Source organism: Populus nigra, chromosome 5 (genome assembly GCF_951802175.1).
Source record: "Populus nigra chromosome 5, ddPopNigr1.1, whole genome shotgun sequence".
Taxonomy (NCBI): domain Eukaryota; kingdom Viridiplantae; phylum Streptophyta; class Magnoliopsida; order Malpighiales; family Salicaceae; genus Populus; species Populus nigra.
Window position 1 is genome coordinate 4,243,290 of NC_084856.1, and position 144,179 is coordinate 4,387,468.

A 144,179-nucleotide genomic window follows, 5' to 3' on the forward strand; every position below is an offset into this window, starting at 1 on the left:
GGTATTTGTCTTTGGTTGTGAACCTTGTATGCTTCAAAATAGTTAGTATCCGTGTTGTGTCTTGAGATTACTCCACGTGTTTTTGTCCCTCCTCTTTTACGCTAGGCTTTATTCTTGTTTGCTGAGGTATGGTTTCGTCTCAGGAAAACATATGATAAAGTGTTTTGAGAAGGTGATATTACTCTTATTCTACTCTTTGTTATCCCTCTTTCTGTATTTTCCAGAATTACCATCGAGCTTCACTATTTATAAATATAAATAGTGAATCTTCCCCCCCCCCCCCATCAATTTAGCCTCCTATCTTTTTCTCATTTCCCTTTCTTTTCTTTTTCTTTTTCTTTTTAATTTCAATTTCAATTTAATCTTTTTTTTTTAAATTTCATTATCAATTTTTTTTAACAATCATCTAGATTAGTTTTATTCTAATAAAGTTGATTTAATGATATCAAAACAACTACCATACAATTTAGTTTTATACTCAGATTAAATAAGAAAAGAGGTCAATAAATTGTTTTTTCTATAAATCTCATCATTTTTTTTTAAATCTCAACTTCATCTTTAAATTTTTTTTTACCAGTCAACCAGGTTGTCTTTGAACCAACCAAGTCGACTAAGTTATGTTAGGATAATTTTGATATAGTTTAATTTTAAACCTATACTAGGCAAGAAGTTGAGTTACTAGATTTTATATGTCAATTTCATCCTTAAACGTTTTTTGTTGGTTGGTAGGGATGCTTTTGGACTGACCAAGTCGACTGACTCACATTCTAATTATAATTTTAAACCTCGGCCTAACGGGTCAACTTTGAAACTTCTTAATTATACTTCTTTTCTAGTCGAGATTTAAAATTATAATTAGGATGTAACATAAAACTGTAAACTAGTAGTATACTAAATAGATTTGATAAATAATCACCACTCGTATATAATATATTGAGATGAAAATATTTATGTTTATGTTACTTATAAAGATAATTTATAAGACATAAATTATTTAGTTATGATTTCAATTCTCTTATTTATAGTGCAATGAATATCTAATGAAGATGTAATTAACACAAGAAAGATAACAAGTACAAGTAACATAAAATTCTACCAAACAGGATCACCTTATAAAAATTATAACTCAAAATTTTATTGCTCAATAATTCACCACACCAAGTAGTCTTCTCTTTAAGAAATTTACAAGTCCTTAAATAAAACAAAAAACAATGTAAACAAACTAGAAAACTTGAAAATAATGGAAAACAATAAAAATCCTAAACAAAATAGGAAAAATAAAATGATTAGGCATAACATTTAATTTCCTAAACTAAATAGGAAAAAGCAATAACTAAGGAAAAAAATTCCTTAAAAATCTCTTGTATCGGTTGTTGAAAAAACTCTATTGAGTTTAAATTACTCTTGTCTTTAGTTTATAGATGTTCAATTAAGGCTCTTTAAATTTTTTTTCATCAATCGATCGACAAATTACTTGTCTTCCACTAACTTCTAAAGTAAAAAAAAAAAAAAAAAAAATTATAAACCTCACATTACTTCATTAACATGCATTGTATTAATATAAACCCTTAACAAATCTACATTTGAAATAATAACAAACTTGTAATCAAATGGATCAACATAACTTAAATTAATAAGTTTTTTTTTTGTTGAGCACCTTATATATTATCTTTGTACTCAACCTTTAATTTATTTAAAAATGACAACATTAATAATATCATCACTTTCATTATTATCATTATTTATAATATCATTATCAATATAATCACCATCAAAATAAATATCATAAATTGAAGGAGAATACCAATCCATATTTATCTCATTATCATAAACAAAATCATCAAAATCTCCATGATATTCATTCCAATTAAGAAGTTGCTTCCTTCGCTTATGCTTACGAAACATGTTCTAAAAAATAACCATAGATATGCTACCACTTTCTCCATGATCCTTTAGTTTTCTTCTCTTCAACTCCTTTAATCAACGAGATCATTCTTCAACTTGTCTTTGCATATTTATTATCGCCAATCAATGAGTTAGTTTTGTAATTATTTATCTTTGCATGTCTTCTGTCATCAATTCCTTGACGTTTCTTTCTTAAAGGAGTACCTCCTCTTCCTCTTCTACATGAGCACGTTCTACTATGTAACCCAACAATCAACACAAAGTTATGGTTATTTAACAACAACCAACAACCAAAAATCTTTTAGTTTTGATACCAACAAACACAGAGCTTTAATACCATGATGACACGAACAAAAATAACACAAGAAAAACAAGTATAAACAACACAAAATTTTACAAAAGTAAAGTCATCACATAAAAATCCTAATTCAAAATTTTATTTCTCAATAATTCACTATACCAAGTAGGCTTCTAGGTTTATAACTCCTTAAATAAACTAAAAAAATAACTTAAAAAAACTAGGAAAATAAAATTATTAAGCATAATATTTAATTTTCTAAATTACTTTAGAAAAAATAAAAGTAATCAAGGTAAAATAACTTTCCTTAGAAACCTTATCCATCAATATCACATAACTATTTGTTTTAAATTATAATATTTATTAAAGGCAGATAATTTATAAGCTAATTATACTTTGGTTTATAACATATAAAATACCACCACATAAATTTTGTTTTTATGGACGAAAGATATTTTTGTTGGTTCATAAAATGTGAGAATATCACTATCTAAAAACGAAGGTCAATTTTTCAAATGACCATTGATGGGCCGTGTACACGGTATTGGGGATCCATTTGACAGCATAGGCGGCAGAAACAACATTGGCGGGCAGAAAGAACATCAGTAAGAGAATCTGTCCTTCAATGACATGATTTTAGGTCTCCGCGGGAAAAAACTTGACCTATTAGGTCAACAGCTGGTTCGTGTTGAATATGAGAATGGGAATTGCTTGTTACCGAAGATCTTTCTTGATGACAAAACCTTCCAGGAGCTTTGCTATCCATGATGTGATTCCTTGATTCTAAAGCTATTGGGGAAAAGCATTGGCCACACGCAAATGAATATCCGATTGAAGCATGCATGGAGGTTATCAGGAGGTTTTGAAATTATGGATGTGGGACATTGGTTTTTACATGGCGAAACTTGATCAGGAAATTGATAGGCTGAAAGATGTCAATGGAGGACCCTGGATGATTTATGATCATGACTTGACGGTTAGAACATGGTCACCTGGGTTCGTATCCTCCACAACTAGAATTGATCGGACGTTAGTTTAGGTCAGAATCCCTGATTTAAATGTCGTTTTCTAAGACGAGAGCTTATTTTACTCTGGCTGTAGCTTCTGTGTTAGGTACCCCCATCAAGGTTGATATGAATATTGTAAAGGTGGAAAGGGGCAGATTTGCGAGGATTTGTATTGAGATTGTGCTGGATCAGTCTGTGGTAGGACGTGTATGGATCCGCGACCATTGGTATAAAGTAGAGTAATTGTGGCTGCTATGGCCATTATGGAAGAGACTGCTGATCGGACAGGAGCTCGAATAATGCTGTGACGACGTCGCAAGACAGGAGCTACATGGCGGCTGAGGAGACAAACCCTAGGGGAGAGGTGACCAACGTAACAAACCCTCCAAGGAGGGTTGCTGGTGTTAACCCCGTGATTTCAGCTATTCAATCAAGTGTAACCAAAAGTCATGGGAACTGGTTGGTGGTGGCATGTCATAAAAAACCAAAAACCGAAATCTTTGAAACCAACATTTGTAAAGGACTCAGTGGTGGAGCCAGCTAAGAATTGATTGACGTCTCTTCAAAAGGTGGGTGATGTGACACGTGGAATGATGGATTCAAATGGGCTTAGTAATGAGTTGGGGGCAGGGAACATCAGGGGAGAATTTTTATAACAGGTGAGCCCGATGGTACTACAGATGTTGGGGGCCCATATCCTAGTTTAGCAAGGCAGAGGTCTCAATATAACGGAAGGATATGTAGGAATGAATCAGATGTAACACCTACTAGAGGTCTGGTGCATGTGAATCACAAGAAGCAATTAAAGAAGGCTTATGCGAGCAAAAAGAAGAATATAGCTGGGAATTCAAAGGGATCAGATCTTGGGAGCATTAATGGAGCTGCCATGGAGGTTCTTACTGCTGGCACATCTCTGGTTGATAATAATATGACAAATATCGCAGCTTCCACAACAGGAACCACAGATGACATGAATACGCAGGGAATGGAAGATAATCCTCTTGATCCGGGTATTTGTCATGAAAGTGCTTTTCCAGGGACTATATCTTCTATTCAGCAACCAGCAGAGGGTTTTAAGGATGATCTATCTAAACAGGTCAGAATTCATCAGGAGGATAGCTCGTGGGTGGACAAAAGGATGGTATATAATGGATGTAACACATCAGTGATGTTGAAATCTGCTTCAACTATCTATACTTTTTATCATGAATTGTTTTAGTGTCTACTCTATTCTTGCATGAAATGTACGGGGTGCTGCTAATATGAATAGCAAGAGACATGGCAAAGAGTTAATACGCAAGTACCATCCTTCTTTGGTTGTTTTACTTGAAACTCATATCCAGTTTATTAGAGACTCTAATTTTTGGATGTAGCTAGGTTATTTGCCTGCAGCAGTTAGGGAGGCTAATGGCCATTCAGGAGGCATCTGGGTCTTTATGGCGGGTAGGAAATATTATTTTTCTATAAAGATGGCTATTTCGCAGTGTGTTACAATGGAAATTTCAGCTGGAACTCAATGCTAGACTTTAACGTCAATTTATGCGTCTCCTGTTCCTAGCCTTAGATTCCATCTCTAGGACCATTTAAAGTCTATTAGAACACAGATTTCAGGTGCTTGGATGCTGATTGTTCAATGAAGTGTTAATCCCTTCCGAGACTCTTGGTGGGAGTTTCTTGATGGCCAGGGCAACTCAGTTCAAGGAAGTTTTAGAGAGTTGTGGTTTGTTGGACTTGGGTTCGAAGGGTCAGAAGTTCACGTGGCATAGACACATCCATGGAGTGTGCCATATAGCGAAATGGTTGGATAGAGCTTTATCTAACTATGAACGGTGATTGAAGTTTCCTCAAGATTTTGTCCATTGCAAAGTAGCTTTATTCCGGGTAGAGGTACGACGGATAATATAATCATTGCTCAGGAAGTAATGCACCACACGTATCGTTCTAGACGTAAACAAGGAGTACTGTGCTAGCTGCAAATATTGATCTTGAGAAAGCATATGATAGGGTGGATTGGGGTTTCCTTCACAAAACTCTTAAAGACTTCGGCTTACCTGCAATAACGGTTAACCTAATTATGTTTTGCATTAAATCTTCTTCTTTGACTTTGCTTTGGAATGGGTCGAAGCTGCCAGGTTTTACCCCAATTATGGGGCTGCGGCAAAGAGACCCCATGTCTCCATATTTGTTTGTGTTAGTGATGGAAAAACTGGCCTGCATAATAGCTAAGATGGTAAAGGAAAAGAAGTGGAAGCCGATTCATGTTTCTAGAGGGGGTCCTGGAATTTCAAATCTCTTTTTTGCGGATGAGATATATCCTTCTCTTCGTAAAAGCTAAGATTTTGCAGGTACGACTCATGAATAATGTACTATCCGATTTTTATAAAGCCTCCGGGCTCAAAGTGAATTATGACAAGTCATGAGCTATGAAATCGATCCAAGGTTGTGAGTAGAAGAAAGAAGGCAAGAATTAATATCCCAGTTGTCCTCAATCAGTGTGGCTAACAGTACTCTTGGGAAATACCTGGGATTTCCTTTAATTTAGGGTCAGGTTTTCAATTTCATATGGATCAATAAGGAGTCCAGAGGGGGTTTTCACTTAGTTGATTTGATACGGTTACATGCCCGAGAAAGTGTGGGGGTCTGGGTGCGCGGGATGCTCGTCTTACCAATGTGCCTTTACTGGGAAAGCTGATTTGCACCTTTTCAACAGTCCACATAAGCTCTGGGTTGGTATTCTCAAGATAAATATGTGAAAGATAGATTTGTTCCATTATCATGCTATCCCAGTTTTGGCTTTGTTTATTTAGAGATCTATCCTGAAGGCTTTTAGCTACTTGAGATGGTTTTGTCTACAGACTAGGCGCTGATGATCTTTCATTTTGGTATGATGAATGTTTTGAGGAGGGAATCTTAGCAATGTTAGTCCCGACAGTTCATATCACAGATCGATACAGTCTTTAGAGTAAAGGACCTTTGGCTTCATGATACTCGGAATTTTCAACAGTTAGCTACTGACATGCCAGAGCACTTGAAGAGCCGCAAGGACTGTATTGCTTGGTGTCCATTCGTGGCAGGAGTGTATGCGTCAAGGTTAGCTTACAACTGGACTTGGCTGTTTAGGTTACATGCTCCAGAGAAGAAAAAACATGTTGATATGGCTTGTCTTTCATAATAGTTTGCCAATGATTTCTCTTCGGTTTGCTCGGCAAGTAGCTACGAGTCCTTCATGCAGCAGATGTCACCTTACAAATAAGGATGCTCTTCAATATTGCCTTCAAGACTGTAGAGAAACAAAGAGTATATGGGACATTATTGGCTTTAGTACTGTAGCTGGGTTTTGGTGTGCTGCCGTTACTGACTGGATTGTTCAATTGGCTTCATTGGATAGTGCTCACTTGTTTTTTTAGTGTGCTTTGGTGGTTATGGAGGCTTCAGAATAATGTCATTTTTGGCACTGCTTGTGGAGTAGAGATTTGGCACCTAAGGAAGATTCATAGCTCGGCTGAAGACACATAATCTGGAATCTAGATATACAGACAACGCATTGTTTGTCTCATTAAACGATATATTGTCTGCTGTATTATTTTGTTTATGTAAAAAATAGAAGCAAATGACATGTCATTATATATATATATAGATTTTAAGGACAAGTCTATATATATATATATATGTGCTTCTTCTTATTGAACTGCAGAAAGTCATCCATAATTAGTTTCATTGCTAAAATGGCTAAACATAAATTATACAACAGAGGGGGAGGATTAGAAAGTAGAAACCCAAACAGAGGATACAGCAAACAACCTAGCTGCTGCTCTGGCCAGCCAATCAGCCACTTTGTTAGCATGAGCACGTACATTATGAATCTCACAAAGCCGTTTATACTGTTTGTCAGAACACAAAATCCTCAATGGCAGTTCAGTTTTCAAAAGCCGTTTATACTCTTTGTCCGTAAAGGCCTTTTTATACAAGAATGCTATTGCTCTTAGTAATTCTGAGATGCCGATAGCCTATTTAAAAATGTGGGTAAAAATTATATTTTAAAATGTTTTTTATTTTAAAATATTTTATTTTTAATATCAACAGAGATAAAAAAAAATATTAATTTAAAACTTAAAAAAAATCAAAATTTTTGAAAAACATTGATAAACCCAAATACCAGATGAAAAGAATCTCACAATTCAGTGCTCATAACTTGGTGCTGATTTGTTTTTTTAATGATGTAATTGAGGTTGTTTCATTCAAATTACTAAATCTGGTTGGACTTGAATTATCAGTTAAACATGTTAATTCGGGTAAATTTAAAATTATGTTTTTATTTTATTTTTTTTTAAAATAAAACAATATCATTTAATATATATATATATATATATATAAATCTAATCAGATCTCACTTTATTTTTGAAATTAACTTATTGAACCAACAGAATTACTTAATTAATTTTCAATCCAATTTGACAGGAAATATTAAACTCAACCTGTTTTCTTTTTAAAAAAAAGAAGAAGGAAAGAAAGCAAAGTTGCTAACATTCTCCCATGTGCCTTGGGGTTCGGCTACCTCCGTACGTTGCCATTGGGGATTGAGAGAAATTCTCGTTAAATTGTACATAAAAAAAAGAAATCGCTCGACTCAGGACAAGGATCGATACCTGAGTCCCACGCTATTCCTCTAATTGTGATTATATTTATTGATTGGCATGATTCAATGCTATGCAGGCGTGTAGTGCTTGTGCGTGCCCCCATCATAATTATTCAATACATCAAATTAACCCTACTTCCCTTTCTCCTTATAGAAGGGGCCCATATGCATGCATGCATGCATGCATGCATTGTCCCATTAAAACCCCATCAAAGGAGGACCCGCTTCGCCCCTAGCTACATCTTATTGCCTCATTCGATTAACCATATTAATTCACCCAGGATTTATATATATGCCTCCATAGAGTTCAAAATCATTTGACTCGCCTTGTTTTTTATTGCTTAATTTTGGGAAAATAAAAACACCTGTAAAATCCTTAATTTGTTAAAACTGCTCTCATCTAATTAACGGTACCGATAAATGAAAAATATTTATAATCAAAGGGTGATAATTCCCTAAAATATGTCTACGTGAAGCCAGAAGGTCATCTTTTTTTCCAGATAGCTTCAGAAATGAACTGATATATAGGATTGTATATATGTGTATTAGAGAGGAGGGAATAGCTATATATATATATATTAACCGAGGACAGAAGCTAATAATTGTCGATCAACGGAGCTTCTTAGTTTACCCTTTTGTACGTCAATGAGTACGGAATCAATACAATACATGAAGAAGAATAATGAAAATTATAGATATAGACGATACGTGGGATTTGATTCCAGAAAATGTGTATTTTGTGCGCGTGTGTGTGTATTAAGCAGCTTAATTTAGCGTGCAATAGAAACAAGAGATTAGGTGGTTCTGATCACATGGAACCCCATATCCCCGACACACGAAATCTCTCCCAAACAATCCCGATGACCAAACCACCTCCTAGTTTCCTTCTTGGACACACCACCACGCAGTTCCCTGCTCCCCTCTACACCTTCACCACCAGTTCACGACCACCACCTCCTTACCTCCCACTTTCACCCTTTTAACAAATTAAAACCAAAAAAAAACAAAAAACAAAAAATAGGCGTTTTCTTTTTGGGGCCCAATTAAGGCGGGTCCCTTTGAAAAGTGCCACGTGGTTACCATGCGAATGAGGTAGTGGTATAGATCATAGGAGAGAGGGTGAGAGGGCTGCACATGGGCGGTGTTAGATTCAAGAAAATCATGTGATCACATGTGCTCTCTCTTCCCTTTGTTTTGTATGGAGCCTATCCCACAAGTGATCATCATCCAAGGTTTACTTACTATCATTTATATAATTTTAAGGTTTTCAATTTCATTACACTCAGGATGACAGATATGTCTTGTATCATTTAAACAAAACAGAAATCTTAGTTCATTATGAATCTCGATTCATTCAAGATTTTTTTGCTTAAATTCCAGTGAAATGTTTCAATTTCATTCCATCCGTTAATTTGTTTCATTATATGAATAATTTTTTTTCCTTTCATTTTTCTTAGATCTATATTTTTTTTCTCTCAAATTTCATATTTCAACACTTGATTTATTAAAAATTAGATTTTATAATTTGTTATAGTTTGTTTTCTTCGTGGTTAGTTTCATAATCCATGTCACGAGTTTAATAGATTAACCCCGATAACTTAAATTTTTTTTGTCTATTTCTTTAATTGATATATATATTTTTTTAACTTTTATTATTCAACATCTTCAATATTTAGTTGATCATGAATTAAGTTTTGTCACTTATTTTGGTTTGTTAATTTTCTATGAAGTTATCCTGATCTCATAACTCGAGTCACGACTTTTGTGTTTTAACCCGGGTAGACTTAGATCGTTTTATTGTGTTTTTTTTTCGATTGAATTTTTTCAATTTCATCGTTTAAAAATGAGTTTATTGAAAATTGAGCGTTACATTTAGTTTCGATTCGCTTTATATAAAGTTATCATGGTATCATGACCTGAATTGTGAATTAATTTGAAAGGTTAACTTGAGTGAATCTAATATTTTAGAAAAATGATGTTATCTTGAATTTTTTTAGTCAAATTATGTTTTTATTAGTTGTCTAGGTTGTTTTAGAACTCATCGAGTTGATCAAGTCACATCAAATTAACTCCCACGTATTTTAAATTTTTATTACTAGAAAAATGTTACGTATACCTTGATGTTTTTTTTACATTAAAAAAATTAATTCGACCCATAACGCAGTGCAGTGCAAGCCAACAATATAATAATTACTAAATAAAAATATTTAAGTTTTGAAATTATGTTTGCAAACTTGACATTGTATTTGAAATTTGAATTGTATAATTTCAAATTAATTTATTTTTGAATTTAAATTGAAATTATATGTATTGAATTAATATTTTAAATTATATATAATATAATCCCAAAACAATATATCAAAATGATCTAATATCAAAATGCATATTTCAAATTAAAAAAAAAACAAAACCAAATTAACAACCTTAGTATAATATTTTATTGTTTTATCCTATTTGCTCGTGGACTTCTATTTCATATTCCTCGCCCGAGAGCCCAACCATCACAATGGCCATGCATCGAAAAAAAAATATTTGTGGAAATTTAAATTCTCATTTCACTCCTAAACATTAATTAAAATATATATTTTAAGGTTATTAGTTCATGTAGTAGTGGGTGGATTTGTTTTTTATATTATATTTTAAAAAAATATATATGAAAGAAAAATTTGTTACAAAATTTAGATAGGTTGCTCAAAATTAGCTAGAGAATGAAATCTTTTCTTACACAAAAAGTCAATTAAAAATATCTTTAAATATAGGTAAATAAAAACATGTAAAAAAGTCAACACACGGAACCTATTTAATGATGCATAAATTTATTTGGATTTAAAAATTGACTCAAGTTGATTATGTTTTTTTATTTTTTTTAATTGAATATTTTTTTAATTGGGTTTTGTATTTTTTTTCAATTTATTTTTGCATAGTTATCACACATTTATTGATTTAGTTTTTTTTTTTTCGATTTCAACTTTTAACATTAGATCTATTGAAAATGAAGCTTTGTATTTTTTTATGAAGTTATCGTGGTTTCATAACCTTAATTACTAGTTTAACAAGTTAGCCTGAGTTAACTTAGATAATTTTTTTGTTATATTTTTAATTGATTTTTTTCTCGGTTTTATCTTTAAATATTAGGTTTATTAGAAATTAGACTTCTTATTTTATTTTTGCATACTATGAGGTTATCTTGATTTTATAACAAGTTAACTCAGGTAGTTTTTGTCTTTTTTTTTTAATTTCTTGATTTCATCCTTCAATATCAGATTGATTAAAAATTAAATTTTATAATTTATTTTTATTTTTTTATATATTTATCATTTTATCATAATTTGAATTACAAATTTCACAGGTTAACACAGGTCAATTCATTTATCGTCGTCTCAATATTTTTTTTAAAATATCATCCAGTATATTATCATATTTTTTTTAAATATCATTTGCATTATATTTTAAATTTATAATTATTTTTTAATTATAAAATACATTATTAACTCTTAAATATTTATTTTATATTAAAAAAATTGATTCCACCCAACCAAAAATATAGTTCGCTTCTAATCTCTGCATGCATCGGGTCCAAACGAAACACACCTTTTTGTGTTTGTGACAAGCCCTTCACAGGTAGGTCACAGGTTGGCACCCTTGGTTCACCATGAATACGCACCATTGGTGCGTATACATCACCTTCCACTACAGTCCAAAACCTAATTAATATGGGCCCATCTTTGTTGGCATCGACATTGCTTGAACTCAACAACAATTCGACACCCTTTCCCTCAATACATAGCATAGCACCGCTAGCTCATGGTGCTCATAATTCTTAAACATAAACAAAACATAACCCTTCTTGCCCCATCTCTTTTCTCTCTTTGAGCCGTCTTTTTCTTGGGGGGTTCTCTTCACAGGATTGTATCCATGGAGAATAGTTTAAATCAAGTAATAACACCCACATTTCATAAAAGAAAAGAAAGTAAAACAACCGACAAAAAACCTCATGAGATGGGTAATGCTAAGCATGAATCTTTAGTTAGTTTGACAAGGAGTAAGAGAGCAGATAATGTTCATAAGAGAAGCAGAAGAAAGGGAAACGAAATATTGAAGGCTCAAGAAAAGGATCAAGCGTCGACGGTGGGTGTTGAAGACGATGGGAAGGCAGAAGTGGAGAGAAAGATTGTGGCATTGCAAAGGATTGTCCCTGGGGGTGAGTCGTTCGGGGTAGACAAGCTGTTTGAAGAGACTGCCGATTATATAATGGCTTTGCAGTGCCAGATTAAAGCCATGAGAGTTCTTGCTGGTTTTCTTGAAGGGCTAGAAAAGGAAAAGAGGAAGTTTGGAGGTTAAAGCTACGGGCTACCAACTTGTATGACTTTGAGAGACCGTTGATGTCATTTTTTTCGTTTTATAATTTCTTTTCCTTTTTGTTCATTAATTTATTTATTTTTATCTTAAAGATGGGAGGAGGATTTTCCTTGCATTTTGCCTCATATTTTTTAGTATTCATGTTCTAATTAATGGCCATAGGTTAGAGATCGAGGTTGAAAATGGGAATGGTTTTCGACATATGGTTGTAGGAATTTTAATTTCTTATCACACGTTTTGTGTAGAATTTTAATTGCCATGGTAAAGAAATTGCATCAAGTTATGATCTGCCTGTGATCAGTGTCTTCCCTATTCGTTTTGTTACCGGTAGATAGATCTAATTAACGGTTATGATGAGGGGTTTTAGATGTTGCTATTCGGTTTTGCATGCTAATCCTTTTTTGTTCTTTTATTCAACAAAAAAGAGGTTGTTGTATTACACGACTTGATGCAAACCAAAGCTAAAAGATTTTAATGAGAGAAAATAACTGGATATGTTAACTTTAAATTTGTAATTTTACTATATGATGTTTAAATATACGGTGGTCGTCTCTTCAAGAAGTTTACAAATCTTTTAAATAGACAAAGAAAACCTACATTTATTATAAAACAATCTAAAATAAAAAAAAACATTAATAAAATTAAAACAAAATACAAAATAAAAAAAATATTAGAAATATAACAAAACTGGTCTGAAAAACAACTTTCAGGTCTAATTTCAAAAGATCTACCGGTCCAATAAGCAACTCAAATGATTCCTATAAGAAAACTACATGGAGAATCATCCAAAAAAAATTGAGTTCGATCCAATAATCGAATCTTCTATTATCTTAGTTTTAAAGAGTTAGCCTGACACGACTAAGCCTTCTCTTGATTTTAAACTTATCTCATTGACTTATAAAAACATACGTTAGACCATCTACGTAGTTTACTTGAGTCATATTTCCATCTAATAGTGTCAAATCTTCACTTAAATATTTAGAACTTTCAGTTTCCACAAGCTTGATTGCATCAAGACTCCATCCATATATTTTCTTTGTCGTTAACTTTAGAAAACCTAGTTGGTTTCAAAGTGCATAATCTGCACTCTCCTGTAGCATTCTAAGATATATTTAGGAGAATATTTGATGAAAAACCCACATCTTTGCAATAATAATGAAACTATATTTGCACTAAAATATTCAGTTTACAATATATATAGTCCGATTAAACTAATATGGGTTAAAAGGGGACTCTATCTCATGTTAAAAGTATCATGAAAATCGATCAATTAATATGCAAGTCTGATTAAGATAGAGGCTGTCTTGTTACAATATACAAGGATTCAGACACTTCTGATGAGGAGCAAACATCCTCCATAAGCTAATTCAACTTGAAGCTAGCCTTCAATATATAACTAGAAATACTTTAGAATCACAAGAAAAAAGAAGAAGTATGATTTATAAATCATTGTGTCGGTAATTACTCTTTTAATCGCTCTTGTATCTCTTTCAAAATCATAAAGAAATTAAAGTGTAAAAAATAACCAGAACAATGGGATATGGAGATTTGTTTTTTTTTTCTTTAAGATATGGATACATATTCTAATATGTTGTATGTAATCAACTTAGAATATTTAATTCAAGTGTTAATTATTCACAACCTAAAAATGACTGTTTTAAGTATTTAATTTCAACCATTTAACTTTGCTCGTGCAAAATTTTTTTCTCAAGTAAAAAGTAATACTGTAGCAGAAGCAGGGATCACGCAGACATTGCCTCTTGTTGCCATGAGAATTTTGAAGAGCTTATAAATGTTGTAAATGAGGGTTATTGTTGGGTACTTGAGCTAGAATAATTGGTACGTATTGTGGCTACGTCTAGACTATAGAGAAGCTTTGGAGGTTGAGTTTTTTACTATATTATCACAAAAAAAAGAGTAGAATAAAATAAAGAAAATTTTAAAATCATTTTATACTAAAAATTATAGTTATTAAATTTAGTTTGGGGTTTCCTGGCTAAGTAATCAGGTCGTAGATCAACAAAGTTTTTATAAATCAACCTAAGTTAAGACTAAGTTTTTATAGATCAACCTAAGTTAAGACTTCTGACCTTCTAATCTCGATATATATCTTATGTTTCATCCTTATAAATAAATCAAACAACATCACCACCTTTATCTTTTTCCTCTTATTCTCCATCAACAAAATGCTCATAATATGCTAAGACACAACTCACATAATCAATCTTCAAGTATGGCTACATCAAGCATCACGTTTAGCGAATTTTACAACTGTTTACAACACTTCCTGCTAATAAACTTTTAAATCATCTTTTGGTTTTCTTCTATAACCAAATTAAAATATTGCTAAAATTTCTCATAATCCAAGAAAGCATTGTCGAAAGGGATAAATTCTCTAAATACTCTAAATATTCAAGTTATGAAAATAGAACTGTGCCATATCTCAAAAGCTATCTAATTAAATCATTCATCTAGAGGCAAGTGAGTTACCCATCGCCTACCTTTTCAAGTGATAGGGAAGCCTCAAAATACCTTAATGACACCCTTTTACTATCTTTTGATGAGTTTTTCTGTCTCTTCCCTCAAACTCTAGAACAAAAATATAAATAAAATGAAACTTTTTACTAAACATATAATTTTTAAACTTAAGGAACCAAAATAGAAATTTGATAAAATTCTAAGCCTCAAAGGCGTTGACATCATTTTTTCTTTTAAAATAAGGGCTTTTATCTTACCAAGGTTTTAGTTTTGATCTCTTTATTGTTAACTTCCGGTAAAACACAAGATTAAATAAATTCTTGCAAAGTCAAGAACCAATCTATGTCGGTATATTTTTAAAAGACTACAATAACCCCAAAGATAGCAATATAAAACTAAGCACAAACCAAATCACCAATTAATTCCATGTTGAAGGATAATTAAAAAAAAAAGTTTAGGAATCAAACTAAAATAAATAAATAAAGAGCTAAAGAATCTTTTTTTAAAATAAAGGATTGTCATTTCACTTTAATTTTATTTTTGGTCCTCTGATATTTAGGTTTTCTGTAAACAATCAAACTGAAACCTATTTAGCAAAATCAACCAACTCAACATTAAAACTTTTTTTTAGACCACAAAAACCTAAAAGAAATCAGTACGAAACAAATCATGAAGAAAAATTGCCAATTACCACACATAGAAGGATGAAATTGAAAAATAAAATTTGATAACTAAAATGAGAAAAAAAAACTCAAATACCAAAAAAATAAAAACATTGTAGTTTTTTCCACTGAAAGATCACAATTAATTAAACACCTTGGCCTTTTAGTGTTTTTTTTTTATAATAAAGTTACACTGTTATACAACTTAAAACTCATCAAACTCTGAATGAATAAAAAATTAAAATAGTTTAATCTATTCTTATAATGTTTTAATAGACCAAGTTATCCAAATATGTTATAAAAAATCTTCAATATTGTTATTTATTTTCAATATTAAAGAAAAGTTTAGTATAAAAAATAGATTTACAAATGAGTTTATTATAAACCTAAAAGAAATAAGCATTTTAGACACCTATGCTAAAGTATTTATTTCAAAATCAAAACTTAAGATACCTTTACTAATTATACATAGATATATTACATATTTAAAAATGAATAATGAAGCTTAAACATAATATCTTATGTTAAGTAGCTATTTGGTTTTGAGGTTGCTCTTTGTTTCCTATATTTAAATCTTTTTTTAGTAATTCAAATCAAACTATTGACAGGAATATTAAAAGCAATTTACATAAGTACATATCAAGAAGATGAACATAGTTTGAGGCTAAAATAAAGCTCTTAGTAATCAAATGCAAAGTTGTGAACATTATGAATAACTCTTTCTTAAGAAAAAGAATACAATACCATTAACTTATGGATATAATAATGTAAATGTATCTAAAAGAATATACGAGAGATCACCATCCTTGAAAATAAAGTCAAACCAGGGCATTTTTCCAAATAAAAGTAAAAATAAAATGATAGAACAATGTGAGTGTAACATGGAATGACAAAACAAATGTATGATTCTAAGACTTGAAATTTGAGGTTTTATAAATTGGTTTGTTTGATTTATAAGTAATTTAGCATTTTCATTCAGTGGTTTGGTTTTACTGGAAAATGATTCACTTTTTATAAAATGAAAATTTATAACATTCTCAAACATGACCAATTTCTTTGAAATTTGGATTTTCTAAATATCTAATCTTCCATGTATGAAATAACACCTTAACCTTCACTAAAAATACTATTTGAAAAACAAAAATTACCATCATGCTATAGGATTCATTTTAAAATAAAATATTATTGAAATGAAATTGTATTAAATTTGAAATAAATTTGTGGGATTTACTTTGAAATAAATTCCATTTTAAAATAAAATTGTCATCAAAGTGATGGACTTCACTTTGAAATACTTTTTTAAAAGAAAATTATCATTTAACTAATGAACTTTACTTTAAATAAAATTCTATTTAAAAGAAAATTATCGTCATACTTCTGAACTTCATTTGAGATGAAATGTTGTTTTAAAAGAAAACTATTTTAGACCGATAGGGTTCAATTTGAAATAAAATGCTATGAAAATAAAATTGCCATCAGAGTTATGGAATTTTATAAATCTATAAGAGGAAACTTGTGTTCTTTTTTTTTTTTGTAGTAGTAACTAACTTTGATGATATCTCCCATGGCCAATGAGAAATCAAAATTTGTGTATTTTGAAAACCCAATCTTCCTTTTTGATGTCATTTTCATCTTTGAAGATCTTCAACTTTATAAGTGTCAAGAACGATGCACCGGGTTACTTGAATTATTTAAGTGATTAAGTACCTTCATTGTTTGTCCTTCTATGATCTTCCCTTTTGATTACTAAATAAACATGGTACATCCATTATGTTAACTTAATCGACACTAATTCTACTTGTCCTTTCCTTTAAGTATAGTCTAAGAGTATTTGTTTATCACTTTTTATTTTGCATCATCCACATGGAAAAGTTGTCACCTCAATCTATAACAGAGTTCATCGAATCATTATTTAATTATCAGTAAGCCTAACTATTTCAAGCAAACACTTCACCAGATGATCTAGTTTGAAGGTTTCGTTCAGAAAACTAGTAAGCCTAACTATTTTATTTCTCACCAATTCCAAATTATTCTGGTAGTTTTGCCTAAGAAGAACCCTTTCTTTATTTTTCATGACTTTGGAAAGATGGAGAAATGTTACTTGTGTTTGTTTGTTGGATTCGAAAGGATGATAATGAACCAATGTGACGTGGCTCATTTTTCTTTGTTCTATTCAAAACAGTATTACAAGTTTCCATTCATACCCAATGGGCTTTTTATAGGATTGTTTTAATTTAGTTCAAATTCGCTCATCATATGAGAAAGAGAATCATAACACCTATAACATAATTGTACATATCAAATAATTACATGGAAAATAAATCATGATTTTTTTAGCAATAATATAAAATAGCATTTCAACAATTTTCATTATTCACTTGTCAACATCCTTGAATAACAACCGAATAGTTCTTTTATCCCAGGTTGACTTCATGAATAATAAAAACAATTATTACACAACTTTGAAGAAACATAAATGATGTAATTTTTTTAGTTAAATATAAATTTAATATAAAAATTAAACCACAAGGCAAATATCTTAATTCAAATGTCAACATCCTTGAACAAACACCATATAGTTCATTTATCATGTGTTGACTTTATGGAAAACAATATATACATAATAAATAAATAGTTATCATACATACATAATTAAAACATATCAAACTCATAGTCAAATATCACAGTCCATGATCCATATAAATCAAAGTTCACAGCAATTAACAATACACTAATTGGAGTGTTGTTCTGACTATTGCTAGATTTTTTTTGAATGAGTTTGTGCAGATCTTGAGGCGAACTTAAATTTTATATTGTTAAATTCTATATATTAGGAAAGAAATTGAAGACTAATTGGAGATTATTTTATTATTTTTCCTTTAATGAAAATCTTGCTTTAAATATACAAGATATCTTTCCTTTTCCAATGACTCTACTATATTTTATTTTTCTCTTCCTTTACGATAATCTTGAATCTTTTCATTATCTTTTTAATCACAATCAAATATTGTGATTACGTCCAGCTACAATTTTTTTTTATTAGGAAGATAATCTTTATTTATTTAATCTTTATTATATCACTTGATTCCCTATAATTTTGGTCTCTTTTTTTTTCTTGCTTGTCATTTTCACTCCCTAATCCTTTTTTTTAAAAAATATTTTAAAAATATGTTGCAAATAGAAATAAAAAATGGATTATTACATAGTGCATGTCGGGGCAGATCATTCATAAGATACAGAAAGCATTAGTTATGGGGTTGGCATAATTATTATTTATCTATAACGTCTTCTACGATGATTTAATTTTTTTTTAATTATAATTATTATTGCAATATCCACAAATCTTAAATTAGGATGTAAAATTAAATATTTTTTTAATTTGTGAAATCCAAGAATAAGACTCACCAAATTGTTAAGAGATCATGCAGTTGAAACTTGAAATAAGCATTTTTCTTTCCTAATTAGGCTTATGGAAAGGAAAATAACTAGAAACCCTAAAAACTTTATTGGATATAATCAGATTGGATCCGGTATAGGCTGGGCCGCTTAAATCCGCCCAACTGGAAAAACTCGGACTCAACTGTCCAGATGGCCTAATCTTGGGTGGGCCCAAGACCTTTATTCACGTGCACCTCACAAGCATCCTCAGCCGTCCATTGCTGGCAGATTCTAATTAAAAAAAAGAAAAACACAAAAACAAAAACTAAGAGTAAAGAGGAATCACAGAGGAAAGTAAAGGTCAAATTTCTTTTCCTTTCCCATCCCTTACTTTCCTGGAAAATATCTATTTTCTTAAAAACTTTTGAACAAATAATAATTAATTCTTAGCAAGAAAATTCTCTCCGATATCCGAGGTTAAACCCTATCTTCTTGATTGGTTTCCGACGAAAACGCTTCCTTTCAGACTAATAAAATGTTCTCGTTTTAAATCTGATTTTTATCTTCTCTAATTCTACTCTTTCTCGGAAACCAAACAGTGCCCTTCTGTGTAGTTGAATTGCAACAGTATACAGTTATTCCTCTCTGATTTTGATTTTTTATAATTGATTTCTGTGTTATTTTAGGGTTAAGCAATGGCAGATGAGACGGCAATGACTAACGGTGTTAACGATTATCAAATGGCGGAAGAGAATTTCTACGATCTCGATCAAAGGGAGAATGAAACCAAGCTAAAGCAAAAGATCGAATCTTTAGAGACCGAGAAGTACTCACTAGCCGATGAGAACAAAGGAATCAAATATCAGGTTGCAAAACTGGCGGCCGAGATTGAATCCCTGAAATCAGAGGAGTCAAGTCTGAAACCGAGGATTGCGGAGTTGGAGAGGGAAGTTGAGAAATCGGAGGAGACCCAGAGAACGCTTGAGTCGATAGCCGGGAGAGCTGCAGAGCTTGAAACAACTGCTTCTAGGCTTCAACATGACTTGATTTCGGCGGTAAGTGAAGGAGATGAAGCGCATAAGGAGGTTGCGGAGTTGAAGAGGGTGGTGAGCCAGAAGGAAGTGAAAATTGAGGAGGTGAAGAAGGAGAAAGCGGAGACGGAGATGAAAGCGAAGGAATTGGAGAGGAAAGTTGGGGTTTTGGAGGTGAAGGAGATCGGGGAGAAGAATAAGAAAGTGAGGCTTGGGGAGGAGATGAGAGAAAAAATGAGTGAGAAAGATATGGAGATTTTTGAGTGTAAAAAGAGAATTGAGGAGTTGGAAAGTCAAGTGGTGGAGAAGGAGAGTTTGGAAAAGAAGTTGACGGAGACAGAGGAGAAGGTGAAGGAAATGGAAGGGAAGCTGGTGGAGTTACAGAAGGAGGTCCAGGAGGCTGAAAAGGTGGTTGGGGGATTGCAGGAGAGGACCGGGGAGGTTATTAATGAGATTGAGATTAAGAGTAGGGAGAAGGGGTTCAAGGTGCAGCCACCCGTGGTGGCAATTGGGTCAGTAGGTGCTATTCTTGCTGCAGCTGCAGCTGCAGTCATTTATGTTTGCTATGCTAGGAGGCGGTGATTTGGAGGTTAGGGTTTATTGATCCCAGAAAGAAACGTTTCGGTTTTGGTGGACGGATACCCTTTTTCCTGGCATTGTTTTTTTCTTAGCCTTATTATGGATTATGGTTTATACCTATTTCTGGCATGTTTCGAGGTTCAAATTTTGTTAAAAATGCTGAGTTATTTGATATAATTATAGAGGACTTACATTAGGATGGTCAATTGAAGATATCAGACATGATTGACACTGCTCATCAGTTTGCTTACCCTTCAATCTTGAAGCTAATCAAGGTCTTCTTCCGGCATGAAACATTCTCCCTCATCTTTCACATCTTACTTTTTGTGCTATGAAATGGCCAGTGTGATTGGAATTTGGAAGATCATGTAATTTGAAGCCCTTTTTTGTGATTACTCTTGCACGCTCTTGAATTTGTTGTGTTTTCTTATTTTTTTTTTTAAGAGTTCATCTAGTAAATGAAGCATGCGAGACTTCAATTGCTCTTCATAGTGCCTCCGAAGCGGTGATTGTTTATCCTTGTTGCTCCTTCTTTCCCGATGCTTTTCCCACTGCTTGGAAAATTATTTGAGAATTCATCTTGATGAGGCCCAAAAAACCAATTGAAATGCCCATAAAAGATCCAAAAATATCCTTGTGGGCTTGGACCCCAAGCTCGAGTCTAATTGATGCCGGGAGAGATGGGCCCAGGCTGTTTGCCTGGTCAAGCTCATGCAAGGTGTGCTGCCTATTCTAATATTACATTATAATTTTTTTTTATTTTTAATAGGCTCAGACAACTTGCTTGAGTTCAATACTTCATTAAAAATCTTTTCAGGATTTCAAGCAGATCTCTCAATATTTTATATTGGTCCAATATATATTATTTTGAGTAGAATACGATTCAAAATATCACAATGATATCACAATGATGAAATTATATCCTTGTAGACTTTCTCTCCACAAAAAGACAAGACTCTTGGGCTATAAATACATAATGAATTCTTCAAACTCAAGATTTACAATCTTTTTATTTTTAATATTTTCAGCATATACATTTTTAGATTCTGTCTCTCTAAAATATCATTGTATTTTATTTTTCTATAAAATTACTGTTTTAAGCATTCGAGAGTCCTAACATTCATCAAATGAGATTTTTTATAGGTACCAGTCACCTTGGTTTACTAGGTACTACTAACTACCTTAACTTTTTATATCAAGTCAAAGATATGTCACTCAATGAGAATATTAGAAGGAATTACTTAAATTAAAAGATTAATTGATTATTCAATTTATTAATTTTATTCTTAATCACGTTGAATTTTGGGAACTCATAACATCTAGAATGCTAATAAAATGGAACTTCAATTTTTATGTATAATCATTGTATGATTGTCAGTTTCTGAAGTTGCAACTTCTAGAAATGCTGGCGTTTAGATCGTTTAGATCTCTATATTTAACATTGAACTCAAGTTTTTAAACACGGTTTCTATGTTGGTATGCTGTTTACTAACGAGTTGATTATTGGTTTATTGAACCATAGGGGGTAGTGTTGAAGAAGCTCTTTATATTTATAGCAACTTTGCAAGGCATATATCCATGTGATTTTCAGTATTTTGTTCGTCTCTGTGCTTCCTAGCCCCTTTTTAGCTGATGCCTTCCGACAATCATGTCTTTTGATAATTTCATCAAATTCCCCACTAAACTAAAAGTGAGACTTTTATCTTCTAGATAAATGAGGTACAGAAATAATATATATAGAGAGAGGGGTCAAAAACACGACAGTAACTTGCTGCTCCATCACGGTTCCAGCAAGGCAACTGATAAAAAGGATGCAGTCTGGACCAGTAAATGAACGGTGCATTAGTTAGGTGCAGAAATATGCAATCTGTTTGCTGAGTAAGTACAGTGATGAGACGCTGGCGTTTTTGAATTTTGCTCATATCCCATACCTTTCGGTTGTTTTTTTCAGCACCGTCTCTGGTGCTCAGTAAGCACAATATCATCTCTGGTGTTTGAATTCATGCTTTTATACTGAGTATTTGGTATCTCAAGAGCTTGTTTGAATGCATTCAACAGATAAACCTCCTGCGTGGACAAGTTTTGCTGTTTTGCATCGTCAACAACCGAGCCTGGGATCGCATGTTGCTTCCAGCTGTAATAAGCCTTTAGGCTCTGTTTGTTTCATGCGGTGAGGACTGTATACAAGGCTTTAGGCTTTTGTACTAAATTATCAAATTGCTACTCATCCACCTTAATTATAACTAAAAAAACTGGGATAAAAAGCCAAAAAAACTCTTCGTCAATGTACCTCTTTTCTCATTGATCAATAAATTATGTTTTATAAATATACAATCGAAAGTATGGCATTTTTGCCATCAAACTTAATTACAAATCACTCTAATACAATCAGAATACCTTGAAAAAACAAGAAATAAAATAAACAGACGACAAGGAGGAGGAGGAGCACACCACACAATTGCCAATGAGCTGTAGGCTAACCGGCAAGTTTTCATCCCCATCCCCTGCAAGATCCGGTTACATTCGATTTGTGACACAAGAAAGAAACCACAGCACAGGTCTCAAATTTTTGTCGATCTCTCTTAACAGCACTCCGTGACGATGCTCTTTATCTGCAACATAAGAAGAAAGAGTAACGTTAAGCAAGAGTTCTTGATGTACGTACAAGTGTTGGATCACTCGCTACAAACTTCACGATTGGTGTTGCTATGCTTCGATTCGTAGATATTTATCCGTTTAATTACTTGGCTCCACACAGTGTTGGTTATAAATTTAGGAAAATGGAAGCCTCCTTTTACTATCTATCCATGTATATCAACAGCTCTTTTCCTGTCATGGGACCGATTTATTTTATTTTTATCTTTCTTTTTATGAATGAAAGCTTCATTGTCAAATAAACAAGTGGTGAGTGCTCACCGCATTACAGGAGCTTACAAAATACGTTTGCCCTCGAATAAGTTCAAATTGTCCCCTCTTGATATTTTCAGAACACAGTTTCAGAAAACCAAAACATGTTAGCACAAAGAAGCAAAAGCCCTGAGCACACAGCAAGGAGTTCCACAATCCGCTGATCAATGAAGTCCAACGAAGAGCGTCCTAACTCTAGCAGTAACAGAATTTCTACACCAATCATAGATATGTATCGACCAACAGGAAATGAATGTTCCGGAATAATTCTGAAAAAGCAAAAAACAATGCCAAAGAAAGCCTTGCTAGAGGGATTCTTTTGTTGCAGGGAACAAATCTGAAGCAACGCAGGGAATGTTTTACCAGATATAGCAGCAGTAAGGAGCAACTGCAATATTGCAACTTTAGTCTTTATCAACATAAAATTAAAAGAGCTTGTGGGTTTTCCTGAAAAGCAAGGCCAGATTCCACCTTGCATGAATCCCTGCCCTCTACGGCTCTACCTTCTGCGACTTCAATTCAACATTAACCGCTAACTATTTGCTGTTGATCACATGGACCTTTTCCCCCCCTCTAATTTAATCCCATCTAAGGCCAATTTCTCAAACTCAAAGAAACCAGAAACTGTACCTTCTGAATAAGCTGATGTTGTGTTTACTGCACTTCAGGTGATCAATTTAATTCAAGATCATAAGTGTAGTAAAAGCATAAAGCAATGGCCAATACATCATTGATTATCGCACAAGTTTGTCTTGGGGTGACAATGATACACACATTTAATGATATAGCTAAGTCATGAGTGACATTTACCAATAATCTAAAACTTTTAGGATGGAAATCTCTGCCAGATTTTCAGTTTTAATTAAAAATTAAGTGTCTAAGGTAAATGTCTGTCTCTCAATTCATAAGCTTATAACATAGGGAAATAAGAAAATCTTAGTGAATGCTAAATAGAGTTGGTCCACATGAGATCCCAGGCAATTAGAATAAGCTCCTGAATGAACTGCAGGCATCATAGGTTTTAGTCACTTCTTTAAAATCGAACCAGAAAATCACTAGAAACCATGTATAATCCTCAATCAATATAATCAAACCCATAATAGACAGAAAAGAAATGAATGACCAACTTTTCCATATACTAAAGCTGAAAACCAATGAAGGGAGTTTATTGCTCACATTAATTTATCTATCGGATCGCCTCAGAGCTTCAAAAAGGCCACAGCAGTTCCTCCAAGATGGACACAGGTTACGTTGTTGATGGGATATGATAGGCTGTGAAAAAAATTCAAAACAGAACACTGTGCCCATTCAGTGAAAAAATACGAAAGGGCAGAACGATTAGGCAAACTTTCAACATTGAATCCCAATGAAGTTACTGACCGGATCTCCTGTGCTTTCAGGAAAAGCATCGCTGCTTCCAACTACAGTAGTAGATTCAAAACTTTCCACTGTTTCATTGTCAACATTGCCAGATGATTCCCCAGTATTTTCCTTCAAAGCTGCCAGCTTCTCGTCCTCGATCCCCTTTGACACTGCCTCTGTCGAAGCTGGAGGGGCCACGTTGTTTTCATCAATAGATTGCAACACGTTCTCCTCAATTCCCTTGGACACTTCATCTGTTACAGCAAGAGATGATCCATCTGTTGCATTCAATACCACTTCAGGTACTTCCGCATCATTCTGATCCTTGACAACTGAAGGAAAGACACTAGTTTCGTTCAAAGGCACCGAAACCTTCTCTTTGGTTTCTTTCACTTCTACTTCAGCCACATCAGAGTTCTCATATTTCTCCACCATTGCTTCAATAGTTTCAGCCAATTTTTCCTCCACAGACTCGGTCGACCCAACAGCTAAATTAACCACCTCTTTCTCCACCACTTCCAGTATCTCTGAATCCTCCACTTGAACTGTTTTCTCTTTAGCCTTTGCCTCTTCCTTCAAACTATTGCTGACCTCTAAACTCGAATTATTCTCATCAATAGTTTCTTTCACAGACTCAGCAGTACTATCAATAACAACTTCTTTCAAAAATTTATCCCCTGAATCGGCCACCTCAACTTCCTCAATAACTTCCTGTCGTTCCACAATTTTGGTCTCATTTTTCCCATTTGAAGCTTCCTCCATTTTGGTTAAAAACTACCTATGCAACAGACAAACGAAAATGCGTTTCTTTCTTTTCCTTCTTTCAGAAAGACATGTACATAGAACACAATAGTTATGGGATTTCGGTGGAGACCATAAATTGTTTATTTAAATGGAATTCCAGGTCGAGAATTCCTCCACAAGTTAATCAAAATAAGAAAGAAAACAAGAACTGATGGAAACAAGCCAAACAATAGTGTGAATTCTAAAAATATCAGCGAAAGAAAACAACAAATTACAGAAAAGAAATAACCTGAGATGATAGAGAAGGAGATATGAGGGCCTTGAAGCAGAATAGTTGATGGAGGAGGATAGGAGATGACAAATTGTACAATCACTGTTGTTCTCTTTAGACTCCAAGTCTTTGACCGGTTGGTGTGCTTATGTAGTAGGAATTTGAAGGGAGAGAATAGAATGGTAGATGGTGTTGATTGAAGATGGAAATTAAAACGGCTGACAACTGGCAGCTTTTGGAAACTGGAAAGGCGGGTGGTTTCATTTAAGTAGCACAGCTAGAGCTGCCGAGCCAATTTCATAGTGGATTTGGACATGACTTCCTGTCGTATTGTCCGTCGCTAAAACGCCACAACTTGGACCTTTCTCTTCTATCACTCTTCTTGCCCAATTACCTGCTGCCATTTTACATAACCTCTTGTTTTTGTTATTGAACCAGTCCTAAGCCCAAGATATTACCGACAGTGTTTCAACATAATTGACTAGATCATGCAGGCCGGGCTTACATGGTGTGGGTAATTTACCCTAGGACCGTTCTGTGGAAGATTTCAAAGTGAGAGCAAGATTTCAGAAAACAGTTCAATAACCACCTCCAAAATAGCCAAGCGTTTTTTATGATGAATTTAAATACCTACTTAGGATCCCTGTTGCTGTAATTGCAAGGCAAAGAAATAAAAGGTTATGAGAGACGTCTTTTTGCTAACAACAGAGATTGACCTGTGTTGGAGGCTTAAAATTTATATTTGTCAAATTATCTAGAGCAAGCGTCATGTATGCCATATAAAGGGAATAAATATGTCAGTGTGCGCTATAAAGCAAGTACTTGGTGCCATTCATGTGTGATTATTGATTATTCCTGGCAAATTTAGAGGGCTGGAAGGTTGGCCGACTGGAGTTTCGATGCTTTTAATTTTGATTCTGGTCTGTTTCTTGTACTTGACCAGTGCGTTAATAGCATGATTACTTCTGATGTACACCACAGTTTCATCAAAATGCTGATTGGAGGATGTGTTGATCGAATGTTTTATTTTTAATGCCAACGTAACAGATGGGTTGTAATGTGTGTGAAGAATCAGAAAGTAACTCAAGATGAATTAAGAGATTGAATTGTTTCACATTACATTATTTATATCTGCAGAAAGAATAAAGAATTTCATGTTCCAATTAAATTTTAGCATGTAGTTTCTTCAAAGGAATCTTGATCGCTTGCATTCAGCTGGGATGCCCTGAGGGAATCGTTTCAAGTCAGTGCAGTAGTTGTAAACCATGTACTTCTGCTGCACCCATCGAAGTCTGTTGCGGCCGGAGGCATCAAGAGCTTGAACTTGCCAGGTACTGTCCTGCAACGAATTGGGGGAGGTGGCGGTGCAAGATGATCCAGGTGACGAAACACAAGCATTGGCTTTGAAATTTCTGTAAGAAGCAGTGAAAGGAGCTTGTGTCCAGTCAGTCTTCACAAGCCCCCCTCTCGTTGCCCAATCATCAGCATTCCAGAGACTCGAATATATCCTCATGGGTTGCTTCGTCGGGAACGGCACTCCGATTGATTCCGAGTTGTGGAATACTCTTATGGGGATGTTGTCCACCAAGAAACTGAAGCATACCAAATTGCAAATTAGTATTCGAAAATTCAGTAATCGCAACGAGACAGAAGTATTGAGGTGAGCGTATGTTTGACTTACATTATTCGTTGTTGGTTCCACACAATAGAGTAGGTGTGGAAAGCCTTTGTGGGATCAAACCAGAGATAAAACTGCTGTTCTTTGTTGCCTTTCCCTTGGGAGAACACATTGGTATGGAGAGTATATGGTTCTCCAGTTACATTGCCTAGAAACTCGAAGTCAATCTCATCGTGGGTCGGCCCTTGAGAAGATAGCTGCATAACAAGTAGGAAAATATGAGAAAACTCAAATCTACGAGTTCCAGCAGAATTCAATTAGAGTAGAAAGGATCGAGGCTTACATAGTATGTGGTGACAGTGCCAGCCGAGTTGCCCGATACTAGCTTGATTTGCATGTCGATTCGGCCAAACAAGTACTCATTCTTGGATCGGAAGCCAGAACCAGAATCCTTGTCAAGAGATAGTGTGAGAAGTTGGCCACCATTTAGTATCTTAGCACGTTGATCGCCCCAGGTGATGTCAAAATCTTGGAAGAAATTGCCTCCCATGGAGGCTCCCAGTAGACAAGCAAGTAAGGAAGCGAACAGAAGCATCGAGGGAAGCTTACTAGGACAAGAGAATGGCATCTTTCCTTTTCTAACAGAGGGAGATGGAGATATCTCGAGGAGAAGGAGAGAGCTAGATTTGTATTCTGTGATGTTAGAAGTGCAGCTTGGTTCCTTTATATAGGGCATTTCTAGGCTGTAACCTTTCCTGGCTGACTTAACAATTCGCTGGAGAGAACTAGCGTTTTTTGATTCTTTTAGAACTGCTGACAGACTTGCAAATTAATGAGGGGCAGGGGAAGCAGCTCGGAAACTAGAAAATCTTTTTTTTTTTTTTTCTTTGGCTGAAGAGGAGGTTAGTGAAGCATTTGAAATAGGGGATAGGTTATCTTGGACTAATTACAACCAAGACCATGCGATTTGACCATATAATAAATTAATTAAATATCAGATTTATGACTAAATGATGGTCAGTTCACAACTTTCACACACTTAGATAGGGCTCCAAACAGCTGGGAGACAGACTAGACAATACGCGTTGGGTGGAATATCAATCTAGGTGTATTATTCTAGGTAATGCCACGCGTAAAACGCTACGTTGCAGGTAGAACTAGTCAGGTATACTTTGTTTCGCTGCGGGTTAAAAATTTTAATTTTTATAAAAAAATTATATATCTAAGTTTTTTTAATATATTTTTGTAGTTCAAGAAATTTAAGAGCACATAAAAAAAGTTTGTGCACATAAAAAAAGTTTGTGTACATATATAATCAAATAAAATAAGAAATACGTGTGTTAATAAATAAATAAAAAATTATTAACAACATCAAAAAAATAAAATTTGAAAAATCGAAAGACAAATGTAGATCAAGATATTTAAACTTTTAAAACGAGACATTTACCCGATCATGTTTTTTTAATTTTTGTTTATTAAAACATTTTTTATTTAATCAAATGATAATGGAAATAGACAAATGTATTAAATTGATTTAATAAAAAATAAAAAATAATATGCAAGGCTACTCATATTAGAAATATAATCTGAAAATAAATATTTTTTTATTTTAAAAAGTATAGTCATCTATACAAAAGATTAAAAAAAAATCATAGATAAATTAAAAAAATCTATTCGAAAATTAAACGCATAACAAATAAATCATCATTTAAAAGAGACTCTCTAAACAAAATAAAAGAGAAAATGGGTATTAATGTAAATATAATTAATTTTTTTAAAATAAAAAAAGAAGCATTAATTGAAATAAAAAAAATTAAGAAAAAAAAGGGTAGGCCGTTGCTGGGCAGAGCAAGCCGGGGCAGCCGCCTAGCCCATTTTATTAGGGCTCGCGTGACTAAGACTTTTTTTTAACTGCACCTGGGGCAAATGATTGTTGTCAGCCTTATTTAAAAAAAAATCAGATGACGCGTCGTTTGTTTTGCCTAGATTTTGGCCATTGTGATGACTGGAAAATCGAGCTCAAGGTTCTTTTGACCCAAAAATCCATTTTGACCTAAAACACCTTAGAAACCATGATAAATCTATTCATGGCCTTAAAAAACCTAAAAAGATCATCCAAAAAACCGAACTCATCCCGAAACCAAAAATCAACCCGAGTTCATATGAACTCCCTTTATCAAATAAAACAATTTGACTCAAACGTCGTCTATTTTTGTCTAATTTGATGTAAACGATATATTTCTCTCTTTACCGCTAGAATCTAATGATCTCTCTTTCAACCAGGGATCAAAAATACAAAAATAAACTTTTTTACCAAAATAGAATTGGAAAAATGTTAAGGGATCTTAATTGTATAATTTGCATGATTGTTTAAGTTGGAGGACTAAAGTGCATCTCTTTCGAAACCTATGGCATGTCACTCATGTTTGCTGTGTTTTTCATTTCAGTCCCCTCTCTTCTAATCCTATCTTTTCATAAGGATTCAAAATCAATTGCTCTTTAATTATGATTGCCCCCAAAAAAATTTGAGGATCAAATTAAAAAGATAAAAAAATTTGCACAATCTATCCACATTAAAATGTGAGAGGATGAATAGTAAAGGTAATACATAGTGAAAATACCACATCATTTAGATTATAGGTAATTATTCTTTTAACATACAAAAAACTAGATGACCAAAAAAAAAATCTAGCTTGGAATCATTATTTTTTTGACATGGTGATGTATTGAACCAATTGGATTAACTCTCGTTAACCTACTAAACTTAAGATTTGGTTTTTGAGACCATGATAAAATTTAAAAAGCAAACTCGTGATCCATGTTATGGACTTCATTGGGTTCAATACTATTTTTTTTTTATTTAGTAATATGATAAAAAAAACTTTAGGACCAAAATACTTAAAAATCACCCCTTGTGTAGTAAAAAAAAATTAAAAGATGCTGATTTTTTTTATTTTAATTTAAAATTTAATCTTCAAAGTTTTAATTATTTTTAATCAATAAAATAAAATTTTATTTTACTAAATCAAGTATCAACTTAACATTGAACAATTCTTGTACGTTGTGAGAACCTTATATCAACTTTATTTTATTTATAATTATAATTATATAATTTTCTTTTGAATTTTTTTCTTGTTGACACGTGTTAAATGGTTTCAATATTTATTTGTTTGAAAATGACAAAAAGATGTAATTTGTTTTTGGTAGAATGATTGCGTTTTGGTTGGAGGGTAATGCTGTAATTTGGTTAATATGTATGTGTAAAAATAAAATTTACCAAAAATAAAAAGGAATGAACTAAAAAAATAAAAAACAAAAAGTGTGTAAAAAATATTGGAAAAAATCATCATGCTTGAACCATGCAATTTTAAGTAGTGTTCAGGGACATTGTTGAAACTGTGTTTATCAGAAATTTAAATTTTTTATTTGCTTAAAATTATTTTTTATTATTTTCATATCGTTTTGATGTGTTAATGTTAAAAATAATTTAAAAAAATAAAAAAAAATATTATTTTGATATATTTTTTTATTGAAAAACACATTGAACTACAATCACCATCACATTATCAAACACCTCTTTAGGTAAAGAAGTTTTAGACTGTCCTCTTCACTACACATATGTAGTGCGCATTTCAATTACTTATGTCTCTTGTTTCCTTTCAATGTATTCTTGTGTTTTAGAAATAAAAAAAAAAGTAATCGACGCGTCTCTTGATATGTTAAACAATACATTGTTTTTATGCCTAGAACTCAACTACCACAATTGTGGTCATTTTTTTTCGTGTGAAAAATGCATTTTTCTCACCTATTTAGGCCTAAAAACACCTCAAAAACAATTCTAGAACCTTGAAAAAACCTTTTTATCATGATAAACAATTCCCAAAACAACTTAAAAATAAAAAATCAAATCGAAAGAATATTTCTCTCTCAACATTGCTTAGAATGTTTATAAGAAAAAAGCTTCTCATATATGACTTTTAAATAGATACGATGTATTTGAATTAATAGTTTCTTAAACTTAGTTGTATGTTACACTTTCCCTTATAACTCCTTAGGATTAGATCATCACACTATCATGATTGTGTGCATATAATAAGACAGTCTCCACATATTAATGAACCAAGTTTGAAGTTTGCAATTCATAGATATTTCTTATGCAAGATTTAACATGAAGAGACTAGAATTGGTACTTAAAATAATTATATGCCTAAGCAAATAAAAAAAATAAATTTAAAGAGTCTTGATTGAACATTCATGAGATCAAGACATTAATAATCTGAACTCGATGATGAGTCCTTTCTAGCACAAAGAGACTGAACCTAGGTACTTAAAATAATTATACGCCTAAGCAAATAAAAATAAATAAATTTAAAGAGTCTTGATTGAACATTCATGAGATCAAGACATTAATAATCTGAACACGATGATGAGTCCTTTCTAGCACAAAGAGACTGACCCAAGAGGTTTTAAGAAGAATTATTTATTCTTAGTTATTTTTATTTTTTCTATATAATTTAGAAAATTAAATATTTTGTTTAATAATTTTATTTCTTTATTTAATTTAGGAATTCCTTATAATAACTCTATAGTTATTTATTAGCATTTTTTTTCTCTTTAAGGTAGACGTGTGTGTGTGTGTGTGTGTGTGTGTGTGTGTGTGTGTGTGTGTGTGTGTGTGTGTGTGTGACAAATAATTGAAAAGGAAATTGGAATTAATAAAAGGGCTAAGTTACCAATATATATATTAATTGATAATACTTTTTGAAACCACAAGAGTTAAATTTTATTAAACTACAATGACTAAGTATTAAGTTATAATTAATTGAAAGAGAAGAACATGATTCGTGATTAGGTATTCATTTACAAACAAAAGTTTGCCAAAGTTCCTTTTACAGCAGTGATCACCTTTAAGAATGTGTTTGGTAAAAAGCTTATTTATTTTTATATTTCAAATGTATTTATAAAAAAAATTAAAATTATTTATGTATTTTTATTTTAAATTAATATTTTTTATGTTTATAAATCATTTTAGTATACTTATATTAAAAATAATTTTTTAAAAAATAATAAATATATTATTTTAATATATTTTTAAATAAAAATATTTTAATAAACAATCACTCCACCTCCCAGACTCAAAGGTGAAAGCTGCCGCATTTCTTTTAGACTATCAAAATCAATTGTTTTATTGTTTTATTGCCAACTTAAACACAGTTTTAGAGCACGGGACTTGGTGAAAAATATGGTCCACCCTCATGTTCGTGTAAATGTTAGATCAAGATTAGTTGTAATAATGCTAAAGGAATTAAGTAGAGCATATGGAATTAAAAATGATTTATTTAATGTTTCATTAATTTTTCTTTGCAAAAAGAATAAAGAATTGAAGTTAATTTGTTTCATATTACACTTACATATATTTGCATAAAGAATAAAGAATTTTCATAATCTGGAACAGAGCCATTAATGTCTAGTTTCTTCAAAGGAATCTTGATCGCTTGCATTCAGCTGGGATGCCCTGAGGGAATCGTTTCAAGTCAGTGCAGTAGTTGTAAACCATGTACTTCTGCTGCACCCATCGAAGTCTGTTGCGGCCGGAGGCATCAAGAGCTTGAACTTGCCAGGTACTGTCCTCCACGGAATTCGGGGATGTGGAGGTGCAAGATGATCCAGGTGACGAAACACAAGCATTGGCTTTGAAATTTCTGTAAGAAGCAGTGAAAGGAGCTTGTGTCCAGTCAGTCTTCACGAGCCCCCCTCTCGTTGCCCAATCATCAGCATTCCAGAGACTCGAATAAATCCTCATGGGTTGCTTCGTCGGGAACGGCACTCCGATTGATTCCGAGTTGTGGAATACTCTTATGGGGATGTTGTCCACCAAGAAACTGAAGCATACCAAATTGCAAATTAGTATTCGAAAATTCAGTAATCGCAACGAGACAGAAGTATTGAGGTGAGCGTATGTTTGAGTTACATTATTCGTCGTTGGTTCCACACAATAGAGTAGGTGTGGAAAGCCTTTGTGGGATCAAACCAGAGATAAAACTGCTGTTCTTTGTTGCCTTTCCCTTGGGAGAACACATTGGTATGGAGAGTATATGGTTCTCCAGTTACATTGCCTAGAAACTCGAAGTCAATCTCATCGTGGGTCGGCCCTTGAGAAGATAGCTGCATAACAAGTAGGAAAATATGAGAAAACTCAAATCTACGAGTTGCAGCAGAATTCAATTCGAGTAGAAAGGAGCGAGGCTTACATAGTATGTGGTGACAGTGCCAGCCGAGTTGCCCGATACTAGCTTGATTTGCATGTCGATTCGGCCAAACAAGTACTCATTCTTGGATCGGAAGCCAGAACCAGAATCCTTGTCAAGAGATAGTGTGAGAAGTTGGCCACCATTTAGTATCTTAGCACGTTGATCACCCCAGGTGATGTCAAAATCTTGGAAGAAATTGCCACCCTTGGAGGCTCCCACTAGACAAGCAATTAACAGAGCAAACAAAGGCATGGAAGAAAGTCTACTCGAACAAGAGAAAGACATCTTTATGTTTCTAAGATAAGGAGATGTATATACTAGCTGCTCGCTAGAGATTAGGAGAGAGCAAAATGTTCTGTGTGAGGTTGGAACTTCGAGCTTGAGTCCCTTATATAGTTGTGTTCATAGGCAGGAACCTATCCTAATTGATTGAAAACTAGTTATAGCTGGCATATATTCACAATCTTGGAGGACTGGAGACAGGCTTGCAAAGTTAATCGAGGAAGCAGCCCAGGAAAGTGGAAAAAAGTGGGTGTATGTGAAAGTGAAGTGGTATGCGCTATTTGACTAACAGAGCCAAAACAGTGTCCAACATACAAATACATAATGAATGGCAGCGGCATAACAAAGAGCTGGCTAAGCTTAAAGTATTTTATCCAACTGGAGACAGAAAATACAATACGCGTTGGGTGGTTTGTGTGTAAGTGGCGTTTCCGGTTCTGGACGTGCCTTAGTTCAACGGGCTTCACTTGACTCGCGTGAGTTTATATAGTACTATTAACTGCTCTGTACCTTGAAATTCCAAGCAGCCCTTTCTTTGTAGCTTGCTCTCCTTTTTTACTTTTCAATTGTTTTCCATAGCATGCTTATCTTGAATGTGTTTTTTTTGTCAAATTTAGGCTTCGATGCCAATTATGTAAGAGGTTGCCCGGTTAAAGCTTTATAGCAATCAATCTTGGAAGAACTACAACAATTCAAAAAAAAAAAAAACACAATAGATTCAAATATTAAGATTTTAATTTTAAATTACTATTTTTTTTATTAAATGAAAGTTAATTTATTTAATGCGCTAACCACCCCCCCAAAAAAAATACCTAGAAAACATCTTTATGGGCTTGAGCTACCACACTCGAGCCCAACTACTACATAAGTGCATGGGCATGACATGCCCAGCAAACTGGGTGTGCTGCCTAGCACCAAAGGTGCTAGGCGTGCACCCAAGCATCTCTATGGGCTCGAGCTACCACATTCGAGCTCAACATGTTTTAGTTCAGATAGTGCATTTCAATCCGTTTTTCACCTATAATGAACTCAAGTAACTTGCCCGAGCCCAACACTCCCTTGAAATTTTTTCTAAGATCCTACATAGATCTTTCAATATTTTATACTGATTCAATATGTATTATTTTGAGTAGAATACAACTCAAAATATCATAAGGGTAAAATTACATTTTAACTTTTTCTCTCCACAAAATACAAGACTTATAGGCTATAAATACACAATGAATCCTTTAAATGTCAGGTTCACAATCTCTTCATTCTCAACATTTATAACATACATATTTTCAGAATCTATCTCTTTAAAATATTGTTGTACTTTCTCTCTCTAAAAAGATATTTACTTAAATATCTAAGAGTCCACAAATTTATAAAAAAGGACATTTTGCAAATACCAGCCACCTTAATTTATCAAGCCCCACTAGCTACCAACTTCCCGGGCTTTCCATATCAAGCCATTAGACACCTTGGCTAGAGAGAATGAATCAGATTTCTTGAACTAAAAGATGAACTAATTATCCAACATATAAACCTTATTCATAAGCTACTTGGATATTTTAGGACCTCATCATTTGGCGTTGTCTGTGGAAATTAATTAAAAAAAGCCATCAGTTTCTTCCTGAAATTTATTTTTGACATTTTCAGGTCATTTCATAGCACACAATCAAGACACGTCTAGGTTAGGATTTGAGAAAATCTATCTCCGACCAAACCTTCAACAACTCACCAATCAAATTCAACCCCTTACTTAGGCTATGTTGGCAACCTAATCACAAAATTAGATCTTGCCACCCCAACAAGTCTTGATACCCTCATTAACACTCAATGCCCTAACTTCATGGCAATCGATCATACCCGGCATCCGTAAATGATTACACTACCTAGAGGAGACCATGTAAAATGACATTCATGAGAGTCCCTCAAGGCATCACTCGTGCCATTGTGATACCTATGTATAGAGTTGGTACTTCGAGCGTACCCTTTTAGCAAATGTGAGATGAACACTGGTTACTGTAATCGTTGTTCCATGCTAAACTCTTCGGGCTCCCAATAACCTATCACACAAAGGACTAAGAGAGGATTTGTACATGAACATACCTAGAAGAATGTCTACAACCTAAATCAGTGGAAGGGTTCTTCTTTATCCAAACAAGTATTGAACACTCAACTCCCTAAGGATTATATTTCCATAAAAATAAGAGTGGATAACTATGATGGTTTGGTCTACCCGAGAGAGCATGTACAAAAATATATGTGGCAGCTTAAAATTGGTCATTTAGGATAATGACGTAATATGCAAAATTCTTCACACAACCTTCCAAAGGTTTGCGCATGTATGGTATAATAATTTAGAGTCAAGCTTCATTGAAAGGTTTATTAACCTCTACGTAAAGTTAGCGACACGCTTCAACACCAACATACACATCAGGAAAAGCTCCACGAAGCTATTTGGTGTTATAAAAAAAAAGAGTCTACACAAGTATATTTGAAAAGGTTTGATGAGAATATACTCAAGATAGAACAATTAATTGAGTCAATAACCTTAAAGACCTTGATAAGGGTAAGAGAACATGTCATATGGAGAAAACTTTATGCCTTACCAAACATAAACTTGCTCAAGGTGAAACATGTCATGTAAAATCATGTATGGGTGGAAGATGTCAATATGTTATGACACAGGCCTTCTTGTTTTTACAAGAACAACCAGCATGTAGGACCTTCCAAGTGAAATCTTTCTTTTACTAGAAATGAAAGCTAGATGAAGAACTATAAGGGACCAATTCATAAGTATTTAGTGTATCCTAAACATTTATAACCTTATTGAATCAAAACAGGATCACCCATTCAAAGTTATCAAGACAGTCAAAGCAAACACATTAATGCCATTTCCAAGACATGTCCCTTATAAAACCTCCCTCATACCTACCACTTAGATCACCCTAAAATGCATAATCCTAATAGGGATGTAAGTTTATTTTTGAAATAAAAATAAATTATCTTTGATATACATTTTCTATTTACAGATCTTTAGTAGGGGTATCCAGACACTTTCCAAGGAAGGGATTGACTTAGTCTATTTAATACAATAACATCATTCTTCTTGAAAGGGATTGACTTAGTCTTCTTAGGAAAATAACCCTATAATCTTCAAGAGATGAGTATAAGATCCCTCTATTGCATTAGAATCATTCTTTAGGTAATGTCTAAAAGCCTTTCATAAATCTACCAAGGGTTGATTTCGGATCCTTTACTTTCCAGTGTAGTCTTGGATTGATATATTCTTCAAGTGATGCTTAAGGGTCCCTCACCACTTTATTAGAAGTTGATTTTGAATCCTCAACTCTTCAATACAGTCTCGAACTGACATATTCTTTAGGTGATGCTTAAAAGCCTCTCACCAACTCGTTAAGGGGTTGATTTAAATCCTTTTATTCTCTAGTGCAGTCTCAGATTGACACATTATCTAAGTGATATTTAAGGACCTCTCATCAATTCATTAAGGGTTGATCTCATATCCCTTATTATCCAGTGTAGTCTTAGACTGATATATTCTTCAAGTGATGCCAAAAGGCCTCTCACCAATTCATTAGGGATTCATCTTATATCTTCTATCTCTTCAATACAGTCTTGGAATGATACATTCTCTAGGTGATACCTAAAGGCCTCTCACCAATTCACTAGGGGTTGATTTTGGATCTCCCATTATTAAGTACAGTCTTGAACTATCATATATTTTAGGTGATGCCTAAGGGTTTCTCACCAACTGGCTAGTGGTTAATCTTAGAACCCTATTCTTTAGTGTAGTCTTGGACTAACATATTTTCTAAGTGATGTTTAAAGGTCTCTCACCAATTCATCTAGGGTTGATCTCAAATCCCTTATTATCTAGTGGAGTTTCAGACTGACACTCTAGTTGATGCCAAAGAGCCTTTTATCAATTCGCTATGGATTGATCTTGGATCTCTTGCCTCTCTAATATAGTCTGAGACTGATATATTCTCCAAGTTATGTCAAAAACCTTTTACCAATTCATTAAAGATTGATCTTGAATCTCTCGCCTCTTCAATATAGTCTTGAACTAACATGACTTTCTAGTGGGGTTTCCAAGATTTATATTATCATCAGGGATGATATTGGATCTCATATTTTTAAGTACAACCTCTCTCTAGTAGATGGCTCTCATGCATTATTTCATCGCGAAGAAGGCCACCCACTTTTAGAAAACAACTACTCTTCAGTAAAGGGCTCTCATATCCTATACCATCCTAGTGAGGTTATTTACCTCTCACACTTCAATTCGACCATTCTTCAGAGGATAGATATGGTCTATTTAGTGTAATAACATCACCCTTAATGGGTATGTTTCCTCTGTCTCTTAAAAATTTTTCTAACTATGGGCGTTAACATGGATTCATCCACTCCGCCCCTTAAAAAATTTTCTAAGTATAAATGTCGACATGAATCCATCTCCTTAATCACTTAGAAACTTTCTAATTGTGGGCTCCACCCTCCATGGATTTCCCTCAGCTTCTTAAAAAACTTTCTAAATACAGGCTTTACCCTCCATAAGTTCCTTTCAGCTACTTAGAAATTTTTTAAGTATGAGTTTCTCTATGTTTTTCCATTTTTCATCTCTAATGGCTCAGGCAACTTGCATGAGTTCAACTTTTTCTTGAGAATTTTTTTAGCTCTCAGTATTTGATAATAATTCAATACATATTATTTTGAGTAAAATACAACTTAAAATATTAGAAAGATAAAATTATATTTTAGTCCATTTTCTCCACAAAAGACAAAATTTATAAGCTATAAATACACATTGAATCATTTAAACGCTAAGTTTACAGTCTCTTTATTCTCAACAATTATAATATATATATTTTCAGAGTTTATTTCTCTAAAATATTATTTTTGTAAAAAAAAATATTTATTTAAATATCTCAAATTTCTCAAATTTATATATATAAAAAAATTTACATGAATGTAATAGCTGCCAAAGCTAAATTCCACATGTGAAAAGCCAGTTACAAAGATTCTAGGCCTGCGATTTTTCTTCAATTAGGAAAATTACCAATAATATGAGGCTCAAAGCCCAAATTATAATGGCATGCCATATAGTTCAGAACGGGCCACATCCACAGGCTGGCCTGCGAAATTAAAAATGCGGCTCTTTACTCCCTTCCCTTGGAAAAATGAATGCTTAAAACACAAAAATCAACCACTAAATTGGAACCAGCAATGTTACTAGTAATCCTCCCTTACCCAACTGTTCTGTTCCTGTACCTCTTAACTTCCATGCCCATCGTTCCCATCTCGGAATCGTAGAGCCCAGCTGTTTTTCCTCTTCACATCAACAAACCCACTCCAAAAATATCTGTTGCCTCACTCTCCACCCTACAAGCAATTGTAAAAGCAACAACAAAGAGCAAAAAGATTCCCAAACTAACGATAATAAAAGCTACCCTGAACCTGATCAGAACCTGTCATTTGTTGACCTATTTCACTATTCTTTAGACTAATACCAGCACTAACCAAATCCCAGAAACCAAAAACCAAGAAATTGGAGAAATAGGAGACACTCAAACAGGGAATCATAGAAGACTTTTATCAAACATGTGGTGGAAAGACTTGAGAGCTACTTTCAGCCAAAGAATCAACGTTGAAGGAATTGGTTCGTCGGCTTCCGTGCTTGTTAAGGACCAGCATTTGGCTCTGCCTCATGTTTTAGTGGCTGATATAAGGTACATTGATTGGGGAGAGTTGCAAAGGAGAGGCTTTAAAGGTGTGGTGTTTGATAAGGATAATACTATCACCGTGCCTTACTCTTTGACAATTTGGGACCCTCTTCATGCGTCCATTGAGAGGTGTAAATCTGTTTTTGGGAATGATATCGCTGTGTTCAGTAACTCTGCTGGTAGCTTTGCCATGACCCTTTTGTTATTTGATCTTGTTTGTTGTTTGCGATTTTATTTTTTGATAGTAGGCTACTAAGCTGTGTTCGTGTGCTGTTGCTGTAATGAGTCAGGTCTCTTCGAGTACGATCATGACGATTCAAAAGCCAGGGCACTTGAGAAGGCAATTGGAATTAAAGTAATAAGGCACAGTAAGTTTCTTCTCTGCCAATTTGAGCTTTAATTTTAATGGAAAACTTATTATTTTTTATTTTTTATGGTTATGCAATTGGGAAGCTGACTTTTTTTTTTTTTTACGATTGTGAATGATTTGCTTAGTTAACATGCTGTCCATTGCACTACTTGAAAATATTAATCGTTCACATATTACACCACAGGGGTAAAGAAACCTGCTGGAACAGCTGAAGAAATTGAAAAGCACTTTGGCTGCAAATCGTCACAGCTTGTAATGGTATATGCAAACTACATGAGCTGCTTTGAGTTGTTGCTCTGGTTTCTTTTTGTTCATTGTATGTGAATAGTATACTTGTGTGATGCAAATTACAGGTGGGTGATCGGCCCTTCACAGACATTGTTTATGGAAACCAAAATGGCTTTTTGACGGTATTAACAAAGCCACTGAGTCTTGCGGAGGAACCATTCATTGTTAGGCAGGTTAGTCATCTTCTATTTGAGACACTGAATTTAATTTTTTGGCATCCTTGAAAAATAAGAAAAACATGGGGAGTTGTATTTTGAATAGATATATGCTATTTTCTATTTTATGGATGAAAAGATCGTGCAAAAGGTTTCAATGTGAAATAAGGCTGTATAAGTGTTGTGAATGTGATGCCATTAACAGCCTGTTGTTTTTATTTATCGGAGGATATCACATTCTTTCAATAAGTTTTTAGTTGTATGCAGTTGAGGCTGTCCATTATTTGTCTTCTATCCAGTGAGAAGTTTTTTTTTTTTTCCCTGCATTGCTGATGGCTTGCCTTTCACTTTGAAATATTCATCATTACCTCTGCTTTATCTCTCCTTGAAAATTGTACCTAGGTTTTCGCTAATCCTCATGTGGGTCTCACTCCCTGATATTGTTTGTGTGATGCCTGCTGTGTTTTTTGCTTTCACATCTTTATTTGTGATTTTTGTGTCACTTAGGAGCAAAAGAATGTAGAACATTTATAGTAGCCTAACTCATTGATATAATGTGTTATAAGAATTTTCCTTAAGATGCCATGGAAGTTAAAATGGACTCGTGGATGTGACATGACAGCTGTACCTTATAAAGATAGCTATTTAAGTTGCTTTACCATATTGAGAAATTGTACATTTACGTGTACTCATAGAACTACTTAAAAGATTAGACAAGATCTGCTTGACTGGTCTTCTATATATTGTGTTTCTTCTTCCATTTTTTAGATGAGGATTACTGCTGCTGCCTTGTAGCATGTGGCCCCTTTTACTTCTTGTATCTACCTTTCTTATTTGTATATTTTGACTCTTAATTCTTCAAAATAAAAAGAGCAAAAGAAAAGATTGACAAAATCTTTTTGTAACTGAAGCGGGCATTGTCTGCTAGTTACTTCTCATCGCTAATACTTTTGGTTCTGCATTGTTGGAATCTCAGAGAATTAGAGGAAAAAGTTGTAGTTTGTTCTAGCTTCCACAGAATACATGATTGATTGGATGAAATGAATGTTCACAGGTGCGGAAACTAGAAATGTCTCTTATGAACTATTGGCTTAAAAGAGGAATGAAGCCAATCAGTCATAATCTACTACCAGATGCCATGGAATGTGTAAAAGATCCACCACCTTTGTAGGAAAACTTTGGTGCAAAATCTTGTAACTACCAATGATTCTCAGGTTATTTCTTGTCATCAAATTTTGTTTATTTAATTGATTAATTGATGTCCAATATAACTTTTTGTGTCAATCACAATTTGAGTGAGAAATTTCCAAAAGAAAGACTGGTGATGGAAAGCCAAATCTTTTTAATTGATGAAGGCCCTATTAGATTGACAGATTACATTTTGGAATGATCATAAACCACAGTCAAGCAATTTACAGGGCATTGCTTTTCTCCTATAGGAGAGTCACTCATCTAGGGATGATTAACATCATCAAATATATACAATAGGTTGTTATTTATGCTGACATCATAACTTTCCCTTGCATTGTGAACTGTTACTTCGAGTTAGAGGACATGTTGACACCCGCCCGGGGGGGGGGGGATAATTTAAAGAGAGAATCATTTAAAGCCTGTAGGACTGATCAAAAGCTCGCAACATTTTTGTGTTTTTTTATGGCTTAATACTAAGAGAACAATAAGATAAGGTGTTGCTGTCATCTGAAAACAGAGACTTTTCAGACTACATTTTCTATGAGATATTTGAAAAGAAAAATATTTATCTATATTCTGCCAAGCCAGGATGTAGATGAGATCGGTACTTGTGCGAGGAATAAATTATTTCCAAACATTCCATGATATTTGGAGTGGTGTGAGGTATAAAAAAACCCTTTGAAAACTGAACCACACAATGATGCTTTTTTCTTTCTGCTTGTTTTGGTTCTTTATTTGTTATTCTATTGTCTTTTTAATCTAAGATTTTATGCACTGGTGAAACAAATACTTTCTGTATTCTAGTATTAAGTTACTCTGTGATGAAAAATCACATGACCAAGTAAATCTAGGAAGGATGCGTCTGGTGATTTTAGACACCTTTAGGGATATTGAGGTATTAACCAATATTGTATTAATAGTATTAAATATTAAATCTAGGGAAGATGGGATTGACATTTCTGGAGTCGGGTTACAAATTAAAAGGGTTTAGATTAGTTCCATCTTGAAGTAGGCTGTGCTGGTAGCCTTTAGAATCTATTGTGCTTGAAATGCTTGCTTATGTCCGTGCAAACATATATCAAGTTGAAAGAAAAGGTTTTTGTCTGGGCCTGCTATGAATACATTTGGACATTCACATCCAAAGAGATTATATATGAGATTGTAGATGTGAGATCCAGCGCAAGATTAGCCCCCTCATAATGCTGTAAAAAGTAAAACCTAGTTTGTAGGGCATGATTCTTTGAAGACTTGAACATTTGTGTGCAAAGTATCTAAATCCTGCTGTTGGTTCTACTCTAAAATGACTTCTTAGAAACTTTGATGGGCATTCCATGGGAAGGGAATGGGAGAGGATCCATGGTGATTTGCTCATCAGGGCCGACTAAGGACCAATTGTGAAGAATTACAACATAGTGGGTGAAGATGAGGATATTCAACTTTGCCAGTTGGTTTCCTGCGCAAAGTCTTCGTCCTCCTCCAAAGGGAAGGTAAAGCATATGGTGGAATTGGCTTCTCAAATCTGCTTGGATTGAAAGTTAGAGGATCCTTGAAATACTCTTCGTTTTAGTGGGTGCGGTATGGTGTCCACAGAACCTGCAGAAGACAAGATGAAATTAGATCTATGATGAATTATTTGTTAAGATATTTGAAGGCTAATTTCCGGTAAACATGCATTTTTCTGTTGCCGCATGTTTTCTCCAATATCTAGAATGCTTGTAATCAAGCCACCCTTGAACTGTGTTGTATAAGGGGTTCTTTATTTTTTTTTTTTTTTTGAGAAAGCATGAAGAGTGGGCCATGGGTAATCTTCTCAATGTTTGAGCTTTGTTTTGTGTACCAGCATCAAGGAAGGAAGGATTCAGAATAGATGCGCACCTTCCACCCTTTACGAATAGTGAATCCTTCGCATTCAATGTCAACGATAGCATCTCTAAAGGAGGCAAGGATAGGTGGGAAGAGCCGCAAGCTTTAACGTGCAACTTGCCATGTATGTTTCATCTTCATGTCTTCCAATGTTAGATACTCTACAGGTTTCCTCTTGCTCATTATGTCAACAATGTTCTGCCAAGAGTAATAATATACACTGAATTTAGTAGAATCATGGGAAGAAAGCGCTTCTTAAGTGAGGTCATTAAATTCACATTCAAGTCTGAATTGTATTTATTTTCATATATTTTGTCTTTGGGATGCCCCTCCGACTTTGGAAATTTTCTTTGTAACCTAAAATACTGAAAGCAAAGAGTACCTTCAAGGAGGAGAGAATGGCAGTCTGGATGCTCAGCTAGCATTTTGAAAGTCATGGTAATGGCAAAGGATGTTGTATCATGAGCTGCAAACACTAGCAAAACCACATTATCAAGAACCTCCTCTTCACTGATCTCCCCACTCACCAACTGGGAAAGTAATATTCCTTCATCACCCCCGAGCCCGCTTTCCACCTCCTTCCTCTTCTCCCATGCCACTTTAATCAACATTTCTTCTCTTTCCTTGCTTTCTTAGCTCTTGAAAACTTGGAACCATGAAATGAAACAGGTGGTGCGAAAACTCCGTCCAGAACTCTCTCGAAAGCATTCGGTGTTCCAGGCTAGAACTTAATCCCCAGCATGCACTCCAAAACTATGGTAAATGTCAAGGCTTTGGTCGAATGTTAAAGACTGATTTCATCACTTAAGTTCCAATTTTTATCTAGGTGGAGCTGGAACGGAGGCGCACATTTTTGGCACCAAAATCTCAAGCCCTGCAGGGCCCAGGCTGTTGGATATCATTCCACGAAGGCATCAGTGCTGCTGCCCTCGCTTTTCCTTGATGAAACTCATGCCCATATACTGAACCGATGCAGGAGGCCACTATTTAAGTGGCTTACGTTACTTCGCGGGTCTAATCAAAACAATTTCAACATTAAAAGTGATAATAGTGCAAGACAATTCAAATTAAATTAACTAAATCCCGCCAAGAGCTATGAGACCGAAAAAATCTATAAAAAAAATAAAAAAAAAATTATAAAGTTCAAGTTATAATAATCTAATACTTAAGATAAAAACAAAAAAAAAACTTCAAAAAATATAACACCAAAGAAGAAAACTCGAATCATCTGATATTAATTTAACAAAACAACAACATGTTATATGAAATTAAAATAATAATAAAAAAATTTAAAAGGATGACCTAGTAAAAAAACCGAAGTTCAACAAAAAAAAAAAGGTCAAAATAACCTTAAGCCAAATCCAAGTTAACTTTACCAATCCGCTCTAAGAATAACCAAACAATAAGAAAAGTGAAAAAACAAAAAATCTCAAGGGAAAATAATTTAATGCAAAATGATAAAATTAAAAAACAAAACATAATAAAAAATCAAGAAAAAAATCCAAATCAACTTGTATTAACTTAATTAACTCGTTATATGCGACATGAGATTAAGATAAAAAAAACAAAAATTAGACCTCCAAAAGAATGGCCTATCTAAAAGGCCCGAGTTAAATAAAAAAAACACTATGAACAAAAATACAAGTTGATCCGAGTTAGCTTGATCAACTCCCTCTCGAAATAACAAAACAGAAAGAGAAGCGAAAAAAATAATAAAGCTCAAGGAAAAATAATTTAATACAAATTATCACAAAATAAATATTGCTATACCTATTTTATTTAAAATAATTTTTATTTATAATTTTTTTTTTAAAAAAGTTAGGTCATCACAACTCATACTTTACTAATGAAAAATCATACATGGTGACAACAATAAAAATAATTAACTACAACAAAAGTTAATCGAAATTACAAAAAGGAGATTAAAAAAAACACATCTACTATCATTAAAAGTTTTCAATCCTCAAACTGTTCATGTCTTTCTGATTATGCAGATATTTATTTATATCCACAAACGGTTCACCTTTTATTCACTTATGATTCATGTTTAAAATTTAAATATCAACAATTCTAAAAAAAAAAACAGAAGTTTTATATGATGTGGGACTCCTGAAAATGTAAAATGTGCTATTTGTTCTACTGTGAACCAATTTTTTTTTCATTTAATTGAATTGGGTAATTTACTTTCAGATATATGTATGGGTGAACAAAAAAACAAAAAAACTGATTAAATAAAAAAAACTGGAAAAAAAAAACTGAAAAAACCGAACCGTAAAAAAAAAACTGATTAAACCGATTAAAATTTTGAAAAAACTAATCGGTTTGGTTTGGTTTTATAAGCTTGAAACCAAAAAAACCGAACCAAACTCAAACAAAAAAAATCAAGGAAAAAACCGAGTCAAACCGAGAAAACCAAAAAAACCCGAGCCAAACTGGTTTGAACCGGTTTTTGTCCTAAAAAACCGAACCAAAATCAGTTGGTTTGAACTGGTTTTGGTTTTTTTAAATCAATTTAGTTATTTTTTTTGATAAAAATCAAATCGAATCGAAAATAATCACCCCTACTCCTACCCCTGAATAATCACCCCTACCCCTGTATACATTTATTTGGAGTGCTCATTGTTTTGAAGTCGATACGGGCAAGAAATAAATGAGAGTCATGAAGATGCCGAGCCAGATTTCAATATGTGTTGTATATTCTATTTATCCAGATTAAGTATTTTCCCATGAATATCTGTAATATTCATAAAAAAAAAATTTAACCCCAATTCACCTAAGTAAAAAAAAAAAAGTTAACCAAGCACATAAAAACTGTATTTTAATTAATAATTATTTCAACATCAATTTAAATCAAATACATATTTTAATATAATATTCCACAACTAAAAATGATTTCATTGAATCAACTTTTTATAAGCCACAACGGCAAAAACCAACGAACGGTTGAATTAGCATGTGGGCCACTGTAAAATCATGGGCCCCAAAACATTTACCTCGCATGGAAATAGTGGGTGACAGTGACTAATGATTGATATGCAAGAGAGAGCTACCAGGCAAAGCTGATGAGGTCGTGTCGTTCAGATTAACTGGCGTTCATGTGGGACTTGGGCTTTCCTCTCCTTGACAGACCAGAACTCTATAATGTATTACAGAAATGGCCAAGCAGTCTTCTACACTCAAAAATAAATTTTCATTTAGACCCATTTATTTATTGAAATGTATTTTTTTTCTGGAAAATAATTTTTTTAAAAATAAATTCTTGAAAGTGAATTATTTTTTAATATTTAGTAGTATCATGAAAAATAAATTGAAAAATACTTTCTAGTGCTTGACTATGTCATGGAAAATAAGCTGGAAAATAATTGTTAATATTTTTTTCAAGTTTATTAAAATAATGAGGAATAAATCTTACAAATTAAAAATTTGAATAATAATAAAATTAAAATATATATATAATTTCATAAATTATCTCAAATAAAATAAATAGCAATGAAAATAATAGAGATAAAATCTAACAGATAAAAAAGTTGAAAGATAATGAAATTAAAAAAAAATTATAATTTCATAAATTATTAAAAATATAACAATAAAAAGAATGATGACCAAATCTGATAAATACAAAACTTCAATTAAAAATGATAAAAGAAAAACAAATAACAATCATAAAAATAAGGACCATAATTGATATAAAAATCAAATTAAATCAAATCCTAAATGATAAAATTAAAAAAAAAAAGATTCAAAACAAAATATATAGCAATTAAAAGTTTGATGATCAAATTTGATATAATCAGCAAATAATATAATATTTCTAAATTTTTCACAATTTCTGGAAAGTGTTTTCTGCTAGAAATAAAAGGAAAACACTTACTTGAAAACCAGATCAAAAACTTTTTTGACTGAAACATATTTTTTATTGATTAATTTTTTTAATGGCAAATAAACACAAAATTTTTAAAAATAATTTTTAAAAAACTGTTTTTTATAAAATAAACAGAGTAGGGTCAATTTATTTCGGTCGATGCTAATATAAGTTTGCAAGATAGGACTGATGGAATATATTTTGGATTGAAATCTCTCAATCCTTTTAAATTTTCAAATCTAAAAATTTAAAACATATAGTATTTGTATATATGTTAAAGAATTATTGGTCAAAGACAGTTTTGCTGTCATTTATTTACTCATCTCCTAACGCTTGTGTTCTACCTCAACTACTTCTCTGCCACAATCTTTAAGGTGACAACTTCTAATTTCAGAATTATGGGTCCCTTTTCTCTTAGTATGCCAATTTTCATGTTTTTTTTAAGGTTTATTTGATCACATTCCTGTAGCATGCGTTTGTCTGCTTATATTCAAGTTGCAACGATGACAACTATGGAGCAACAGGCTGTGCTGCCAAGAGACACCATTTTATATTTTCGTAAAGATTAGTACAAGATCTAAATATCCCAACAAGATCTTGTTCTTGTTTTCAATGGCCTGGTCTGGTCTACGGCGAAGAAAATTAATTTATTTGAAATTGGGATCTGAAATGGTAATAAAACCAAATATTGGATGGAGGTTGTGAGCAAGCGCGCAGGGCTCAAATCTTTATGGTCTATGGAACCACCATAATTCTTGGGCTCAATATTTGTTAGCTTGTCTGATGAGAGAAAGATAAAAGGTACCTGCCCCTCTCCCTCTCTTATTTTGACAGAGTTAATTCATTAGAAGAAATACATTTCATATCTAGCTCAAGTTCAAAACGGGACCAGCTGAACGGAGACTTTGAAAAAAAGAGAAAACAACCTAGTCCTGAATTCAACGGCTTAAAGTCTAGAGATAATGAAACAGGAGATGATGGAGGGTTCAATCCCTTGGCATGGAGCAAGTTGAGACATGGGTTTCGATCATTTTTCTTGAGGTTGAAACTAAATGTCACATTGATCACTAGGGGATGTTGCAGCACCAGCTGGTCTTACAGGAAATGATAAACAAAGAAATTAGGAGACATTATGATGTTTCGAACTTCCCAGTATCACAGTGGATGCCTATTCCACTGTGCTTCGTGACTAACCAGTTTGAGTATTAGTTGTTTAAGTTTTGCTGCTTGATCTTATTGTCTTTGCACAAATTTTGATGGATTCAAAAATCATGTCTATGCCGAAACTTTTGAGACCACTCCCTGTAGATTAATCACAGCCTGTTAATTGAAGGCAACTTGGTCCCATACGGTATCACTGTACGAGCTTGTTCTATAATCTTGTCAAATGGCTGCAAGTAGAGATTAATTAGGTCCTAGAATTATGCCCCATTATTTTGTTTGCTCTCGTTCTCAATGATTCCCGATTCCGTCTCCCTTCTAGTGAACCATGAGCTAAGCCTGCGAGCTTCTCTTTGGATTTGGAAGAACACGCAATCAGGAATAATCTTTGCAGAAATTAAACTGGTTCCTACTATACATCCTTAGAGTTTTGGATAATGACAGTTCCCGCTGCTAGAATAATTCATGCTGCAGTAACCTTGGCAAAACCTAGATGGCAATGACAATTAACACATAAAGCTGACAGGTTCAATCCCCACAACAATCCATTATCACGAGTGAGCTTATGTAAGTTAAAACTATAAGGACGTCGTGGGTGAAATAAGACGAGGGAGGGGGTGGATCTGCATCATCGCATCAATACAAGTCATTAATAGCACTTATTAATGCTCCTGCAACACATCAACTAACCACGTCCTCTTTCACCTGCTAATATTTACTTCCCTCTGTCAACTCTATATAATCACCTGTCCTTCACTGGAGAATGCATCTTTCAGTCATCTCTTATCTTCCTTCTAGTCCTCTCCGAGCATACAGAGATGGAGAAGCAGAAGAGCAATCAGGCTCCAATGTTGATGTGGGTTTTGGTCGCTGGCTTGCTTTCCCACAACTTGGTCTTCCCTGTCTTGGCCACAACCTTTGAAGATCAAAAGACCTACTACTCCCCACCAGACCCGCATTCAAGAAGTCCCCCTTCTGGTCTCTCTCTCTCTCTCTCTCTCTCTCTCTCTCTCTCTCTCTCTATATATATATATATATATATATATATATATATATCACACAGAGGCAATCGCGCTCCAAACTACAGTACTTGCACCCTATATATCTTGCATGCACGACCTACTTTTTTCTTACTAAGTTGCTAGATAATTTGTAAATTATGTGTTCGCGTGTATTCATGCTATTATATATAGCATTTTTTTAATACTATATATGCATGTGATAGTGGGAAGAAAATGTTCATATCTGATCAAATCACTAAGAGGATTCAGCTAAAGAAACCTCTGTAAATCTACTTTACTTCTTAATTTCTTCCAATATCTAGACTGTTAACGGTTCAAATTCTAATTGGCAGGTTCACACACCCCTTCCCATGGAACTACACCTTCACATGGCTCAGGAGGTAGCTCTGGTGGCACACCATCTCACTCAACCCCGTCAACCCCTTCAGGTGGAAGCCACAATCCAACACCATCAACCCCTTCAGGTGGAGGCCACAATCCAACACCATCAACCCCTTCAGGTGGAGGCCACAATCCAACACCATCAACCCCTTCAGGTGGAAATTGTGGGACCCCACCAAGTGTTCCTACTCCATCAATACCATCAAACCCTCCTCGAGGTGGTACCTACCCCACCCCTCCGACCACTGGAGGCAGCCCCCCAACACCGGTCAGTGTAAGCCCACCAACCACCCCAAGTATCATTCCAGGCACCCCTTTCACCCCCACGCCTCCTTTCATTCCTGATCCTAATTCACCCTTCTCATGCAAGTAAGTTTCTATTATTCACCTCGAATCTAAACTATATGAAATAGATCAAATATATACACCTATCATCATGCAGTGTCCATATATTAACAACTAACAACTGACACGTATGTTTTGTTTTTCTTACAGTTACTGGAGAACTCACCCTGCGCTAATATGGGGTGTTTTGGGCTGGTGGGGAACAATGGGAAACGCATTTGGTGTTGGTAGCTTGCCAGGATTTGGAACGAGTATGACCGTGCAGCAAGCACTTTCAAACACACGTACTGATGGGTACGGAACACTCTACCGAGAAGGTACTGCTTCCTTGCTCAACTCCATGGTAAGCAACAGGTTCCCTTTCACAACCAGGCAAGTCAGGGAGAATTTCATTTCTGCACTCGCCTCCAACAAGGCTGCAGGAGCCCAGGGACATCTCTTCAAGCTGGCCAATGAGGGCAGACTCAAGCCTAGAGCCTGATGAGAGATGATCTTTTGTTTATGTTCACTGTTTAGTTGGTGGAAAGCATAATTAATTAGTATATGTTTTGTGGTGTGCGCTTTTTAATTGGGTTCTTATTTGACCTAGTGTCTTATGATCAACGTTGATGTCATTTTATATTCAAGGATAGAAACTATGTTGACATTTGAATGCTTAAGTTGATGTTTTCTTATTTAGTTTTAAATAAGATTCATGGTTCAAATTCAATTCCATTTTTTTTGTTGTCAATAAAAATGTGCTACTGGGTTAGCATCTCAGAGATTTTTATAAATAATAAAAGCCCAAAAAGAGGGTCTGCGACTCAAAATACACAAGATGTGTCTATACAGGAGATCAGTATAAGAAATATGCTGCATGATATATAGTTGGAACTTGCAGAAAAATACAAGGTACAGTTTGTCAAAATCCCAATATGGATTTTATATATCCTTAATAATAATAATAATAATATATAAAAAAAAACATCTCCATAGCTTAGCTGTCACTTGTCAGTCTAAGAAATGGCAGCAAACGAGGCAAGCTAGGTTAGTACCAGAGAGTAAATGAGAATTGAATGGGCTTTATGTAAGGCAGCAAGCAGTGCAGAAAAACACTTACTGCATAGCACAGCTGTAGGAATTAACTCAACCCTACTTATTTATGAGAAATCTGAACGTGCAGGGATAAGGCTGTCAAAGGAATCCAAGATGAACGTGGACCAAAGCCAAAATACATATAGGCCTGTGATTATCATTGTTAAATCATGATAAGGTGATATAAAATGTATCGAACAACATCCAGAGGAGATTTGTGCCTCGGCTTAAGATGACCAGAAGAGCATTTTATGAACACAAATAACAAGAAACAATGGACGATAGGTGAGAAGAAAAGACTTTAATTATAATTTTTTTCTAACAAATAACCAATTTAATTTATTTCTTCCTTCTTTGTTTCTTGATGTATGAACAGTTGAACACTGAGCACTGACTCTTTGGTGTTACCGACAAGTACTTAAAAAATGCAAAATCTTGGAATCTAGAACAGATTGTCTAGGTTTCACTCGTCCTTCCTCTTTGCAATCAACAAACAAATGACTCAACAGTTCTAAAGTCGGTTAAGTTCCCCCTCACTATACAGAGTACAACAAAATTTAGTGCTTGAATAATTATGACTTAAAATGACAGCAATGGCTTTGTACATATATGTGATAAAGATTGATGATTTAGCAGATGTCGGATCATGATATGAGCTGCGACATATAATTTGTCTGTAATAACAATACCTACCTAGAATCATCAAAATTCCCATGCCAAATGCAATGAATATCACTTAAATTTCATTATCACCTAATTGATGTATGAATAAGAGAAGAAGAAAAGGTCTTGCTGTGTTTTGGACTTTTGTTAGCTATACATTTACAAATGTAAAAGATTTTAACAGAACAGAACAGCTATTGCCGTGTAAAGGTTGTCTCCTTTAAGCGCATTAATTCAGTTGCAGTTCTGTCAGAAGAGAAAAAAAACTCTTGATGTGTTCAACTTAAAATAATACTACATACAAATTGGCAGAGGGCCAGATGGCTTAAGTTAGAGTATCAATAAATGCATACCGACGGAACAAAATAAATCAAAGGAAGGAAAACAGAAATTTTGAGAGGTATGATCTCAGGACAAGCGCAGAGCAGTCCAGCAGATGCTACTTTGCCTTGTGGTATCTAACAAAAATATTCCAACAGGCAAGTAATTGAGAAGGAAATTTTAAAAAAATGGGTTAAAATTATAGCTCAAGTGTTTAGAATGACAAGAATCACGGCTAGAAAATTATACAAACAAAAATATCAACCAAAAACTACCGGTCAGATAATTACTATGACATTTACCTATTCTTCAAGAATTAAGATTATTTTAAGTAAACTTAATAATCAATAATATAATTAAAATATTTAAAGTAAATGGATAAATAAAAAAATTTGCAAAGTAATTTTTAATATGGTTTAGCAAGCCTACATCCATATCTCAAATATCAAATTATGCTTGAGTAATATATTTTTTTCACTAGTTCAAGTTCAAGTTCAAGAGTACAATGATGAATTGATAAATTTACACCAAGCTTTTTACATCACTTGTATAAATTCCTTCTTCAAGATTTTCCCACTTGAAAATATGTTCTTTTCGAGATTTTATTCTTGGTGAATTTTGTCAGTTGTATTGGATGACCTCTTTGTGAGGGTTCTTCTTGTTATATAGCAATATTTTAGCTAATTACATGGCTGAATCCCGACAATTACATCAATTCTATTTAATTAAATAGCAAACTAAAATATACAATTGATCACAAATATTTACAGCTATAAAACACAAATCATGTCATAAATAAATAGGTTAACTATGCCTTGTTATAATCTTACTAACATCCCCCCTCAAATTGAGGCGAGTCAACAAAAAAACATTAAATTGTCTATAAAAAAATGATGATGCTAATGAGTCATGGCTTCCATAAAGATATAAACAATTTGGACATCAATAGATATATAAGGAAGAGAAATGCCACGAGTGTCCCGTGCTTCCCAAATAAAGTGACAGTTTATATCAATACACTTTGTGCACTCATGATAAATTAGATTGGTAATACTCTGAATAACACTAGTGTTATCAACATGGAGAGGAGTGGGATTCAATCAGCCCATCGAGGCTGAGATCTAAACTTTTTAGTTTTTCTTCTTCATGATTGGATAAGCTTGGAATGCTTCATAAATCTTAATATGTTATTACTTTGGTTTCCAAGCCATCGAGCTCTAAATCTCAAAATATAGTTTTAGTATAAATAACTTGTTTTTAATAGGACTTAAAAGATGAACTTTAAAAGAAAAAAGAAAAATTTTACCTTAATGTAGTTGCAAGTGAAGCTAAGGAGAGAAATTTTTTTTCATAAAGTATATTAATTAAAAGAAACTAAGAGGATAAAAGAAGAAAGAAGAAGACATACCCAAGTATGGAGGAAAAGAGAAGGAAACGAGGAGAGAAAAGAAGAGAAAGAAATAGATATTGATGTTTTTTACATATAGTGAAGAAGAGGAAAAAGAAAAAGAAGAAGAAGAAGAAGAATAAGAATAAGAAATGAGTTTGTCTCTTGTGAAATAAAGGGATTTAGGCTTTTTATTGGGGAGTGTTAGCGACGGATTTACCGACAGATAATTGAATATTAATATTTTTTAATTATTCCGTTGGTAATTCCATCGGTAATATTTAATTTAAATTTTTAATTTTGTAAAAAGTTTTCAGAAACCACTAACAATAACCTACGATTTTTCAATCCATCGGTGATTCTATCTGTAACAAGGTTGTTAAAATCACGATTAAACTCGTGAAATCATACGATTTGACGAGTCAATATAGACTTTATTTGCTAAATCGTTCATAAAACTTGAAAATGGATAAAATTGGGTTAAAATCGGGTAAAATTGTTAAAATTGAGTGAAATCACGTAAAATCACGATTTCACCACCAATTGAACGAGTTTACCCACAGAAGATAAAAATGCAATGTTGATGACAGGTGTCGACCACCTATTGGCATTTCAAGGCAGAAGAGACAAATAGGATGGTTTCTTTTGACCGTATAGGGAAATGAACTTAATTCGGATGATTTCTTTTAGCTTTGGAAAATGAACTCAGTGTAATCCTAGATTTATATATTTTCTCAAATTTATAAATTTTATAGATGAAATCTCCAATATTTCCCACATTTATCAACTCTGGCATTTTAAATAATTCTTCTAATGTGCACATTTTATGCTCTAAAAATGACATTAATTTAAAGAGAATTTGATAAAAAAGCTAATGAACATTCACATTTTGAAAAACTTTATAGTGCACATGAAATAACTATTAACATCTTATTAATTATTTTTTAAAAGACACACACTAGTATGAGAGAGAATGTAATTCATGATTGACAAAAAATAATAAGAATATCTCCGCTTAATATTCCTCTTTTCAATTTCTAAAGAAAGAGATACACACTAGTTTGACAGAAAAAAAATATATTTATGACTAAAAAAATAATAAAAATATCTTTTTTGTATACCTGTATTTTTCTATTTCTTCAAAGTGAATTGAAAGTAATTAATAGGATTATATTAGTTATTTTATAAGAAAAGTTGATGTACTAAAATGATATTAATTTGAAGAAAATTTTAAAAATAATAAAAAAGACTTATTGAATTTTTTAAAAAATCATTTAAGACTTAATTGACAAAATTTATAAGTTTAGGACTCAATAAAAAATAAATATATAAGTTTAAGACTAAATTGAAGTTTCTTCTTTCTTTGATTTTTTTTATAATCATATGATCAATTTTTTTTCATACAACAAAAATAATTTTTGACATGCATTTGTCTAATGTTTTTTTTCAAATAAATTTAGAGGGCATCAAAAAGTATCATACAAATGATAAATAATATTATAGCATGTGGCTTGTCATAAGCCAATTTTTGATCCTTTTATTTTGATTATTATTATTATTTTATTTACTAAAAATGATGAAAAAAAATGATGAAAAAAATAATGATTAAAAACAAATAAAAATAAAATAAATGAAGAATGAATTAAAATTTGGGTTAAGGGCAACATGATTGAAAGTTTAAAGATTTAATTAAATTTTTGACTAGTTTAATTAATCCAGTCAAGAGTTTAACTGGAAAATTGATAAGTTTTAAGACTTGATTAAGCTTTAAATTGATTTAATTAATCTAATAAAGGGTTTGATTGGACAATTGACAAGTTTTAGACTTAATTGAGCTTTGAATTAACTTATTCAAGGACTTTAATTGAAGAAATATTAAAGTTTAGGGTCAAAATTACAAAATTAAAATCCAAAAACTACATTAAAAATAGCGCGCAAATACAAGGGACCAATTACCGTTTAAACTAGACGAGTCAAAACTAAAATGACCACATGATATCTCCAAATAACATCGTTTTGAAAGAACACTGTTCATCTTCTTATTTTTGAAGCCCGTGACCGTTTTCTGCTTGGCTATATAACAATTGCTGCTTGTATAAGCTGTTTGAACCCATTTCCGTGTTTAAAATTCCTTTGGAGATATTAATTTGAACTTGAAATAGAATTTAAATAATAAAAAAATAGTAAAAGCAAATTAATAAGAAAGAAGATGCTCTAATTTATTACGGTAATTTCAAATAAGAAAACTCTAAAAATACCCTTTTCTTTTCTGTCAAAACCCCTATAATTAGCTTCTCTTTCCCATTTCATATTTTACCGAATCCAAGAACTTGTGTTGACTTGAGAAAAAAAAAACACATGTAAATATATGTAGCTGAACTAAAGCATCGCCGCTGGCTCAAACGACAAGCAACCAGGTGCTCTTAGAGTAAAGCCCCTTTCATGCTCAAGCTGGCAGGAGCACCTCAAGCAACAAGGACAGAACCGGGTTTCTAGTTTCAACATTTGAAGAAGAAATATCGACGCTAAAAATGTACTTTGCCAATCAGTGGGATTTTGACAGGCTTTTTAATATCAGGTAGTCGAAGTGGGATTATGGTGGATACTGCCTTGTTTATCATTACATCTTTAGCAAAGTCAACCCCTTCGCTGGATAATACTAGAGAGATGTATCCTTCTTCACCGGATTGAAGATTATGGGCAGTTGCAGCTAGAATCAATACAAGACAGAAAACTAGGGAGTACAAAGGGTCTGCCATGAAATTAACTGGAGCAAAGAATGATTAAGGCAAAATAATTAAAATTGTTAATTTAATTCATTTTCATATCTATTTTAAAATTTCTTACGATTTTATTATTTTACTATCCGTTTTTACGATCCGAGTTTGTTTTGTATTTTTCTTGCCGTGTCAAAATCACGATTTTAACAACCTTGATATGTAATACTTAAATGAAAATTTTAAATTAATTGAATTTTTTCAGGAAATCGTCAAATAACACTGACGACTTTCAATCCGTTGGTGATTTTGTCCGTAAAGAATAAAAATTAACAGTGCAATTGAATTCCTTTTGTAATTGACATGATAAACAGTGTTCACAGTTTACCAATGATTTTACCGACGGATTTTACCAATGAAATAAATTCTGCCGGTAATTCCGTTGGTAAAAATAACACATCATCATTTTATTTATTTATTTTAATTTGTTTCCCACTGTAATTCCCTCGGTATATACCGAGGGAATATTTCTGTCGGTAAAATCCCTCGAAAATTTACCGACAAAAATATTCCTTCGATATTTCCGTTTGTATTTATCGATTTTCTGGTAATGGAATGGTATTGTTATAATTGGGTTAGATTTGGAGAGGAAGTTTAATAGGGATGGTTTTGTTCTTTAACAATACAAAAAATAATAGATTAGCATCTTATTTTTTTATTTGATTTGATTTTGAATTTTTAGACTAATTAGATGGTGTTTTCGAGTTGAAAATGAGATTATTGAAATTGATATATTTTTTTTGAATTTTTTTAAATAAAAAAATAAAAATAAGACATTAAAATAATTAAAATTTGTTTTTATGGATGACTGATCTCGAGTGTTTGGAAGGGAGATGGCTTATACTTTTTTGAGTAAAAAACATGTTTTTATAGCTTTTGAAGATGCGGTTAGATGTAGTTTGTGCTTAAAATGTATTGTACCTTTGAAAAAAAGTCACCACACCTCCAAGCCAAACACCGATAACATCCAACATTTTGTTTGTTCATTAAAATAAATAATAAATAATAATAATAATAAAAAAAAAAAAAACATCACAGGAGCCGAGCCTTCCATGCCTAGGAGTGTATGGGCTTTTTTCTTTGAGACCAGGCACGTGAGCCAATTCTTCCGGACTCAGGCGCCCCTGACTTTTTTAATGGCACCTCAACTACTTTTTTTTTTGTTTTTTGTTTTAAATGTATTTTTAAATAAAGATAATAAAATAATATTTAAAAATTATCTAATTATTCCATAGTTTTCAAATAAAATTAGAGATCTTTATAGTAATATTAATAATTATTTTATGAATAATTGTATATAAAATTAATATGCACAATAAATGTTCAATGAAAATAAAATATTTATTTTATTATATTTTACTGTTAATTTATTTATATAATTCTATCAAATCATTTACTCTTTATTTTTTTATACAATTGTTTAATGATTTTTTTTTCTTGATTGAAATTTTCTTTTCAATCATGATATGTTTTTATTTAAAAAATAATTTTGATAATTTTTTTTCAAAATAAAAAAATTACATGGATAAGGAAATGGAAGTTTAATTAAAGAGATATATATTTTTTCTCTTTAATTCAAATTATTGGAAGTGTTTACAATATTTAATTTGATTGCTCCTAGCTTTTATTCAAAAATCATATTGCCAATAAAAAATGACATATTTTTATTAAGTTTTAAAAAATGAATAAAAAAGATATTTTTAGCTAAAAAATACCCTTTTTTGTGAATATGTATTTTAATTGCTACACTTTAAATTAAAATAAATTTAAAAAAGCCTCACGAGGGAATCCACTGGTTAGTTATAACTTATATCTACATATATTTGATGGGTCACGCCACACTTTTGTGGGAGTAAATGAGGCCGCCAAGTATGCTGGGATGTCAAGTATGCTGGGATGTAAATGGGATTGCATTTAAAAATATATTAAAATAATATTTATTTTTTGAAAGATATTTTTGATATCAAGATATTATCTGAAAATATAAAAATTATTAATTTTAAAAAAATATAAAATTTTAATTCTTTTAAAATTATTTTTAAAACACAAAAATAAATATCCTTTCAAGCGTCCACCTAATTACATGCCCCGAAGTAATTTCTTACACTAGTTTTCGATGGACTCCAAAAAATAATATTGTTTGGTAAAAGGTCACTTTCTTTTCTTGCTGGGTGTGGCCTCATTTAGAGGAGCCAGCTAGCTATACAGCCTACGATGAGTTGCAAAACGGTAAAATATTGCCGGTTTGGTTAACCATTTTTTTGGAATTATTTCATAAACTAAAGTTTCACGTAAGTGCATATATAGATGTTGCTCCTCCTGGTTAGTTCCTCAACATAATAATATATATTTCTGGAGATTAACATGGATGTCTAGACAAGTTTATGCGTACCTCGATTAATCTTACGGGTCCTGAAATTAACAATTATATAATACTCCAGTAATCTTAAGTTTTATGGGACTCGAACTGGTGATCTCTGGGGAGCAAACTCAGGACCTCAAGGTTACATAATATTTTTGATGGAAATGTAATTGAAACCATATTTTTTAAAAATTTAATTGTTTTATATTTTTATTATTTTAATATATTGATGTTGAAAATAATTTTTAAAACTTAAAAGTCAACTTTTCTTTAGTAGATCCAGAAGAAAATTTAATAATAGCAAAATCTAGTCAATTTTATTTCGTGGAAGTAATCGATCGTGCATCATTCTTCAAGAAATCGTGCTGTTCCTTGACCAACATTGCCCAAAGAGAGATTCTTTCGTGTTAATCCAGTGGAATCAGCAGATCTTTAAACTCCACATACAAAGTTGCATCGCTTTCAAGATTTCGAGAAGTATCCTTTTATCATACGATTGTTAGCTATATTCAAAACTTCTTCAACTAAGGAAAAGTAAACAAAATTTTTCGTCTTTTTGACTAGCCTTGCAGGGGTATCTAGGTCTTTTTCAATTTTTTGCATAGTATAAATACTCATTTATCCTCGGAATCAACAGAATTTATAATGGATGACGAAAGGCTTTTTGACTTTTATAAAATTTTAAGCAATACAAATATTTTTTTACCCCAATATTAAAAAAATATTGAGCTATTGAATGAGAATTTTTTTTTCCTTCTTCATGTAAAATTAAACCACTTATTTGATCTTAGAAAATACAAAAGATAAAGTTTATATTCAAGGGTATTTTTACACTTTAACACGAGTTTTTTGAGTAATTACTAGGGTCATGGGGTATTTTGATATTTTTACGTTGAACTTTTAATTTTTTAATAAAAAAAACTAGTGAGTGGGTGTGACGTCCATGCCATTTAGATAGCCGGTTTGGCACCACACGATGGCCAAACCTAACCTTATGTTGTCTCTTTGGATGCCCAACCGTGTATTCGTTCATATTATGTGGCATGTGACGGCGTATGTTTGTCAAATTATTGCTGACAGTGGTATTATTTTCCTTCTTTTCTCTCTCTAGCAAAATAAAATTCATAATTGTTCTTTCTGTTTTTTGTTTTTAAATTTCAGTTCTTATTTTTTTTAATTTTTTATTTTGCTGTTATTCTTTTTAAAAAACTTTTGTTTGTTTTCAATTTAGTTATTCAATTACAATTTTTCATATGTTTTTTTTTTCATTTCAGTCCTTATTATTTTAATTTTTAATTATTTCCTTGGCCCTTTTGTTTAATTTTTTTTATTTAAATTTCATATTTCAAACAAACTTTTTGTTGTTTTATTTATTTTTCCTTTTATTAAAGTTATTTTCTCAATTCAATTTAACTTTAAAAATTGAAAAAAAAATTCCATCTAATTAATTTTTTATATTTTATTTTCACTATCATTCTTTTAATTAACTTTTTTTATATCCTTTTGTATAATTGATTTTTTTTCTCGTTTCATCTTTTAACATTTGATTTGTTGAGGATTTGGCTTTATATAATCTTATTGTTTTGCATTAGTTTTTTTTTTTAATATTAGTTTTGTGATTGTTTTCAATTTTTTTCTATGATTATATCTCGGTCTCATTACCTAAATTATGAGTTTTGCATGTTTTTTGTGATCAGTTACATCTCCAACTAGGTAGCTATCTAGAATCTGACTAGTACTATGTTGGCTGGAAAATCAATGGGGAATAAGTTGATTTAAAAATCTATTTTTTTAATAATTTTCACTCAAAAACACTTTTAAAAAAAAACAATACAAACTTATATAAATCACTCAACAACCTCAAAACACTCTAAAAATAATTAAAAAACAAATGAAAATCAACTTAATGAAAATAATCAAAACCAAGTCCTTTTTGTGTTTGAAGTGAAAAACCATCCTAATTAAACTTCTCTTGAAAATAGCAACACATTAATATAAAAATCTACTTTTTTGGTGGTTGAATTATGACCAACTGGTATCTTTACTATTTTTTTCGTTGAATTTCTATCTTGTCTCTTTAATTTAAGGATAAAAAAATAAACAAAATGATTTTTTTAACTAAAATAAAAATTTTAAAAATTTTGAGATTGCCTATACATTTTCTCTATCTTTTACTTGGTCCTTTCACTTTAAATTTTGTCTTTCTAATTCAATTAAAATTTTTATCCTATGGAAGTAATTAGGCCACAAAAAATATAAATAAAAAATGAAAAACATCCGATGACATTTTTTTTTAAAAAAATAGCTAGGATGAAAAAAACAGGGAGGTGCTTCAGTCCTAGTAGTTTTTGTTGATGTTAATTTGCATAATATCAATCTTAGTGGAGAAATTAATGCAAAAAGTAAGACTAGCGACATATCATGTTAGAGTCTTGGTTTCCAGAATTATTGGAATATCCCTTTTCATTGATTTCTCTTCTTTTAAGTTTAATTACTTGTGCATAGGCCCACCGACCTAGATTCAAGGCTACAACTAATACTACTTTTGTGGAGAACTTATTAAATCCTTTCAACTTAATTAATTAACTAATTATTTAATTCTTCACTGATCTCTCTATAATTAAGTTTAGAAATCATTTGGAGTGGAAGCAAGTTCTATGTGGGATGGTAGAAGACTTGTTTAAGAAAAATGTTATTCTGCAAGAAAACTTTAGTCTTCAAGATTTTATGGGTTCTTCTTTTTTTCAGCGTCCATTGCTTGGCTGCAACTCATTACCATTTCAAGGTAAGCATGCACATATCCAACATGAAAAATTATTTTAAGTTCTATTGAAATAACTTTGATGCATTTATCTCATGGTTGGCTAATTTAATCTGCATAATATTAATCCTTGCGCCATGTTTTAATTCACTCGTCTTCATCCTTAGTTTTAACCATTTTTTTTATATATATAAAAGTCGAGAATTTTATTAATATCTGTCATAGCCAGTAAGATGATGGCGATGCAGAGAAGAAGAAAAACAAAAAATAGTTTTAACCACTTAATTATACTGGGAGCTAAATTTTCTGCATATAAAGGTTATGGAAGCTCCATATACAAGACTCTGCAGCAAAAAGAAGATCTTGACTGTGAATGGACAATTTCCAGGACCAGCTTTACACGTTCATCATGGAGACACAATCTATGTTACGGTCCATAACAAGGGCAGATATAACATCACCATCCACTGGTATATATATATATATTTCCTTCAGAAAGAAGGTGATCGGCATTTAAATGACCGTTCATATAAAAACAGAATATTCTTTATGTTTTCTGTCATTTCCATTGCAGGCACGGCGTAAAACTGACTGGATATCCTTGGTCAGATGGTCCTGAATATATTACACAGTGTCCAATCCAACCTGGAGGGAAGTTCAAGCAAAAGATCATATTTTCCACAGAGGAAGGCACCCTATGGTGGCATGCTCATAGTGACTGGTCGCGAGCGACGGTCCACGGGCCTATCATTGTGTATCCAAAGATTAATGGAACTGGATATCCTTTTTCCAAACCTCATGTCGAGGTCCCTATCATTTTAGGTATGACAAGGTCTTGCCCGAAAGATTAACCAATAAACATATAACTAGCTTTTTGTTTACTCATTGATATTTAATTTGTGGTTTTTCATTTTGATACCTTCAAAGCGAAAATATTAGTTTTGCAATTAATTATACATATATTAATTATTTTTGTTCTTGGCAATGTAGGAGAATGGTGGAAGAGAGATGTGATGGATGTTCTTCAGGAAGCGGTAATAACAGGAGGAGACCCCGCCGTCTCTGATGCTTTTACCATTAATGGCCAGCCTGGTGACCTGTACCCTTGTTCAAAGCCAGGTGCATGTCTCGTTTTTACAGTTAAATTTGTGCTTTATATATGACCCTAGGAGAAGAAGATGATTAACAGTTTCTACCGCTGTAATTGCAGAAACAATCAAGCTAAATGTGGATCAAGGCAACAGTTACCTGCTCCGGATAGTAAATGCTGCAGTAAACACCATTCTATTCTTCTCAGTCGCGAAGCATAATCTGACAGTTGTCGGAATAGATGGCAGCTACGCCAAGCCTTTGACAAGCGGCTACATAACTATAGCCCCTGGGCAAACCATTGATGCTGTATTACATGCCAACCAAGATCCCAATCACTACTACATGGCTGCTAGGGCCTTCACTAGCAGCCCTTCTGTTGCTTTTGATAACACCACTGCCACTGCTATAGTTCAATACAATGGAAACTACACCCTTTCTTCATTTCCTTCCTTACCCCAACTCCCTTATTATGATGACACAAATGCAGCCTATAGCTTTCTTAGTAGCCTTAGGAGCTTAGCTGACGAAGACCATCCTGTTCGTGTTCCTTCAAATATTACCACTCGTATAGTTTCCACTCTTTCTGTTAACGCCTTACCTTGCAACAGAAACCGTTCATGTGAGGGTCCAAATGGAACCATTCTTGCTGCTAGCATGAACAATATAACCTTTGTGAACCCTTCAATTGATATACTAGAAGCTTATTACAAGCATATCCATGGGGTCTATGGAGCTGATTTTCCTAGCTTTCCACCTTTGGTGTTTAATTTTACAGCTGATAATCTGCCATTGATACTAGAAGTATCGAAAACAGGGACAGAAGTGAAAATATTGCCTTTTAATTCCGCGGTGGAAATTATTTTCCAGGGAACCAATGTGGTAGCTGGTATTGATCATCCTATGCATCTCCATGGCTATAGCTTCTACATCGTTGGGTGGGGATATGGGAATTTTGACAAAGACAAGGACCCTCAAAACTACAATCTCATTGATCCTCCATTTCGAAACACAGTGACTGTGCCTAGAAATGGCTGGACCACCATCAGATTTGAGGCTACCAATCCTGGTAATTAATTCTTACTGCTGCAACATGCTTCATTTATTTATTTTTTTGTTTCACGATTTTCAATTTTATGCTACAGGAGTTTGGTTCATGCACTGTCATTTTGACCGTCATCTAACTTGGGGCATGGATACTGTTTTCATCGTTCAGGATGGGACTGAAGCACGTTTATCACCTCCCCCACCGGACATGCCTCCTTGCTAATTAAAAGCTCATGATCAGCTAAATTTATCCTAGAATATTTATATTAAATATACTATAGTTTTAATTTGATGCTGCATCATATATATCGCTTAGCTATTTAACGCCAAATAATATCTTATACAGTTCATCCTTATAGAATTTTTCTCTCTATATATATTTTTGTAATGCGGTTCAGATTCTTCATTTTGTTTAGGATGGGAAGAAACTAAAATTTTCGAAATGGTCAGACTCAAAGCAAAGAGAAGGCAACGATTCAAATCATTATATCCCGAGTGCTGTATGTCAAATTACAAAAAAAAAAAAAATAGAGATAAAAAATCATAAATTAATGTTGTAAAAACTACTTGTTTCCTTGAAGAAATTGGATCTCCAAGTTTTTGAAATTCTCCAAATTCCATAGGAACACCTAAATATGAATCAATACCAACAAAAACATAATTGAAGAATGTTTGAGCATTGTACCATATGTGTCCAAATAACAAGGGTGAGGAAAATCAAGAATGTTTAAAAGTAAACCAACCACTTGGACCGCTAAAAAAAACATCATTGAATTTCAAAGTTAAACAATCTAATTTAAAAATTTCACGCAATTATGCATATCTAATATATTTCTTTCATAGTATTAGGATTATTATAATTGAATCCATTTAGTTCACCACCATAGAACTCTACAATTACACCTATTAGATCAACATTATGCTTTGATTTTGTTCTTAGAAAAACAACGTTGTCTTTAACAATTCTATTAGGAACTACGGCAACCATAAAAGTTTTGTTTAAAAGCAAGCATACAACATGCTAAAAACTCACCCTCTTCTTTATCTTTAAATATAGGATTTCCTAACCAACATTAGTGATTCCATACCTAATATCCATCAAACATGTTATGAACAATCCATATATATTTTATCATATTATTTTTTATGCAATTATAAAAAGCTAATTTTTAGGAATTTTATACTAAGTTTAAGATAAGTATTAATTTTCAGTCAATCTAATAACAACTCTTCGATATATTTTTTACTGAAAGTATCCTTGATCTCCCATTAATAATGAGTTGGACCAAATAACTCAATGAGAATAGTTATCGAATAATACCACATAGTTCTAACAACAAAAGTAGTTGTAAAAAAAAACAAGCGATATTACAAGAATTCAATATTTCACATATATAATTCTTTGTGTAGACATTAAGGCGGACAAATGCTAAGATAGAATAAGCCCACAAACATGCCTAATGTCCCTACTATAACATGATGAAAGGTTATTCGTCCCGAAATAAAAGCATCAAAACCTTTCACACCCCCACACTAAATTTACATATTGTAATTTTTTTTTTTGATAGTCCATAAGAATCAAAAACCCATGTTCCAGGACAATGCAATCCCATTTCATGAAAAGCACTAAACCCAAAAGAAGCCACTCCTAAAAAAGATAAAATATTTCTGAAGATCTTAGGCCAATTTAAAGAAGGTTTTCTTGTACGTTCTTCATAAAATATTTCTAGATACCAGTATTTTCAATGTCAAATAGCAGCAAAGAAGCATAATCTAAAAAACACAATATGAGCCCAAACAACATCTACAAGACTTCAAATATATACCTGGATTTGTTATAATTACTCTTGTGATACTCCAACCACCTCGTAAATTGGTTATTCCTAAACGAGCATAAAGAACATAAAAAAAACATGCCTTGTCTTCACATTAGATTGAGAACGAGGTTGGAAGGATCAAGAACCGCTTATTCTTGTAGAGCCATCAACTCAGCCCCACTAACAACCAAAGTTGTACGCATTATATGGAAACCAGCAAACAACAAACAACATGGATCGATCATTTGATATGACAGTATGAATGGGATTCCAAGGCAAACCGATGGGGCGCCCCTTTTCAGCGGATAAATTCGGAGAAAGAATTCTAATTTTTTTTTTTTTTGTATTTTAGTTGTAGTATGACAACTCTGTTTATAGAAACAAAGAGAAACAAGTATGTAGCATATTCGTCAAAATTTTACTTGTCTTTTTTTTTTTTATGTTATGAACTTATTGAACGTGCACAATTAAATTAAAAGAGTAACTGATTTTTCTAAAAGAGAGCAACAAGTTAATTTTTAGCCCATTAGTCCTCCATACCGATTTTGGGTTCGGTGAAAGAAATGCAAGCCGAGCAGAATAAAAACTTCCTAAGCCCACTAATACCAACCGATTTCATAGAATTAAAGCAATGAAGATTCAAGCCTCCTTGTGAAATTTAAACAAACACTTTCTTTTGTTATGAAAACACGAATTACAATTTATGTACCTCCGAAATATAGCTGAAAACAAGGTGATTGATTTCTTCTTTTTCTTTGATTTTGGTTTCTTTCTGTTCTGCTTTTACTGTATATGCCAAAGTCATTCTCTTTCAAGTGCCATGATTGAGCTTGCTTTGGGAATAAAAGTTATGGTGGGACTGTCAGCAAAGTTGTAATTAATTAGCAAGCAAATTAAAAAAAAAAAAAGAATTGTATTTTCATCCTCTTTCAATCGCCAACAATGGAACATGTTTCGAGAATTAATTCTATGGAAGAAAACAAGATTATTTATCTCTTATTTGCTTTGATTTTGTTTTTGTTATGATATTGCATTTAAATTACTTAATTATTTATTTTTTATGTTGTTTTGTTATTTCATTACGCTTAGATTGTGTAATTTATCAAATCTTTTGGCTTAATTTGTTTTTCATTTATTCTTTACCTTATGTTTTGCGTTCCTTCTTCCTGAGGTTCATTTTTCCTTTGCCGTACCAGATTTTTTTAGCTTATTCTCATAGTTCTTTCATTTGTTTTGGTGCAGTTGTTTTTGAATTTTTTTACTTTTCTGCTATGGCTTTTCTTATATTTCTTTTCAATATATACTTATTGTTTGCTGCTACGTTTGCTAAATATTCTTCTCCATGTTGTCCTTGATCAAAACCAGAGTTTCCTTTGCAATTTTTAGGTGTACACTTGATAAGCAAGCACCTCACTTCCTTCTTCGAGCTGTCTCTGCCTCCTGTGCGTTTTTCCTTTGCTAAGTCAAATTCTTAATTTCTCAATATTTTGCTTCTAATTTTTTCATTGCGATATTTTCATCCATTTATTTGCTTTGTTGTAGGTTTTTTTTATAAAAAAAAAACCAAAAAAAAAACCAAAAATACAATTGACATGCTTGATGCTACCCATTCGTTGTTGTTGCTTTTATTCAAGGTTTTTCTTCCTACTAGTCTTGGTTAGAACCAAATTGTGTGCGCTTTTCTATGGTGTTTTTGACTTTTTATTTTTTTTACACTGTGCGCATGCTCTTTATTTTGAGATTTTCCAAAGGCAAAAGTCATTGTTTTAGAATTGGAAGAACCGTCTTGCCTAAGTTCTTTCTGGATGATGTTGCCTAAGATTTGATATGATTTAACCATCTAATTTATACCTACTAAAATTCTTTCAGCTTTTGGATTGAATTTGAGGTCAATTTGATGAAATAAGATTTAGGTTTATGGTATAAAAAAACAATTAGAAGAAGAAGTATCAAGATGAAAACAAAAAAAAATCATGAAGTTTTTTAAATTCATGGCAAAAAAATCAATTCTGTCCAAAATTTCTCCATTTACTCATTTTTAAAATTTTGGGATTGAATTTGAGGTCAATTTGGTGAAATAGAATTTAATTTTATAGAATAAAACATAATTAAAAGAAGAAGCATTAAAAAAATAATGGGTGATTTTTTAAAATTCATGTAAAAAAAATTATTTTTTCCCAAAACTTATCCATTTACTGAGTTTAATCAAAACATAAAGACATGAAATAAAAACTTATGTTACCTTAAAGAAATTTTTGATATGAGGTTAAAAAAATAAAAATAAATTATTATAAAGAAATTTTTATATAATTAGTCTTCGTCTATACAATCAATTTTAATTTATATAATTATTCTTCATGTTCAACTTTAATTTATATAATTAGTATTTGTCAATGCAATCAACTTTATTTTAAAATAATTTCTCACAATATTGTACATGTATAAAGAAATTTTAATAAAAATATTTTTTAAAATAAAATAAATTAGGTGGCGACACTTACCCGACACTTTGGTAGTATGCATTCCTTTAATTACTAGACCAATCTCAAATACCCCTCGTAGTAACTTTTCAAGAAAGCATTCCCAAATTCGCACCCAAACCATTTCAACTTATTATCCATAATTACTAAAACACATCAACATCTTTTTTCATACTATTAATTTGTATCTCAAATATAATTTCAAATTTTCTTCATATTTTCAACTCGTATTTAGATACAATTTCACATTTCTTACTACAATTATACATCCAACATATATTTTCTTATTTTCCTAACTTGTCAAGCAAGACCTAAATACACAACCATTTAGATTACAAACTCCCAATTAATTTTTTAAGCATAAACAACATTATTAAAAATACTAAACATTTATATAATTCCATCAATTTCTATACTTTTATTTGCTCACATTTAACAAACATAAACCAATATCCAAACAACTTGTTTTGCATGAATTACAATCAAAGATAACACACTACCACCATCATACCAATTCAATTTAAGCATAACAAAAAAATTTAAACATTAAAATTTACACAATTCTACTAATTTCTATACTTTTATTTTCTCACATTTAAATAGTGAATGCAAAATGTTACTTAAAATTCTACTTAGATGATGTTAAATATATATTAAGATCAGAGTTTATTATTTGTATTGAAGTATTTTAGTATCTAAAAGAGCTATTCAACTTAAGATAATTTTCATTATGTAATGCAACTTAAAAGATTTTTGGTGTTTTGAAGTCAATTTTAATTAATTAATTTTTAGAATTGAAATTCAAGAAATAAGGGAATCTAATGTTTCCATGACAAAAGGGATCAAAAATTTAGAAATTAAAAAATTTAAAGACCAATCTAAATCTTAGTGAAAAATTTTAAACCACCACCTAATTTCTTTACCTTTTAATTCTATTATTTTTTAACAAATCAAAAGTTATCCAACATCAATTTGGCCACATGAAGATTTAATTGAGAAAAAAAAATTTCAGGATAAAAAAAATTATATCTATAATATAATATGAAGTATCATTTTACATGATAATTTCACCATGTCTTTAAGTTTTTTACTTAAATCTATATAAAAATAAAAATAAAATTATTTTTTAAAATATTTTTCATTTAATTTTTTGGATTAGCCGGCAGTACATAACGCGGGTTTGGATGGGAACCTTTCAACCTGCTGTCAAACATTTATTTTTAGTTCGTTACTTTGTTACGTGTCTTGGACTGGTTTGGTAAATAAACGTTGATGATTTCCAGATCGATTTCAAAAGTACAAGGTTTTTCTCAATGTTCCTCTCTTTCTATATACCAAATCGAAATTGGACACCTGCAATGAATTATTACACGCAACTATAGGTTAACACAAAAAAATAAATAAATTGCGCATAATAAAATAAAAACAGACGATAGAAAATTGTGCAAAATAAGCAAATGATTTAATGTGAAATTCCCAATATGTATTTATTTTTTTATGTAGAAAATCAACTGTAAATGAGCTTAAATCCCCAAAACTTATTCAAACGATTCTTTACCCTTTTTCTTATATTTGCATACTCTAACAGTGGACTTATATAATTTTATTGTAAACTTATTTTTAGTATGACATTTTAAATGATATAAGAATATTACATACTTTTCTCAAAAGAAAGAAAGAATATTATGTAATTATTAGATAGAAATTGTATGTAAGTGTTTAACTAATACAAAAATAATTAAATTAAATGAATTACATCATCAAAATCAAGAAAAATCTTTCAGATGTGATTAAAAAAAATACTCGAAACATATTGTGAACGTCTTTGTCGAGGAAGTTATTGAAAGTCCACCTTCGAAACCAGAATGATGAGAAATATATGATGTTAACTTTATGGGCAGCCATAGCACTAATACCCGAAAATGAAGTGTATGGAGACTAAACATAATAAAGTTGTCATACACCAAAACATTGAATATTGTTTGCTACACTATGAGAAAATTAAATGATTAGGTTCTTATATTGACCATGAAAAATATGAGAATATTATATAACTTCTTAGTGGGTTACTATCTTTATTATTTTTAGTATAATTATTTTTATTGTATTATTTAAGATTTTTTTAGGTTTTAAAAACTTTTCGACAAATTCAATATATACTTCCAAGAACACAGTATAGTTTTTTCTTCTGACTTGTTAGTTATTTTTGTTTTCGGAACCAAATTAGACTCAAAAGCTACTATTTCAAGATTTTTTTTAATTTTCCTTGTTGTTTTGAATTTTCTTTTAATTTAAATTATAACCTTTAGTTTAATTAGAATTTTAAAAGTCCTCACATGCTAGCAAAAGAGAGTTTTTGAATATGTAATCTTCAACTTGTCCTGATCCTACATTTAATTTAAAAGAGAATTTTTTTAGGTTCCCTGATCCTACATTTCTTCTTAATTTGTAGACAATTAGATTATCGAATAGTCTAGTTCGTCTCTTCCTCTTCAATCTCCTATTCTTCGAATATGTAATCTTCAACTTGTCCCTCCTCCAAAGACACAAGATTAAAAAAATAACTTCCCACAAGAGAGTCTTTGTAGATGATTCCAGTCGCCAAGCATTTTTGGTGTTGGAAGCCATTTTTGAATAAGAGATTTCTTCATTAGGGTTATTTTTTTTTTGTCCCGACTTTGATTTTCTTGTTTGATCTCGATAATAAATCAGCATCCTCAGTGTTTTTTTCCCACATGCTCCTATGTAGAGTTGTTTTTCCACCTACTCCGTTTTATCGTACGGGAATTAATTTTTTTAGCTGCGGTGAAGCCAAAAACAAATGATAACGAGTCGCACTCAGCTTTGACAATGTTGAAACAATCGAGTAACAGTGATATCGAGAGTGGAGAGAGAGAGAGACGGCCACTCAAACCCCACAGTTTTCAAAGTAGTTAATGAAGCACTTTGCATCTAATTGGGTGTTGAGAAATACAAAATTATCATGAACTTCTCCAGCTAAAATATTGTCGTCTTGCTCCTTATTACCCATATAAATACCGGCATAAGACAGCTCGGCCGATCATCAAGAGTGAAACAAGAATATATTCGTTGCTAAGAAAATATATGATGGCAATCATGAGAGTTCTAGCCTTTCAAATTTTAAGGTTTCTATTATTTGGTGGTTTTCTATGCTGCCAAGCTATAGTTCATCATACTTTTGTGGTATGTTCTACGTGCTGATTTTTTTATATTTATTTTTCATGCGATCATCATCGTAACATAAGTTCAACTTTCTTTTTATGATAAGGAAAAATGTTGACATTAAGAAGAAATTTAAAATACTATATTTAGTACTGTATATTTCATCATTTGGAATAGCTTGTAGATACACTTCAGAATGAACGTTTTAGGATATTGATTTAACTGCTCTAGCTAGATTGTAGAATGATCATCGGTGCACGGCCACATTTTTTTTTCACTTCTTTTTCCAAATTTAGACAAGGGCACTTAATGGCCAGAAGGCCAAAAAAGGCTCGGCAGTAAATTAATTGGTTTAATTTATCCTCATTCCTTCATCATGGTCCGTTGCTGCTAGCTATGCGTGTTGTTTTAAAAAAGAACAAAGAAAAAATGTTCTGATGTTTTTTTTTATCTATATTTGTTGATGTTTTTGTCTTTTATTATTTGTTTTCTGTTTTTATATTATTCTGTTTTCTTCTTTGTTTTTTTTTCCTTGTATCTTGTGTTTTACTACTTTATGTTAGCCCTTTTATTATATATATCAACTTCTTCCCCCCAAACCACAAAAACAAAAACAAAAACAAAAACAAAAACAAAAACAAAACGGGTACATGTAATAACTAGGAGATTAGATGTTTTACTTTATAAGCTCATTCATAATTTGTAGTTTTGAGTATGTGCACATTCATTATAGGTAAAAGATGTTCCATACACAAGACTCTGCAGCACCAAGAACATAATGACCGTCAATGGACACTTTCCTGGCCCGACACTATACGTTACTAAAGGAGAAACCATCATCGTGGATGTTATTAACAAGAGCCCTCATAACATCACCATTCATTGGTAAGTCCCTCTATATATATATATATATATATATATATATATATCTGATCTTCTGTCTGGAAATTTGGGTTGTTTACCCTGCAAATCTACGATATGCATGGCAGCAGAGATAACAATATTAACACTGTTAATTCTAGGCATGGAGTGAAACAGCCAAAATATCCATGGTCAGATGGTCCTGAATATATCACACAGTGTCCAATTCAACCAGGAGGAAAATTCAGTCAGAGGGTCATATTCTCTGAAGAAGAAGGAACATTATGGTGGCATGCTCATAGTGACTGGACACGAGCAACTGTTTATGGTGCGATTGTCATATATCCTAAGAAAGGAACCAAATATCCTTTCCCTGCGCCTCATGCAGACGTGCCAATTATTCTAGGTATTCTAGCATCAATTTTAAAAGAAAACTTGTGTTCTTACAGCCGTGGAAGATTTGAATGCATTGACCACTGATTTCATGAAATGCAGGAGAGTGGTGGAAGGAGGACATATTTGAAATCTTTGATCAATTCCGTGCCTCGGGAGCAGACCCCAATGTCTCTGATGCTTACACGATCAATGGTCAACCTGGTGATCTTTATCCTTGCTCAAAATCAGGTACAATGCCACTATACAATTGCTTAGATTTTCTCTTTTCCTTTTGCCTTATATTTCTTTAATATCCAGAGAAATCCTACCACTTTGATTCAGCTATGTTTTTTTTTTCTTTTAAGAAACAAATTGTGTTTAGATGTATTACAAAATGTATTTGGTTTAAAAACACGTTTTTTTAGTGATTTTTAATGGTTTTAATATACTGATGTGAAAAATTAAAAAAATTAAAAAAATACATTTTCAAATAAAAATTATTTTTGAAAAGTATCATGCGGTTATATTTGTTTTTGCAGTCCAACGATGTTTTTGAAAAATTTTGAATTTTTTTTCTTCAAATTAGTTTTTTTTAGTATTTTTGAATTGTTTTGATATGTATATGTCAAAAATAAAAATAAAAATAAAAATAAAAATAAACAAGATTATTTTGATATATTTTCAAGAAAAAAACACTTTAAAAAATAATTTTTACCACAATCTCAAACGTGTTATGTATCACAATACCAAACACACACAAAGAGTTCTATTCAAACTTGATTTTTATTTTTGTTTTTTTTAATTTTTATTCTTTATTTTTAGATGATATTGAGATATTTCATAAACACACACTTAGTGAAAAAGAATGGAGGGGGAAATTAGAACAAAAGTACAAGATGGGGGGCTGGTCTGAATAAAATAAAAGATGAGGGGATTGATTGGAAGAAGATGAAAGAGATAGGATTCAATTAGAATAAATCAAAGGTTTTAGATGAAAATGAGACAGTATATAAACCTGTGGGGCAAATTGAAAGTTACCTATGATTTCTTAGAAGCCTATTCTTTCCTCCCGGCCCAGACAATCAAATAGTTACTGCCATTGCATCCTTAATAAATTACATGTTTATGTCTTATTATTATTATTATTATTATTATTATTATTATTTCAAACGAGAGATTCGACTTGAAATTTGTTGAGAGAGGGACGAATCTACAGCTTAGTGGAACGTTTGTATTTTTTAAAGCTATTAAATCGAAACCTTGTCTTTCTAACTGCAGGTACATTCAAGCTATCGGTGGACTACGGCAAGACTTACCTTCTTCGTCTAATTAACGCTGCCCTTCAAGACATTCTCTTTTTCTCCATCACCGATCATCAAGTCACGGTGGTCGGCACAGATGCCAGCTACACTAAACCACTTAAAGTTGATTATATAGCAATATCACCTGGCCAAACCATTGATGTTTTATTAGAAGCAAACCAACCACTGGACCACTATTACATGGCTGCAAAAGTTTACTCTAGTGCCAATGGTGTGCAATATGACAACACAACAACCACAGCCATTGTCCAGTACAATGGCAACTACACTCCATCCTCCACTCCCTCATTGCCATACCTTCCTTATTTTAATGACACAACTGCATCGGTTAATTTCACTGGCCGTCTTAGAAGCTTAGCTGATAATAAGCATCCAATTCATGTCCCCTTGAGCATAAGCACTCCATTATTTTTCACTGTTTCTGTTAACAGATTTACGTGTGCAAACACTTCTTGTGGGGCGAACCAGTCAAGACTAGCTGCTAGTGTGAACAACATAAGCTTTCAGACACCTACACGTATGGATATACTAAAAGCTTATTATAATCAAATCAATGGTGTTTACGGTGATCACTTTCCTGATAAACCACCCCTGTTCTTCAATTTCACCGCGGATTCTATCCCATTGATTTATGAGACACCATCAAAAGGTACAGAAGTGAAAGTGCTCGAGTATAACTCGACGGTGGAGATTGTTTTTCAGGGGACAAATGTGGCTGCTGGCACTGATCATCCCATGCACATACATGGAACAAGCTTCTACGTTGTTGGTTGGGGATTTGGCAACTTCGACAAGGATAAAGACCCTTTGAGATACAATCTTGTTGACCCTCCTCTTCAAAATACCATTGCAGTTCCCAAAAATGGCTGGTCTGTCATAAGATTCAAGGCTACTAATCCTGGTAAATATAAGTAGCATAACCAATTAAATATACAATAACCAGCAAAATATAGCATTAAGAGTATTATTTCTCTTAATTAATTACCTTGATTACGAGGCAGATCTAACATCATGTGTCCATTTTATTTGTAACAGGAGTATGGTTCGTGCACTGCCATCTGGAGCGTCATCTATCATGGGGTATGGAGATGGCATTCATAATCAAGAACGGTCGAGGCAAGAAAGCCCAAATGCTACCACCACCTCCCTATATGCCACCGTGTTAAACACTTGTTGTTTGTTTAGCATGTGTTATGCCAGTTATTTGGTCGCATTATTAATTTATTATTGTATGATTTGCAAGAATACTATAACCCTAGTTCTGCTATTATGTTGTAAAGCTGGGAAATATCCTAGGTGCATGTAGGTTTTGGTTATTTCTATTTCATAGTCGCAATACCGGCCTCTGCAATAAAACTCATACTTGCGTGAATAAATATTTTCATGGGTGATCACCCCTCTTAAGGCTTTATATATATAATTTGTACCTATAATCTAGATATTTTTGCTAAAAAATACCTTTTTTTGTGAATATGTATTTTAATTGCTACACTTTAAATTAAAATAAATTTCGAAAAAGCCTCACGAGGGAATCCACTAGCTAGTTATATCTACTTATATTTGATGGGTCACATCACACTCGAAGTATGGCGGACAAACCCTCAATTATTTGGTGAGGTGAACGAAGTGGCTGACTGCTGGGCCACGAGGGAATATTTTGAATTGTGACATAAGTGTTTTTAAATTGTGTTTTATTTAAAAATATATTAAAATAATATTATTTTAATATATTTTTAATATCAATATATTAAAATGATTTAAAAATATAAAAAATTATTAATTTAAAGAAAAAAAAATATAAAGATTTTATATCAGCACTAGTTTACGTGCTTTTCAAGCATCCACCTAATTACATGCGACGAAGTAATTTCTTGCACTAGTTTTCGTTCGACTCCAAGAAATAATATTGTTTGGTAAAAGGTCACTTTCTTTTCATGCTGGGTGTGGCCTCATGAATGAGATCGCAAAGAGAGTATTCGGAGTGGGCAGATCGAGGAAAAACTACCAATCACTGCAAGGACAGTACAGAAGAAAAATATTCACTGAAAACTTAATTTCCATTAATTTCCCCCTTTCATACGGCAGCATAAAACAATTAGCTAGCACGTGTTTTTTTGTGATAAATTAATTTCCAATGTGATCTTAGGAGTTAGATACACGCATGTAACCACTAAAATATCCTCTGTCATATCATTTATTTGTTTGTTTATTTTTAAAATATTTTAAAAAAATTAATTTTTTTATTGCTTTATGTTAGTTTTTTGATATTTTTATATTGTTTTGATGTTTTAATATTAAAAATAATTTTTTTAAAATAAAAATATTATTTTAATACATTTTCAAATAAAAAATATTTTTAAAAATTAATTTTTTATATTTATATTGTAAAGAAGAATACTAGTAAAACCAGGAAATAGGAGAATACTCCTTCAACTTCGTCAAATCTTCGATTGCACGAGGCGCCGGATTAATGTAATGATGCATTTAATCTTCGTAATATATAGCAAGTCTGCTCTAACAGTAATCTATGAGATCATTACGTGCATGGCTTAGGATTGAATGAGTCAAATAAATTAAGTGCTACCATTAGAGGAGCCAGCTAGCTATACAGCCTACGATGAGTTGCAAAATGGTAAAATATTGCCGGTTTGGTTAACCATTTTTTTGGAATTATTTCATAAACTAAAGTTTCACGTAAGTGCATATAAAGATGTTGCTCCTCCTGGTTAGTTCCCCCAACATAATAATATATATTTTTGTAGATTAACATGGGTGTTTAGAAAAGTTTATATGTATTTTGATTAATTTTATAGATCCTGAAATTAATAATTATATAAAACTTCAGTAATTTTAAGTTTTATGGGACTCGAACTGATGATCTCTGTAAAGTAAACCTAGGACCTGACTAGTTGATCAGTTATACCCCTCATAGTTATATAATATAATTATCATTAGTATTTATGGGTAATATTTTTTTATGGAAATGTAATTGAAACCATATTTTTTAAAAATTTAATTCTTTAATATTTTTATTATTTTAATGTATTGATATTAAAAATAATTTTTAAAATTTAAAAGTCAACTTTTCTTTAGTAGATCTAGAAAAAAAATTTAATAATAGCAAAATCTAGTCAATTTTATTTCGTGGAAGTAATCGATCGTGCATCATTCTTCAAGAAATCTTGCTGTTCCTTGACCAACAATGCCCAAAGAGAGATTCTTTCGTGTTAATCCAGTGGAATCAGCAGATTATTAAACTCCACGTACAAAGTTGCATCGCTTTCAAGATTTTGAGAAATATCCTTTTATCTTACGACTGTTAGCTACATTCAAAACTTCTTCAACTAAGGAAAAGTCAACAAAATTTTCGTCTTTTTTGCTAGCTCTTCATGGATATCTAAGTCTTTTATAGTTTTTTCATAGTGAAAATTTCATATGATTTTATTGTTTTATATTAGTTTTTTTAAAAAAATATTAATTTTATGATTATTTTTAATTTTTTTTCTATGGTTACATCTCGATCTCATGATCTAGATTACAAGTTTTATATACTTTTTGTGAATAAAAGTTTTTTTTATTTGTGTTTGATATCTAAGTTATTATTTTAACTCATTTCTAAGTTTTTTTTATACAAATAAACTTTATTTTTTAAAATAAAAAATATTTATTTTTAAATAATATTTCTAATATGTTGGGCCTTGCATAATATTTTTTTAGGGTGTGAGTTTATTCAATCAATTTCATTTGTGTTTCTATTAATTTTTATTGATTTAAATAAATAAGTTTAGTAAATATAATTAGTTAAATGTCTTAATTTTGGTGATTGAATATCTTAATTTAGATTCATCTCTTAATTTTTTCTATTTTTTGCTATTATTAATATTTTTAAAATATAATTAGATGATTGCATTGATTTTTTTATTTTTTATTAAAATAAACATATTAAAATAACATGTATATTTAAATTTATTTTTTAAAAAATCAACAACCTGTTAGATAGCCAGATCACTTAGTGTGTGTTTGGTATTGTGGTAGCTGTTGTGGTTGTGGTTGTGGTTTGAAAAAAATTGTTTTATAAAAAGTATTTTTAGTTGAGGTTGGTTTGGAAAAATATATGTTTGGTTAAAACTGTGGTTAAAATTAAGGTTGAACAAAAAGTAGTTTAACGTGTTTGATTAAAAATGCTTTTAAAATTGAGGTTATAAAATAATTTTAAAAAATATATATTAATATTTATGGTTTTTAATTTAAATATTATAGATTTAACTATTGCTATTATATTATGAAATAAATAATACTTTATATAAAATATTTTATTTATTGTTACATTAAACTATCTACAATTCCATCACGTATAAAATACATCCGACAAGGACTACAGTTTTTAAAAATTTGTTAAGAGCGCAACAACATTAGATAAAATATAATTAGAAAAAAAATTGGGATTGTGATTAAATTCTGTAAATGCTACGTCATCAAGCGATCTTCGTGTAATTTATGTAGTGTCATTGAATAATGTTTAACATTTGTTTTTCGAATAAAACACAATATCAGTTAATTTTTTTTGGATTTTTTTTATTTTACTGGGTCACACCAGGTTCAATGCATTTAGGTTTGGGATGGACCCGGGTCAATGTATGTAGATTTGGATCGGACCTGGTCCGACTCATATGGGTTGGGCTAAACCCAGCTAGCCCGGCCCGGTCACTGGCCCAAGCCAGTGACCCGGCTGGGCAAAGCAACACGCGTGTAAATTCACGTGTGTTGCTACACTGTTCAAGTGAATTAAAATTCACTTGAACAGTGTAATGTTGATAAAGCAAAGCAGGAGGAAGATGAATTGAGCACTTTTCTATTCCTCTGTTCTGCTCCTTCTCCTCTCACAGTAGTGTCTACTTGGTGTTAGAGTTGAACTCTTTCCCTGCTTTTCCTAGCCCCTCATTCTCCTCCTCCCTCTTCTTCTACACTTCCATGTCTCCACTGTTCACGTGAACAGTGGAGACATGGAAGTGCAGGAGAAGAAGAAAAAACGTGCGCCTCTGGTCACTGGAAGAAGAAAAAGCGCGCGCCTCTGATTATTGAAGAAGTTTATTTGTGCGCCTTTGGTTACTGTGCTGGAACAGTTGGTAAAAAAAGCAGCTCCAAGCTGCTTCTTCTTCCCCTGCGTTGTAAACGTAGTAAATAATGGGGTTTATGCACAATAAATCTCGTTTGTTTTTTAACCAAACAGTTAAAATCTATAATTTATTTAAAACATAGTCGCAGCTCGCGTAAACAAACGGACCATATATCAGCCGAGGAAGGTCCATTTCATTGGTCTGTATTGACATGCTATGAACACCTCATCTGTTGAAAACACGACATTTCACGCGAATCCAAAGAATCATTCATGGCCGTCTTTGAAAAATCACATAAGAAACGCACAGTTTCATTGATTAATTAAACAATTAGTTAATTAATAGTAAAATGGCAAGACCAAGACTAATTATGACTGTGACTGGCAACGACAGCAGGCGTATCCAAGTTTGCCATTCTTGATAAGATAAATTAAATTTATAAAAAAGTATGTTAACGTACGTACCTGTAATCACTCTTTGACAAAACTTGAAATTAACAAATCAAATGCAAACAAATTATTCAAAATATATAGTATACTTTAGACCATTTAATTGCGCCGATTAATGTGTAATTTTTAAATAAGTTGTTCTTACTCTTTGTATCTCAATTTATTCCTCTTTGTTGCACATCATTGCAAACTATTCTTGAGTGGGAATACTTTGAAATAAAGAATAGGATGGAAGAGTCATGATTAAGATTGAATTTGGTGAAATGAATGAAGTTATCATGACTTGGTATGTTACTAGTACAAAAAACACTCTATTAAAATTTTAATAGTGGATATATATATATATATATATATATATATATATATATAAGAAATCTACTTGATTCTTATCAGGTATTTACTAATTATTAAAATGATTCGTGAACGAGATGACATAAAAATACTTTAGAAAACTGAGGGGTTACATCAATATATTCTTAATTATTTTAAGAATTTAATAAATTAATATATTTATAATATTTTAAATTAATTATTAAAAAAATTAAATTAAAAAAATAAAAAATAAAAACAGACTCATGCACCTAGCCTTAATAAAAAAATCACAAGCATGCCTGAGTTTTTAGCAAACTCCCGGTCATCCTGGTTAGTGCATTTAGCGAGAAAAAAATTGTTCCCCAAATCAACTAACACTAAATCTCCTTATCTTCCAAAGCATCTAGAGCCTTTTTAGAAGAAAAGTATACCCTACTTTTCTTTCCATAACCTTGATGATTAAACATGATCTCCAAGGTTTCCTGATCCTACATTTCTCCTTTGTAGATAATCAGATTAACGAACAGTCTAGTTTATTTTCCTCTTCATCCTTCTCCTTATCGAATATGTAATCATCAACTTGTCCCTAGCTCCTCCATAGACACAAGATTAAAAAATTAACTTCCCATAAGGGAGTCTCTGTAGATGATTCCAGTCCGAGCATTTTTTGTGTTGGAAGCCATTTTTGAATAAGAGATTTCTTCATTAGGGTTATTTTTTGTCCCGACTTTGATTTTCTTGTTTGATCTCGATTATAAATCAGCTTCCTCGGTGTTTTTTGTCCCCACATACTCCTATGTAGAATTGTTTTTCCACGTACTCCATTTTCTGGTACGGGAATTAATGTTGTTAGCTTTCACTAAAGCCAAAAACAAATGCTAACGAGTCACACTCAGCTTTGACAATGTTAAAGCAGAGTCAAACAATAGAGTAACAGTGATTATATCGAGAGTGGAGAGAGAGAGAGAGAGAGAGAGAGAGAGAGAAGTTCACTCAAACCCCATAGTTTTCGAAGTAGTTAATGAACACTTTGCATTTAATTGGGTGTTGAGAAATACAAAATTATCTTGAACAATTCTCCAGCTAAATTGCCGTCTTACACTCTTACTCCTTGTTACCCATATAAATACCGGCATAAGACAGCTCGGTTGGTCATCAAGAGTGAAACAAGGATATATTGGTTGCTAAGAAAATATATGATGGCAATGATGAGAGTTCTAGCCTTCCAAATTTTAAGGTTTCTATTATTTGGTGGCTTCCTATGTTGCCAAGCTATAGTTCATCATGCTTTTGTGGTATGTACTACGTGCTGATTTTTTTATTTTTATTTTTTTTCATGCGATCTAACATAAGTTCAACTTTCTTTTTATGATATGAAAAGGAAAAATGTTAACATTAAGAAGAAATTTAAAATACTATACTTAGTACCATTTCATTTGGAATAGGTTGTAGATGCACTTCAAATTAAGCGTTTTAGGACATTGATTTAACTGCTCTAGATTCTAGAATGATCATCGGTGCACGGGTCACATTCTTTGTTCTATTTTATTTTTAGCTATCTTCTGTTAGTCTTTTATTATAACGACTTTTTCCAAAAAAAAGAACAAGAAGAAAAAAACTGGTACACGTAATAACTAAGAGATTAGATGTTTTACTTTATAAGCTCTTTCATAATTTGTAGTTTTGCGTATGTGCACATTCATTGTAGGTAAAAGATGTTCCATACACAAGACTCTGCAGTACCAAGAACATAATGACCGTCAATGGACAGTTTCCTGGCCCGACACTATACGTTACTAAAAGAGAAACCATCATCGTGGATGTTATTAACAAGAGCCCTCATAACATCACCATTCACTGGTAAGTCCCTCTAAATAGATCTGATCTTCTGTCTGGAAATTTGGGTTGTTTACCCTGTAAATGCACGATCGATATGCATGGCGGTAGAGATAACAATATTAACACTGTTAATCCTAGGCATGGAGTGAAACAGCCAAAATATCCATGGTCAGATGGTCCTGAATATATCACATGTTGTGTGTGGTCCCGCACCATGTGATGGTGGGACCACCACATTAATTAGTAAGAGACAGCAAGGCAAGGCTGTCTCTTTGAATTAATAGAGGAGCTGCCACTGTAGAGGTAGTAGCACAAACGGGAGAAAAACAAGAGAAAAGAGAAGAAGAGGCAGCAGAGCAGCCTGTGTTCGTTCTTCGATTTCCAGCTCGTTCACCGTTGGATCGGGCTGAGATTTTGACAGCAGCTTCTAGACACATTCCTCTTCATTCTGGACGGTTGGATCGAAGATTGGTGGTGTGGAAGCTGGCCGTTTTGATAGAAAACGGAGCTGTCAGTTTTGTGAGTTTTTCTCAAATAATTCTCCTTTAATCTTGTTGTAATCCGAGAATTAGTTCTTGATGATATATATGTTGTATCCCTTAGTTGAATCTGAGGAAGAACAGTTGTGAACCCATTATTTATGATAGTGGAAGTTTTTAGGTGGACTCCGGTCCCGTGGTTTTTCCCGCATCGGGTTTTCCACGTAAAAATCTTGGTGTTAATTTGTGTGATTATTTGCATTATATTTGATCATTGTTTGAATCTGTTTTTACTGCACAAAGAGGGAAAAAGGATTGGGACTTGTGAATTGTGAATGTATTCCGCTTAATTGATCCGGTTAGTTGTCCCGAGTTTTCCCAACAAAGTGGTATCAGAGCATTTGGTTGTGTAGATTGAGTTCTTGTGCAGTTAAAATGGAAAAGGAAGATTCGGGCATGATAAAGCTCACTTCCTCAAATTATTTTCTGTGGAAAACAATGATGGAGGATCACTTATATTGCAATGATTTGGCTTTGCCGATTGAATGTAAAGGAATAAAGCCTGATGACATGGATGATGCAAAATGGAATGGACTAAATAGAAAGGCTACTGCTAATGTTAGAAAATTGGTATCTTCTAAGTCCATTAATCATATTTCTCAAGAACATGACTGCTATACAGTGTGGAAGATGTTGGAAGAAACATTTGCCAAGGAGAGTGCACAAAACAAGGTTTTTGTAATTAGAGACCTTGTGAATTTGAAGTATAGAGATGGTGAAGATGCTTCAGTGCATATAAATGTATTCCAAGGGTTCTTGAATCAGCTGTCATTGATGAACCTTGAGTTAGCCGATGAAATGCAAGCATTAATCCTATTGAGTTCATTGCCGGATAGTTGGGAGACTTTGGTAGTGTCACTTAGCAATTCTACTCCAAATGGAAAGCTCACTTTGAAAACAGTGAAGGATTGTATCCTCAATGAAGAGAAGAGGAGGAAAGGGACAAGCACTTCCGAGTCTCATGCACTTGTTACAGAAAGTCGAGGGAGAAGTCAAAGCAGGTTCTCTCACGGCAAGCAAGATGGAGAATCCAGCAATAGAAAAGGCAAATGGAAGCCAAGAGGAAGATCTCAGTCAAGGAAGGGTTTTAAGTGTTATTACTGTGACAAGCCTGGGCATATGCAAAAAGATTGCAGAAAGTATAAAAGAGATAAAAAGGGTAGAGATGAAGACAAGAATGAAGAGAATGGTACAGCTGCAGTTGTATCTGATGGTGATGTTGCCATTGTGTGTGATGATGGCTGTGTTAATCTTGCATGTCAAGATACCACCTGGGTTGCAGATTCAGCAGCTTCTTACCATGTTACACCTCGACGTGATTTTTACACATCCTACACTGCTGGTGACTTTGGTCAAGTTAGGATGGGAAATCAAGGGATGGCTAGTGTTGTGGGCATTGGAGATATTTGGTTGGAAACCAATACTGGGTGCAAGTTGCTACTCAAAGATGTTAGGCATGTGCCTGATATGCGCCTACATTTGATCTCTACTGGTACTCTTGATGAAGAAGGCTATCACAGTTACTTTGGAGATGGTAAATGGAAGCTCTCCAGAAATTCCCTAATTGTTGCTAAAGGGAAGAAGATGGGTCTCTACATGTCACAAGCCAAGGTGATCAAAGGGGAGGTAAATGCAATTGAAGATTGCTCTACTGATTTATGGCATAAACGGCTTGGACATTTGAGTAGAAAGGCCTTGGAATCCTTGCCAAGAAGAATTACCTTCATTTAAAAGGTATGAACTTGAACACATGTACTCATTGTTTAGTTGGTAAACAACATAGAGTTGCATTTCAAAGATCACCTTCACATAGAAGGTCACATGTTCTTGATTTAGTTCATACTGATGTTTGCTCAATGATTGATAAGTCTCTTGGAGGTGCATTGTACTTTGTTAGTTTTATTGATGATCACTCCAGGAAGATTTGGGCCACTTGTTTGAAATCCAAAGATCAGGTGCTTGATGTCTTTAAGGATTTTCATGCTAGAGTTGAAAGAGAAACAGGTAGAAAGCTGAAATGTGTTCGAGCAGACAATGGTGGTGAATACAGGGGTCCTTTTGAGAAGTACTGCAGGGAACATGGCATCAAGTTAGAGAAGATAGTTCCTAAGACTCCACAACAGAATGGAGTGGCTGAGAGAATGAACAGAACAATTGTTGAAAGAATTAGATGTATGCTCTCTCATGCAAAGCTGCCTAAGTCCTTTTGGGGTGAGGCAATGAAGACTGCAGTTGCCATGATCAACCTTTCTCCATCAGTTCCTCTTGAGTTTGATGTTCCAGATAGAGTTTGGAAAGGAAAGGATGTTTCCTATGCACACTTGAGAGTGTTTGGATGTAGAGCATTTGTACATGTTACAAGGGATGAAAGGTCTAAGCTTGATAGCAAGACAAAGCAGTGTATTTTCTTGGGCTCTGAAGATGATGAGTTTGGTTATAGGTTATGGGATCCAAAGGAGAAGAAAATTGTGAGAAGCAGAGATGTTATCTTCTTTGAAGATCAAACCATTGAAGACTTTGAACTGAAGGAGAAAACAGAGTCTACTACTTTTATTCCATCTAATTCAAATCCAGCACCTACTCCACAGTTATCTTTGATGCCTGCTAATCATGGGGGAGACTTGCAAAATGATGAAAATGGTGGTTTTCTTAATGAGCCATTAGTTGGTGATCCTGAATCAGCTAATGATGATATTGATGTTATTCCTGAACAGGTTATGCAGGAAGCTCCAGATGAGCCACAATTGAGGAGGTCAACTAGACCTCGCCAACCTTCCACCAAATACTCTCCTCATGAGTATGTGCTGGTTACTGACGGGGGAGAGCCAGAATGCTTTGATGAAGCTATGTCACATGAGAAGAAAAGTGAGTGGTTGAAAGTAATGCAAGAAGAGATGAAATCCTTGCATGAAAACCATACCTTTGAGTTAGTGAAACTTCCTAAAGGTAAGAGAGCACTCAAGAACAAATGGGTGTTCAGGTTAAAAATTGATGAACATTGCTCACAGCCAAGGTACAAGGCAAGATTGGTTGTGAAAGGTTTCGGTCAGAAGAAGGGTATTGATTTTGAAGAAATCTTTTCACCAGTGGTCAAGATGTCTTCAATCCGAGTTGTGCTTGGCTTAGCTGCTAGTTTGAATCTTGAAGTTGAGCAACTTGATGTGAAAACTGCCTTTCTCCATGGTGATTTAGATGAGGAAATCTACATGGAGCAGCCTGAAGGTTTTGAAGCAAAAGGTAAAGAGCAGTTAGTTTGCAAGTTGAAAAAGAGCCTATATGGATTAAAGCAAGCTCCAAGACAATGGTACAAGAAGTTTGATTCTTTCATGGTGGATCATGGTTATGACAGGACCACTTCTGATCATTGTGTATTTATGAAAAGGTTTCCAGATGGAAACTTTATTATTCTCCTGTTGTATGTGGATGATATTTTGATTGTTGGCCATGATGCTAAGAAGATTTAGATGTTGAAGGAAGAGTTAAACAAGTCTTTTGCAATGAAAGACTTAGGACCGGCAAAACAGATTCTTGGCATGAAGATCACACGTGACAGGAAGAAGGAGAAACTTTGGCTATCTCAGGAGAGATATGTCCAAAAGGTACTTGAGAGATTCAACATGAGCAACTCCAAACCAGTTTGTTCTCCACTTGCAAGCCACTTTAAACTAAGTTCTAAGCAGTGTCCTTCAAGTGATGAAGAAAGAGATGAGATGGAAAAGGTTCCTTATGCATCCGTAGTTGGTAGCTTGATGTATGCCATGGTTTGCACAAGGCCGGATATAGCTCATGCAGTTGGTGTGGTTAGTCGGTTCCTCTCCAATCCTGGTAAAGAACACTGGTCAGCAGTGAAATGGATACTCAGGTATCTCAAAGGTACTTCTAGTTTCAGCTTATGTTTTGGTAATGATAAACCTGTGTTGGATGGATACACAGATGCAGATATGGCTGGTGATGTTGATTATAGAAAGTCCACATCAGGATACTTGATGAAGTTTGCAGGGGGAGCAGTCTCATGGCAATCAAGGTTGCAAAAATGTGTGGCATTATCCACTACAGAGGCTGAATATATTGCTCTTACTGAAGGGGGCAAAGAGTTGTTATGGATGAAGAAGTTCTTACATGAACTTGGCCTAGTTCAAGAGAACTTTGTGTTGCACTGTGATAGTCAAAGTGCAATCCATCTCAGTAAGCATCCTACTTTTCACTCTCGGTCAAAGCACATTGAAGTTAGATATCAATGGATTCGAGATGCTATGGAGATGAAGTCATTTGTTGTTGAGAAGATCCATACTGATGACAACGTGTCAGATATGATGACCAAACCTCTACCGAGAGAGAAGTTTGAGTTTTGTAGAAGGGAAGCAGGCTTATCAGAGCCTCCTAAATTGAAGCTTACATGTTGATCGCCAATATGGCGAATTCCTCACATGGTGCGTGAGGGGGAGATTTGTTGTGTGTGGTCCCGCACCATGTGATGGTGGGACCACCACATTAATTAGTAAGAGACAGCAAGGCAAGGCTGTCTCTTTGAATTAATAGAGGAGCTGCCACTGTAGAGGTAGTAGCACAAACGGGAGAAAAACAAGAGAAAAGAGAAGAAGAGGCAGCAGAGCAGCCTGTGTTCGTTCTTTGATTTCCAGCTCGTTCACCGTTGGATCGGGCTGAGATTTTGACAGCAGCTTCTAGACACATTCCTCTTCATTCTGGACGGTTGGATCGAAGATTGGTGGTGTGGAAGCTGGCCGTTTTGACAGAAAACGGAGCTGTCAGTTTTGTGAGTTTTTCTCAAATAATTCTCCTTTAATCTTGTTGTAATCCGAGAATTAGTTCTTGATGATATATATGTTGTATCCCTTAGTTGAATCTGAGGAAGAACAGTTGTGAACCCATTATTTATGATAGTGGAAGTTTTTAGGTGGACTCCGGTCCCGTGGTTTTTCCCGCATCGGGTTTTCCACGTAAAAATCTTGGTGTTAATTTGTGTGATTATTTGCATTATATTTGATCATTGTTTGAATCTGTTTTTACTGCACAAAGAGGGAAAAAGGATTGGGACTTGTGAATTGTGAATGTATTCCGCTTAATTGATCCGGTTAGTTGTCCCGAGTTTTCCTAACATCACACAGTGTCCAATTCAACCAGGAGGAAAATTCAGTCAGAGGGTCATATTCTCTGACGAAGAAGGAACATTATGGTGGCATGCTCACAGTGACTGGACACGAGCAACTGTTTATGGTGCGATTGTCATATATCCCAAGAAAGGAACTGAATATCCTTTCCCTGCGCCTCATGCAGACGTGCCGATTATTCTAGGTATTCTAGCATCAATTTTAAAAGAAAACTTCGGTTCTTAAAGTCGTGGAAGATTTGAATGCAATATTGATCACTGATTTCATGAAATGCAGGAGAGTGGTGGAAGGAGGACATATTTGAAATCTTTGATCAATTCCGTGCCTCGGGAGCAGACCCCAATGTCTCTGATGCTTACACGATCAATGGTCAACCCGGTGATCTTTATCCTTGCTCAAAATCGGGTACAATGCCACTGTACCATTGCTTAGATTTTATTCTTTTCATTTTGCCTTATATTTCTTTAACATCCAGAGTACTACCCCTTTGATTCAGCTATGTTTTTTTTTTTTAGGAAAAAAGCTGTGTTTAGATGCATTACAAAAATATATTTAGTTTTTTAAAAATATTATATTGATATTTTTTAGTGATTTTTAATGGTTTTAATATGGTAGGGTGAAAAAATAAAAAAAAAATTTCAAGCAAAAATCACTTTTGAAAAGTACAATACAACAGTGTTTGTTTTTGAAAAATTTTAATTTTTTTTAAATTAATTTTTTTAATGTTTTTGGATCATTTTGATGTATTTATATTAAAAATAATTTTTTAAAAAAATTATTTTAATATATTTTCAAGTAAAAAATACTATGAAAAAATTTTTTTACCACCATCTCAAACACCCAAAAAAAAAGTTCTATTGAAGCTTAATTTTTCCTTTTGTTTTTGTTAATTCAATTTTTTAATATTTTTTTCTTTATTTTTAGATGATATTGAGATATTTTATAAACATACACCTACTGAAAATGAACGGAGGGCGGAAATTGGAACAAAAATAAAAGATGGGGGGGCTGGTTGGAATAAAATAAAAGATGGGAGACTGATTGGAAGAAGATGAAAGAGTTAGGATTTAATTGGAATAAATCAAAGGTTTTAGGTGAAAATGAGCAATATATAAACCTGTGGGGCAAAATGAAAGTTACCCATGATTTCTTAGAAGCCTATTCTTTCCTCCCGGCCCAGACAATTAATATATTACATGTTAATTTGTGTTTTGTTATCATCATCATCATCATTATTATTTCAAACGAGAGATTCGACTTGAAATTTGTTGAGAGAGGGAAGAATCTACAGCTCAGTGGAACTTTTGTATTGTTTAAAGCTATTAAATCGAAACCTTGTCTTTCTAACTGCAGATACATTCAAGCTATCGGTGGACTATGGCAAGACTTACCTTCTTCGCCTAGTTAACGCTGCCCTTCAAGACATTCTTTTTTTCTCCATCACCGATCATCAAGTCACGGTGGTCGGCACAGATGCCAGCTACATTAAACCACTGAAAGTTGATTATGTAGCAATATCACCTGGCCAAACCATTGATGTTTTATTAGAAGCAAACCAACCACTGGACCACTATTACATGGCTGCCAAAGTTTACTCTAGTGCCAATGGTGTGCAATATGACAACACAACAACCACAGCCATTGTCCAGTACAATGGCAACTACACTCCATCCTCCACTCCCTCATTGCCATACCTTCCTTATTTTAATGACACAACTGCATCGGTTAATTTCACTGGCCGTCTTAGAAGCTTAGCTGATAATAAGCATCCAATTCATGTCCCCTTGAGCATAAGCACTCCATTATTTTTCACTGTTTCTGTTAACAGATTTACGTGTGCAAACACTTCTTGTGGGGCGAACCAGTCAAGACTAGCTGCTAGTGTGAACAACATAAGCTTTCAGACACCTACACGTATGGATATACTAAGAGCTTATTATAATCAAATAAATGGGGTTTACGGTGATCACTTTCCTGATAAACCACCACTGTTCTTCAATTTCACTGCGGATTCTACCCCATTAATGATTTATGAGACACCTTCAAAAGGTACAGAAGTGAAAGTTCTCGAGTATAACTCGACGGTGGAGATTGTTTTTCAGGGGACAAATGTGGCTGCTGGCACTGATCATCCCATGCACATACATGGAACAAGCTTCTACGTTGTTGGTTGGGGATTTGGCAACTTCGACAAGGATAAAGACCCTTTGAGATACAATCTTGTTGACCCTCCTCTTCAAAATACCATTGCCGTTCCCAAAAATGGCTGGTCTGTCATAAGATTCAAGGCTACCAATCCTGGTAAATATAAGTAGCATAACCAATTAAATATACAATAACCAGCAAAATATAGCATTAAGAGTATTATTTCTCTTAATTAATGACCTTGATTACGAGGCAGATCTAACATCACGTGTCCATTTTATTTGTAACAGGAGTATGGTTCGTGCACTGTCATCTGGAGCGTCATCTATCATGGGGTATGGAGATGGCATTCATAATCAAGAACGGTCGAGGCAAGAAAGCCCATATGCTACCACCACCTCCCTATATGCCACCGTGTTAAACGCTTCTTGTTTGTTTAGCATATGTTATGCCAATTATTTGGTCGCATTATTAATTTATTATTGTATGATTTGCAAGAATATTGCAACCCTAGTTTTGCTATTTTGTTGTAAAGCTGGGAAATATCCTAGGTGCATGTAGGCTTTGGTTATTTCTATTCGTAGCCGCAGTACCGGCCTTTGCAAGAAAACTCATACTTGCGTGAATAAATATTTTCATGGGTGATCACCCCTCTTTAGGCTTTATATAATTTGTACCTATATTAATCTAGATGATTAGCGTGTGTGTGTGGGATCGTTAAGTTTATAATGCAGCCCTTGCTCGGATATCAGCCTGTGCTAGAGGGTTTTTAAGAAAAAAAATCATAATTAGTTTAATAATAGAACCTGTTTAATAAGGAAGAACGAGGCCCAGATAGTAAAAAAGCTGAAAACCAATCCACAGGTAGTTGGGTCCATGTATTTTCGTAAGCATCACAAGCCCGTTGTTTGTTTTAACCGAATCGCCAACCAACCACTACAATTTAGTTACTTTCGGTTTTTTCTAACTCTTGCATACTATTTAATTCTGTGAAAAAATAAATCAAATAAAATTAAATATATTTTATTCAAGTGTTTTTATTTTTATTTTAATATTTATTATATATTAACATGAAGAACACTAAAATTAAAAAAACAAATCATGGCTAAATTGAAAAATACCCCCTTGAACTTTGGTGAAAAAACAAATACCGCTTGAAATAAAAATTCTCTGGTTTTTATCCTAAAAAATATGATTTTTTTACGTGGCCCTTATCTTTATGGTTTTGGAAAATTGTGAGAGAGATCATTTGTTGTTGTTTTAAATTAATATTATTATTTTTTATCTCTACCACATATAACTACAATTTAAAAATAATAAAATTACATATCAAATTAAAACTTAACTCATTATTAAATTGGACCTTTATAGTTATTTTTATAGGAAATTATTAGTTATTTTTTTCATGTTATCTTCGACTCTTTTAGATGAAAATATTTATACATTTTGACAAACTCTATGAACATACAAAAGAACTCTTCAGTTAAAAGATAGAATAAATTTCTAATGCGTACGTATCTATATTTTTAAAATAATTCGAAAGAAAGGCAACAGATCGTGTGGCTATGATAGGAAAATTTCCGTCTTTGTTTTTATTACATTTGCATACACTGCTGAAAAAACAATTTTTCATGTTTTTAAACGAACATGTAGATTAATCAATTTTTCCTTGTAGATTCCAATCTTTTTTCAAATTCAGAGTGAATCAAATATCTTTGATTTCAATCATGATTGCTTATCCAAGCTATAATTCCTGTAGTGTTTTTATTTGATATGGTTTTCTCGCGAGCTTGCGAATCAAAACTTTATCTTCCCATGTTTAACTAGCTAGGAAATCATCTTCCTTTGATGTTTTTAAACCCGATTCTACTATTGAAGAGCATTAAGTGTTTTAAATAGCCGAACTGCAGTGATGATCAGGTCGCTGGAAACCTCAGATTTGAAGGGAGGTCGAGGATCTTGTTGCTTTGTTTTATTTTGGTTGATCACTGATCAATGCGAAGATGGTTTTAATTTCTGCTTTTCCCGTAGCTACCAAGACAACTCCCAGAGCTGGGATTATTCCTTAAAACTTTGAACTAAACCTTGGTAAATAATAATAATATCAAGTAATGTCAAAATTCACTTAAAGTATTGGGTTATATGGCTGAATATCCAGTATTTTATTTGAATCTTCCAGATTTTGGCCTTGCATTGATCTCCACTTTGGAAGCTGCCACTTCCTCTTTTTTTTATTGTCTAGCGATTATGTTTTCATATATTTTTTATTTAAAAATATATTAAAATAATATTATTTTTTAAAAATTCATTTTAACACCATCACAAGACAATTCAAAATCATGAGAAAATAATTTCAAAAATATTTTTTAAACAAAAAAAAACACTTACTTCCGACCAAGGAGACCACACTTTATTTTTCTTTTCTATGTTTTTTTTTTTTCCTTGCAGGCAGCAGGCCTAGCATTCTTCCAAAAATTAACTATTAATTGGGCCTCATTCCAGCCAAGTTCACAATGCAGACCATGTTCGGATATCAGCCTGTGCTAGAGGTTTTTTTTTTTAATTTTCATAATTAATATAATAATAAAACCTGTTTAATAAGGAAGAACGAGGCCCATATAGTAGAGAAGCTGAAAACCAATCTACAGGTAGTTGGGTCCATGTATTCTCGGTAGCATCACAAGCCCGTTGTTTGTCTTAACTGAATCACCAACCACTACAATTCAGTTACTTTCGTTTTTTTCTAACTCTTGCATACTATTTAATTCTGTGAAAAAATAAATCAAATAAAATTAAATATATTTTATTCAAGTGTTTTTATTTTTATTTTAATATTTATTATATATTAACATGAAGAACACTAAAATTAAAAAACAAATCATGGCTAAATCATATGATAAAAGGATTCTCCATAATCTATCTTACTTAGGATTATGCAATGGTCAATTAAGTGTATTTCTTTTCTATTTTATTAAATCTTATTTCTCGATTCCAAGGCAAAAAGAATGGTATAGTATGCGATTGAACAATACAACATCGAGTTCGGTTTATTCATTAGTCATTCTTTTATATAATTTAAATTTTTCATAACCGATCAATATAAAATACAAATCATACAATATTTTTATGTTTTAAAAATATTTTTTTAAAAAAATAATTTTTTTATATTTTCAAATTATTTTGATATCTACTAATATTTAAAATAAAATTTTAAAAAATTATATTTTAATTTATTTTTAAATAAAAAATATTTTAAAAAGCAACTATTACGACTCTCCCTTCCCTTAGCCTTCTATACACGAGAGAACAGTTATCCTACCATCTAGGTTTTAGAAACCGCATGCCAAGAATGAATATTTGATTAGTCAATGGCGATGAACTTATAGGTAAAGCAACATATATACTATGTGTTAGTATAATACATTAACTCCCTCCCATATTAAATTGAATATTTAATATTAATTTGATGCTAACACAGAGTCAATTTGAAGGCAACTCACCAAAAAATATAAGAACACCAGTCGATAACAACCAGGCCACTGCCAGAGGATGGTTCCTGTGATCTTTCACCACCTACTCTAACTTCTAATTGCCCAATTAGGTTATCTTTTTAATTTTAATCTAATTTTAAAGTAATGTTTTCTAATTTTAATCTAATTAAGTGACCATTGAAGGATGGACCGACAATTAAATAGATGGTTGGATCGTTTGCTATTGGAAACTCTTTGACTGTAATGTATTTTTTTTAGTTGTTCATTGCAAAATAAGGTTGCGTTCATTCTACTTTAATTTTTATATTATTTGTACATCGAATGATTCATTCGTGGGAAATAATGTTTTATTGCTTATGACCTTCAACAGAATCATGATTCAAAGTTTGATTTTTTTTTATTCAATTACACCTATTGAATACAAATTAAATTAAATATAAAGGACATTTTTATTAATAATATATAATTTATGAAAGTCTTTCATTGAAACATGTGAGGAGAAACATTGTTTAGCGTTCTTTTCTTCTTTTATTTTTTGACCCTAAGATTTTTTATTCTTTGGTCTCTAGATGTATAAAAATAAATTAATTTTATTAATTTAAAATAATTAGAGTTTCAAGAAATAAATTTAAAACTTAAAGAAATAATTAATCCTATTTATTTGCCAACATAAGGAACTGATTTGCATGTTCATGGGGGAGTTCATGTTCTTCTTCTTCTTTTAATTTTGATTCCTCTTTTTTTTCTTCAATTTAACCCCTTCACGTTAGCTTTATTTGAAATTTGACTTGATTGTTTGTTTTGATTGCTTTAATACATGGATCTCGCATTATTAAAGGAAATTTTTAGTGCTTGGATTTGCAAAATAAAGCATTTTTTGGCTGATTTAGAACAATTAAATGTTAAGGGATCAAAACTGAAATTAAATCATATACAGGGACTGAGGTACATAGATAGGAAAATTTGGCTAGCACATGCAATGCACATGCCAGAAGGTGGGGAAGCCCACTGCGTTCTGAATGCGTGTGAGGCTCCCTCTAAAGGCTAAATGTAGTTTTATACAATGGCTTGACTAACACAAATCACAAGGAATGAAGAGAGAAAAAGAGAGGGGAAACAAAAAAAATCTCATTATTGTCGAACCGTTGTTCATAATGACATGTGTCACCTCATTGGATGCATCGTTACTTAATCCTTTGGATAACATGACAGTTGGATATTTTTTGCCTCCGAATGAAGTCTTTTGCGCTGCTCAAAAAACAGGGACAACACCTTTGCACCAACCATGTTTTTTTAAAAAAATATATTTTATATTTATTGTTAATTCGCGTGGAATAACAAAAAGATTTAAAAGTTCTTGAATGATAATTTTATATTTTTTTTGTTTTAAAGTATGAATAAGTTATTTTATTGTGTAAAAAAATTATGAAGATCAATTTAACCTAGAGATAAAATAACTAATTACCCTGGAGAAAATGAATGTGTTACTCCTAAAACAAGTTAGTGGATTTTGTTTGAAAAAGATAAAATGATCATTTCACTTGAAAATTTATAGTTAAAAATCATAGTGAAATGTGAGTATATACACAATAAAAAGATATATTTTTTTTTAATATTAAATCTAGCGACCACAAAATATAAGATATCTAATCAATATAGCCTCATATTGGATGCCGAATAATAAAACTAAAATATAAAATTAATAAGATCAAATCAATTTTGATACATGTTCTTGATATGGGAACATAGAGTACTAATAATTCTGTAATACATTTGAGATTAAGTTCGGAATTTAATATTCTTTTAAAAGATCCAACTGTAAATTTAAAAACCGAGCATGTACTTAAGGGTAAAAATTAAATGCAGAATTATTAAATCAGTCAACAAAAATCGCTTATTCTTACACATTAAACACTGAAGTTATTCAGAGCGGAGTACTCTCCCTGCCAAGTTATAATAATAGCCTATATATAATTTTAATTCCATCAATTTCAAGTTTCTTTTATTTTTTTAGTTTAATGTGGGTGTTCGAACCAGCTTGCACGGGTTCTAAAGTTAACGATCATGTAAGCCCCCAGTGACTATCATATGAGCAACCACAAGGCTCGAATCTGAGACCATAGAAGAAACAAATCTCTTAATTTCAAGTTCTTACTATTAGTTCACCAACTAGATAATTAATTTCAAGTTCTTTGGAACCATGACCAGTGAATTAACCCTTTACTGATTCAGTCAAAGCGAATTCTTTTGATTTATCCCGTAACAATGTGTTCTTTGTTCATACTGCTGTGTATAATAATATAATTTTTGGTAATGTAATAATTGTTATTTTTTAAAATATTTTTTATTTAAAAATATATTAATATAATTTTTTTTTATTTTTAAAATTTATTTTTGATATTAACATATCAAAATAATTTAAAATATAAAAAAATTAATTTAAAATAAAAAATAAAAAATATATATGTTCTATAAAAACATGTTAAAGTTAATAACTCCAAATATACACTTGAAGCATTAATGCACCAAACATCCAGTTTGTAAATAGTAATAGACTAGCATAGGAGTCGTTTTTGAGAATAGCTAACACGATCATATATATATATATAATGAAAAATGTGAGTTATTCAGACTAATATGATCACAACTGTTAAAATAAAATAAAAATTAAAGAATCCCTCTTAAAAAATGAGTTTATAAATCATCGTAATTTCTTTTTTTTATTATTTATTTAAAACGGCTAAGAATAGTGTAATTAACAAAAAAAATTATTGATTTTGTTAATTTAATAATATAATCAATAAAATTATACTATATCTTAAAATTTCATCAATGTAAAATATTTTTTCGATGACTGATATTAAGGAAATAAAAAGTCAATATTAATAATTTTTGATAGAGTTTTGTACCTTGCGAATCTCAAGAAGAGGTCCCCGAATGCAGGATCCTCGGCTCCAAACTCTAAAGATTGGAAGGGAAGGAAGGGCCATTTTACGCGTGCGTCAGTTTGTGCTGCAATATCTCAGATTCCAAAGATTTGCATTCACGACGCTCTATACTCTTACACTCACGTGTACTCCCCACGGCCCCATGTTTGTTTTGCCGTGATTCTCAAGTTTCCTACTCTAGATTTCTTGACTCTCTTTCTTGCTGCTTTCCTCCGCCTTGAAAGTCAACTTACTTCGTAGCCATCAAACATTAAATTAAAAAAATAAATCCCTAAAAACCACCATACTTTGACTGTGCACACTCAATTTCCAATTTAAATTAACTATTTTACCTTTGCAACACAAAACCAGTTAGCTTAGTTAGAGGGTAATTCGGTTTGTTTATATAAGAATATAAATACCATTATTAAATTCATTAGAGAAATAATAGTCAACACATAATAGAAGCATGTGTAACACCTTCGTGCTTTTCTAGTGATGCGTGAGATGTTTTCCAGTAGAGAAACCCCAATTTTTATAACCATATTGGAAGCATCATGGAGCCTCTTTCCATGTGGGGTGATTGTTTGCTGATCATTTTTTTTTCTTCTCTTTTCTTTTAAATTTTTTTCTAGTCATTAAAAAAATTAGGTTTGTCATTTTATTTTATGGTATTTCAAGTTTAACCCTTAATGTTTTGATTTTTAATTTTTATTCTTAGTCATTTTATCAAATTTTAATTTATTTTTAATTTCATCATTGGATCCATGATCTCATTTTAATTGTTTTAAATTGGTTCCCGTTCTCTTAATTTTTATTTTTGCTTTGGATTCTTTTGTGAATTTAATTTTTCTTTTTAATTTTGTCATTCAATTCAAAAGTTGATGATATTTTAGATTTGACCCTCAATGTTTTGAATTTTAATTTTGATTCATAACTCTTTTATAAAATTTTATTTTGTTTTCAATTTAATCTTTGAATCCATAATCTTGATCTTTTTTTTTTTTAATTTGGTTCTCATTTTCTTGATTTTTTTTTCATTTTGATTCTTTTATCAATTTGATAATATTATTATTATTATTGTGCTAAAAGCCTGTTTGTCTTTAATTATATTTTTACATACTTATAGTTTTAAACATGTATAGACTTTAAATTTTTATTGGATATTTTTGTTTAACATGTTTTTATGATGATAAATTAAATATCTTTGTTCAGTAATCTAATATTTTATAATAGGGGCAACTTTATTATGAACTGTCTAAAAAGCATATACATGTGTATGTTTTTTTTTTTTTAATAATTCAAGGGCTTAATCCAATTAATGTAGAAAAGTAAAATCATACGCCCTCACCTTTTACTTTTTCTCAAGAATAAGTATTTTTGGGAGATTAGTACTATTTGTGAGAGCACTTTTGCATTTAACTAAACTATACGGAGGTAAATGAACCAAAAAAACATGCTGTGGGAAAAGAGGTAAACAAAAAACAATCCGTGGGGGCAAACTTTAACTTACTATGGATTTTGATGACAGCAGTGTGGGCAAATGCTTGTAAAAATTTAAAATAAAAGAAAATGTTATTATTTGATAATTTAATTATATATGTATTATATTTAATCCATGTAGATTTTATATAGCTATTTAAAAAAATGCATAAGAAAATAAAATAAAACAAATTATATAAAATACTTAACTATCTAATTTGACTAGATAATTGAAATAATTTCTTTATTGTTTTGAGTTGCTCAATTCCTTGATTTCTTTATTATAATCAATAATATTTATCTTAATTATTTCTTTAATATTGCCCACTCTCTAAATCTGGCCATGATACTCCCCAGATCATAAACAAAATGAATAAATAAAACAAAAAAAATAAAGAATAACTGAGAAAAAATCATAATAATGATCTGAATTTGTTTGTGTAGTTTTTTAATTTATATATAGACTGATATTAGTCTTCCAAACCTTACATTCTTCTGACCGGACTTTGTTTCTAAATTAACAAACTCGATAAAATCAGAGAACCGAACTATATGCGAAAGTTCCTTCATATTTTAGTCTTCCAAGGCTAAGTACAGTGAATTCTTACTGAAATGAAGCAGCTTATATTTCAAGTCATTTGATGATGGAAAGCTATCCATCGAACTTTTCTTGTAATCTGTTGTGGAATTGGTATAGAATAATGTGTATCGCGCGGCGATCTTTCAAGCAAAGAAGAAAGAAATAATCTCCTTCCGAGAAGAAAGTTATTTCGAAATCCCAGCTCCCGAACCCCAACCCCTCCTTGCGAGGGACAGAATATCAGATCACGGTTCTTGATTAAATAAAAATAATACCATCAAAATATGAAGAAAGAAAGAAAGAAAAACATTAATCTGGAATATAAACTCAATTTTCTTTTTCAATAAAATCATTAAAATATGGTTGATTGACTTCTACTATATATCTTGGAGAATTATAAACCGACACAACAACCTAACCTTTGTTTAGTTTTATGGTGCTAAGAATACCGTGCTCTCTTGCACTACTGAAACTTAAGGTCCTTTATGTTGTCTCAAGTCTTAACAGCATCATAAGTATATAGGTCCACTTGCTATTGCATTCAAATCTCTATGAAGAGAGATCATGGAAGAAATTTAGAAGTAATGGAGGACTATTACCAGAGACTAAAAGGATGAATTTGAAAATATAATAAAACAAGGATGAGTCATGGAATAATAAAGAAATGAGGGGGCAAAATATTTATATACATTTTTTTTATAAAAAAAAACCTCAAGTCTTGATGGCTAATTAAAGTTAGACCCTTTTCAAAGTTTGGGGGTAATAGAAAGCTGCCCCCTGCAGGTTTCCATTAACCCATGGTTAATGAACTTGTTAAGATATTAATTGAAATATCCTAATCTAACTATAAATCTTTGATGAAAAATGAATTGTGTTAGACAATATAGAAATCTAAGAATATTTATGAATTTTTTATTGATAAATTGCAAAATTTATTGCTAATTCAGGAATGAAAAATGAGTGGAAAACACAAATATAAGCAGCAAGCTTTATGAGTTTTATCTAATAATTATTTTTCTACCTCGGAAAAAGATGGTGGAAGATGAGAAAGGAGCACAAGCAATAATAATATTATATTTTCATATAAAAAATTTAGAGATGGTTAATCTTTTAATTTTTAAAGAAGAGGAAAAGGATATAACAGCAATCATTGAACTATTTACATGTCAAATCTAATGGACAAATCCAAAGTTGAATGATTTAGGTGTCACATATATCATCATTACAAATCTAAATGTCAAACTAATTTGAATAAGAATGGTGGCACAAAATCTAATTTTATTATATATAAAAAAAAAGATGAAACAACTTTATTGATGGCTTGTCATATGATGTTGTAGGAATTCATGGTATCTAGTCACTAGCTATAGGAATCACATGAGTGGAAATAAGTCATTTTCTTTGATTTAGATGAATTATATCAAGATTTTTTAAAGTTTGGTGGCGAGTCTAAAATTTTTTTTATGAGATAAGGAATCGTAGCAATAACATGTCATCTTTGATTATTATTTTTTCATAATTAAAAACTATTTTACTTAGCATTAGCTAGCTTTAAGAAAAAAGGAATGGATTTTATATCAAAAAACAAAGTATGTAGAATTGAAGATGACAAATTAGACTTGATTTCTAAAGTTAGCATGATGGCTAATCGATTGTTTCCTTTATATCTTCAATATGTTACTCATTCATGTTTTTCTATTAGATTAAAAGAGGAAGCATGGCTATGATATTTTTACTATGGACATCTTTGTCATAACCCAATTTTTGACCATTTTATTTTAATTATTTTATTTACTAAAAAAATTAAAAAAAAATGATGATGAAAAAAATAATAATAATGTTGAAAAAAAACAAGTAAATGAAGAATGAATTAAAATTTGGGTTAAGGACAAAATGATTGGAAGTTTTGGGGTTTAATTAAACTTTGGAATTAATCCAATTAAGCTTGGAATTAATTTAATTCATCCAATCAAGGTTTTAATTGGAAAATTGATAAGTTTTGAGACTTAATTAAGCTTGAAATTAATTTAATTCATCCAATTAAGGGTTTAGTTGGAGAATTGATAAGTTTTGAGACTTAATTAAGCTTGGAAATAATCTATTTAATCCAATCAGGGGCTTAATTAGAGAATTGATAAGTTTTAGACTTAATTGGACTTTGGATTTAATTAAATTAACTTATTCAGGGACTTAATTGAAGAAATATTAAAGTTTGGGGTCAAAATTGGAAAATTAGAATCCAAGGATTACATTGAAAATGTCGCGCAAATGCAAGGATCCAATTACATTTTAACCAGCAGCTTGATTGCAAAATTACAAAATTCCGAGGACCAAATTGAAAGCAGCCTTTGGAATTGTAAAAACGGAGTCGTTTTGGGAGGCGACTGTTCGCTCGTCTTCTTCCCCTGTAGCGGTTCCGCCATTAAACACAGGGACGTTTCTCCATTGAATGGAACGCCCCACGCCATTACTGCCGGCTGTTACAACGCCGATCAATCTCCCAGCCCTATAAAAACCCGGGTAAATGCAACCTCAGAAAGGAGGTGAAAAAGGAAAAACTGGGGAAGGGAACTGAACAAAAAGAGAGAAGAAAAACCCAGCAACCAGAGCAAAGAATAGAGTAAAAACCAGAGCAAAAAAAAACAGAGTAAAAAAACCAGAGCAAAAAAAACAAATATACAGAGAGAAGGAGAGAACAAGAGGACAACACACACAGTGACGAGAATTATCCTTGAAATTGTCCTCGTCCCTGCAAACAAAGGAAAGACCCGTATTCATTCAAAGAACACTCACAGCAGACCGGCATCATTTTCGTAAGTTTTAAAGGCTACAGAGAAAGCAAGAAGGAAAGCACAGACAAGTGATCATAAAAGGAAGACAAGGGGAAACAGTAGGCGAGAATCCTCATCAGGGCTGTAAACGTCTTCGGTCTCCAGAAGCAGGTATGACTTCATCCCCTTTGTATCTTCATTTCAAAATGTGATCGTTAGTGTTGCAAGAACACCGTGTGAAGGTAATTTAATTACCTTCACCAGTGTTCGCGCACGAGTGACCAATTCACGCGTGCTTTTAGTTTTTGCCCACCCGGGTCACTGGCTTGGGCCAGTGACCAGGCCGGGCTGGCTGGGTCCAGCCCAGCCCCATGGGCTGAGATGGGCCCAGCATAAAAAATAAAAAAATAAAAAAAAATAAAAATAAAAAAGTAAAAAAAATAAAAAAATTTGTATGCATGACTAAAAATAATGTAAATTTATTGGTTTATTCACTGACGCCAGAGTCAGGAATAAAAATACCGGTTTAAATTTATATTATTTTTATTCGTGGTATTTTATTTTATTTAGCTAGAAAAATAAAAAATATATATGCATGCGTAAAAATAAATTTATTTTTATTTATTTATTCACCGGTGCTAGAGTAAGGAATAAAAAATATTGATCTAATTTTATTTTCGTAGCTATGAATTTTTACCAACGCCAGAGTTGGAATTATTCGAGCTCGAATATTCACTGGCGCCAGAGTCAGGAATATTATAAACAAATCATCATAGCATAAACTAATAAATATTTAGCAATTTAAGACAAAACCAACAATGCAGTCTGCCTTAGGCAGAACGTTTAAGGGGTGATAATATCTTCCCTTTTACGTAACCAATCCCGAGCCATGTAATCTCTGTTGACCAGTTAGGGTTCCTAGTGACCATAATACTAGGTGGCGACTCCTTAAACAAGACCTTTTCCCCTTAAAGAACAAGATGCCAGAAATCTGTTCTTTCCATGTAAATTAATTTTAGGGCCGCCGCGATGTCGGGTGCGACAGGATGGCAATTTTAGTGGATTAAAAATTTTATATCAAAAAAATTTAGTAACGTGTTTTCCTCAAATTACAACTCCTTCACAAGTTTGTGAAGAATGTATTGTTAACAAACAACACCAAAAACAATTTTCACGAGGAAAATCATGATGACCAAGGAAGCTATAGGAGTTTATTTATTTTGATATTTGTATTGTATTTTATTTATTTTGATATTTGTGGGTCAATAACTCTATTTTTTTTATAGAGATAAAAGACATAATCATCATTATTGATGATTATAGTTGGAAATTTTGAGTTTATTTTTTGCAAGAAAAATATAAAGCTTTTAAAGCCTTTAAAAAATATAAAACACCTATTAAGAATGAAGACAAAACAACAAAAATTTTTGAACAAGTCGTGGTGAAGAGTATAACTCACATGAATTTACGAATTTTTGTAAGACTTATAAAATCAAGAGGCAACTTTCCACAACTTATACGCCTCAACAAAATAGTGTTTATGAAAAAAAAATCGTATTATTATGGATATGGTATGAAGTCTTTTGACAAGAAGTGGCTCTCAAAATCTTAATGGCTTGAAGTAGTACAATGAAGCATTCATATTTTGAATAGAATTCCCACACTTATTGTTAAAGATAAAATACGAGAGAAAGCTTGGAGTGGATGAAGATTGATAATAGGTCATCTCAGAATATTTGAGTGCATTGCTTATACCTATATTCTAATCAAAAGAGGAAAAAACTTGATGATAAAGGAGAAAAATATATTTTTCTTGGTATTAGTGATTATTCAAAAGCTATAAAGTATATAATTCTAACTCCAATAAATTTGTTATTAGTCGAGATGTAATTTTTTATAAAGTTTAATTTTGGACATAAAACAATGTGATGTTAATCAAAATATTATAGTGCATTTAGATAGTGATAACAATGAAATAAAAGAAGTTTAAGAAGAAATCATCACAATCAGTATTAAAACACACCTAATAGTCAAAGATCATATGTAACAACCCCAACTTTTAAAACAATGTTCATATGGATTCCAGGATAATAAGAAGAAACAAAACAAGAAAATTTTTTTACAATGAAAATCCAATAGCATTTTCCTTATATAAGCGGATACCAAAATACTGTTAATATCATTTAGTTTCTTATGAATAAAATACTAAGTCCATAGTTCAACATCCTAGACTTAAGCAATCATTATTTAACCAACGCTCTATATTCATTTAATAAAATCTCAAAAAAATGCATGCAATATAATTAATTACTCATAACAATTGGAATTCATGCATCACATAATTTAGATGATAAACATAAATATGCTATATTAGAATTTAACAAAATAAAGTATTACATAAATTTACACATATAAGTCAGAATTGATGTTAATTACAATCCAAAAAGAAATTTCTCCATTAACTTATTAAACTAACTGGATGTACAAAAGAGGCACCAATACATCAACAAGAAAATATGATGCTAAGATAAATTTGCACATTAATTTATAAAAGCACTATAAAATTAATTAAACAATTTAATAATTTATGCAACACTCTATCAATTTCTTTTAAACAACTCACTATTTAGGTATCTAATTCCAATTAATCTGATAAATTTTTTTCATAATTATCTATTTAATAGAACATCAGTTCCAAATTAGAAATCTGGTTATACCAATCACTCATTCTTAATGCATCAATCCAATTATTAGGAAACTAGTCCAACCAAAAGCCCATTTACAAGGCATCAATCTTATCACCAGGAAACTGGTACAACAATATGTACATAATAAACTTACATAATAAAAATTTGGACATGTATTTTACAAGAAACTTGAAAACAAATTTATAAGAGACTTTTAAAATAATTATCTAAGATGTCGAGCACTTACCTGAATTATGTACTCTACTAGTCATCCCCCGCTACTATTTGGTGCCCGCGATCTCACACATAACAACAAGCACACTTGATTAATTTCAAGCTTTATACATGCATACAAACATTTTCCATTTCCATTCCCTTAATAATTCAACATTTTCAATCAATAACAACTCCAAATAAGAGTTAACAGTTTATAAATTTTAGATGCCTTAACATAATTGACTCAGAATACTATTTAGTATTTTGATTACAATTGGAGTTATAAAACTCAGTTTTATATGTGGTTTCTTTCTTTAGAAAGATACAGCATAGTTCTACAACTTTGAGCAAGATTATTAAACCCAGTTTTGTTATCTACATGCCTAAATTCACAAATTACAGAAGTATAAAAATTATTTTACTAATTTTGATTTAGACCCTTCTTCGATTTTTATCTTATATATAGCGTTTTGTCACTCTAATTTAAGCAGGGTCAGTTGTGTTTGAAATGTAACATCCATGTATATAACTTTTATGATGAAATTATCTCAAATTCTATCATCTTAGGGTCCTAATTTTAATAGAGAAATTGAGAGACAAGTTGCCCATTTTCTTATTTCTAAGTTTAACAAGTTTCTACTTGCTTCCCCATATAATTTCCCATCATTTTCAGCAATCATAACATATAATACCTTCATATATCATCATTTAACATAAATCTTAAACCCATCAACCTCATTAAACTCATTCCTTAAAATGAAAACTCTATCTACTAACCTATTTTTTAATTAAAATGAAAACTCCATCTACTAACCTTTATAGACCTCTTGTCCTAATAAGTATGTCTTCATTTGCATTCTCCAATACAAAATAATTTGTATTACTCAACTTTAAGAACATAACTTGATGAGTATTAAATAGATGGATCATAAAAGCACCACCATAATGAAGACTAGAAATGGCAGCAGCAGCAGCAGTAGCAGTTAAAGGAAAAAACGCCTCAATTTATTCAATAGCATTTGGAATAGAGGTTGGCGATGCAAAAACAATGATGGAGGAGCAATCAGTACAATGAAACTAGAAGGATAAGGCATCAACATAGTAGGTGTAGATGAGGCAACCAATATACTGGAAAAAATTAGAGGAGGTCATAATTTAATTGTGATTAGGATCCATGAAGAGTTCTACCAAAATAAGACATTGATACCAAGTTGAAAAGAGTATATAAGATAAAGTTTAAGAGTATAATAAAAGGCTAAATAAAGATACAACTGATTAGTACTTAAAAGTGCATTTTTATCAAGGTTTTATATCATCATTTTGCACTTGAAGTATCAATAACTCCTTAACTAAAGCGTGTTTTATAATAACATATCTAATTATATAAGATACCTTTAATTTATGGTAAATGTTCATCTTAAATGCAGGCCTATCACATAAATGAAAGAATTGATTGATGAGTTGAAGTACTGAAATTGAAAGGACAAAGAGATGGCCAAAGAGATGCTGGTGCAGTCCAAACTGGAACACAGTTCGGTAATTGGGTCATATCTGGAGCTGTAGATCTTGGATTTAGGTCCATTTTATATGGATGGAAAGATAAGACATAGGCCTACAACTTTCATTTGGAGCCCAAGATTTAACAAGGCCGTTTTCAAGTCCAAATTGTAGCAACAAAGAAGAAGTCCGAATCTGTCCTGCAGCCCAGACACTGTTCAGTGTTTAGCCCATATCTCGAGTTCTAGAAGTCCAAATGATCTCAAATTTTTACCCTGGAAAGATGAGACAATTTCCTAGAACTTTCATGATTCAAGTTTGTTCAAATTATGACGTCATCAATGACGTTTTTGGCAGACAAGAAGATAAGAATTGTCACCAAGTCAAGATGTGGCCACCCACTCATCAATTAGTCAACAAATCAATAGTTCCGAATTTTGGCCTATAAAAGGAGGCATTTGCCATGTATTTAGGCATCTTGGTGTTGAGATCAAGATCATGCTCTTGCTTTCTCTCTTTATATTTTGTAATGCTTAAGTTTTGCTTATATTAATCTCTTGCTTATGCTTTTCATTTCCTTTCCTTGTTTATTTATGTTTCTTTCTTTCATTATGTCTAGCTAAGTTAATTATGTCAAGGTGAAAAGGGTACACTAATGGTGTAAGAATAAGTATAATATAAACTTAACATGGACCTTAATGTTGGATACTAACATGCTTTATATTTGTTATGTTGTTCACTTTTAATACTTTGCTTGTTAAATGGTTAATCTAGATTTATGTTGTATAACACTTGGTACAACAAATACTTGGCACTTTCATAGCCCATACTGTATGGTATAACCGACACCTGAGCTATGAAAGGAACTTGATTTGTTGTTAACATAAGTTATAATCATGAATGCCTGACAACATTTACAAGTATTAGCATTATTCGAATAAGATAACTAATGTAATCATGTTAACAATTTATAATCCGATTGGAACCTCCTTTGTGTGTGGTTTCCAGTTGAATAATAAGAGTTTATACTATACTTGTTTGATGTACCATTAGTGGATCCTCTAACCTTGACATTTGTTGTTATCATTGTTTAATTCTTACGTTAATCTTTCATCTCAAAGTTCTCATCAACTTCTTCCTCTTCTTCTTCATTATTATTATTATCACTATTATTATTATTATTGTTGTTGTTGTTGTTACTATTGTTGTAGTATTATTGTGGCTTATAATTTATACAAGTAACCTCCCTGTGGTTCGACCCCGGTCTTGCCGGGTTATTTATTACTTCGACACTCCTGCACTTGGGAGAAGACATCAATCTTTTGGTCGTGTCAAGTTTTTGGCGCCGTTGCCGGGGAGGTAAATCATTGTACAAATTATAGTATTTATTTTATTTTCTCTTTTCTCTTTTCTCTTTTCTCTTTTCTCTTTTCTTGTATCTAACTTTGTTTCTTTTGTTTTGTTTCTCTTTCTTTTGTTTTCTTCTTTCTTTTATTTTCTTCTTACACGTGCATGAGAGTGTGGTCACGTACATTAAGTGGTAGACTTTGTAGGGTATCCTCATCATTTTCAGAAAATATGGCTGAAGAAGATAACCAATCTCTTCATAATGAAAATAATGAGAATATTTGGGTTAGAACTCTTAGAGACCACATGAATCCCACAAGGACAAGTGCACCCTCATGCATAGTTTTTCCTCCTGATGCATCTCATTTTAATTTTAAGACAGGCATTATTCAACTTTTACCATCTTTCCATGGCTTAGATTTAGAAAATCCATACTTGCATTTAAGGGAATTTGAGGAGGTTTGCAACACGTATAATGACTCAAATTGTAGCATGAACACCATTAGATTGAAGCTTTTTCCTTTTTCATTAAAAGATAAAGCTAAAACATGGCTACAAAATTTGAGACCTGGATCCATTTGTGCTTGGGATGAAATGCAACAACAATTTTTAAGGAAGTTTTTTCCATCCCACAGAACAAACTCTTTCAAAAGACAAATCATTACTTTCTCTCAAAAACCAGGAGAAACATTTTATCAATGTTGGGATAGGTATCGAGACTTACTTAATACTTGCCCCCATCATGGTTTTGAAACATGGAGATTAGTTTCACATTTTTATGAAGGGTTAACTCCTAGAGATAGGCAAATGGTTGAATTAATGTGCAATGGAACTTTTGAGGATAAAGACCCTAATGAAGCAATGGAATACCTAGACTTGCTAGCTGAAAATGCGCAAAATTGGGACACCACAGGTACTTATGAGGCACCAAGTAAAACCCAACCTCATACATCTAGTGGAGGTATGTACAACCTTAGGGAAGATCATGACCTCCAAGCCAAGTTTGCATCTTTAGCTAGAAAGGTTGAGGCACTAGAATTAAAAAAGAGTGGTCAATTAAAATCTGTTCAAGACATTGCATGTCAAATCTGTGAAACCAACGAACATTCAACCAATGATTGTCCAACCTTGCCTTCTTTTAAAGAATGTCTCCATGAACAAGCCCATGCATTAAATAGTTTTCAAAGGCCCAACCATAACCCATATTCACAAACATATAACCCTGGTTGGAGAAATCATCCAAATTTCAGTTGGAAGAGTGAGAACAGTAATGCTCAAACTTCACAGCCATCATTTCCAGCACATCATAATTTCCAAAATTCTCATGGATATGCACCTCCTTATGCTCCCCCTCTTAGAAGAAATCTTGAGGAAACATTGCATGCATTTATGGAAAAGCAAGAGGCAATTAACACTCAACTTGCTCAAAGCATGACAGATTTTAAAGATACTCTTGCAAAATTGACATCTGCTCTCAGTTTCCAAGAGAAAGGTAAGTTTCCATCTCAACCACAACAAAATCCCAACGGGCAATACAATGCGAATGCAGGTAGTTCGGGAAGCCAACACATTGATCACGTCAAATCAGTCATCACTCTTCGCAGTGGTAAGGTTATTGAAAAACCCACTCTTGAACCTTGTGAGAATGATGATGAGTCAATCTCTGAGGGTAAGGAAGGGGTTGAATCTGATCATTGCAAAGAAAAGACTGATTCTTCGCCAGCACTTCCATTTCCTCATGCCATGACTAAACAAAGGAAAGTCAATCACAACTCTGAAATCTTTGAAACTTTCAAACAGGTAAGGATCAATATACCTTTGCTGGATGCTATTAAACAGGTTCCTTCTTATGCTAAATTTTTGAAAGATCTGTGCACTGTGAAGAGAAAACTGAATGTGAAAAAGAAAGCCTTTTTAGCCGAACAAGTAAGTGCCATTCTTCAGAACAATAATGCTTTAAAATATAAAGACCCTGGTTGTCCTACAATTTCTTGCTTTATTGGAGAACATAAAATTGAAAGAGCCTTACTTGATCTTGGAGCTAGTGTGAATTTACTTTCATATTCAGTTTTTCAAAGTCTCAATCTAGGTGAGTTAAAACCAACTTCTGTAACTCTTTTACTTGCCGATAGATCTGTAAAAGTGCCTAGAGGAATAGTTGAAGATGTGTTAGTACAAGTCGATAAGTTCATTTATCCTGTGGATTTTATTGTCTTGGACACACAACCTGTTGAAGCATGTAATTCATTTCCTGTTATTTTAGGACGTCCATTTCTTGCAACTTCTAATGCATTGATTAATTGTAGGAATGGACTGATGAAGCTATCATTTGGGAACATGACATTGGAGATGAATATTTTCAACATTTGCAAGCAACCTAGAGATGATAATGATTTACAAGAAGAAGAAATCACGGATGAAAAAGACACCGAAAATGTTGATGTGAATCTTTTGTCAAGAGTGACAACAGATTCGATATCTGACATCACACCAACCGATGATTACTTTCCTGACAAATCCTTACTTTCTCTTAGTCCAATGCCTTGGTTTTCTAAAAATATCAATTTCCTTGCCTCAGGAGACTTGCCAACTCATTGGAGTACCGAAGACAAAGGTAAGTTTTTGAACGAAGTGAAGAAATTTTATTGGGATGACCCTAACTTATTTAAACATTGTCCTGATCAAATATTTCAAAGATGCATTGCGGACAATGAGGTAAGTAGTGTCATTAAATTTTGTCATTCTGAAGCGTGTGGGAGTCATTTCTCATCAAAAAAGACCATTGCGAAAATCTTTCAAAATGGATTTTATTGGCCCACCATGTTCAAAGACACACATGCATTCTGCAAAACTTGTGAAAATTGTCAAAAAGTTGATACTGGTCAAAAAGTTTTGCTTTATAATTCTCGACTCCATTTATTTCCTGGAAAGTTAAGATCAAGATGGAGCGGTCCATTTATTGAGAAACATGTGTATCCTTACGGGGCCTTTGATATTGAGAATCCAAAGAATGACAATGCTTCTAAGAGAAATGGACATCGTTTGAAAACTTACTTTGATAATTTTCCTAGTGAAAATGAATCCATTGGTTTGAACGATCCTGTAGATAAAGGTTGATTATTTTGTTTTTCTCACATTGTTTTTGTGTTTCCTTTTGGTGTGACTCTTGTTTTGCTAGTCTCTCATCCCGGTCAAAAGGCGGATAACGGTACTCCGTGACTTCAGTCGGTTCTTTCAGTTTCCCATAATAACTGATATCTGTATATATTTGTGCAATCCTTTGCTCTTTCTCTCTTCTTTGAATCTCTTCTCCAATTCTCATTTCAAAATGGACACCATTCTTGAAAAATTGAAAAAGTATTTTCCCGCTCTGCCTCAGAATGCGATTATAAAAATTTACCGTGCTAGGTGTGCAAGATTGAAGTTATTAATGAATCATGGAATTCCTGAAGATATTCGCTGGCTGATTGAAGCTAAGGTCCGATTATCAGGTGAGTCCTCCAATTCTTTCATTTCACACATGCCTGGAACAGGTAAAAGCACTTTTGCAAAGAAACGTCGTGCAAAACGACTGAAAGTCTGTCACCGATGTGCCAGATGGACTTGTAATGCAACATGTCGTTCTTTAGGAATGGTATCTATAAACCGTGAAGATAAAATACAATTCATTAAGGATGGCCTGAGTAAGGGGTCTTTAGATAATCTTCTATTAACCCTTGAGACGCATCCTAGTGGAGATGTGCATCGTGCTATTCATGATTTATGGACCCATTTTCATAAAGAACATGATCGACTTAGTCTTGGGAATCTGACTAAAAAAGACCCTGTTTGCCAGTTTTTAAGAAAATTGGATGGGAAGCTTATCCCCGACCCATAGAGGGCGTTTAAGCCGTTCTTGGACGTAAAACCAAGGGAAGATGTGAGCCACAATCACAACTACGATTTGAGTCTGAGTTTGTAAAAATTTATGTCTTTCAGTTTTATTAATAGCATAATATTTTTTTTCTGTTTTGTTATCTCTTATATTTGTTTAAGTGTGTTTCAGGTTTGTCAGTGTTCGTTGTTTCAGGTGATGTCTTCTATACTCTATCTTTCTACCTTAGAACATTGAGGACAATGTCTCGTTTTGGTTGGGGGGAGAGGGTAGTAGTAATTAAAAAAAAAAAAAAAAAAAAACTAACCAACTAACTGTTTTTGTTTAAAAACCATTGGGCAAAACTGTTATTACTAGGATGGTAGAGTAAGGGGGAATGACTCTTGAGACGCATCTTAGTAAACATTTTCTAATGGTTATTTGCAATATTCATAACAAGGCCTATTAGAATACTTCTTGAAATATTCAGGTTTACAAACTCTCGCATTGCTATCACTTAATTCTGCTCATATACTCATTTAACAAGTATTCGTAAACCTTCATTTTCACACACACACTTTAACATATGATTGTGGGTTGCACATTGGATTATTACATTATTTATGTTCTTTTGTTAAAGGTAACAACTAAGGGATAGGGATAGTCTATAATTTGCAAAAAAAAAAAAAAAAAAGAAGAAGAAAAAAAGAAGAAAAAAAAAGAAAAAAAAAAGAAAATGATAATAAAACGTAGATAAGTTTGATTTCGTAGCCTCCCTAACCTAAGCAATTAAGCCCGAAGGGGTGTTTTAACACCTAATACCCTAAAGTCAACTGACTTGGGAGCTATTGGCCCAAAGCTTGTTACATGGGTTAAGGAGAAAAGCTTAAGGGAATCAAACATTGCACTATCTACGTATCAGTATCTGCAACCCGAGTTACTAAGCTCGTAGGGGTGTCTCAACACCTAATGCCCTAAGATCAACTGGTCTGGGAGTCATTAGCCGAAAGCTCGTTACATGGGTTAAAGATGCATTGTGTTTTAAGTTATATGTATAGATATTAAAAAAAAAGTAAAATAAAATAAAATAAAATAATCCCAACCCAAGGAAGTTAACCTTAAACATTAGAACAAAATATTGTTTTCTTCCAATAAAAGCCCCATCATCTATGTTTCATACATTGAGCACATAACAAGGAAGGTTTATTAATATTTTGTTTAAGAGGTATTGAGCAGATATATAAAATTTAATGAGAGTTTGTTTATCTGGATAGATTAATGGAAGTTGAATGATGAATGCCTTGCTTTGTGGATTTTGCAAATTGTTTTTCTATTTTAACACTTTAATTACTAGGGACTAGTAATAAGCTGGTTGGGGGGTGTGATTAGTACTTAAAAGTGCATTTTTATCAAGGTTTTATATCATCATTTTGCACTTGAAGTATCAATAACTCCTTAACTAAAGCGTGTTTTATAATAACATATCTAATTATATAAGATACCTTTAATTTATGGTAAATGTTCATCTTAAATGCAGGCCTATCACATAAATGAAAGAATTGATTGATGAGTTGAAGTACTGAAATTGAAAGGACAAAGAGATGGCCAAAGAGATGCTGGTGCAGTCCAAACTGGAACACAGTTCGGTAATTGGGTCATATCTGGAGCTGTAGATCTTGGATTTAGGTCCATTTTATATGGATGGAAAGATAAGACATAGGCCTACAACTTTCATTTGGAGCCCAAGATTTAACAAGGCCGTTTTCAAGTCCAAATTGTAGCAACAAAGAAGAAGTCCGAATCTGTCCTGCAGCCCAGACACTGTTCAGTGTTTAGCCCATATCTCGAGTTCTAGAAGTCCAAATGATCTCAAATTTTTACCCTGGAAAGATGAGACAATTTCCTAGAACTTTCATGATTCAAGTTTGTTCAAATTATGACGTCATCAATGACGTTTTTGGCAGACAAGAAGATAAGAATTGTCACCAAGTCAAGATGTGGCCACCCACTCATCAATTAGTCAACAAATCAATAGTTCCGAATTTTGGCCTATAAAAGGAGGCATTTGCCATGTATTTAGGCATCTTGGTGTTGAGATCAAGATCATGCTCTTGCTTTCTCTCTTTATATTTTGTAATGCTTAAGTTTTGCTTATATTAATCTCTTGCTTATGCTTTTCATTTCCTTTCCTTGTTTATTTATGTTTCTTTCTTTCATTATGTCTAGCTAAGTTAATTATGTCAAGGTGAAAAGGGTACACTAATGGTGTAAGAATAAGTATAATATAAACTTAACATGGACCTTAATGTTGGATACTAACATGCTTTATATTTGTTATGTTGTTCACTTTTAATACTTTGCTTGTTAAATGGTTAATCTAGATTTATGTTGTATAACACTTGGTACAACAAATACTTGGCACTTTCATAGCCCATACTGTATGGTATAACCGACACCTGAGCTATGAAAGGAACTTGATTTGTTGTTAACATAAGTTATAATCATGAATGCCTGACAACATTTACAAGTATTAGCATTATTCGAATAAGATAACTAATGTAATCATGTTAACAATTTATAATCCGATTGGAACCTCCTTTGTGTGTGGTTTCCAGTTGAATAATAAGAGTTTATACTATACTTGTTTGATGTACCATTAGTGGATCCTCTAACCTTGACATTTGTTGTTATCATTGTTTAATTCTTACGTTAATCTTTCATCTCAAAGTTCTCATCAACTTCTTCCTCTTCTTCTTCATTATTATTATTATCACTATTATTATTATTATTGTTGTTGTTGTTGTTACTATTGTTGTAGTATTATTGTGGCTTATAATTTATACAAGTAACCTCCCTGTGGTTCGACCCCGGTCTTGCCGGGTTATTTATTACTTCGACACTCCTGCACTTGGGAGAAGACATCAATCTTTTGGTCGTGTCAACAACAACCATCCTTTTTTATTTATATCTCTATGGTTGTCTACAATAACAAACATTCAATGCACTACACATAATTATATTCTTATACAAGGTAATTCCTATAATAAAAAATCACTCAGTGCTAAATTGAATGTTTAAAAACATCAATTTAAAGGAGGGATTGGTGAGATATTAATTGAAATCCTAATATAAGTAGGACTTTTTTATTTAAAAAAATTGTATTAGACTAGTTAACTAGAAACCTTGTTTAACTAGTTAAATTAAATGTTTATTAGATTATGATAGTTAAAGGTTGTAATCTTCCTATAAATATAAGGGTTAATAAATTCAAAATTTAAAAGTGTTGAATCAATCAAAGCTTGGAAGGTGAAATATTTGTGTGTTTTATTTTTTACATAACTCTAGATGAATTTTATAATTATATATAGCCTCATTTGAGAAACTTGTATATGTTGTTAATGAATATGCCATATAGACAATCGATTGGTTATATGTAACATTAATTTTATTCATGTAAAACATATTTATTATTAATAAAATCTTTCTTTATCTTTAATATTCATTTATTTTTTATTAATGAATCTAATGTTTAATTAAAGATAAAATCCATGAGGCAAAAATAATTTGTAAAGAAAATTATAAAGATATTATAATTATAAGATTCTTATTGCATCAAACCAGTAATCCTAAATATTCATGGTCAATGTTCTATTAATATTTAAAATTAATTAGAGTTGTTTAGACTAGTATATATTATGCTCCTTTCTTTATGAAAGCAAGTTGTTGTTCTCGTAAATTAAGGTATGAAGGATACATGGAATTAATATGCATGTGTTTGTCATATGACATATATACTGAACTGACCCACAAACATGTACATTGAACTGACCTGTAAGATAATTTCATATAGAGAGATCGCTTATGTCTATGGACCTTCTCGTGATAGTTATATAAGTGATTCTTAGAATTGATATCTTTAAATTATCTTATAAATGAAGTGTTATGTTTTGATCCTGACCACATGTTATCCTTATTAAGGGTAAAAAACATATAGATATTGAGTATATGATAAACTATATGAAAGTATTTGAGTAATCAAGAGAGGATTCATCACCTCAGGTGAATTAAGAAAAATATTTCATATCTTCTTAAATAGTATTGATTGTAAAATCCCTGACCAAAATGAAATAAATTTTGAAAAGAGTTCGAAAATCTTTTTCAAATAATTAATGACTATAATGTTGACTTGAGAACTAATATGATTTGACAAAGAAGATATACTCTATGCTATAATATCTAAACCAAAATATTTTTGATGAAAGGATAATAATTACACCGAAAAACTAGTAACTAAAAGGTTAAGTCACAACACTTATGATTTTCCTAATATTTGAAGGATTATGGCAAGTTGTTAGACATTACTTAATCTTCAAATATAAATCAATCAATTATTGAATTAATAATAAATTAATTTATTTAATCTAATTTTATTTAAGATTATAATTTATATTTGGGCCAACTTATTAGAAAATATAATAGGCCACACATATAAGAACTATTGATCAGAAATTAAAAAATGATGATTAATCAAGTGTGACTTGAATGTAAATAAAATTTAAAAATTAAGGACTTAAATGTAAGTGATATAAGTTATTACAATTTTAAACCTAGAAAAACTCAAGTAAGGATTCGATTGAATAAATTTATAAAATTATCCTAAAATAATATATGTGATATTATTTTATGGGCAAATTGGTATTTTATCATTTATATAGTTCTTAGGTTTTTTTATAAATAGAATATTATGCCTCTTATTTTCTAAAAAAAATGTGAGAAAAGTATATTATGTCAACACCTAAAACATAAAAAAAAAAACTAGTATTTTAAGACATAACAATTTCTCTCTTCTAAAAGTCAAACATCTGGACGATATGTGGTTTGTGATAAATCAACATTGAAATAAATATTCAAAACCAAAAATATACCTAATTTTTATATAAATTCTAAACAACTTTAAATTTATATCCAAAATTTACTCATGTGTGTATCTATATATATATATATATATATATATATATATATATATATATATATATATATATATAAAGAGAGAGAGAGAAACCAAACACATGTCAACCAAACACATGTCCCTTTCAATTCTCCATCGAACCGGAGGAGGACCAAAAGCACCAGCGAATACCAACAAAATCTTATAAATTCTACTTTGTTACGTCTATTTTATAGTCTTCACAAGATTGAAAAGACTCCACCAATTTTCCCTTGAGAGAAAAGACCATAGAAAGTGGATCGAAAAAGGTTTTTTTTTTTTTTTTGTCTTGGAGAGCGCAGACTTTGAGTTTTCAAGATGAATGTACGTATAAACTGTTTAATATACTGTTAAATTTAATTTGTTCGAGATGGGCGGGGTACTAATTCTAGGTTAATATTTAAGTTAAGCATAACATTAACAAATTAATTTAATAACATCCCACGATTCCATTCCACCCCTGCTAGATTAATATTTTCTTCACTTTCCAGCACCCAACAGTCTTCTACCTACGATGGGTTCTATAAAAAGCGTCAGGTTCTTGGTTAAAAAAATTGTGCTTTTCCAGACGAGACAGCAGAAGTAAATATCCGACTTGCTGGAAGGTTTTTTATTGACTTTCAATTTTTTTTCTTTTTTTTTTCTTAACAGTGGATAACCTTCATTGACTATAACAAAGTGATCTCAGGACTCAATCTAAATCTGGTTTCGCAAATCATTAGCTGCCATGATATATAAGACCCCACTGTTGATCAGTGGTTTTTCTCTTTTCTTGCTCTTACATCTATGCAAAGGACGACATGACAATTTGATCAGCTGGAACGAAGATATTCACATATATATTTGATCGCATCAGGTAACAATTCCCAAATCACAATTGTGCCAATGTACCCATCGCACTTTTAGAGCAAATTAAGAGAAAGGAAAGCTTGATGTTCTGCCATTAACATATCAAGAATCATTTAAGATATGGGGCATCTTGTGATATGAAATTGGAAACTGATATGGTGCCTTAAGTTGACTTCACAACATGCACCTAACTATACAGGGCAACTTGCCACTCAACCTGCTACAATGGGACTTGAATAATAAATTAAATCGCATGCACGAGTATTCACACTTGGGCATCCTAAAATCTTAATAATCTAAATCTTAGATAGCAATTTTGCTCTCACTTCACGTATCCATACAAGCAGCTACCAAAACACACCTATTTAAACCAAAACCCGTTGGCCTTTATCACACATTCTTCAATACCCTCCCTCCCTCACACACACAGACTCTCTCTCTCTCTCTCTCTAGAAATGGATTTATTTCCAACTCCTGTCGACTCAAGCTGGTGGATGTTTGCACTCCCTGCTATGTTACAAACCCAAAAATTGTCAAACCCTCTAATCTTGCTCTTTGTCTTAGCATCATTCTTGGTCATTACCGTGCTGACTTGGGCTTTCTCAACTGGTGGCCTAGCCTGGAAAAATGGCAGAAACCAAAAGGGTAATGTCCCAATCCCAGGTCCACGAGGCCTGCCCATATTTGGAAGCTTATTCAGCTTAAGCCGCGGCTTGGCCCATCGCACCCTCGCTTGCATGGCGTCAAGCCAAGCCGCAACTCAGCTCATGGCTTTTAGCTTAGGTTCCACTCCTGCCATTGTAACCTCCGACCCTCAAATCGCTCGTGAAATCTTGACATCTCCTCACTTCGCTGACCGTCCCATCAAGCTATCGGCTAAAAGCATCATGTTTAGCCGAGCCATTGGTTTTGCACCAAACGGGGCTTATTGGCGCCTCCTTAGAAGAATTGCATCAACTCATTTATTTGCACCGAGGCGCATCGCTGCTTATGAGCCATGGCGCCAGCTTGATTGTGCTGATATGTTGAGTGGCATTTATAATGAGCAATCCCTCCGTGGAATTGTTTGTTTGCGTAAACATCTTCAAAATGCTTCTATTAATAACATTACGGGTACTGTTTTTGGAAAAAGATATGACTTAATGCACAATAATGAGGAGGCAAAAGAATTGCAAGAACTTGTTAGAGAAGGTTTTGAGCTCTTGGGTGCTTTTAACTGGTCTGATTATCTCCCGTGGCTGAACTACTTTTATGACCCTTCTCGCACCAAACAACGTTGTTGTCTTCTTGTTCCTCGAGTCGAGAAACTCGTTAAGAAAATCATTGACGAGCATAGAATTACGAAGCCTAAAAATGAATTTGAAAACGCTGATTTCGTCCATGTTTTGCTTTCTTTGGAGGGTGAAGAGAAACTTGATGAGGATGACATGGTTGCTGTTTTATGGGTGAGTATTTAATATATATATATTTTTTTTTAGTTTGCTGCCTTAAATGTTTCTCTATATACAAGTGGTGTACTGATTACTATGGGTTTAATTCGTTGTGTGCAGGAGATGATCTTTCGTGGCACCGATACCACTGCTCTTTTGACTGAGTGGATCATGGCAGAGTTGGTTTTGAACCCTGACATTCAAGCCAAGCTGCGGAACGAGCTGAACTTTATCGTTGGAAACAGGAGTGTCAAGGATGCTGACGTAGCTAAATTGCCATACCTACAGGCTGTGATCAAGGAAACCTTACGAGTACACCCTCCCGGGCCCCTCCTCTCATGGGCTCGGTTGTCCACATCAGACGTCCACCTCAGTAATGGCATGGTGGTCCCCACCAACACCACTGCAATGGTCAATATGTGGGCCATAACCCATGACCCAAGAGTATGGGAGGATGCCTTGGTGTTTAAGCCTGAGAGGTTCTTGGAGAGGCAAGGTGGTGCTGATGTGGATGTAAGAGGAGGTGACCTCAGACTTGCACCATTTGGAGCTGGACGTAGGGTTTGTCCTGGTAAGAACATAGGACTTGTGACAGTGAGCCTATGGGTGGCTAAGTTGGTGCACCATTTTGAGTGGGTCCAGGACACGCATAACCCAGTTGACCTAAGCGAAGTGCTGAGACTTTCTTGTGAAATGAAGAAGCCTCTCTCTGCTGTGGCTATTCCAAAAGAATGATCTGAGGACTTGAATTTATAATTTTCAGTGGTTTAATGTGTTTTTTTTTTTCGTGTCCACGGATCCTGAAACATATATGTGGTTAAATTAAGAATAAAGGTAATTAAAGGGTGATGTGAAGGTGACGACTGTATAATTACGAAATTGGGTTTATGTAAAAATTGAAGTGTGCGTGAGATGAGATTGCTATGTGGTTTGTTCTGTATTCATTACAATATGATTTATACCGCTATATGTTTTGTATTTCAATAAGCTAATTTAGTCATAATTGCCTCTTCAAGCGTGTATTCGGGTACCTATAAAAACGAAGAGTATATTTGTGTTTTGTGTTTCGTGTTTCGGGTGGTTCATTGTCATAGTCTTAAATTTTCTTTTTTCTTTCTTTTCAATTAGATCTGGAACAGCTAGCTGAAGTGTTAGATTGATAATTGAAAACGATTGTAGAATTTATTTTATATTAAAAAAAAATCAATGACGAGAGAAACGATAATTCAGATTATTTTTTTAGACAGTGTTTTTTTGTTATTATCCTAAGACATAAAAAATAGAATCAACAAAGATAGAAATGTATTTAGTTGAAGAGACAAAAAAATAAAAATCAATTTGTTTCTATAATAATTTTGGAATGAATTTCTATGTTTTCAAAACATGAGATAAAAAGAAATATGTCTCTAGAGATAATATTCATTATTTTTTATTTCTAAAATATCATTATAAAAAACTCTTAATTCTAAAATTGTTCAACTAAGACATGTAAAGATAAAAAATAATTATTAACATAGTCTTAGAACTCAACTCGGGGGGTCAATCTGGAGTAAAGCCCAGATCAATGATCAAGGCCTGGGTAATGGGTCGGGTTGACCCTAGTCAGTGTATGAATAAAAATAATTATTATCATAGTTTTAAAAATCAATTCAAAAGTAGAACCAGGGCAAGTCGCGGGTCACAAATAGAGTTGACCGTTGATCCAGGTCAATGTAAGGAAAAAAAGTGGTTATTATCATAATTTTAAAACTCGACTCGAGGGTTGACCTGATGTAAGGTCTAAGTTATATGTCAGGAGGATCAACCATTGTTGACCCGAGTTAATATAAAATAAAAGTGGTTAGCATTATTGTTTTAAAACTTGATTTGTGGATCAGCCCGGGGCAAGGCCTAACGGATCAGAACAGTTAACTCAAGTTGAACCCAAGTAAATATAAAGACAAAAGTCGTTAATATCATAGTTTTAAAACGTGACTTGAAGGTCGACTGAGGCAAGGTTCAGGTCACAGTTCAGGAGGGTCAACATGGGTTGAACGAGTCAATGTATGGATAAAAATGGTTATTATCATAGTTTTAAAATTCGACTCGAAAGTTGACTCAAGACAAGGTTCAAGTCACGGGTCGGGAGGGTTAACCCGACTGACCCCAAATCTTTTTAAAAAATAATCAAAGCTACCTTATTTTGACAAAAAAAAAATTAAAAAATAAAACAAGTGTTTGACTGGGTTAAGTCAAGCAAATTCTTTTTTTATTTTTTCTTAAAATCATATCAATTTAGGCTCATGATCAACCTGTCAAGTCAATCCTGGTTTTATAACAAATGTTTATAATATTATTAATTTCAACACTCAATATAAATTAAAAAAAAATATCTAATTACTTTTTAAAATATGTAAGTTTGACAACAATACATATTAAGGGTAAAATAGATTTTTTTATATAATTATTATGTCTTGTTCACCATAACTAAACAAGATACAAAGAAAATAATTTTATCTTATACATCACTACCAAATATAATTCTCACTCTGTATTATTTTATGTCTTGTCTCTGTTGTCTGCATCTCTTTTATTTCAGGATAGCAACCAAACACTACATTAAACCCGCCAGAGACAGGATCACTATCCATGATGGATTGATATTTCGTAGTTCCCCAATCTTGAATTCTTCTCACTAATGTACTACTTTTAAAAGGTTTTTAATTTTCTTTTTAAGCTAAGATCAATATCAATTACAAAAAAAAAAAAAGCCTGATCAGCCTTTCACTATGAAAAAAGACCTAGTGCATTGTGAATTGCTATAGTGTACTGACAATTGTTTCCTCCATAATTGTAAGGAAATGGATGAGTTATGAGGGGCAAAATAGTCTTTTCATAAGGTACAACTGGCATTACCAATTTTTTTAGGTGTAGATTGGTCTTTTAATTTTTTATTACATAATGAAATTACTAATTTACCCTTTAAAAACAAAAATTATAACCTTAGTGCAAGGGGTTTTTTTGGTTTTTTAATTTTGAACAGTGTATTTACTTAACTACCCGTACAATCTTGTTTTTCTTTAACTTGGGTCGATAAGCGTTTTCATCATTTCACTTTGGCTTTTCTGTAATTTTCAATCAAAGTTAGAGGTAATTGGGTATTTAGATATATATAAAATATATTTAAAAAGATAAAGTTGTTGGGGCGTGCGAGTACGAGGAGCCTGAGCCCTTTAGGCGGCTTATGCAAGCTTCATCGACCATCAAATATTGTCTTTCACGATGGCGTTTAAAGTGACGCATAGAGAGTTTTCTAGTGTTGGTCCATGTGACATCGAAACACAAATGATGTGGTAGAGGTGATCATTTTCGGTTTGGTTTTCACATGAAAAAATTAACCATACAGACATTATTATTTTAAAAAATTTAAAACCAAAACCGGTTCAAACCGACTGGTTTCAATTCGGTTCGGTCCGGTTTCTATTGTTCAAAAACCAGTAAAACCAAGAAGCAAATCTCGTTTCTGTTGTTCAAGAACTTGTTCCAATTTACATGACCAAGACATGATTGAATTCTAGTTAAAATACAAGCAAAACCAGAGTTATAAATTATAACTTAATTATATAAAAAAAAAACCAAAAACCCACAAAATATCAAGGAAAATAAAAAGTGGAGGTCAATCAAGATTGGAAGGAAAACATATTTGCCCATAGTGAATGAGTTGGATCTAAATGAGGGCTCAAGATTGGAAGGAAAACATATCTGCCCATAGTGATGTAGTTTGATTGAAGTAAATGGTAAAGTTCATGAATTTGTTGTTAGGGAAAGACGAGAATATGATGGAGAAGATAAGATGCAGGGATGGACTCTAAGAGATGAGAGATAGAGAGAAAAGGAGGGGGGCTACGAGGAGAGATGAGAGGTAGAGAGAAAGAGCGAGGGTGCAGGCGTTGGTTTAGGTTACAGATTATTTAGTCTCTTTTTTTTTTTCAGGGTTATAGTTGAACCGGTTCGGTTCATTCCAGTTCAATCGATTTCAGGCATTTGAAACCGAACCAAACTAGAAATTATTTTAAGTTTTCTAATCGATTAATTTAAATTTTTTTCTTGGTTCGGTTTTTTTTATTAATTTTTTTTATTTTCTCGATTTTTCGGGTTTTTGGCTCACCCCTACAATGTGGCTCCGGTGGACTTTTTTCTCCTCCTTCCCCTTTTGTCTCTCATCTTTTAGGCAAAATACAAAAGCTTCCTTTCATTTGTTTTATTTATACAATGTTGTCCTTATTCTTTTTATTTCATCTATTTTGTTTTTTTTTTACTTTTTTTGGTTAAATTTTGTTTTCGATTTAATCCCTATCATTTGATTTCATTTAGTTTTTATTCAAATTCCTCATTCTTTTGATTTTTATCTTTTCTATGTTAATGCTTTTTTTTTCAATTTCATCCATCATTATATAATTTCATTTAGTTTTTATTTCAAGTTTGGTCCTTATTATTTTCATTGCTACTTATTTCATTTTTATCCTTTTTCGAATTCAATTTTGTTTTCAAATCCATCCCTTAAAATTAGATATTATAATTTAATCTGAATCCAATTGATGTGACCTCAACCCACCATGTCTCGCTTTGAATGGGTTTGTGATTTTTTATCTAATGAATAATGAATGAGGTGTGAATATTATCAAAACATACTCGAAACCGCCTGAACCTAACACAAAATGTATATTTATATTATATAAATATATTTGTAAAACATTTAGATTTTTTTTAATACAATGTGATATATATATATATACATATATATAGTTTAATAAGTTGATATGTACACACACACACACTTCAAATTTATATATTAGTTAATTTATTTTTTGTCTGAAAATAAATAGTTCTTAGATAATGGATATTCATAGGGATAAGTAATTTCATTTATCAACATTAAAGATGATAATTTAATCTGAATTCAATGGATACTGACCTGAACAATTAATATTTTTTTTATGGTTATCTTACCCTATAAATAATGGATAGAGTATAGATATTATCAAAATCAATCTGAAACCCACTGAAACTTAACATGAAATGTATAATTATAATATATAGATATATTTGGTGAACATTTTCTCTTTTTTGATACCCATATGGATACCCAAAATCCAATTGATGGTTTATAGATATTTAAATTTCTTACCCGGTGGGTAACAGATAGGGTATAAATATAAAGAAATCTGAGACACGTGTATATCCATACTCGACATTTAATCTTGATTTATTTTTGTGTCAAATTTTATCCCCTTTTTTTATTGCTCTTTGTTTTGTTTTGGTTCTTTTTCTTATTTCCTTTTCATCCATATTTCATCCCATGGTGTTTTGTAATTGAAAATTTTACTTCATTATTTTTTGGGTTTACTTTTGATGGGGTTAATCACAAGCTCATGACTAGGGTCGTAGGTTTCAAATATTAACACAAATTGATCTTGATCTTTTTTTTAAGTTATTTATTGATTTTTTTTTAAATTGCATCCTTAAATGTTTGATTTATTAGGAATTGGTCTTTATATTTTTTTTTCATTTTCCTTTCTGTTGGATTATGGGTGTGCTTGGGAACACGGTGCAAACGGTGTTCCCTCAAATTTTGAATTTTGTTTTGCTTAACATAAATGAAATTATGTTTTCATATCGTTTTGTTATGTTGATGTCAAAAATAATTTTAAAAAAATAAAAAAAACTTTATTTTGATGCATTTTTAAGTGAAAAGCACTTTGAATCGTCATCGCTACCACAATCTCAAACACACTCAATTCTATGACCATGGTCTTAGAGTTAACAGATTGACTTAGTTTGACTAGGATTTTTTTTTCATTGCTTTTTTTTTTATGTAGTTTTTTTTTCAATTTCACCTTTTAACTTTGGATGATTTGATAATTGAGCTTTCAATTTGTTTTTGACAGGTTCTAGTGTCCCGACCAGGTCACAAAATTTGCATGCTAACTTGGATGGAATCAAGTCAGTTTTTCAAAACTTTTTTCTCATTTTTTTATTTATATTATCAAAATTATACGGGCTGATTGACTCGGTCAAGTCAATGACGTGAGTCTTAATTTTTTGTTTCCTTTCAAAACCCGTGTTTTCTTGGATTTTTATGAGAAAAAAATTGGATCGGCTCATAGGGTAACATAGGTCACTATCTAGTAGGAATGCGTTTTTCACGAGTGCTTGGTCCGGAAGATATATAAAGAATTGACATGGATATCATGTGATTAGTAAAATTAAATATACAAAATGCTCAACTCTTTAATAATCTATATGATCAAGAGATTTGACATAGAATATTAAAAGATTAATAACAATTATACATATATAATTAATTGAAACTTGAATGATTGAAGTGGTATAGCTGTGGTCATACCAAATAATAAGTTACTTAATGGGTCCACTTTGAAAAAAAAACACTAACACATAGAGAAAGAGAAAAAATAGAACTCATGATCCACAAAAAATGATAGAAATATATACATTTAAAATTTCTCTCCTGCTTGTATGTGTTTTTTTATTAAAAAAAAAAAAGCCCCAACAAATACTTTATAGGACTCTACTAGTTACTTTCTTAGTACCATAATTCAATCATAACATCAAAATGTTTTTATAATAATTACAGAAAAAAAAATCAATAAAACTATACATATCAATTTAGTAACATCACAGTTATCTTATCTTAGATGTATAAAAATTTAATATAATATTAAGTTCAATGCCAAGAAAGATCCATATTATTGATTATAATCTATGTGTTATATTAGATGAAATTTAAATAATACTATAAAAAAAATAATTTCCATACCATATGCATCAATGAAGAAGTATATGTCATCTATAAATATAAAAAAGAAAGAAAATTAACTAACAAAAAGTGGCTAAGCTTGTTAAATCTTATTGAATTTTAACTCATAATTTTTAAATCGCATTAAGATATTTTGTATATACCATCCAAAATTTGCTCTTCATTAACCAGCTCGCAAGCTTCCAAAATCTTAACACACTCTCCGGCATGAAGCCCAACTGCCTTCTCTAACAAAAGATGCTTCTTCTCAGCTGCCAAGCAGGCTCATTCGACAGAGGCTGGTCGGTAGAGCTGTAGAGGAGTAAATCGCAAGAGCTGTAGACTTGGGCCACTGCTGTCTTGTAGCGAAGAAAAGGGTTAGTTGACATCCAGCCTCTCCCTCGGATATGCACGCACGCACGCAAGCAAGCACATATAATTCCAACTCAGTCTTTGCAGAAACAGAACCGCAGGGCACCTAGCATTTCCAACTCACTAGCACAAAATATTTCTTTAAAAGAAAACCCAATTCTAAAAACAAATTCACATGGCCATATATAAAAGCAGAAATCCTGAATATATAATATTTAACTAGACAAGATGAGCTTCAAAACGAATGAAAATCCATTATGTGGATTTCATTCGAAATCACAATCAAAGCTTGAAGCCGCATTTTTTTTCAAGGACACATCAAGCAATCATCAAACACTGTTACAGACAATCCAATGCCACAAATCTCATTTGCAAAGAAATGGACAAAATGGCAATTGTGTTATTTGACAATAGATAGAGTCCAGTCCAATGAAAGGAAGCAGCACCAGCAAGATATGTCTTGATTAAATCTCAACAGGCTTTGAACCTTGGGCAATTGACGTCGTGACTGCATCCAGTATAAGCTGTGTCTTCCTGCTTATACTCGGCCACTTTGGATCGGGTTTTGCGCCATTTGCTTTAATATTTCCAACCAAGCGGGCAAATTCTGTCACCATGCAAGCTTCCTGGGGGAGATCTGTGGTAACAGTGTGCTGGCTTGGCAGAGGCACCCACCCTGTCACAAGATCTGTGAACCCGGATTTTGAAACTGTTGTGAACGACGCTTCCTTCTCTCCAAAAGGAATTATGAAATCATTGAGATGCAAAGTCCCCGCTGTTCCAATAGCAGTAATATCCATTGTCAAATGAGCCAAAAAAGAGCAATGGAAAGTTGCCACTTTCCCATCTTCCCAGTGCAGAGCAGCACCACAAGACAAAATAACCCCTGCTTCATTTAAAACAGGCCCAGGCAATGCTGTTACAGTTTTCGGCAGTTCATAGTCAACGGCCCAGAGAATTGACCTGATGCCATACCAACCCGCGTCACCGAGAGCACCGAGAGCATCAAGATCTGACTTCACACGAATGTCATTTTTGAGAAAATCCTCATCACCAGCAAATGTAAAGCAGCTGTGCATCTGCAGGAGTCCAAAGAAATCTTATGACACCAAAAACTTGTGTATAGTAGAAATTGAGAAAGCAAACACATAATATCTTCACAACTCTCCCACAACAGTCTTATACTGTACCCCAGTCCTTGTACATTGATTTCATATTTAAACTTGTCAATATTTTTTTCCTAATGGCTACACTGAAGAATTAACTTAGCAAACACTAAAATCATAAACAATCAGGTCAAGGAAGCCTAAAAGACCTTCGTTTTCAAGGCTTTAAAGAAGTCCATATTGTGCTTGGTTTAGATCTTCGGATTTAAAATATACCCAACCTAACTCAATCATGCTTAGCTTCCATATCATCCCAAATGGATGTCAGCACAAAGTGTTCTACCAAAAGGGATTTTATGACAAACAATAGATCATTGACTTGCATCAAAAAAAATTAATCGTAAAAAAAAAAATTAGGCATTGTTAACATGTTTTATAGTAGATATAAAAAAAAAATATAAACCGTGCTGGAATTCACTCGATATGACCCAATTGACTTGGTGAATCCAAAAACAATCAGAACGACCAGTAAAAACATAATTCAACTAAAACAATTCAAGACATCTTTTTGAAAGAAAAAAATAAGACGGCAACTCATAGAAAACAAATTGAAATAAATTATAAAGCACAATCCCTGATAAACTCAATGTTAAAGGATGAAATTAAAAAAATAACCCAAACAATTACTAGAGTCAACTCAGATTAACTTGTCAAACCCACAACTCGATTCATAAAACTATGATAACCTCATAAAAAACAAATCAAAATAAATTATAAAATTTAATTCTCAATTAACCCAATGTTAAAGCATGGAACTAGAAAAAAAAAATTCAATTAAAAAAAATGACACGAAAACAAACAACTCGAATCAATTCGGGTTAACCCTCCAAACTTGCAATCTGAGTCATGAACCCAAGCTAATCTCATAAAAAGCAAATTGAAATAAATTATAAAGTTTAATTCCTAATAAATTCAATATTAAAAAATAAATTTGAAAAAAAATCTAAATTAAAAAAAAAATTGCTCAGAAGGATCTAAACACTGAATTCACCTCTTGTTTTAGATTTTGTTAAGAATAATAATATATTTGATAAAAATGAGTAGAAACAAACCATATAACACATAATGATTCCAAGTTAATCTGTCTATAAGATACGCAAATTAAACAGATTCAGGCACTATTTGTTTTTGTGTTTCACTTGAAAAAACATCAATTTGATTATTATTTTTTAATATTTTCTGATAATTTTGATGTAATGATGTAAAAAATAATGAAAAAATCATTTTCATGTATTTTCAAGCATAAAACCACTTTTAAAAAACATCATATACCACAATATCAAACACACACTCCGTCACACATGCACCTAACCCAACTCTCCAAGTCCATAATTTAAGAATTCCCTTTAAAGGAAAAGCTTTCAGTGATAGAGCAATCCACAAATTCCCAGTGGGCATGGAAACGTTATCAATACCCAATTCTTGACTTCTCCCGAGGCCTGTGCCCAATCCCTGCTAACCATCCCACTCAAAACATTCCAAACAAGCATAGAAACGGGGGCTAAGATGGTGTCATCAACAGAACATTTGGGATGCATTGGGTTTCAAAATAACCTGGCGGTGTCAGAAAAGCTTTTGCCAAATTAAAACACGAGTTCAAAGTTTCAATGCCAGCCAATATACGTTGGATGATCCATTTTGGTTTCAGTGGAATAGGATTGTAAAACATTTACAAAATTTGATATCATTGTAAATTCTGGTTTCCTAGCAAGAGCAATGGGCAAAAGGCATAGGGTTATAATTAATGCAAACCTAGCCAGAAACGAAGATTAGCAAACTGCTAAATTCACAGGTTAGCAAAGAATGAAGCAGCAGCATCAATGCACTTCAAAAAAGAATATATCTACCACGTTACAAATGAAAGTTTAAAACCACTTTTAAAGAACAGAAGACCTCAACCAATCCCATGATACAAAAAAAAAATCAAAATCAAAATTTAAAGTTTTGTTTGAGCATAAAAATCACACTGCTACGAGAAAAACATGGTAGCTTTATTGTACCTCACATTATTTCACCAATTAACTACACAATGGCATAACCCTATCGTTCTAACTAATGCAAACCAAGACAACAGGAGCTAAGTTTGGTTGGCGAATGGTGTCAATGATGATGAAGTAGCGAAACTTCAAATAACGAGGTCAACCTACTCATGGCTAGGTAGTTTAGAGGGATGAAAATCATGAGTGGAGCAGATGAACTGTGTACCAACAAAACAATTCCCCCCAAACGGGATGAGGAACCTCTGGTAATTAAGTCAAATATATGGAGGAAATGGTGATGCAACGTATAGCGAAAGATATAAAATCAGTGTTTCTCAAGCATTATGTTACAGTCCGGATATGGGAGTAGATTCAAAATAGACTACAGTTCCCAGCGTCACATCGTCCTATCATAGATGGGGCCGGGCATGCGATATAAAATGACATTTTTTTACAATTACTTCATCTTATATATCTAGAATTAGAAACAAAAGGATTCTTTTGTCCAATCAAAAACAAATGGATACATGATGCAAGCTAAGAAATCAAATAAAACCCTATTTGTGGCAAAATGTTAACTCTCCCTAATACAAATCCAAAAAAAGAAATCAGCCATAAATGTAAATATTGGATACACTGCATAAAACGTACGCTAAGTAATTCTATCCAAATAACTTAGCTATAAACAGCACAAAATCCATAATTGACTGAAAAATAACAAAATCACCCAAAAGAAATACTAATAATAACAAAAGAAAAGATTTAAAACTTACATTTTTTAGTTCTCCAAACCGCTCCTTATCGTTCAAGAACTCTTTCATCTTATGAGTTCTCGGATTATGTATCCACATGGTTCCATCCATAATTTGCACTCCATTTGCCTCACAAGCCTCCACGATTTTATCAAGCTCCGTAACATTAAGCCCAACAGGCTTCTCCAACAAGATATGCTTCTTCTTCTGGGCAACCAAGCATGCCCATTTGACGTGAAGGCTGGTGGGCAAAGGGACATAGACGGCATCGATTTCTGGGTCGTCGAGGAGGTCCTCATAAGAGCCATAAATCTTGGCGCTGGGTGGAAAGTTGTTGGCTTTGGCAAAAGCGGAGGCTTTATCCAAGGAGCGGCTAGCGACAGCAGAGAGTTCAGCGTTGGGTGCTAAAGTAATTGCGCGAGACAATTTTCGGGCAATATCTGCGCACCCGATTATTCCAAACCGGATTGGTTTTTCGGCCATTTGATTATTTGGAGTCTCAGGAGAGGAGGTGGTAGGAGTAATGGTTTTTTTATTATTATTATCTTTTGTAATGATTGTTTAGTGCTAGTGCAAAAGACGGGCTAGCGAGGCTTCTGTTTATAGATAGGGGATCCAATGACCACCGAGCGAGGCTTCTATTCATAGATAAGGATCCAATCACCACCATATAAATTATATATTATAGTTTTGTTTAATAATTTTATTTAATATTTTTTTTAGATTAATGTACGTGTTCGGGACATTTTGCACGTTTCTCAACTAATCCAACTGGTCCTGAAATTAACGACCATGTAAGTCTCCAATAACCCTAAGGTTTATGGCACTCGAATCGGTGAAATGTTGAAATATATATTTTTTATTTAATATTTTAAATTTTTGATGTTTTTTAATATATATTAAAGTTTTGTTGATTAAATAGTTATGAGTTTAAATTTTTTATTTTATTTTTTTAATTAAAATTAATTAATAATACAAAATAATTTAAATTTAAAATTTAAAAGGTTTATATTTTAAAAAATAATATAAATTATATTTTAAAATCTTACTAAGCTTTTACATAAAACAATTATTTTACATCATACTCATTCTTTGCTTGTCATAAATCGATAAAACTATCCCTCGAAAACAAACCTCTTCTTCACTCGTTCTTCTTATCTTTCTAAAATCCCAGAAAACAATCCTTACAGGTCACACCCCAGTCTCTTTGCTCCCCGTAAATAATACAGTTTCAATAAAAAGAAAGAGAAAAGGAAAATCAGGAATTGCAGTCATAACCAAATACAGCACTAAAAAAAAAAAGCTAAAACATGTTTGTCTTGATTTTAAACAACCACACGAAGCAATTTCTAAACAAATCATAACTAGAGTCAATTTAACACAAGGGAAACCAGCACCACTTTAAAAATAGAACAAAAGATAAAAACTAACCCTAAACAATTGTGCCTCCCCCACATCTGCTTAAAAAAGAGGACTGTTTAAATGACCCCCGCAAAGGATGAGTCCAATTGGGTCATGAGGTCTCAAACTCATGGTGGAGAAACAGCATGGGAGCGAGCCATGATAAGAGAATTATTATTATGGCAGTGAAAGCAAAATTCAGGATAAGATTATCTAAAGCTTTTGGATTTTAGGAACAGGAAGTGATGAGTAAGAAGACAGAACAGGATGTTTAAGGAGAGGGTTGTAGAGGCTATTTCGTGATAGATCAATATGTTTTATATTAAATTTATTTATTCAAAGAGACATATGAATAGAAAGGACAAAAGACGGTGCCATAACTTAATATATATGAGCTTGATAAATATCAAGTCTAGGGTCTAATTTTATTTTCAAGTCTACTAATTATTGGATTTAACTACATGCTAAAATCAAGAGCATGTGGGTCTAGCAAGGTGCTAGACCCAATATTTTTTAGCTCAACTATATGATGAGTCTCAATATTTATAGGTCTGACAAGATATCAAACCAAAATTTTTTGGGCTTGGCTACACACTAAGCCCAAACATATAGAGGCCTAGCAAGATAATAGACCTAACTCAATTGGGCTCAACTACACACTCAGCACAGGTGTATGTGGGCTTGGTAAGATGTCACACCCAACTCTTTTAGGTTCGGTTATATATTGAGTTCATGCTCTTGTGAGTTTGACAAGGTGTCAGACCCAACTCTCTTGAACTCGGTTATGCGAGGAGCCCAAGCACATTTGAGCCTTGAGTGTATAAAAGTTCTCTAAGAGACATTTATATTTCAATCGACATTAATGCTACAAAAGGGTTATTCCTATCAACATTAATGTTGTGTATGAAATAAGATATAAAAGTTTTCTATAACTTTATTATTTGTCCATCAGCACTAATGATATGTAGAGGTAATTCTTATCAACATTAATGCTTTGAAGGATCAGAATGACTCTTATGAAGACCTATTTAATTGGAATTAAAGGATCAAAAGTCTCGTATATAGTCCCGTAAAGAATGACTTGGAGATCCCAATCATGATTGGCATGTACCCAAGATGCCTTAACCTTCTATAGACATGGCTTTAGCCTATAATTCCATAATAGGAAGGCCTCTTCTACACTAGATAAATGTAGTCATAAGCATGCGGTACTTGGTCTCAAAATTCTCTACTCGAAAAAGGGTGGTTGTTATGAGGGGAAAGAAATCGAGGGACTTCTAGGCATTGCACCTCCACTTGCTTAAAGGTCAAGTAGTCCTTAGTTCTAGACTAGTAAGGGCCCCTGAAGGAAAGGATAGAAGTCTAAACTGAGGCTATAAGGTAGTTGAAAGAAGTATTTATGGGATAAATAGAAGGGGCAATCACCAATGTAGGCTCTATATTAGAGCCATCTTAATAGCAATTACTAACCAATTTTCTCTTTACCAATAAGAATGATTTTGCTTTCAACATCTCAAACATGCCCGAAATCATTCCGAACATAGCTACTTATAGACTCCAAGTCAACCAAACTTATCGTCTTATCCACCAGAAAAAGAGAAATTTTAAAAGGGAAAAACAATTGACAATAACTGTAGAAGTGGGTAAACTATTAACAGTTGGGTTCATTCAGGAAGTCATGTATCTGGATTGGATAGTTAATGTGATTGTGATAAAAGAGAGCATTGGAAAGTGGAGAATATGTGTAAACTTCATCAACCTAAACAAGGCATGTTTAAATGATAGTTCTCATCTTTCAAAGATTGACAAATTGATGGATCCCACAACTAGTTTTAAGTTCTTGATATCTTTGAATGCTAATTCAAGGTATCATCGAATCTTTATGCATCTAGAAGATGAAAGAATACTTCTTTCATCGTATAAGAAAGAACTTTTTTGCTATCATGCAATACCTTTTGGCATGAAAAATACAAGAGCTACCTACCAGTGGATGGTCAACAAAGTGTTTAAGCACCAAATTAAAAAGAATAGGGAGACCTATATGAATGACTTGCTAGTAAAAAGCATAACTTTTAAACAACACCTGGGGGACTCAAAAGAGATTTTTTTTTTTGTTTTAAGCAGTTATCAGATGAAGTTGAATCATGCCAAATATGTATTTATCATCAATGAGGGAAATTTCTAGGTTTCTAGTAAACAGTAAAGGAATAGAACCTAACCTTGAGAAGATCTAAGTAATCCTTCATATGACTTCTCCTTAGAAGATCAAAAATGTTTAACGTCTCACTAGAAGGTTGGTTTCCCTTAACAGATTCATATCCAAGCCAGGCGAAAGCAATCTACCTTTCTTCAAGACCTTAAAGAATATTATAAACTTTGAATGGATACCGGAATTCCATAAAGCTTTTGAGGAGCTCAAATACATCTATCCTGACTCAAGATTTGGTCACAACTAAGAAAAAATAAAGGCATACTTCTTTACCTTAGGGTTTCTGATCAAACAGTTAATTCAGTATTAGTCAGAGAGAAAAAAGGCATATAACATCTTGTCTACTACTCCATCCAAACCTTTCAAGATACCAAGACTAGATAATTGAAAGTGGAAAAAGGTGGTTTTAGCTTTGGTGAGTGCCTCTAGAAAACTTAAACCATATTTCCAAACTCACCAAATTATAGTACTAACAAATCAGCATTTATAACAAATCTTTCACAAGCCAAACATGTCTAGACGACTGGTGAAATGGACGATTAAGTTGGGAGAGTATAAACTTTTATACCATCCAAGAACAACTATTAAACAACAAGCCTTGAAGACTTTATAGCTGAATGTTCCTTTGGGAATAAGGACCAGGATAAACATGTCCTAACAACTGAGCAGTCGACCCCCGCAAACCATGTAATTGATCCCACCTTAGAAATTATATGTTGATGGATCCTCCAGTTCTGAAAGCAATGGCACTGGAATGGTGCTTATGAGCCCTCATAAATAATTTTTTTAGTACACACTTATTTTGAGTTTTCAACCACCAACAATATGTCAGGGTATAAAGCTAAGGCCTTTTAGTTCATGTCAAAAAATTTGAGGATCAAAGTGAAAAAAGCCTTAGTGTTTCATTATACATTGCTACAACAAAATGCTAAAGCCTTTTAGTAAATGTTAATAACTAGATAATCGACATGCGCTATGCTATGACTCGATCAATTTTTTTAATGTAAAAAAATATTTAGGTTTTGCTAACGTGTTTTCTAGTAGAAAAAATATTTAAATTGTGTGGAGTTGACCTGATCAACTTAATAGGTCCAAAGACAATTTAAACGACCATTAAAAACTTAGTTTAACTAAAAAAATTCGAGATAATATTTTAAAAAAAATATTAAAACAAAAATATATTGGATCCACCTAGGTCAAATTAGGTTAACCTGTCAAATCCACGACCAGTTCATAGGATTGAGATAATTGTTAACTTGTCAAATTCACGATTTGGATTATGAAATTAAGATAACCCCATAGAAAGCAAATCAGAAAATATTATGAAATTTAATTTTCAATCAATCCAACATTGAAAGAAGAAATTGGGACAAAAAAATCGATTAAAATAAAGACCAAAAAATAAATAACTTAAGTCAACCTATCAAAACCTTAACGTGAGTCATGTGGCTGGAAGAACCCCATAAAAAAAAAAAATTATAAAGCTCAATTCTCAATCAATATAATATTTAATAATGAAATTAAAAAAAAATTAAATAAAACAAAGCATGGATGAAGTGAACGGTGTTTTATCAAGAGAGCTACAGTGAATTCCTCTCTCAATTAGTTTATGTTAATAACAATAATATGTAATAAACTTTAAAAATTTAAAGTATTGGTATCAAATAGACAAAATAAAATAAATTTAAGACTTACCATCCTTGTGAATGCACCTGGGCAAGCAGAAGTCCGCTTGCCAAGCTCAAAAGGCAGTGATCACTGAATTATTGTTATAAGGAAGCGTGCTTAATAATTAAAAAATAAGAAAAGAAAGAAAGAAATCTACACGTGTAATGGTGTTGAATCCACGTGTGATGACATTACTTGGAGTTCTCAGACTGAAATAAAATCTGAGATAAATCCTGTATTCCAATACAAAAATGTACTTGGGAAGAATCTCCGTCCTCGAACAAAACAAAACAAAAAATCACTACAAGTCTAGGGAGTTCGATGTCGTACGTGGCAACGGCATTGACCACGTGGCATCACCATGCGAAGGTGTTCACTGACGGAACATCTTCCAAGTGGCTTGCACAAACCAACGTGCAGTCAAAGCTCTAATTTAGAATCTCTATGAAGAGGGGTAAGTATTTTAAAAAAAAAATTATTTAAAAATATTTTAAAAAAATATTTTTATTTAAAATTTTTTATTTTTAATATTAATATATTAAAATAATATGAGAAAACTAAAAAAAATTAATTTAAAATTAAAAAAATTAATTTTTTTCAAAAGCATTTTTAAAATACAAAAATATCAAAAACAAGAAAAATAAATAATGATGGTTCCCTGTGAAGTTGTTTAAAAATAATATAAAAAACGACATGGTTTCAAGATATATATATATATATATATATCCTATTTTGATTTAACTTCTTTACTACACTTATAAAATTTATTTTAATATCTTAATTAATTTGAAAAAAATAATTATAGTATCACGTTTAGTATAATTTTTTTAAGTTCAATAAATTTTATGAATATATTTAATTTTGATAAATGAACAAAGCAATCAATTATGTACATCATCTAGAAGTATAACTAAAAAATAAATAATTGGAAGAAGGTAAGAATAGACTATGAAATGGTGCTAGAGGAATCTTTATTGGAAGGATGCTTAATTTTGATAAATGAGTTTATAACCACTTGAAAAGATCTATTATTATATATTTACTTGGTAGTTATTTTTTATTTATAACATTAATTTTTTTTATTTTAAACCCAATATAAATTTATATTAAAAAAAATGAAAGTTAATTGATGTGTCAATGCTACTCCAAATTGTTTTTTTATTTTTATTTTTTTGAACAACTACTTGAAAAGAATAAGGATTCATATTTTTAAAACATGTTGGAAGGACCGTGATCAATTTTAAAATGAGACACAAGTAGCCAAAAATAACATAAATTAAAAAAAATATTAACCATTAAATCCTTGTTATTCAGATATCTTTTTATTCTGAATGTTAATCTATAGTCAATGTGTGTGTGTGTGTTTTAAGAAAAAAAAATGGTGTTATACAAAGTATGTATTTATCATTAAATTTTTAAAAACATCTTACTTTAATTAATCATCAACCTCTATTCTTTTAAAAACAATATTTAGTACCTGATCATTATTTTTTGTAAGGCAATATGAAGAATTATTTTTTTTAAATAGTGATTATTTTCTGTACTAATTCTTAAAAATAAACAAAAAATAATTTTTTTATGAGGTTGTATGAAAAAATAAAAAATAATTGTTAATTATTGGGAGTATTGATATTGAAAAAAATAATAAATAATAGAAAAAAAATGAAAATGTAAAAAGAAGTCTAAGAAAGGCCAACCTAGTAACGTTAAAATAAAATTTAAAAGAAAAACAAGACAAAGGGGAAAGGATAAACGAAAAGTAGCCAAAAATTAAAAATTTATACCGAAAACTCGAGATCCATTGTTTTGGCACTCCACAACTATTTACCATATCAATTTTATTCAAGATCACCTTCGAATCATTTCAAAAATATTTTAAATCTCAAAACATGTTCAAATTTATAACTCCGTTGGTTATTTTATAGTTAGTACTATTAGGGAGTATGATATATCACAAATAAAAAAAATATTTTTAATTTTATCGATGATTTATTTTTATATTACTAATGAAAATAACATGTCAGTGAGTATATATTATTGATGATATTTGTTGTAATTTTTTTTAATTCTCTAAAATTCTCCGGGAGATTTATTTTGTTAATGATTCCTTCTGAAATAATGTGTCATTTCATGTAATTTTTTGACAACTCTCTAAAATTTTTTGATGGAATTAGTCCGTCGGTAATTACATCAACAATCTAATTAATTTTTTTATGAAAAATCTAATAGACAAAGCAAAAAAAAAATTAAAAGAAGTTAAATTAAAATAAAAAACCAAATATTTATTAAAAATTTTAAAACTCATTATTTTGAATACAATTCATCTAAAAGAAAGAGACTAAAAGAAAAGAAGGAGGAGGAGGGTTTTTGTCAGGACCGGGAGGCTAGTGAGGTGGACCATATGCACCATCCATGTTTGATCTCAACTCCTTATACAATTGCCGAGGTTCAACTGTCTCAGCATTATGTTGATTTGTCTCAACAGCAAGATGGGTCATTCGAGCTTCAACATATTACTTAAAAATCATATAAAACTTCAAAAATTGAGTGCTCAGAATCGATTGTGAGTATCCAACTGTTAAAATATTACGAGCCACAAATCCTCAATCATGGTGTTTGAGATATCATAAACCTAATATCTATTAGTTCCACAAGGCAATACAACCTTAAGAGCTATAGGAAGTTATCTATTGAAATTTTGAAGGCCTGAAGAAAGACTCTTTAACTGTCATTGTGGCTTGAAATAAATCAACATGCTTCAATTACAGTGACCAGGGCTGAGGTTTTCAAACCATTAGCAATTCATAAAAAGAGAATATTTACCGTATTACCTCAGGACCGATCCATGGAATAGACTCAAGAGAGAGCGTATGGTTTCGAGGCTTTTCATTTGTGATGGATGTCAAGATAAATAGTCTTCTGTGTAACTTACCGAGATAAAGTGATTTTATTGTTTCAGATGTGTTTGTCTGCTGTTGCGAATGGATCAAACTCCTGTTTGAAAGGTGTCAATATATAACGTTGTGTCAAACTTTGACCTTTCAAACTCCGGGGAACTTGAGAGTCCTCCTACGATCTGATGGCTCTTTTGGGTGGCCACGAGTTGGTTTTTCCCTGCTGATTCGCAATCGGAGAATAGTAAGAATTTGCGTTGACATCCCCACAAACCAAGGGCAAAAATTTGAAGAAAAGCGCTGACAAAAACAGTCCAAAAAGCAAAGTCCAATTTTTTATCTTCGGTTTCAATTTAAGTTTCGATATTTGAATTTAAGTCCTAATATTTGAAATTTTCACAAATGTAAAAAAAAAAAGCGATATCATTTTTGCAAAACTGAACATGGACCCATTGTTGGGATGTTTTTTTTTTATACATGAGAAGTCCATAATAATAATTTAATCAAAGCAAAATATCAACTTTAGTCTCAAATTAACTCTATAAAAAAAAAAACAAATTCTATCGACACAACAAACCCAACATTAAAAGATAAAATTAAAAAAACTCTATTGTAAAAAATAAACTAAAAAAATCTAAGTCAATTCACACTAATTTTTAAAACCTATAACACAGGTCTTAAGATAGAGATCATTCTATAGAGAATAAATCTAAAAAAATCATGAAGTTAAATTCTCGATCAATAAAATCCCTACCAACAAAATATTCAGGATTGAAATTGAAAAGGAAAATTTCAATAAAAAAAATTAAGATTATCATTGTTCACGTATTGACACGTACAATATACACACCAACAACTTTGATTTTTAAATTATATTCTATATTTATTAAATATCAAATTATTTATAAATCAATTTGATTATAACTAAAAACTATGGTTAAAATATGAAAAAACTGAAAGTTAAAAATTTTTTTGCTTGTAAATGTAGTATAATCATTTTACTATACTTCAAATAAAAAAGGTCAAAAGACACTCTTAAGTTCTAGTTAAATAAATTTTGTTTGTAAAAGAAATTTAATTATTCTATTATGCATTTAAAAGTTTAGAAGATGAAATTATCCTCGACTAATAAAACCCAAAAAAATATATCATGTTACCCCACTAGCTAGTCCGATATTTTAATTGAAAAGGTATACATATTGCATTGAGCAGCATCTAAAAACTGTTTTTGATTGTTGATTTCATAGGCTGGTTAGTGTTTTATCTCTCACAACTCCGAAGTAAGTTCTTGCGATTAGGCCATGGGGAAAAGCAATGAGCATGGCCACCAAAAAACCGTAGTGGTTTTCGTTTACAATCTCCCACCGGTGGGGGAAAGGGTCTCTCAAAAGGAAATCAGAAGCGGGAGCGCTGCTGATATTCAACAGTTCAAGCCTAAGAATTATACGCCTCTTTCTATATTAAGATGATATGGTAAGAACCGAAACTACTATAATTAATGTGTCTAACCATTTTTATAATTAATGGTGCCTATCCATTAATTCTAGGAGCGTCCCCCAATATTTAACATCAAAACTCTCATTTACATAAATCACGAGGAGATTGATCTCCCCGGCACTTTGGCACCTCCGACTAATACCCACAAGATGGCACACAAGACTCCAATAATTGACAATAAAACAAATCCCTTATTTCCACCAGTGCTCCTTACACTTGCAGCACCATTACCTGCATCAACATTGATGTTTTTGACATTCATTCTAATCCTGCTGAAGCTTGACATTCGCTCAAAAGCCTTATTAACCAAAGGGTTCTCTGAGGCTGATGCCGGCGTAGTAGGGATGGACTCAACAAAACCCCACAAGGCAGAAGATAACCAACCATTAGCAGCATCACCCTCTTTGCTCCCTTGATTTCCATTGGCTCCAGTAGATTTATTGCTCGATTCACACACAGCACCTGAACATGACCAAAATGACCGCCTATTAGACTAACACTACATTCCAATGGTTGTTATTAATAATATACAAAGGAAATGCTTGTACAAGAGCTCTTGAAACTGGCTCAAAGTCCCAAATTCACATAGGCTTTTCTGCCTCACAGGCCACCCATCTCATCAAGAGCTCTGCACTGGTTTGGCTAAGACAACAGCGACTTTGTACAGAATAAAATGGTAGCTTAGTACACCAGATGGAAGACAGAATTAATGCAGTAACTCTGCAGGTCAAACTAGTTATATACCTGTTCCTTGGAAAAGAATCCCATGATGCGATTCTGAAGTAGCTAATGCATTATTTTGATGATCATGCACCCACAGCTGATTGTTCATCTGCTCCGCATCATAAAATTGTGGCTGCAGCTCATAATCCACCTGGTTGGCCACCAAATTTGTCTGCAACTGATAATCCACCGGGTTTGTTATTGAATTGGGCTGCAGCTGGTAGCTTGCTTGGTTAACCATATCACACCCATAGGAACTCACGTATGAACATGAAACTGCTTCCTGATCAACAGGCCCCATGTCCCGCAAAAACATCGCTGCATCGTAGTACAGGTCAAACTCACTCAATCCATCAAAATCATCAAACTGCAATTTTTTGGCAGGTTGCTCAGTGTTGGAGAACGAAGGCTCTGGACCAATGAGATCGTCAATTTCCAGGAAATCCTCTTCATTTAACTGGGGAGCGGATGTGACCTCAGATGCCTCATGCAATTGCAATGTTGAGGTAGCTGACTGGTTAAAGTTAAAGCTGATGTGTTTATTGTAGTGCTGACCACTTGTCGTCAACACTCCAGCTGGTTCAGAAACAACTCCCCTAAAAGATGGATCAACTAAAGTACTTTGTGCCTCTTCTTCACTGGCAACCTGTAATATTGAAATGGATCAATACAAATCTGAAGAGGTACAAATAAAACAGAAGCATAGAAACCACATAAACAATGTAACTCTAGTTTTACTTTGCAAATGCACAGCCAAAGCATTGTATCTCATCAATCAGTGATATCATTTAAGAGTTGTTTTGGACAAAAAAAAAACCTGTGCGGCCCAATTTTGGGACATGACACGTAATGATTAAGCTAGATATCACTCTGACCAAAGATGCAATCAAATTGTAGTTACAACAGTCAGTATGCTTTGGGCCAGTTGAGGTGAAAAGGAAAGGAAGAAACATTGAAGAAATTACTATAACACAAACCTGGGGCAGTACATAAGTGAAATCATTGTTCTGTAGATTAAGAGCAGGTTCTTCAGCTATTATGTCCTCAAAATCATTCAACGGCGGCTCAAGTTGAGCTGACACTCTAACATTATCAACAAGAGACACTTCATTATGCTGCTCAACAGGAATCTCTGGAGTAACCAAGCTATTGACACATGGATTTTCATCATCAGCCCAGTCCTCTTCCTTGAATGGTGCTCCATACTGTTCACCATTCTTAGGTCCAGGTCCACTTTTTTTGAAAACCTTGTAAAGCGCATAATAATCCTGATGCAGAAAATACACAAAATAAGAGGATTTAATCAGCACCAAATGCACAATATGTGAACAAAAACAAAACAAAACAAAACCACTACACTAAATACCTGCACATTTGGGCACCTATTAAGTTCTTCTTCATCCAAAGTATACTCGTGCATCACCCAATCAGTTCGTTGACCACTTGGCGCTCGGCCTCTGTAGAAAACTAGGGTTTTCTTCACTCCAACATTCCGAGAATTGCACACAACAATGCGGTCCTTCCCTGTTGCTTTCCAATACCCCTGTCTGGTCGCCCTATTTGACCTTGCTCCATTAGGATACTTCCTATCCCTTGGACTGAAGAAGAACCATTGCCTATCCCCAGTCTTCAATATCGATTGCCCTGCAAGATCATTTTTTGATTTGTTAGCAATAGATAATTCAATCTTCCAAACTCTTAACTCTCGCCTCTTGGAAAAGCAGGCAAACAGTAAATTCACAGCCAAAGCTATCAATGCAATTTTTGCAGTACAAGAAATACAAAACCGAAAGAAGTCTACAATTCACCTCAAACTAATGCTTTGACAATCAAAATAAATTGATCAAACAGTCAACACCGTGCCTAACATCAAAATCAATTCAACAAAGAAAATAAACATCAAATCCAAGGCTCCAGTAGCCAAACAAACACACAGGGAGCTAAAAATCAGTCAAGAAAAAACTCGAATTGGAAAAAATTCTCAAAGAATACCTTCTCCTTCAAATCAGTTTCACAACAATAAACCATTCCAAATCATAAAAAAAAACAAAAAAACAAAACAAACTTATCAAACCAAAAATCCACATAAAACCCAAATCAAAATTCCAAAACACATACTAATTAACCATTATCAGCTCCCTGAGTCCTGAAACCAATCCCGAAATCCTCCGGTCAAATTTAAACAAAACAAAAATGAAAACCAAAACCCTTAACAATCTTACAAAAACACAACTCAAATCAACGCCAGTAAAATATATATATATATATATATATATATATAAAAGATAGCATACCAGGCAACTCCTCAGGATCCCACTTGTAAACATCAAGTTCCCGAATAATATTGAGTTTAATCCTTTTCTTACAGATCTTCTTCTTCAAGTAGTAAAGCACAAGCTCCTCGTCTGTCGGGTGAAACCTGAACCCAGGCGGCCACGCCGTTTCATCAGCGCCGAGACAAGAGTCGGCGGTGACCTTCATCGATATGTTTGACCGATGATGAGATAGAGAATTTTGAGAGAAAAAAGTGATTTCTTTTATTTAATTTTTGGAGTTGATTTGTTGGTCTCACAAAGTAATAGTACAGGATTGTGAGTGTGCTTGGTGGGCTTTAAAATGAGCAAGAAATTACGAGGAAGCGGACGCGAAGTTTCTGTGAGGTTTGTCGGGCATGAACAGAAAATAATCCTATTGTTTTTAAAATATTTTTATTTAAAATAATATTTTAAATTTTTTTTTAATATTAATATATTAAAAAAATTCAACAAAAATTAAAAAAAAATTAAAACATAGTATAGCTGTGTAAAAAAACACGTTCTTAATTTGCATTGTGTTATGATTAAATTGTCTCTATCTCAATTATATTTTTAAAAATATTTGGTTAATTAATATATTATAAGTATTGTAAGGGTTTTAATGAAAAATCTTTCTTAAAATATTTTTTAAATTAAACATAGTATAGCTATAAGTTTTTTTAAAATCTATTTTTTAAATTATAACCTTAAAATTTCCTACAACATCAAATACATTTATAATATTTTAAAATCTTTTTTTTTCAAACTATAACTTTAAAAATTACTAGTCAAATGCATTTATAATATTTTTTTAGGGGTTTTAGTTAGGTGTGTTGGTGAGTAGTTACACCATGGTATTGTATAGATCTCATTAAAAACTCTCCCTTAAAATATTTTACGAAAAGCTATAATTTTAAATTCTTTTTAAACATATTTTTTTAAACTGTAATTCTAAAAATTATATAGGATGTGAGATATTCATTGAAGCACTAAAAAGAATTTACTGTAAATTATAATAGTAAATTGATTTTTTTTATTTTAAATTATTTTTTTTATTTTTATATTTAATGTGTTGTTAAAAAAATCATTTTAAAAAAATAAAATAATATTATTTTAATATATTTTTAAATAAAAAATAATCGTTACCGATCGACCAATAAGCAATTTCTGGATAAGCAAGGACACCGTAAAGAAAGAGGCGGAACTCCTCAATTACCAATACCAACGTGCAACGTGGTCAAGCAATTTCTTGGACAACGTAAAGAAATTGGCAGAACTCCTCAATCTCGTGTGAATGAGAAAGCAAGTGGGAGAAAAAAGGTAGTCGAACGTAAAACGACTCTGAATAAAACACAATGAGACAAGGATAGGCTAGGACCAGCCAACCAGAGGATCCTGTATGCGCGTGGAATTATAGTTTAATTTATTTTTTATTTAAAAATAAATTAAAATAATATTTTTTATTTTTAAAAAATTATTTTTAATATTATTACATCAAAATATTTCTAAATAGACTTGTTGTATTTGACATTGCGTTTTGAAAATATTTTTGAAAAAATTTTAAATTTTTTTTTCTTTACTTCAAATTAATATTTTTTTATATTTTCATATTATTTTGATGTGTTGATATCAAAAATAATTTTTAAAAAATAAAAAAATATATCATTTTAATATATTTTAAAATAAAAAATATTTTAAAAAACAATTACTATCATACTCGCAAAGACATTACAGCAACATATACATCCAAACCAGTGAAGTTGGATAATTTTGATACACTCATATTTAGCCATGTCTTTGAATGTTACTTAAATTAGGCCCCGTTTGTTTGCAGGAAAGTAGTTTCCTTTTGGAAAGTGAATTCCTGAGAAAGTGGATTCCAGGAAAGTGAATTTCGGGAAAGTATTTTCCGATGTTTGGTAGTGTAATGGAAAATAAGTTGGAAAACACTTTCCAGTGTTTGGTTATGTTATGGAAAATGAGCTGTAAAATAACTTATTAATGTTTTATTTTTTCAAGTTTATTAAAATAATGAGGAACAAATCTTACAAATTAAAAAGTTGAATAAGAAGAAAATTGAAAAAAAAAATAATTTCATAAATTATCTCAAATAAAATAAATAATAATCAAAATAATAGAGATCAAATCTAAAAAATTAAAAAAAATAAAAGGTGAAGAAATTAAAATAATAATAATTAACATTTTATAAATTATTTCAAAAAAAGTAAGTAAAAATCAAAAGAATGAGGACCAAATTTGATAGAAAAAAAATTTCAATAAAAAAATGATAAGGAAAAAACAAATAGCAATTATAAAAATAAGGACCAAAATTAATATAAAAATTAAATTTTAAGAGATGAAATTGAAAAATAAATATTCAAAACAAATTATATATAGCAATCAAAAGTTTGAGGATCAAATTTGATATAATTAGCAAATAATGACATTTCTAAATTTTTCACAACTTCCGGAAAGTGTTTTCCGCCCAAATTTTTCAGGAAAACACTTTCCTGAAAACCAAGCCAAATTTTCCTTTGACTGGAAAGTGTTTTCCATTGACCAACTTTTCCAATGGCAAACAAACACAAGAAAGTTTGGAAAGTGGTTTCTCGGAAACCATTTTCCGGAAAACAAACACAGTCAAAAGAGAAAACACTTTCCTAGAAACCAAACCAAATTTTTCTTTGACTGGAAAGTGTTTTCCGTTGACCGAAAAGTGTTTCCGTTGACCAGAAAGTGTTTTCCGTTGACCGGAAAGTGTTTTCCGTTTACCAACTTTCCTAGTGACAAACAAACACAGAAAAGTTTGGAAAGTGGTTTCTCGAAAAATAAATTCCAGGAAACAAACATGGCCTTAATGTGAATAATTTTGACCATAACCACAAATATCCAGTCTTGTGTGTGTGTATTAAATGTTTCTATTAATTATTAATTGAACTAGGATGGTGTGAACTCACATGCATTAGGTCGTGTACTTCGAGTGTTAATTAACTGACAACATGGTCAATTAATGCATAATTATTTATTCTAGCAAGTTTTCATTATTTGCCAAATAAATCATGATGACAGGTTTCGTATTTGTTTTTATATGTTGCTTAGCGGATAATAAATGCAATACCTTGAT

General features: G+C 32.5%; 14 protein-coding genes across 21 annotated transcripts in view; 9 read left to right on the forward strand and 5 right to left on the reverse strand.

Annotated features, from left to right (window-relative positions):
- The window catches only part of LOC133694589 (mitogen-activated protein kinase 20-like), a 6,445-nt gene extending 6,375 nt beyond the window's left edge, over positions 1-70 (forward strand). Inside the window, exon 10 of the mRNA XM_062116155.1 lies at positions 1-70. This exon is cut by the window's left edge and continues 783 nt beyond it. The gene's annotated coding sequence lies outside the window, so the exon portion shown is untranslated.
- An 11,557-nt stretch (positions 71-11,627) lies between these two features.
- LOC133693158 (transcription factor PAR1) lies at positions 11,628-12,320 on the forward strand. Its single transcript, XM_062114313.1, has one exon. The coding sequence runs from the start codon at positions 11,762-11,764 to the stop codon at positions 12,185-12,187; it is 426 nt and encodes a 141-aa protein (XP_061970297.1). The 5' UTR covers positions 11,628-11,761; the 3' UTR covers positions 12,188-12,320.
- Positions 12,321-19,000: 6,680 nt separating this feature from the next.
- Positions 19,001-20,746, forward strand: LOC133693116 (peroxisomal and mitochondrial division factor 2-like). 2 transcript variants are annotated; one of them, XM_062114238.1, is made up of 2 exons: positions 19,001-19,083; positions 19,410-20,746. In XM_062114238.1, the coding sequence occupies exon 2, from the start codon at positions 19,419-19,421 to the stop codon at positions 20,334-20,336; it is 918 nt and encodes a 305-aa protein (XP_061970222.1). In that variant the 5' UTR covers positions 19,001-19,083; positions 19,410-19,418; the 3' UTR covers positions 20,337-20,746. The 2 variants fall into 2 exon arrangements, with proteins under 2 accessions (XP_061970222.1, XP_061970221.1); XM_062114237.1 differs by having other exon boundaries at positions 19,073-19,199.
- A 1,864-nt stretch (positions 20,747-22,610) lies between these two features.
- LOC133695181 (uncharacterized) lies at positions 22,611-25,834 on the reverse strand. Of its 4 annotated transcripts, none has more exons than XR_009842387.1 (4): positions 24,621-25,629; positions 24,417-24,512; positions 23,250-23,306; positions 22,611-22,945 (listed from the first exon to the last, which is right to left on the reverse strand). XR_009842387.1 is itself a non-coding variant. In XM_062117046.1 (4 exons), the coding sequence occupies exons 2-3, from the start codon at positions 25,362-25,364 to the stop codon at positions 24,423-24,425; spliced, it is 834 nt and encodes a 277-aa protein (XP_061973030.1). In that variant the 5' UTR covers positions 25,365-25,380; positions 25,636-25,834; the 3' UTR covers positions 22,611-22,945; positions 24,417-24,422. The 4 variants fall into 4 exon arrangements, 2 of the variants coding, with proteins under 2 accessions (XP_061973030.1, XP_061973029.1); XR_009842386.1 differs by having other exon boundaries at positions 23,250-24,243; XM_062117046.1 differs by lacking the exon at positions 23,250-23,306 and adding an exon at positions 25,636-25,834 and having other exon boundaries at positions 24,621-25,380.
- Positions 25,835-26,677: 843 nt separating this feature from the next.
- Positions 26,678-27,946, reverse strand: LOC133695179 (xyloglucan endotransglucosylase protein 1-like). Its single transcript, XM_062117044.1, has 3 exons — positions 27,579-27,946; positions 27,299-27,492; positions 26,678-27,209 (listed from the first exon to the last, which is right to left on the reverse strand). Exons 1-3 carry the CDS (start codon positions 27,861-27,863, stop codon positions 26,804-26,806), a joined length of 885 nt encoding a protein of 294 aa, XP_061973028.1. The 5' UTR covers positions 27,864-27,946; the 3' UTR covers positions 26,678-26,803.
- Positions 27,947-32,554: 4,608 nt separating this feature from the next.
- On the reverse strand, positions 32,555-33,874 carry LOC133694286 (xyloglucan endotransglucosylase protein 1-like). Its single transcript, XM_062115776.1, has 3 exons — positions 33,487-33,874; positions 33,207-33,400; positions 32,555-33,117 (listed from the first exon to the last, which is right to left on the reverse strand). Exons 1-3 carry the CDS (start codon positions 33,769-33,771, stop codon positions 32,712-32,714), a joined length of 885 nt encoding a protein of 294 aa, XP_061971760.1. The 5' UTR covers positions 33,772-33,874; the 3' UTR covers positions 32,555-32,711.
- Positions 33,875-38,965: 5,091 nt separating this feature from the next.
- On the forward strand, positions 38,966-43,602 carry LOC133693414 (phosphatidylglycerophosphate phosphatase 1, chloroplastic/mitochondrial-like). 4 transcript variants are annotated; one of them, XR_009842125.1, is made up of 7 exons: positions 38,966-39,679; positions 39,791-39,868; positions 40,055-40,128; positions 40,224-40,331; positions 41,368-41,527; positions 42,817-43,166; positions 43,345-43,602. XR_009842125.1 is itself a non-coding variant. In XM_062114624.1 (6 exons), exons 1-5 carry the CDS (start codon positions 39,379-39,381, stop codon positions 41,482-41,484), a joined length of 678 nt encoding a protein of 225 aa, XP_061970608.1. In that variant the 5' UTR covers positions 38,967-39,378; the 3' UTR covers positions 41,485-41,527; positions 43,345-43,602. The 4 variants fall into 4 exon arrangements, 2 of the variants coding, with proteins under 2 accessions (XP_061970609.1, XP_061970608.1); XR_009842126.1 differs by lacking the exon at positions 41,368-41,527; XM_062114624.1 differs by lacking the exon at positions 42,817-43,166 and having other exon boundaries at positions 38,967-39,679.
- A 5,544-nt stretch (positions 43,603-49,146) lies between these two features.
- LOC133693377 (protodermal factor 1-like) lies at positions 49,147-50,841 on the forward strand. The gene is made up of 3 exons (XM_062114582.1): positions 49,147-49,368; positions 49,745-50,162; positions 50,289-50,841. The coding sequence occupies exons 1-3, from the start codon at positions 49,209-49,211 to the stop codon at positions 50,617-50,619; spliced, it is 909 nt and encodes a 302-aa protein (XP_061970566.1). The 5' UTR covers positions 49,147-49,208; the 3' UTR covers positions 50,620-50,841.
- A 10,570-nt stretch (positions 50,842-61,411) lies between these two features.
- Positions 61,412-63,842, forward strand: LOC133693684 (laccase-15-like). The gene is made up of 6 exons (XM_062114951.1): positions 61,412-61,507; positions 61,802-61,953; positions 62,058-62,305; positions 62,474-62,602; positions 62,694-63,641; positions 63,718-63,842. Exons 1-6 carry the CDS (start codon positions 61,412-61,414, stop codon positions 63,840-63,842), a joined length of 1,698 nt encoding a protein of 565 aa, XP_061970935.1.
- A 7,125-nt stretch (positions 63,843-70,967) lies between these two features.
- LOC133695260 (laccase-15-like) lies at positions 70,968-75,033 on the forward strand. The gene is made up of 6 exons (XM_062117169.1): positions 70,968-71,120; positions 71,833-71,984; positions 72,122-72,366; positions 72,456-72,584; positions 73,614-74,558; positions 74,693-75,033. Exons 1-6 carry the CDS (start codon positions 71,022-71,024, stop codon positions 74,821-74,823), a joined length of 1,701 nt encoding a protein of 566 aa, XP_061973153.1. The 5' UTR covers positions 70,968-71,021; the 3' UTR covers positions 74,824-75,033.
- An 11,964-nt stretch (positions 75,034-86,997) lies between these two features.
- LOC133695261 (laccase-14-like) lies at positions 86,998-89,857 on the forward strand (the record flags this gene model as incomplete). Its single annotated transcript, XM_062117170.1, has 4 exons — positions 86,998-87,226; positions 87,319-87,447; positions 88,396-89,343; positions 89,478-89,857. Coding segments are annotated over 4 exons (1,437 nt in total), but the record flags the coding sequence as incomplete, so codon positions are not given.
- A 26,472-nt stretch (positions 89,858-116,329) lies between these two features.
- On the forward strand, positions 116,330-118,039 carry LOC133694290 (cytochrome P450 78A7-like). The gene is made up of 2 exons (XM_062115778.1): positions 116,330-117,319; positions 117,425-118,039. Exons 1-2 carry the CDS (start codon positions 116,330-116,332, stop codon positions 118,037-118,039), a joined length of 1,605 nt encoding a protein of 534 aa, XP_061971762.1.
- A 6,617-nt stretch (positions 118,040-124,656) lies between these two features.
- LOC133694996 (uncharacterized oxidoreductase At4g09670) lies at positions 124,657-128,953 on the reverse strand. Its single transcript, XM_062116720.1, has 2 exons — positions 128,391-128,953; positions 124,657-125,551 (listed from the first exon to the last, which is right to left on the reverse strand). Exons 1-2 carry the CDS (start codon positions 128,850-128,852, stop codon positions 124,937-124,939), a joined length of 1,077 nt encoding a protein of 358 aa, XP_061972704.1. The 5' UTR covers positions 128,853-128,953; the 3' UTR covers positions 124,657-124,936.
- A 9,075-nt stretch (positions 128,954-138,028) lies between these two features.
- Positions 138,029-141,400, reverse strand: LOC133694985 (NAC domain-containing protein 17-like). Its single transcript, XM_062116704.1, has 5 exons — positions 141,056-141,400; positions 140,128-140,405; positions 139,739-140,029; positions 138,783-139,407; positions 138,029-138,500 (listed from the first exon to the last, which is right to left on the reverse strand). The coding sequence occupies exons 1-5, from the start codon at positions 141,240-141,242 to the stop codon at positions 138,133-138,135; spliced, it is 1,749 nt and encodes a 582-aa protein (XP_061972688.1). The 5' UTR covers positions 141,243-141,400; the 3' UTR covers positions 138,029-138,132.
- Positions 141,401-144,179: the final 2,779 nt, after the last annotated feature.

What these genes read in the sequence shown, in the direction of transcription:
- LOC133693158 (XM_062114313.1), top strand. Translation starts at nt 11,762, where the DNA reads ATGGAGAATAGTTTAAATCAAGTAATAACACCCACATTTCATAAAAGA.
- LOC133693116 (XM_062114238.1), top strand. Translation starts at nt 19,419, where the DNA reads ATGGCAGATGAGACGGCAATGACTAACGGTGTTAACGATTATCAAATG.
- LOC133695181 (XM_062117046.1), bottom strand. Translation starts at nt 25,364, where the DNA reads ATGGAGGAAGCTTCAAATGGGAAAAATGAGACCAAAATTGTGGAACGA. An exon ending in CTGAAAGCACAGGAGATCCG is followed by an intron (nt 24,513 to 24,620) that starts GTCAGTAACTTC and finishes TTTTTTTCACAG; the next exon opens with CCTATCATATCCCATCAACA.
- LOC133695179 (XM_062117044.1), bottom strand. Translation starts at nt 27,863, where the DNA reads ATGCCATTCTCTTGTCCTAGTAAGCTTCCCTCGATGCTTCTGTTCGCT. An exon ending in GCACTGTCACCACATACTAT is followed by an intron (nt 27,493 to 27,578) that starts GTAAGCCTCGAT and finishes CTTGTTATGCAG; the next exon opens with CTATCTTCTCAAGGGCCGAC. An exon ending in TGGAACCAACAACGAATAAT is followed by an intron (nt 27,210 to 27,298) that starts GTAAGTCAAACA and finishes GGTATGCTTCAG; the next exon opens with TTTCTTGGTGGACAACATCC.
- LOC133694286 (XM_062115776.1), bottom strand. Translation starts at nt 33,771, where the DNA reads ATGTCTTTCTCTTGTTCGAGTAGACTTTCTTCCATGCCTTTGTTTGCT. An exon ending in GCACTGTCACCACATACTAT is followed by an intron (nt 33,401 to 33,486) that starts GTAAGCCTCGCT and finishes CTTGTTATGCAG; the next exon opens with CTATCTTCTCAAGGGCCGAC. An exon ending in TGGAACCAACGACGAATAAT is followed by an intron (nt 33,118 to 33,206) that starts GTAACTCAAACA and finishes GGTATGCTTCAG; the next exon opens with TTTCTTGGTGGACAACATCC.
- LOC133693414 (XM_062114624.1), top strand. Translation starts at nt 39,379, where the DNA reads ATGTGGTGGAAAGACTTGAGAGCTACTTTCAGCCAAAGAATCAACGTT. An exon ending in TGTGTTCAGTAACTCTGCTG is followed by an intron (nt 39,680 to 39,790) that starts GTAGCTTTGCCA and finishes GTAATGAGTCAG; the next exon opens with GTCTCTTCGAGTACGATCAT. An exon ending in AACCATTCATTGTTAGGCAG is followed by an intron (nt 40,332 to 41,367) that starts GTTAGTCATCTT and finishes GAATGTTCACAG; the next exon opens with GTGCGGAAACTAGAAATGTC.
- LOC133693377 (XM_062114582.1), top strand. Translation starts at nt 49,209, where the DNA reads ATGGAGAAGCAGAAGAGCAATCAGGCTCCAATGTTGATGTGGGTTTTG. An exon ending in TTCAAGAAGTCCCCCTTCTG is followed by an intron (nt 49,369 to 49,744) that starts GTCTCTCTCTCT and finishes TCTAATTGGCAG; the next exon opens with GTTCACACACCCCTTCCCAT. An exon ending in AATTCACCCTTCTCATGCAA is followed by an intron (nt 50,163 to 50,288) that starts GTAAGTTTCTAT and finishes TTTTTCTTACAG; the next exon opens with TTACTGGAGAACTCACCCTG.
- LOC133693684 (XM_062114951.1), top strand. Translation starts at nt 61,412, where the DNA reads ATGTTATTCTGCAAGAAAACTTTAGTCTTCAAGATTTTATGGGTTCTT. An exon ending in TATAACATCACCATCCACTG is followed by an intron (nt 61,954 to 62,057) that starts GTATATATATAT and finishes TTTCCATTGCAG; the next exon opens with GCACGGCGTAAAACTGACTG. An exon ending in CGAGGTCCCTATCATTTTAG is followed by an intron (nt 62,306 to 62,473) that starts GTATGACAAGGT and finishes TTGGCAATGTAG; the next exon opens with GAGAATGGTGGAAGAGAGAT.
- LOC133695260 (XM_062117169.1), top strand. Translation starts at nt 71,022, where the DNA reads ATGATGGCAATCATGAGAGTTCTAGCCTTTCAAATTTTAAGGTTTCTA. An exon ending in CATAACATCACCATTCATTG is followed by an intron (nt 71,985 to 72,121) that starts GTAAGTCCCTCT and finishes TGTTAATTCTAG; the next exon opens with GCATGGAGTGAAACAGCCAA. An exon ending in AGACGTGCCAATTATTCTAG is followed by an intron (nt 72,367 to 72,455) that starts GTATTCTAGCAT and finishes CATGAAATGCAG; the next exon opens with GAGAGTGGTGGAAGGAGGAC.
- LOC133694290 (XM_062115778.1), top strand. Translation starts at nt 116,330, where the DNA reads ATGGATTTATTTCCAACTCCTGTCGACTCAAGCTGGTGGATGTTTGCA. An exon ending in ACATGGTTGCTGTTTTATGG is followed by an intron (nt 117,320 to 117,424) that starts GTGAGTATTTAA and finishes CGTTGTGTGCAG; the next exon opens with GAGATGATCTTTCGTGGCAC.
- LOC133694996 (XM_062116720.1), bottom strand. Translation starts at nt 128,852, where the DNA reads ATGGCCGAAAAACCAATCCGGTTTGGAATAATCGGGTGCGCAGATATT. An exon ending in GGTTTGGAGAACTAAAAAAT is followed by an intron (nt 125,552 to 128,390) that starts GTAAGTTTTAAA and finishes GGACTCCTGCAG; the next exon opens with ATGCACAGCTGCTTTACATT.
- LOC133694985 (XM_062116704.1), bottom strand. Translation starts at nt 141,242, where the DNA reads ATGAAGGTCACCGCCGACTCTTGTCTCGGCGCTGATGAAACGGCGTGG. An exon ending in ATAGGTGCCCAAATGTGCAG is followed by an intron (nt 140,030 to 140,127) that starts GTATTTAGTGTA and finishes TTTCTGCATCAG; the next exon opens with GATTATTATGCGCTTTACAA. An exon ending in TCACTTATGTACTGCCCCAG is followed by an intron (nt 139,408 to 139,738) that starts GTTTGTGTTATA and finishes TCAATATTACAG; the next exon opens with GTTGCCAGTGAAGAAGAGGC.